Here is a 121,896-nt window from a genome sequence, read left to right as displayed (position 1 = left end):
ACAAAGTTTACTTTCATACAATATGACATAGTTTATTCTCATTGGACCACAGTTTGTTGCACTGTTCTGCACACTGTTTGTTCAGGGACAGTAAAGCCACAAAGGGGGGGACCAGACGAGGTCACGGCGGCCCACGGGACTGTCCTGGTTCCTGAGAGAGCGGGCCCGGAGAAGGGCTCAGTCTGTGCCATTTCAGGGTGATGTAAGGATTCTGGTCCCTGTGAGGGCGATGTGAAGGCCTCACTGCCATTTCATGATGCCCTCATCTGACCTTTTCATTGAGTCAAACCAAAGGAAATCCATGTCCATGACCTTTGTGGTGCATCTCTCTTCACTCTGGCACAGAAAAAAAAAAAAGAGCGGCTGATTGGGAATGAAAAGGGCAGACTCGTGTGCACACAGGACACACGACCCTTGAACTCTAACCTTTAAGAAGTGTCATGAGGGAGAGGGCAGCGCGGGATTTGATTGGAAGTCAAATATGGGGATCTTCAACGTTGCGTTACTGGCCACAGTGGGGATGAAACCAGTTGCAGACATGCATGTATGAGGTGAATTTGCACACTTTGTTCCTCTATAATTTCATTAAATCACAATCATCCAACCTTTTTTTTCCTTTGGATTTATTATAACACTTGTTTCTGCACTGGCATATTGCTGTTTTGCCTTGTGCGTACACACTTCAGCCGCTAGGAGGCTCACTTGTCCCACACTACCCGTCAGAGCCTGCCCTGCTGTATCTGAGTGAAGGAGGCAAACGCAGACCATGGACCTAATTGATTAGGTCAAGATTTGGATGTCAGGAGTGAGACGACGTTTTAATCCTGCTCTCACAGTGAGCTGAATGCGAGAATATGAAGGCCTTTACTCATTGATGTCGAGCTCCCACTTCCCCCTCTTACAGTTTGAAGTTGAAGGGGGAAATAGGTTTGACTAAACTCCAGAGATAGCGGGGAGGAAGATGAGGGGGTGCTCTGCTAAGTAAGCCGCAGAATAAAGACAAAGAAGTTAATTTGAAGTCATTGTTGCTCAGCTTTAGAGGCGTGATGTGCTTTTTTAGTGCAAGCATGCCCCCAAAAAAGTTCTGAGGTAGACATAGAGGAGCAGGGAGACATATATCATCTTATGATGAGTCGAGGCACGTATCTCCGCTCAACCGTGTCTTTCTGGGCTTCGAGCTCGCAGCTGCGGCGGCGGGTATTGAATTCAGATGCGGCCTGTCTCTGCGCTCCGGCCGCTACAGGTGGAAATGCTCTTATCAGTACGGACTGTCCGAGTCTGACTGCCGGCCGATCAGTCTCATTGATGATTTCAGGTGCCCCTGCCCTCCCTCTCCTCCCCGAGGAACCCATTGATTAATGTCTGGGTCACAGTGGTATTTCCATATTGATACCTCGATTGATGACGGCACTCCAGCAACAAGCCGTATTGACCAGCTGGAGAGTGATACGTTTCAAACTGTTTGGTTGATGTATTTATGCATTATGGGCATAATGGGGGGTTAGAAACATGTGGTTGGAGGCACAGGAGATCAAAAATTCAGCAATGAAAATGATTACATCAATGTTCCTACTATAACAACAACCAATCTGTTATATTAGTAAAACCACCCCTGCTAATTGGATAATATTAATAGCATATTGACAGGGCAACATACAGTGTGACTGCACTGTATGAGATGTTAGTGATATTACTATTCTTCATGGCATTTTTAACCTTTCCTACATTATTGCCAAGGTAGAATAAACCTTAATTGATCCTCAAGACAAAGCCACAAAAATGGAGGTGAGGAAGCTGGAAACAGGGTACAGAGAAGTATTATTTACATAAAAATAATAAATCAAAGTTATACAGTACATTAGTCACCATTAGGGCTGCAACTAACAATTATTTTCATTATTGATTCATCTGTCGATAATTTTCTTGATTAATCGATTAGTTGTTTGGTCCATAAAATGTCAGAAAATAGTGAAAAAATGCAGATCACTGTTGTGATGTCCTCAAATATCTTGTTTGACTCAAAGATACTAAGTTTACTATCATGGAGGACTGAAGAAACCAGAAAATATTCACATTTGAGAGGCTGGAATTAGGGAATGTGGACATTTCTTTCTTAAAAACTGACTCAAAGTGATTAATCTATTATCAAAATAGTTGGCGATTAATATAATAGTTGGCATCTAATAGATTATTTGACTAAACATTGCAGCTCTACACACCTTTGTGTATAAATGTAATTTATTGTATGTGCAATGTACAATATAGATAATACCTCATGGAAATGCATCACATTAATTCTTTTGGTCCCTCGCTAAGTGTAAATCTGAGGGGTGTGAAATTATCCAAAAACAGTAAAGAAGTAGATGCAACACACAAAATGATGCTTATTTTTTCATAAATCTTTGATTTTTGTATTCATACTAGAGAGTTTTACATTCTCAGGATGCCAAAAACTTTTAAAAGGAATCACTCACTTTTTGGTTGAACATCTCACAGCTGATAGACATCTGCAACCTGGGATGAGAGGTTGCTAGTGGGCATTGCTTGGCTTTAAAGGGTCACAAGCCAAAAATGTTGGGAACCAGTGCTAATTGGCTAATACATAATCATAGTTTAATATTATTGTGCATCATGGCATCTTTAACATTTCATATATTATTGCTACAAGATAGAATAAAGCTTCCTCAAGACAGAGCCACAAAAAAGATCAGTGAGGAGGATAGAAACAAGATACAGATAAGTATTATTTGTATAAAATATATACAAATAATAATATTCTAGATCAGTGTTCATAAATGTGATGTACTGTATGTGCAATGGACAAAACTACAAAATAGAAATGCCTCATGTAAAAAGACACCATGTTCTTTAGGTTAGAGTTTTCTCAAATTGTTCCTTTTTAAAAATGTATACTGGAGAGTTGTTTAACATCTTCACGACTCCAAAAGCTATTAAAAGGCATCAAAGCGGCAAAGGAAACCTCACCACCTTTGGTTGAACTTCTCATAGCTGATAGCCATCTGCAACCTGTGATAAGAGTTTGCTTGGAAGGTTGGGAACCAGTGCTTTAAGTTGCAAAATTGGGGTCACAACAATGTTTCCTAAATGCACAAAAGAACTAACCACTTTTAATAGATAATATCACTGCAAAATGACTACAAGGAAGGCAGAATCACATACAAACACCTCATGAAAAAGCACTTTGAAGTCACTAAATCATCATTAAAAACTCAAAACTACAAATATTAGGTCATATTAGGCTGCGTGCAAATTAGCAGCATTTGTCAGCTGCACCAGAGGCCTGGCAATCAGTACTGATAAATGAGTTTTTAAAGCAACGTGAGACAGCTAACAGAGCTTCAAATAAGCCAAATCATCAGTGCCCAAACTGCAGATGCAATGTTAAAGAAAGCAGCTGTCACAAGAGTACGGTATTATGGACATACAGTAGTGTACATGGGTTTGACAAGTGCTGCTAATTGGCATGTAACCTAATGTGACCTTTGCTGCTGTCTTTGCAGTGGTGATTTAGTTATTTCAGTTTTTTTCATGAGGTATTTATGTGATTTTGTCAGCCCCTTTACTGCAATGTGATCATATTGCTGTGATGTATCTGCGGTATCTTTCTAAAAGTGGCTAGTTTTTCTTTATTGGGTCAAGTGCACACAATGCATAATGCAGAACAACTCCACAGAGAGCCCAGAGTTGTGAACCCAATTTTGCAGACATCCTAATTTAAAGGACAGGGAGACAACAACATGATTCTGTGGGACTTGTTCTGCTTGTTGTGGAGATTACTTTGGAGGCAGAGGGCATTGTGTGATAGTCAGTGAGAGAAAAAATAAAGCGTTGAGCAGAACTGATCCCACTTTACGCTTTTAGGGTCAGTGGTCGAAATGGGTGCCCGGCCTCCAGGTCCCTGTGACACGGATCAGGGGCCCCGACGTATATATCTGCTGATTACATCTCCTGAAGTGGAAAAAATGCAAATAATAAATGTATGAGCAACGTGCTTGTTTTTTTGCTTGATTAATTATGCCGTTTAATTCCAGATCCACCACGCCGCTCCACCGTATAATTTCCCAGTGGTCTTGGCTGTTTCTTCTCTCACATGCGCTCTCTCCTTTTTTTTCCTCATTGCAAAATGAATCATGGATCCAACCGTCTACACCCGGGGGAGAGCAGCGAGCTGGCGAATGGGCTGACCAATCATGAGCATCAGAGGCAGACACACAGACGGAGGGAGCCTTTTGTTGTGCGCCGCACTCATCAAGTTAGAAGACAACTACCGATTTGGCCCGGAGAAAATGAAAAGATGGAGTGTAAGGAGACAAAATAACCAACTTCATTTGCTTTTGTCGGTCTGTTTTTACAATAAATGTCCTCTTCCCTTCTCCTTGCTCTGCAGCTTATCCAATCAGACTTGTTGGTGTGTGTTTATCTGAGTGGGTGGCAGAGTTTCAGTGCCATTCATGATGTCAACAGGGACCCTGACTGCTCTTCTATTCCCAGCCTGGCCTACCCTCTCTCAGCCTCCTGACAGTTCCAGGTTAGCCCTCACTCCTCTCTCTCCCCTGGCCGTCCTCTTCTCTCCCCCTCAGCTTTCCTCTCCAGCTCTCCCAGGGGCCCCACTGAGAATACTGCTCAGATCCAGGCCTCTGAGCCCCAAAGCCGGCCCTAATCCTCCGCATCGATCGCCCTGAGAATTTCCTCCCCAGCACAGCAGGCCCCGCTCCCCGGCACTCACACTCCTCGACCCTGAACAGCCAGCACTTCTCAGTCCAGGCACATTACCTGTGTCTTCTCAGCAATGTGTGTTATTAGGTGGTCGGTAGCAGGCTGCACGTTGCTCCTGAGAGTGCCAGTGTTGTTGTTTCTTCACTTCAGTTAGACTTGGCTGTGATTGGCTCGATGAACATCTCTCAGTTTTTCAAACTGAGCTATTTATAAAGTTTTTTTTAACACAAGTTGCAGTCGGAACATGCCATCAAATTTCTAATGAACGTGGCGTGCTAGGTGTGTTGTAAATATACAGTTCATTGTTAGAAACTGAGAATTTTAAAGCACGGATCTCTTGGCATAAGGATAGGCTATATTTCCATCCATCATGCCGATGAAGATGGATTAATAGATGGTGGTATACGTTACACAACTCTGCTGGAAAGATGAGAAAGCATCATTACTAGAGTCCTCATGGGAAGACTCCCAACCAACAGTCTATCCCGTGTAACATACTTGTTCATAATTTATTTACAAGGCAAGCTTCCCCTGGACTCTGCTGTGTGTGTTTTACTGCAAGTGTGGAGGTATTCGAGAGGTATTTTCCTCTATATCTTTGTCTGCTTGTGAACCAGAGCAGCAAGGTTGTGCATTCAGTACAACAGTGTATGATTAAACCTCATACTTTATTAACACATTCGCTGTGTGGTGGGCATGCTAAGTCACTTACAGAGTTAATCCCCGATCATGAATGAGAGGGGAAAATCTGGAACATTTGGCCCTGTCAAAATGTTGCTCTGTGGACCAGTTAGAGCATCTCTGTCTATACTGGCATTTAAGAGCCAGTACAGATGGTAATGTATCAATACTCTGTTTAAACAGGGCTGGGAGCCACATTTCTAAATCAGCCCCAGAGATATTTTTGGCGAAATCTGTTTCCAGTCATTCTTGGGTAAATTTACCAATTTCGTTTTGGCTTTGCGGTTCGGTGCGTCAACCCAATATACTGCAGATGCATCTTCTATCTGCATTATAAATTCATTCCTGTATCCTTAACTCCCTCTGTCTGTCATCCTCGACCTCTTTGTACTTCTCATTTATTAGCTTTTTTCTACCTGAGCTGACCACACACCCTCAGCCTTTCCACACACACACACACTCTATTTTAGCAGCTTCTCCCTCCATTTCCTCTCTTCCAGCTCTCTGTACTTCAGTGCGTCACTCTTTCCTCTCACACTTCGCCTTCCCTGCCCTTTCCTCACGCCTGCTTCCTCTCCCCCCGCTTCCTTCCTTCCCTCACTCTCTTCCCATTTTACCCTTGCTCTCCCTGCTCTCCTCTTGTCCGCTCCCTCCCCTCCTTCCCCTCCATCTCTCCTCTCTCCCGCTTTCTCTTTATTAATTTATTGGGTTGTTATTCTCCTTGCCTGGCTCTGCTAATGAAGGCAGGATGCAGATGAGGGCGAAGGTCGTCTCCGTAGCGATCGACCCCACCGCCCCGCAGCATGGCACTCTGACTGGCACAGGTCAGTGGCAGCTGTCAATCAAAACACACGCACTCACACACATGTGCACGTGCACGCATGCACACACACCCCCACTAAAATAATTTCATTCACAAAGATAACAGACACGTTTTGTGACAATTACCAATTTATAATTAGCCATACAAATTCAGATGCTTTGGAGCACATAATGTGACAGTCTTTTGCTGCAGTGCTTCCCACCTTTTTGGTTTATGACCCTTTAAAAAAAGCAATGTCCAAGTCAGTGAGCAGCGAGCTGATCAACTATAGTTGATAGTTTCTTTTTAATTATTTTTAGAGGCCTGAGGATGTAAAACTATCCAGCATTTCACAAGAAAAAAGCAAAGTTTGAAAAATAAACAGAATTTTGAGTAGCAGAAATACACTCAGTTGCCACTTCATTAAGTACACCTCGCTACCCTCTGTTAGTTTTACATTAAAAACACACAACACAAATCAACATCACCACAAACCACAACCTTGTTAAATCAACATGTCTCTAAAATTTCTATTTTTTAGCCTGCACTTGTTTTAAATAATAAAGTGGCAACTAAATTTATGTATAAACCAGCAGCGTGGTACCTGTATGGCAATGTTGATCTGTCGCTCAGCTGGTCCACCACTTTGGTTCAGACTGAAATATCTCATAAACTATTGGATGGATGCCATGAGATTTTGTACAAACATTCGTATTCCTCAGAAGATGAATCCAACTGACTTTGGTGGTCCCCTGAAATTTCCTCTAGCACCACCATCAGGTTGACATATGTGATTTTTATTGAAACTGCTGGATGGACTGCCATGAAATTTGGTACAGATATCCCCAGTGCCCAGAGGATTAACCCTAATGTCTTTGGTGACTTTTAATGCAGTGCTACTAGCAGGTCAAAATTTTCACTCACCAAGGCTGCAACTAATGATTATTTTCATTATCGTTCAATTTGTTGATTATTTTCTCAATCAATTAGTTGTTTGGTCTATGAAATGTCAAAAAAATCCTGAAGCCCAAGGTGACATCCTCAAATGTCTTCTTTTGTCCTGACCAACAGTCCACAGCCCAAAGGTATTCATTTACCATCAAAGAAGACTAAAGAAACCAGAAAATCATCATATTTGGGAAGCTAGAACCAGAGAATTGAAAATAATGAAATGATTGGCAATTAATTTTCTGTCAGTCAACTAATCGTTAATCAACTACTCTTATCCAGTGATATATCTCTGCGTCTACCAGATGGATTACCAGGTAGTTTGTGAAAACATTCATGGTTCCCAGATGATGTATCCTACCTGATGATCCTCTGACTTTTACTCGAGTGTCACTAGCAGGTTGAAATTTGCGGTTTTGAGTGAAATGTCTCTACTACTATTGGTTCACACATTCATGTCACCCTCAAGATGAATTTTAATAACTTTGGTGATCCACTCACTTTTCATCTACCAGCAGGTCAAAATTTTAATTTGTCTGTGTACTTTGGGTTTAGTGCTAATTAGCAAATGTCAGCATTCTAACATGCTAAGCTAAAATGGTGAACATGGTATACATTATACCTGCTGAACATCATTGTCATTGTGAGCATGCTAGCATTCTGACACTAGCATTTAGCTCAAAGCTCTGTTGTTCCCAAGTACAGCCTCACAGAGCCGCTAGTGTGCCTGAAGACTTGTTTCTTCTTTTTTATCTTCTTAATCATCTTACGACCCCTTTGAGGGTCCTGACCCCCAGGCCGGGAACTGCTGCCTTATAGTACATCACATGTATCCAAAGGGCAACATATATGCATACAAATATACTCACAGGAAAATTCTTAATTTAGCATATTAGCACATACATGATATGTGTGCATGTCTGAGTATTATGGCAAAGTGTTTCACCTCTGCCCTGCCATTCATTGGCCTCTACTGTACACGGTGAAAACCTCTGAGATATGCTCCTCCCTGCGTCCTCTATCTCTGCACTTGTAGCATTTACAACCTCTGCTCTTCATCACAGCACATCAACATATTGTGTGTGTGTGTGTGTGTGTGTGTGTGTGTGTGTGTGTGTGTATGTGTGTGTGTGTGTGTGTGTTTGTAGATACACTGCGCTCAGACATCTTGTATGCATGTTGATTTTTGTTCATGGTTATTGTTGTGGGTTTATTTGTGTGCTCAGCCATGTTCATGAGTCTGTTCACCTGCATCTGGGTGTCTGTGAATGTGCATGAGCGCGCAGCAACCATACACACACACACACACACACACACACACACACACACACACACACACACACATATCTCTATTAGCAGTATAGTAGTGTTAACAGTGTTATGCCATGCGTGAACCTCCCCACCTTTCCCTCATATCTATGCAAAGCTGAGGTCCTGTCAATCAGTCACCTTGGTGACATAGAGCCCCACCTCCCCAATTAGAGCTGACAGGGCAGGATTAGGAGGGGGGCGGGCCCCCGCCGACCTGCCTACGTGTCAATCACGCGCCGGGCATCCACACGCCTGTTTACTGTCAGATCCCATCTCCGTCTGTCAGATTGCGCGGCAACCATCGCCCAGGGAGGAGAGGAGGAGGGTTGGGGGAGGCGGAGAGGGGGGAGGAGGAGATCTGATCGGAATTAACTATGCTTCTCCCCACAGACCGGCCGTGCTTTTAATTCATGAAAGGGATGAGAGGAAAGTGGGAAGAGAGAGGGAGTGATAGAGGGAGGAGAGCATTTAAAACCCAGAGCAGGGCCTTCTTTAGAAGTTTTCAGAGTGATGTTTCTTCTTTCCCTGACAATCACTTTTCTTCTCTCGCTAACTCTCCCTCCTGTCTTTCTCTCTCACTTAGACTTCTTTCGAAGGTGTGCTTCCTGCTGCTTTAGAGCTGCTAAGATTTATCAGCAGCCTTCCTCTGAAGTTGTTATTTGACCCTGGTTTTTAAAGTTGCACAGATATGTATTAGTATTTTTTTGAGACACAGAGTTAAGGTCAATTTGTTTAGTTCTGCACATGCTCATGCAAATTTGTCTCTGTTTCAGTGCATGTCTGGGGATGAGGGTCCTACCTACACACCTACAGTATGTGAATACATAATGTTGTTATGCTCCTCAGACTGTGTGCTTTAAAGCAGTGTCATGTGTGCAGAGTTCACACAATGCTAATGTGTGTGTGCATTGCTGGCTCTGTGGTCCCCAGTGTGTGTGTGCATTTCTTCTTTTTTAGGGTCTCTGGTGGTGGCCTCACTTTGACCCCAGTGCCCCCGCTCTAATCCTTTAGCAAATGAGGGCTGTGTGGGGCTGAAGGGGGTGTTTGGGGGTATGGACCAACTCGCAGTTTTAGGATTAGAGGACCAGAGTGAAGGTCTCGGGGTTATAAGGGATGAAGAGGAGGGAAACAATAGATTGTACTGGAGGAAAAGGGAGGGATATTGTCAGCATTGTGTTGGCCACCAGTGGTCATATGGGATGTCTCATTGCGTCTGCCAAGAAGGTCGTATTTTTTGGTCCCCTTATGTTTGTTTGTTTTTTAGTTAGGAGGATCAAAACAGATTTCAGTGTAGTAGAAAGTTAGAATGTAGTCATAAAAAGGTTTTATAATTTTTTGCTATAGATAGTAAAAATATTCCCACATTCCCATGAATATATATTCCCACTTTAACTTTTCACTCATAACTATAGAACTATGTGGCGAACATGCCTATAGATTCCCGAGTTCAAGACAAACGTTTTAGTTTAGACCTTTCTGCCTGAATAGAAGACACATTTCATCCAATCTTCATCAAGTTTAGTATTTTTGGATGACGCCCAAAACATTTATTGAATTGCTAAATTGTTGCCAAATTGTTGTAGACATGGCTTACTTGCACATTACCTAAACTGCCATAACATTGTGCAATATCTACCACATTTAGATAACACATGAACATGATAATTCCAAACAATCCTGCAAAATTTGATGGCATATCACCTATAGGTAGTGCTACAGAAAATGCCATATTTACATGGCCATAACCCACTGGTCCTGAGTCAGACATGGCACAATTCATTCTTGTGCAATTAAACCCTCATATTCCCCTACATAATTTAGGTAATGTCCACAAATCAACATGATTTAAAGAAAAAATATATATCAGCATTTTTTTTCCCAGTTTAGATCCACATAGAGACTAAAACATCTTAACATTTTGTATTAATAAAATGAAATATTTAGGGCATTGTGTCAGCCTTGGTGGAGATATCTCTATTTCTTGCTCCCACTCTGCTTCTTAAATACATATTTTGCATTTTGTCTGTATGATTGTCAAGGTGAATTAATAAACAGTTTATTTTGAATAAACTGTTTGTCAGCTATACTGCTGACAGGCATACATGTGCCATGTCATTTCTGCTGATAGATGTACTGTATGTTCCCAGTATTTGTTGGTACCAGGCATATGTGGGTTGAACATGTTTGTGTGTGTGTGTGTGTTTGCATTAGAGATGCGTTCCGGGGTTGTGTCTGAGACGCAGCTCAGGTGTCTGTTGGTGTCTGTTGAACGACCTCGCTGCAGGGAACAGGCTATCAGGCTGAGAGGGAGGCTATCATGTTAATTACTTTACACACACCCCGCCAGCCAAGCGTGCAACACAACTGCTGAGCTCACACACACACACACACACACACACTCACGCATGCACCTAAGCACATACACACAAAATCACCCGTCTTTCTCTCATTTTGTCGTTTTTCTGTCTTCCCACTCTCACTGTTGGAAGGCCTTGGACGTCAATTCCCTTTTGCTTTCAAGAAAGATTGTTTTATATTCTAATCAATTCAACTCCGTTCTGTGAAATTAATTGACATTCATTCAATGATTTTAAATTCCTCCGAGGCTGTTCTTTTGTTTCAGCCTGTCAGTGAGCTGCAAGTAAGATCGGGCTAAATGTTTTGTCATCTCACACTCCAGGGTAAGCCCACTCCAAAGCATGAGCCTGAGGTCAGCTTAACCTCCTCGCAATTCCGTCTTTACCGCTCGTGAAAAGACGGGGGGGGGGGGGGCAAACAATACAGATTCTTGATCAGAAACTTGGATGAAGTTCATTCTTCTCTGGCAGCCTTCATATGTCTCCTCAGGAGGATTTCTTTTTTTTTTTTCAGAATCATGTCAGGGGTTCGAAAGGCGGAGTCCGGCGCTCTCAGGCCGGGGAAAGAGAATAGTGGTATTGGCTAGGGCAGGTTGATGCCTTTAGTTAAATGATGCTGGCACGCAGAGGGATTGCTTTGGGAAGTTGTCATCCATCATGATTTTAGAATGACTCAAAGCAGCACTCTGCTTTTGGGGTTATGGTCTGGGATCTATGATTGATGTGAAGTGGATGTGTGTGTGTGTTGGAGGGAGGGGTGAGAAAGACACTGCGTATGTATTTTGAGTGTATGTGTGTGCCAAAGATAAGTAAAGATAAAGATAAGATAGAGATAGTTAAACTGTTCCTCTGGGGAAGTTTGTTTAATTTCCCTCTGCTCTTTTTTGCGTTGTTAATGGGAGCTCCATTAATTAAAGTTACTCTAAATCAGATAATAAAGATCAATTTAACATTTTGTGAATTCTACTATGTGGCAAAATATCTATACCGACTTCTCTTGATCTCCTCCAAATTTTGTGCGTGATCACCCGTGCATGGGAATGTTGAGCAATGTGCCTGGATGCACCCTTGTGTGTACGTTATCGTATCTCTTTAAGCTGAAGCATTTTGTCTGTCTTTGCCTTTCTCTCGTTTTCTTTCTCCAGGTCCGAGTCACACCTAAGTTAATTCTTCAATTAGTGTGATCCCGATATTCAAGAGAGATCATGGAGAGGGTCCTGCCAATCGATGTCCAATTAGCGAGGCTCCCTGGCCCAGAGGAAAGGGGGACGACCGCTGTGGTCATTTTAACGAACAGGAGGTTGGGGTGGGGTCCAGAGTTGAAGGTAGAGGGAATAAAAGAAGGAAGGGAGTTAGGAGAGGAAGCATGAAAGAGAGATGAAAAGAGGGTGAGAAGAAAACATCCGAGGTCTGCAAGTGGGTGGAGGTGAGGAGGGAGCATCGGAGTCTAAGGAGGTGGGGTGTAGATGTTAGATGCTCAATCAAGCCGTGTGAGGACAGTGTAATTAATCCATTGAAGATGTCTGATTGCAGATGACTTTGGGAATACCAGAGTGGTGGCTGGGCCTGAGGGAAGGGGTTGGAGGGGGGGTGGGGCAGGAACAAGATGGATGCAGGGATGCAGAGAGAGGAAAAGCAGAAGGGCAAACAGAGGGAGAGAGTGAGATTAATTGAGACAAGGGAGATACAGTACCTTTTAAATGAGAAGGATGAGTTTCAGTGACAATGTAGAAAGAAAAAAGAAACAGAAAAAAAAAGAAAGAATTGATCATGTCAGGGTCAGGTCGAACCATCACTCACAGCAGTGCAGGGATAAAGACCTCCGCCAGATGTCACGTGTATGTAAAGAAAGTAAGAAAGAAACACTAGGCTGCTAACTCATCCCTGAGTTTCTGGCTGCTAAAATGCTTTCTTATGAGACAAATGAGTGTCTATCCTGTTCTAATGCTAATATGCTTTTAAGGCACTATTAGCTGGCAGAGTTTTGCTTTTATTTAATGGACTATTAATTTGTTTGAATGCATTTTGTCTCGGTGCCTACAGTACAGAAAAGGCTCAGCTTTAGCTCAGCTCCTGAGCAGCATGTGATTTACTTACCCACAGCTATTTCCAAGCTAAGCCCTCATAATCTAATTAAATTTGATAAAGCAGAGTAATCATGAGAGTATTATGGCGAGTACTCATCATACCGATATGGTGATTTGTTTCTGTTGTGATTGAATGTTTTCATTAAGGTCTTTTTTTTTTTTGCATTCCTGTTTGAACATGTTTTTCTTTGTGGCAGGTTGCAGTTGATGGTAAACCGAATGTGCATTGTTGTCAGGTAGAAAAAGACAGTAAACTGTGCTGGATTTCACAAGGCATCAAATCTTGCGCACACAGGCAGAAAATGCTGACAAAAGTTGGATTCTCTAAATGTTTTATTTCTTTCATGGCAGAGAAGACAGACAAGTGGATTTTGACAAGTTGAAAAGCACTCATGGCTCATGGCATTTTTTCCTTTTTTAAAAAAAAATTCAAGTCAAACGGGTGAACACACCTCTACAAACAGTTCAGTCTGGAAGCAGTGGGACTTTGCTGTTTATTTTCTTCATTAGCATCTGAAATCTGTGTCTGTTGCTTCTGTCTGTTATTGTCTGTTATTGCAAATCACCTTGTGCCGTCTGTTTTAGGAAGGTGCTGTATTAAACTTACTCACTTAAAATCTAGCAAATTGGATTTGAAATGAAACAATTGCTATCAATTACTAACCGATCTGCTTTCAACTTTAATCTAAGTGTTTACATTTATATTAGTGAACAGTGTAACAACATACTGTTGTTGCTGAATAGGGGATGTAAGTAATTGCAGAAGTTAAAATAAATGAAAATCAAATCATCATATTCATTATAGAATCATCATATAATAGCTGGTGTGTAATCCTAAGTGGTCAATAACTGTCTGAAGTCAACAACCCACAAACATCATTTGCTGTCTTCTCTGATGATGCTCTGCCTAGCCTATAGGCTACTGCAGCCATCTTCAATTCTTGCTTGTTTCAAGGGCTTTCTGCTTTCAATCTGGTCTTCAGCAGGGGAAATAAGTGCACATACTGGGGACAAAGTCAGGTGACTGACTTGACAAATAAAAAATATTCCAACCCACCACAAAAAAAGATCCATCTCCTCTATTTTCCAATGTATAAAATTATGAATATTCTGAGTTAGCTAAAAGCTAAAAGCTGAAGGTCATGCACTCATTTCATGTCCAATGTGCTTCTACTTATAGACTTCACAGTAGGCCTACATTTATCCCCTTGCTGTCATCTTTTAGTAATGATAAGCATATGAATGAGCAGCATATTTTTCCTCAGACCATCTTATGATCCAAGAGAAGGAGATGGAATTTAATATTTTGGTTTGGCTGTGCTCATCTGTTTTCCTTCTTATTTACAGCAGGAATTACATTGAATAATTCATGCAAAAATAACCTCTAATACATTCAACAAATAATTGAAAATGAACGTGATACTCAATGGATTGCCTTTTTATGTATCTGCATGTATGGAATGGTCAAGGCTGGTGTTTATTAAAATCACCATGGCAACAAACAGGGAATTTGCCATCCTGTGATTCTGACTCAACAGCATTGGCATTGAATTCAAATTTAAATTCACCTAAATCCTCAGATTTCGTCTATAATAAATTTGCCATTTTAATCAAATTATCAATAACAAAACAAAATGGCTAAGCAGAGTCAGTGCAAGCATATTTCACCATTGTGTAGTTTGTGTATGAGTGAAAAGAGGCAGTTGTAAAGAAACTGCACAAAATGCTTGTTTATATTTGGAAGTATCTATTTAATTCCTGCATGTTACTTAAGAAGAACTTCTAAGCTTCAAGCACACACACCTGCCAACATCATGATACACTACGCAGCTTCACGACTCACTGCTGGCCCTCCTGGCTCGAGCAGTTGTGTTTTCTCAGTAGTGAAAAGAATAATTTCTAAGGGGGAGCGAGGGGCACACGAGGTCCTGAATGAGAAAAAAGAGGTGAAGAGAGAAGGGGCAAAATAGAAATTAGTGGAAAGAAAGATGACAGTGTGAGACAGAGTGATAGGGAGATACGAGAAGACTGCAGAGGAAAACTGTCCAGAGTGGAGAAAAACAGTGACAGGCAGTGGCAGAGTAGAGGGAGAAATGTAACAGACAGACTCCGGGAGAGCGAGGGAGAGAGAGACAGGCAGAGACAGACAGAGCGAGAGATAGACAGTGACAGAAGGAGAGATAGACGAGCTGTGTGAGGATGCAGAGAGTGTCCCCCACTCTCGGCTGCTGCCAGAGGCAAACAGACAGCCTCTCTGCTGGTGGAATGCTAATGCAACAAGCTGCTCCTCTCTTGTCTTCCCTCCCTTCTTTACCTTTCTTCTTCTTTAACTCTCCTCTGTGCAGAAAGTTTAGAGACCAGACACAAGAATAGACTTTGATAATGGATAGACCCCGGCGCTTTCATATTATTATGTTGGTTCTGAAAATCATTTTCAACACATGGCAGAGCGTCTTCTCATCAGAAAATAATTATTGTAATGGGAGGTTAGTTGTGTGTGAATATGTGCACGTGTTGAGTTTTTATTTGACCTTTCTGCTGCACCTCGCCCCCCATAAGTCCTATACTGACATCATGTTTGTCTGCAGCTCAGTAGCCATGGATACCGAAGATGGGGGGTGGGGGTGTGAGGGGGGGGTTGCCATGTCAGGGGCCAATCGCAGGTCAGCTAGTAGACCTTTCTCTGTCTGTGTCACAGTCGACTGACCTCTGACCCCCAGCTCTGAGCCTCAACGTGACAGAGAGACACAAAGCAGTTGTTCAGGGATGATAAATGTCTCCCGGCTTTATCGTCCAGTCAGGTTGTTAACTTCCATCATTTAAGACATTCACATCACATCACACAGAGAAATGCCCGCAAGTAAAGACGATGGTTATTTTCCCCCTGAACTCTGGCACATTTTCCTGCTGTGGCGACAGTCATCAGTTCTCAACTTCAGGCAGGACATAACCTTGAGTGGAGCAAGCCGGTTGAGCCTGTCTCCCCCTACACCCACCCCACCCCACCCCGCCTGCCTGTCTGCCTGTCTATCTGTGTGTCTGTCTGCACGGAGATGGCAGCTTCTGAGAAATGGTGGCACACTCTGAAGTGTGATCCATTTAGATAGCGGCGAGGTTCTCTCCCTGTGCACATGCTCACATGCATGCACACTTAACACTAAACACATACCACACAACAAACACAGGCGAGGGCATGTGTGCGCCGGCGAACACACAAACCTGTGTGCACACGGACACAAAGAAACAGAAACAGATCTCTCTTCTCTCCACATACACATACAAACACACACACACACACACACACATACACACACACACACACGACAGTCTCTTGACATGCACTTGCTTGGTTGACAAGTCATCTCAGATAAGCTTGAGTGACAGGTAGGGAGTGTTGACTAGTGTGTGTAGAATTCTCTGTGAGATATCGCCACCTTATGATTATTGTGTAGTATTTATTTAATCAGTTTTGTATTATTTACTCCTAAAATAACAATCTATTTCTAACAGATAATGTATGGGGCAGATTCATTTTTGCTCTTTCTGTAGAGTTCATCTTGTATCAGCACTGTTTTTTTTTTTTAAGATGTTGCTTCTCTCTGTTTCATTTTGGTTGTTAATTTCCCTGCCACCTTTTTCTATCTCCGTTCAAACATATTGCACTGCCTCTGTCATCTAGAGAGAATCTTGTCAGTTTTTTGGCAGCAGATGTATGTTCAGGCTATATTTTGAGGATTCAGGCCTTGTATACCCGCTCGCTTACACTACTCCCCCTCCACTCCCTCTTTCCCCAGGCCTCTCCGTGCTCCATTCCTCTATTTTCTTATCTACTTTCTTCTCCTACTTGCTCCTCTATGTCATTGCCAAATCTCTCCTGTCTGCTCTCTCCTCCTCTCTTTCTGTCTTCTCCTCTCCCTCCCACCTCTCTGTTTCTTTTACACACCCTCTTCTCTCTCTATCAGTCTCTCTATTCTCTGACTGCTGTGGCTGGTCCCCTTGTGGCACACCGTGTCGTGTCCCTAATTTATTTATAATTAGTGCTCTTTGTCGGGATGCGCAGGGAATGTTAAAGTACACGCTACCTCGCTCTGGGTACAAATGGGGCTGGTGTTCCTCCATCCTTTCCGCCCACCCCAACTGCCCAGCCGACACGGCCACTGGGATGGACAGAGCTTACATCCCAAACCCAGACACAGACTCTTAAAATTATAACGACTCCGCAGAGAAACTGGCTACACACTGCAAAAAAAAAAAAAAAATCTCCATCTTATCAAGTTTTTTCTGTCTACAGCTGAGTCCTAAAATCACTGTTTTGTCAGAGCAAGTGAGAATATTTGTTGTCTGTTACAATTACAATTTGTTTTAATAATTTTCTAGAAGTGAGAGTTTGCATCTTGAAACAAAAAAGAAGAAGTCAGGTTGTTGCACTAGAATCAAATAAAAAAGCAACTTTATTGTAGAAAATTTTTGAAACAAGTTGAAATAATCTTACTGCGCTAGCAGATTTATACATTTCTTTTAAGAAAATAAGACTTAAAGATAAAAATGACTTAATAAGAAGGAGAGTTTGCACTCTGAATGACACCTGCTGAGATACAGATACACATATTGGCAGTGCACTCACCTGTGCAACGGCTGAATGCAAAACAGAATAACAAGATGGGACAACATGTAATCTGAAAGTGTAATTTATTAAACATCCTGTTGAATTTTAATGGCCATCAATTTTAAAGTTGAGTTGTTTTGGGCGTTCAGGTTGCAGGAAAAAAAAAAAAGATATATTTTTTTTATCGTGCCACATTAATGTCAACGCTCCTGTCACACATAACGTACATGACCAGGAATGACGGCGCTGACAGGGCCTCGCTGTGTGTATGTGTGTGTGTGTGTGATCAGCCAGGAAGAGCTTTTGTCCTTGGGCTGAGAGGGCACCTGGCTCCTCTTCCCGTCCTTGTGATCTCTCTGTTCCCTCTCTCTCGTGCCGCTCTATCCCTACTCTATCTGTCTCTTCCTCTCTTCTCTCAGCTTGGATCCCTTCATCCCCCCATCTCACGTTCTCCCTCTTCTCTGCCCAAGGCGATGCCGTCCTGCAGGCTTTGATCAGGGGGCCAGGGAGGAGAGAGGAAGTGGGTCAGAAAGTTGTGCTGGAGACTGCAGGCGAACAAGGCTGGAATATCGAGTAGGTGAGGCCGGGAGAGGGAGAGGGGAGCGAGAGATGGGGTAATCTAGTGAGAAAGTGATAGAGTGAGAAAGGGTGAGATAGTGGGGAATAAGAGGAGGGAGGGAGTGGGTAAAGAGGAAGGAGGAGGGGGGTGAAATGGGGCAACCGTGAGAGGTAGAGGGAGCGGGAAAGAGTGAGGGGGGGCTGCCTGAGCTAAACAAGTAGAAGAAGATAAAAAGAAAATGAAGACAGCAACAGGAGGAGATAGAGGAGAAGGACGTGGGAAAGGAGAGGTGTCTTCATTTACTGAGAGGAAAAAAAAGACAACACATTTGTCTTGAACGTGATGCTCAGCATTTAAACAGCAGGTTGGAGGATAAGGCCCTGTTTTAACTAATCTACGCCATGCAGGACAGATAGTTCAGCTCAGTGTGTGTGTGCAGGTTTGCATAGGCCTTTGTGTGTGTGTGTATGTGTGTGTGTGTGTGTATCCCGGCAGTATAGCGTTTGACTGTGGCTCTTTGTTTTTTTTTTAAAGATCATTAAGATGCATGGTTTATTAATATTCAGATCAAACCATTAATATTCGCCGAGTGTTTCTGCTCTCCTTGTGTCGTCAGCTCACCTGGGACTGGGGAGGGCAGAGGGGGGCGAAAGTGGGAAGAATGGAGGAGTGAGGAAGGGGGGGAGATATGAGAGGAAAAGGGGGGAGCAAAAGGAGGAGTTTAAGGGGTAAATGAAGGAGGAGAAAGACAAGATGATGGTAGAAGGGGGACAAAGTGGGAACAATGGTGATGATTTAGTGAGACTGCTGGAGATGAGAGAAGCAGGAGGTACAGTGGAGGTGGTGGAGGTCCTGTGAGGGGTCGGGTGTATTGTGATGGACAATCTGGCCATGCAAGGCGGGGCGGGGGGTGGAAGATTGGGGTGTTTGGAGGGTCCACCACTGGGACTGTGAGGTGAGAGGGGTGAGGGATTTTCGGGGTAAGCAGGGAAGCAGAGGGGGTTTGGTTCTGGAGTAATTGGGCCAATGGGAGGAAAACCATAAACACACACACACACGTATTAAAAATACAAAAAACACACATGTGCACACATTAAGTACACACATATTCACATTTCTATGCACATAGTTGCCCAAATATTTGTGAAACGTACAAAAAAGGATTTATATTAGAAACATTCACACATCTTTTTATACACACATGCAAATAAATGCATTTTTAGTAAGTGAATATAAGTATAAGTGAATAACACGCCTATTTATACACACAAACATTAATGTACACAAACAGTAGTTACATAGTGCAAAACCTTCATATACTCACATTTAGGGTTGCAACCAATGATTTCATTTTCATTTTTCATTTTTGGTTCAATGAATTTTCCCAATTAATCTTTTATTATAATCTTTTATCTTTCAAACCAACAGTCCAAAATCCAAACATATTCAATTCATAGTAATATAAAACACATAAAAGCAGGAAATCCTCACATTTGAGTATCTGCAATCAGTTATTTTTTGTTATTAAACGACTTTAATGATTAATCAACTATGAAAATTGTTATAAGTTCATGTCTATCAACTAATCAATTATTGGCTCATTGTTTCAGTTCTACTTACATTTATATGAATGCATACACTTCATTGCCTCCTGTATGCATAGTACATGTGATGTACCCACACACACACACACACACACACACACACACACACAGCAAGCACTCCAGTCAGTTACAGATACACTCAGGCATGCACAAAAGCGGACAGCAAATTAAAGTGGTAATTACTTTTAAGCTCAGAAAGGTGAAGGATTGTATGGCAGGGAGCAATGGGTCACTGTTGAATAGAGAATAGCGGAGCAGACAGACAGTGTGAAAGGCAGATATGCATCTCAATGACATATGGAGGAGCATACTCAACAAAAGGCGAAATGGCTCCTTAATGGCCACATGCCCTCAAAGAATTATTGTCTGATTGATTTGGAATATTATCTACTCTATGGCAGTTATCTTTAAACACCCTTTCATACTTATCATCCATGTGAGCTGCTGCAGGGGAAGGTGAAGAAAATGTTGTGTTCTGCTATGCTGAATTTGTATAGTCTTAAATACTACGTTGACAGCTACTGAATCTGCTAATGTATTTTATTTCCAGACAGAAAGAGATGTCTGAGGGAAAAAAAAACAACTTTGCTGCAAGATTGCTGCATCATATCATCATGTATGCACCATCATCGACGATGATCTTAGACAGATTTGTATCAAGGTTTCCCTTTATTGTGATTAAAAGGGTATTCCAGTGATTTAGTATTGCACTTCCATAAAGCTTGGGGCCTACAGAGAGATTAATAAAAAAAGGTTGCAAGCAGAGGCTGACACATCCTAACTGAATTTCCCTAGTACAGGTCAAGCTAAAACAATGCTGGATCCTACACTTCCCACAATGCAACTCGATAGCTTCCTTTCCATCGAGTACTTTCCAAGACATTTAGACTTAAACGTTTAAATCTTGATGTGTAAAATTTGTGGATTTTCTTGACTCTTAAGAACAAAAATCCCCAAATCTTCTAATTATTCAAGATTATTCAAAATTTAAAACTTTAGTTTAAGTGATTGACAGTTACTGTTATCTTGTTAAAGAAACATTATTATAAAAAAGAAGCGTAGACTCTATGGTTATTATTATTTATGTTGTCTGTGGTTTTCCATTGCGTAGTCTGTACACGTATGTTAAACAAACAATTCAATATGTGTATTTCTGATGTACCCAGGTTTACAGTATTTTGCAGAGCAACTTCATTCTCCTTCACTGCACTCACACACACACACACACACACACACACACACACACACACACACACACACACACACACACACACACAGAGTTTTTATAGCCGTAAAAACATCTTCACCGTGTTTACTTCCCAAGAAAATCTAAAGGCGTCTGCAGTCTAACAAAAGACCCATTACTGTATAAATCTGCTAAATCTTTAACCTAAACCTGCCAGCGGTTGTCCCTCTATCATTTAGGATGACGGGCCTCAGTTTAAAAAGAATTGTGAAGTTCTCCGTTTTTTTACTTTAAAGAAGTGAACGCTCAATTCAACTCAAAATCCACTCTCTGGAATTTGAATGAAGATTTTTTACATCAAAGTACAGTTTCCAAGGTTAACAATAAACTTTCACTCAATTTCCATTCATGCCTTAAAGCTCAATTTCATTCTTTGTTGACTTTAGAGGTGGAGCTTAAGTAAGTGCATATTTAAATACTAGTCAGTATTTCTTTAAATATAAAATGATGATAATAATAATATAAAACTCTGAAAAGGGAAATTCTGCATAATGAGTACTTTAACTTTTGATACTTATTCAAAACTTAGATATATACCTAGTTACATTTTGCTGAAAATACCTCTTCACCTATACTTGACTTCAGTCAATTTTGACTGCAGGATTGTTACATGAGTATTTTTACACATGTTACTGTATCGCTACTACTAAGGTGGTTTTCTGTCACTACATCAAACTGACCGCAGCTGATAGCATGTGTAGACAGGCTGAGAAACATGATCAGCATGGGTGTGACTGTCTCACTGAGTGCAACATTCATCATACGCTATTCCACATGCATGTACACACACACACACACACACACACACACACACACACACACACAAGAACACACACACTGACTAAGGATTTCTACTCTTATTTACCCACTCAATTCAATTACATTTCCCATTCATCAGGCTGAGTTAATTCTCCAGCCTGAGGTTGTGGTTTTTGTTACTTTCAGGAGCACCCTGATTTGTGAAGGGAACACCTGTAATTCTGCTCCGCGAGGCAAGCCTCCGGTACTAAACTAAGCCTGTGAGGGCTCAAACACACACAGACACACACACACTCACACACACAGTCAGATATTCCCTGCAAGTCTCCTTCAAGGACGCCTGGGGAAGACTTGGAGGACAAAATTACACACTCCCTCTCCCAGTGTCTCAGACACGCTGCACTTCTAATGCAGACAGAAAGCCTCCTCCAAAGAGACTAAGCACACACTCTCTCCCACGCAGACACACACTTATGCTTACACACACTTAAACACACAAATAGGCCCTTCCACCTCCCCATCCATGAGAGAAAAGCAAAACATTTTCTGTCTGTGTTGTTTCTCCTATTGTAGCTCTACTCTGCTCTCAGCTGTTTCAAGCTGTTGAGTGTGTGTGTGTGCATGTGTGTGTGTGTGTGTGTGTATGTGCGTGTGTGAAGTGGAGGGGGCTCACTGGGACTCTTTGACGACCTCATTCACTCCCTTCTTCTCCCCCCTCGGCCGCGCCATAGCCGACATGCCCAACAATGAGGCGGGAGGGTGGGAGTCGGACAGAAACACTGAATGCGTCTTCATTTGCCTGAACTTTTCACACGTCTTTTCCCTTTTGTTGCCGGCCGCCCGTTCACTACAGTGCTGTGAGCCGCTCGGCCAGTTTCCGCTGGCAAGACAGCCAACCAAAGCAGCACTTTTCCTGCCCCCCTCCTCCTCTGTCCCCCTCCTCCCCTCCTTCGCACAATGTTAAGCCCATTTTTGGCTTGACATAATCTGAAATGGTACTTAAGTGAATTTATGTCTACCTCAGTGCATTAACTTCTGCTATTTCCTCCTTTATGTTGCTGTTTTTTGTAGCGGGTGCAGCGACGGAGGGAGTGTGAGGGAGGGAGAGATTTGAAACTCAGACCACGGAGTAGACAGCCTATCAGTATTCAGCAGAGAAAGTGAGTGATGGAGGGAGAGAGAGAGAGAGACGGAGAGAGAGAGAGAGAGAGAAAAAGGAGGAGGGGGTGATGTATCAATATTCTGAGTAGTGTTTGAGGGCAAGGGGAACGAACAGAGGAGAGAGAGGAGGAGGGAGGGAGATTGGTGGGAGAGAGAGTACTTGAGTGAGTCTCTGAGTGTGATTATTTGTTCACGTATACACATTCGCGTGTGTGTGCGCATCTTCAATCGCATGTGTTGTTTGTCTACGTGTATGTAGTTTTGTGTCAGTACATGGTTGTTCATACAGTAAATACAAAGCAAATTTACTTAAGTTTTGAGGTACTTGTAATTTACTTGAGTATTTCCATTTTATGCTACTTTATATGCTATGGGAAGGCTCCAGGCTCTGATGGTCTCACTAGTAAATTCTATAAAGCATTAAAATATTTATTAACAGAACCCACAACACACCCACAACACATCTCACTACAAGACCAACATTTAGGGAAGTGCCTTTTTATCTCTGTGAGATGGGTCTGTAGAAATGTTATCCAAAGTTCTGGCAACTCACCTGGAAAACATTCTGGCTTGTGTAATTGAAGAAGACCAAACAGGCTTTGTTAAAGGCCGCAATATATTACTATCAGAAGATTACTAAATGTTTCAGATATGTCAGCGATAGGTCTGGCGGTCTCTGTAGACACCATAGATCATGTCAAATGGCCTTATCCATTTTACATCTTGGAGGAATTTGGTTTAAACAATAATCTTATGGAATGGCTGAAGGTTATATATTGGTAGATTAATGTCCAGAAACATTTAGATTTTTAGGGGCATCAGGCAAGGATGCCCACTGTCTCCACTGCTGTTCTTACTGGCAATGGAGCTCTTAGCTCAGGTCTGGCATGATGCTACTTTATAAGGGAAATGTTGTAGTTTTTACTCCACTGAACGTATTTTTTTAAGTTATAATTACTTTGCAGATTAAGATTTTAGATACAAAGCATATCAGCTTTTAAATGTGATGTATTGTTATAGAAATGCTGCTTACATGGTAATGCATTAGTAATAATAATCCAGTAATATAATGTAAAATAATACACACTCACAGAGGCTGCATGAGTACTTCTAATATTTTAAGTGTATTTTGCTGATTAAACCTATGTACTTTTAAATATGATTTTGAATGTAGAACTATTATTTGTAATGGAGTATTTTTACACAGTTTTATTGCTACTTTTACTTCCTCCACCGACCACTGCTACAGTGTTGTTGTGTGAACGGCTACAAGGTAGAGTGTGTCTGTCTGCCAGTGTGTGTTCAGGTTCCCCTCCTGTCCTGGCTGCTTGTCTTGCAGCTGCTCACTTGTACAGTATGTGTGATATGGGGTTGTTTGTATATCTGCACTTGTATTACTCATATTTACACAGTCACATTTATAGGGACTCACCTCCCATTTAGGGAAGAAAGTGGGCAGTCCTCATAAGAAGAATGACTGCAGTCTTCCTTTGTTAAAATGCATAAAATGACCTATGTTCAAATTTACCTGACAAGGACCTCTTGTGGCCATGGGAAGGATGTCTTAAATGTATCAGAAGCAAAAGCAGAAGAAGTGTGGCAATATTATAGATTATAGACGACCTGGTGAACAAGTTGTGTGACTGACATGACAGAACATTGGTCTCTTTTAACTTTGACCACAATCTTTTTCTAACCTTTACCAAGTAGATGCTGTGCCTAAATATAACCAAACCTTACCAATAGTGGTGTCGGATCATAAAAATATTTCACTAATTTTTTCAGTCATTTTTGTAAAGGTTTTGGGCAGGCATTGACAAACAATATCTGACTACTGGTAGAGGTGCATCAGAAAACGCCCAGATGGGATGTTTTGGAAGACACTGACAAATGTCATGCTTTGTCATTAAGTTTAGAGGACTTGTTGGACAAAAATTCTCAAGGTATGCTATAACATTTTAGGGGTAGTTTTTTGGTTGTGGTTAGGTTTGGATAAGTCTCCAGGAATTAATATAAGTCAAAGCAATGTCCTCATAAGTGACAAAAACAAGTTTGTGTGTGTAGCAATGTGTGTTTGTACGGGACGGGAGTCACAGTTTACAATACATTTGGATGTGATGGAATCTCCCACTTGTTTCAGCCGTTCTCCCTCTCTCTCTCTCTCGCTCTCTCTCTCTCTCTCTCTCTCTCTCTCTCTCTTTTACTCCGGCTGCTAATCAGCATTTGAAAGGCAGCTTTGACAGTGAGAAAGAAAGTGGGGGGGGGGCACATAGAGGTGGGGGTAAACGAAAGCATGAGACACAGCGAGTTAGGGAGGGAGAGCCAGAGAGAGACTGAGGCGAGGGGCTGTACAAGCATGCCTTTTATATTTACTAGTGACTGAGAGAGAGAGAGAGAGAGCGAGAGAGAGAAAGAGAGGGAGCAGCTGAAGGCAGAGACAACTGGTGTGCATGGCTTTCCCAAGAGGAAATGAAAAGAAAGAAGCTCAGCGAGGAGAGTGAATGAGTGAGCGGGAGAGAGGAAGGGTGGGAGGGAGCATGCCGGCTGGAGAGAGAGCTAGAGAGAGAGAGAGAGAGAGAGAGGGAGCGAGAAAGAGATTCTCACACTGGCTGTGTCCTAATCTGAGTCCATCTCCAAGAAGCAGCGGAGCAGAGTGTTAGTGAAGTGAGTCTGAGAGCCAAGGAGAGCTACATCAGCTAGCTCCACTGACACACACACAAACACACACTCTCTCTCTCTTTCTCGCTCTCTCTCTTTCACACACACACACACACACACACATAGACACACACACACATACACACACTTGCAACGGGAGTCCACGATGTGTCCGGCTGCACGGCCACGGCTTTTGTGAAAGTGAGGGGATTGACGCTGCCCCTGTCCCAGCCCCCTTGGCTCACACACACAGTGTTTGTTTGCTGTGTTTAAGATCGAGGTGGTGGTGGTGGTGGTGGTGGTGGTGGTGGTGGGGTGGGGGGGGGGCACCGCCAGGGCAGAGCAGGGGCACCGGAGAGGAGAAGAAGAGGAGGAGGAAGAGGAGGAGAGAGACAAAGTGGATCAGATCAACAGCAGCAGACTGAACGCTGGAAATGCCCTTCAGGTGAGTAGATAATGGATCTAACAACTTATGCTCAACACACACACACAAACACAGCACGCATGCACACACATGCATGCTTGCATGTACACACACTTTCTCACTTTCTTAGTCTGAATCTTTTCATCGGACACACACGCTCATAAAGTTGTTGCCTTTTATCCGATTTGGGCTGTTGGATAAATTTAAGTCTGTTAATCTGTTGCCATGTCTTTGAAAAAAAATCTTGATACAGATTAAATCTTGTGTTTTATTGTAGTTTCTTAAATCTAAACCTGACATTGTTTTTTTCTTTCTCTGAGATAAAAAACAGCATGTATGAAGCTGTGATAACTTTTTGCTATGTCTCATTTAGGACAGAAGAGAAATGTTAGAGTTATTACTTTTATCTGACTAAATTGGTACAACAGCAATTAGTGGAAAGTTATTTATTTTTCTTAAAGTAAATAAACAATTAAGTGAGAATAAAATAATGTGAGTTTTATTTTAAAATTGAACTCTCCTCTACTTACTGTGCTCTCTTTTTACTGTGTGACAAAGTGTTACATGTTTGATTAAAGAAAATACATTATTTTGCACAAAAGCACAGATTTATGAATGTTTCATGTGATCCGATAATTAGTCCGATAATGTTAGCTCGCCCTTGAAAACACAATTCATCCACATGTGGCTTATTGCTTTTTTACACAAACTTTTGAGTGAATCTCATCCATTAAATTTTTGATTAACAATTTCAGTGCAAATATCCCAATCTTTGCTCTCCAGATAAGCCAAATAATTATGTGTATTTATGCTCTGTGCTAAATGACCTCAATCACAGCGGCCCACCACTTTCAGATAAATTGTATGTGCATGTGTGTGTGTGTGTGTGTGTGCAGGAGTTTGAGATATTGAAGCAGAGAGTGAGCGGCTGCGTGTCCGTCTCCACCTGCAGAGGCAGAATTGGTCACAGTTTACTGGCTCAGTAACATTCGGTGCCTTCAGGGTGTTTGCAGCAGGTGGTCCAAATTGGCAGAATGACTGTGACAAACGCAGAGTGTTCACTGCTGCTGTAAAGTAAATAACATCAAACCATCACATAGTAATTTTAGGTTTTCAGGGTTTTTTTTCATAATTTGTTGTTAGTGTATTTGGAGGCTTGTCACTTGAAGTAAAAATCAGTCAGAATAGTTTTTCACAAAGGGGAAAAGTGTGTGAGAATGCGCAAGTGAGCGTGTTCACATATACATCTTTCTATATATAGATGTATGTGTTAAGTGTTTGTGCGTGTTTCACATGCTCTTCCTGAATGTTGCTACAAACCTGTGTTGTTTGTTTGCTTTAAATTGTGCTGCGTTTTGTACGTCGCCAACAGGATCATTTGCACACACACCTGCTGAGATGGCAGGTGCTTCAGATAAATTCACACCAAATAACTACCTGCAGTATGGAATAACTCTTTCAGGCGTGTCAGGATGAGGTGTCAAAATGTTACTGTTAGTAAAAAGGAGTTTTTTGCAGTTTTTTTTTAGTTCCAAAATTTTAAAAATTTGACTTTAGTGTAGGCAGTGAGAGCTTCAGTAAAGATTGAATAGCGATACTGACATGAAACAGACCCGTGTCATCGCATTTGTGCATGGTACAGTTTGTGCCCCGGCCCACTGAGCCACTAAGCCTCTCCATCCGTTTCAGTTCTCGCATGTGCAGGACGCTTTGGTCGTGACCTACCTTTAGGCCTTTTTTATTAGACCCAGACGAAGGCTTCTTCTTTGGCTGGGATTTAAGGAGCTGCGGTTCATGCCAGCAGGCAACTGTGTGACAGACCATGACTTGCATTGCTTTATGAAAGTGAAAATGTTGGCAACGAAGTGTCCCGTTCAACGACTGCAGACTGAACGAAACTGAAGGAAATTTAATGAACGGTAGTTGGATCTGTTCTACAATCTATGTACTGTTGATGAGCATCACAGTATATTTTTCTGCCCATCAAAAATCAGCGCTTGGGTGTATTTCTGATGATGTTGTGAGGTCTAGTTTTTTTGCCACTACTTTTTGCAAAATTAACTAATAGAAGTCATGAATTCAGGGATACAACAGGGAGCAACCATGACAAAAAAGGAAAAGTACAATGACTTCATCATATTGCTTAATTTAGTAAATTTTCTTGCTTGGTAGACAGAAGCAGAAACATTTTTTTTTCATGACTCATTGACAAGTTTGCAAGTAGACAGATACCTAAGCTCACTCTCTCTCTTTCTCTCTTGATATTTTTGTCTCTCTCTGTTGCTCTCTTACACACACACACACACACATACACACACTAAGGTGGTCAGTGTCTGGTGTGTTGACAGACAGCCGCTCACACACTTCTTGCTCTCGCTGTGCGTGTGTGTATGTGTGTGTGTGAGGAGCGTTGACAGACAGTGTGTGAGTCTGTGACAGAGGGTGTCAGCGCTGTGTCAGGGAGATGTGTTTAGTGTCACACTCTGCTGACCTGATCTCCGGTCGGACTGTCCACTTCGGCCCCGCTGTGGCTCCTTACATAACCCCCGCTGTCATTCACACACCGGCCTGAAGGGATCCACCAGCCTGTGCATACACACTCATACACACACATGCATCTACTTAGTGACGTGCACACAAAGTATGTACGATGTATAGGCATCCTTTCACCTTCTAAACTTGATCTCAGCTCAGGTGATGCTCTTCCCCACTGTCACTCTTTGTTCTTCTTCATATTTCCTCTCTCAGTATCTAAATTATTCCATGACGCAGAAGTTACATAAATGAACGCTACAGTATATCTGGAAATATTCAAACACAGCGTTGTGCTTCAAGCAGTGAGTGGGAATATAGTATGAGACCAGTGGGTATCCTGGTTTCCCCAGAGTGCTACAAGACACCTACACAACTTGTGCAATTCTTATCAAGAGTTTGACACTGTTCTGAACTTTGACATGTCCATCATGCTAATTGATGTGACTGTATTAGCATGTAGACTTCTCTGTGCTTGTGTTCAGAATGAGAGAGTGCTTTTATGTCCTGTATGTGTGTGTGTGTGTGTGTGTGTCGGAGAGAGTGAGTGACCCTGTGTGCTGTGCTTTGGCCTGTGGTTATTTGGAGGTCAGTGCTGATGTGGTCCCTGCCTGCGGGAGTGGATTTACCATCTTCAGCCTTATAGAGAGCTGCATCCACTTAGCTGACTCTTCCACATTCAGAGGGAGAAGTTCCGTCTCCCTTCTACCTTTACTGTTTGTTCACTGATAACTTTTTACAATTTTGGGGAATATTTGAAAATCAAAAATACTCTATATGAATATTATATAATATTATTAGTGATTGCCTGATTCTGTTGTTGTCTTTTTTGATTCTCTTGTAAGTCCCTCGATACTGGGGTTGAGGTATTTGACTCCAGAATAGATTGCACCTCTTTCCAGCACAGATATTGAAAGTGTCAGGGACTTTTTTGACTTTTTTTTTTTACCCAATTATTTTTGAATTTATTAATTTAATTTCACTGGTGAACCGTTTTAATGTTTAGCTCATCATTTTGAAGTTGAAATTTACCCAGTATCATGCTGTAACTTCTCCCGTTTATCCTGTGTGTCCTCATGCCGAGTGTAGTTTTAGTAGCAGGAGAAACTAACCACAGAGAGTTTTGTATTACTTCTGATATTGGCTTGACAGATTTTATAAAAGCATATAAATTTTATTTTTAGTGAATGCACTTGTCTACTCTGTTTGGACGAGTTTGTATATCCGGCTTCTCCGGCAGCGATAAATAAGATGTTACCATGTTAGTCCGTAAAGCTCTGAAGTAGGCACGTTGTTGCAGCTTATGGAATAAAGTCTGCATCCTTCTTCAAGTTATTAAACTTGTGGTGCAGCTTAAATGTTTTTCATCACTTTCAATACTGAGCGCAGATTGACATCCAGTTTATTTGAGAAAAGTCACTTGAGAGAATAGTTAATTTTTCAGGTAAATACAGCATGTATATTATAGGTCCTGTGCGCTGATCATTTCAACTTGATATTTAATACCGTGCAGGTGAAGTGGAGCATTTCTTTTGTGTATATATATACAGGCTGAGGTAGACGGTAATTATGACAGGCATGGATTGGATTCTCTGTAGCTCCATGCCCGTGAGGAGTGGACATCAAAGCACGGCTCACCAAAGCCCTCTGTAATAAAAGAGGAGGAGGAGGAGAAAGATATTGATTACCAAGGGTGAACATTAGCAAATCTCTTTCTCTCTCCTTTTTTTCATCTATGTCTTCATCCGTCCATCATTTCTCTCCCCCCCCGTCTCTCTTTCTTACTGCCTGATTTGCCTCTATCTCCCTCTACTTATGCTCCCTCCATCCCCCATCTCCTCTCCAGCCCCCCCTCACACTCCCCCTCTCTAATCATTTATTTATCGCTGATCTCTTTATTCTGTATTCTTCCAGTTTAGGGACGGTCCACACTGTGACTGTACGGTTGTATGGCTGTTATCATCATTCCTTTACACCTTTCTTGAACCCTCCTCTTCCTCCTGATCACCGCAGAGATACCTGGGGGCGGGCGGGGTCACACTGGTCCAATCTAACGCCATATTGATTCCATTAGATAATTAATGACCCAGGCAGGGGCCAGGGAGGAGCAAAGAGGGGGTTAGAGGAGAGGGGGGGGGGGTGAGGAAGATGGGAGAGGCGAAGGGGATGGAGGAGGGAGAGAGGAGGAGGGGGACGCCAGGGCCCTTGAGAGTTGGAGAGAACCTTGGGTTGGGAATGATCCAGAGTCGTCAAGGTCAACCGCACCCGGCGCTCCGATACGGAAGCAGAATGCCGAGCAAGTCGGAATATGGAATACTGAGAGAGAGAGGGGGAGAGATCTTCATGTCCAGCAGCTGTCGATTGATCAGAGGCTGAAAAATTGTACATTAAAAAGTCTTTTGACTTCCAAATCCTGAGGTCCAACCAGGGCCGTAATGCATGATAAGTAGTTTTCAGCCCTCCAACCAGAATACCAAACTTCATCTCCCCAGACGCTCCAGACACTCATTTACAACTACTCAACAACATGAAAGGCAAGATAGAAAACTAGCTACATCAAATATTCTGTTCATGTTATTTCCAACCATGTTTTCTACATCTTCCATGATATTGAATGTTCTCTATTTGATAAAATATTATTCACAAGAATATCTTACATCGCTGTTGTATGTGCGCACCAGTTTTACCTTAAGTTGAATTAAAGTTAAGTGGGGGTTGGAGAAAGAGAGAAGAGCTGTCTAAAAAACTGTTCTCAGTAAACATTTATTTGAGCAAGCACTGCATAATGACCAGAGTGAGTGCTACACATATTTTTGTGTTCAGGGGAAAACCTTTTATTTGCAAAATGTCAACTTACTCTTAGGATTTTCTGCCTTTATTCGACAGTGGTCAATTGAGAGGTGACAGAAAACAAGGGGAGAGAGAACATAACAAAGGTCCCCGACCAGAAATGAATGGGGGACATTTGGATCAGAGTATTTGGTACATGTCTTAACCACTAGACCACCAAATGTCAGCTTTTAAGCAAGACAACGGCCTCATTCACTGTATTTTTTTAGTGAAAAGGAAAGCTCAAGCTCATAGATCCTTCTAATTCTTCAGAGGATGTCAAAAATAATAAAAATCCTCAGATCTGGTGCTATTCTATTATTCTTTTTGTTATAAACCTATACAAGTCTTGGTCCAGCTCTTTACCTTTGCATGATAGCAGCATCCATATCGTGTCCAGTGGGCTATGAGAGCTCCTCTGCCGCCACATTGACAGTCTTGGCCAGGCTCTGTATTGGGCCCCAGGGGTTGGGGAGATGAGGCATAAAACAACCATGTCTCTACCTAGGGGAGCTGGTGGCATGGCAGTGGGGCTATTGTCTGTCTGCGTGCTGTTTGACTTAAATGTGTTCATTTGCCTGATGCCTCTGACTCCCTACGGGGAGGGGCGGCTCGGGGAGAGGAGGGGCACGCTAACGAACCTCTGACAGCTGGAGGCCCTAATTAAACGTCCCCACTGAAAATAAACAGAGCAGGAGCCAAGTGAGCAGCCAGAGAAAACGCACGGCAAACAGCGGCTGTGAGCGCTCGCCGCAGTGCCCTCCTCTCTGTTGCTGTTGAGACCGTGCCAAGAGAGCATGGCTCTATAGGGTAGGGGTCTCAAACACACACTTACACATATACACACACATACACCACACTTATGAATATTTAGCACTGCAGCAACACATTGTGAACACCTGCGGTCACACTTGATACAGGTTGATCTCTACAGCTGTGGGCTCAGTATATTTTTACTCTGAGTGCTCTCTGAAGTCACACTTTCCTTTTCCATATATTTCCTACTGTGCCATTACGGAATAAGCCGACTCACTTCTATTGAGCGGATTGTTCCACGCTGAGTGTCTGAGATGACACGTCTGACATTCAGTCTGTTGTGCTGCTAGCTAGCTGGAGCATTAGCAGTCAAAGTGGCAGGGTCCATTTGGGTGAGTGCATTAATGGGCCGCCCAACCTGCGACAAGGTTATGAGGCTGATTGAATAATTACTGTGGAGGCCCTTGTCCATTACGCCCCTGTGTCTGCCCAGATAGAGGGAGTAGAGAGAGATGGAGAGATTGTTCGAGACAGAAAGATGGAGGGAAAGATTAGATAAGCACAGATAGGGTCAATGAAGAGATAAACATATAGGTAAGGGATGGATAAAGAGTGTGTATGTGTGTGTGTGTTTGTGAGGCAGTGAAAATTTGAGAGTAAATTGTTTCCTGTCTGTGTCTCCTTTTGATCTCCCCGTCCTACTGTACGCAGCCTACAGTAATTTGGCATGTAGGGCATTTATCCAGGTGAGATAGAGAAGGTGACAAAGGTGAAGTTGTTAGACAGAGGTGCACTGCCCTCTGCTCGACCCTGTCTTCCCTTCACCAGACTCTCTGAAACGAGGACTGTCAATGTTGCAGACTGGAAGCTTGAAGGAAGAAGATATAGGCTTCCTATAGTCAAATGATTACAGTATATTCTGCCAATTTAAATGTCCTGAGAAGAAGTTAAGTCTACATCTGGAATATTAACTAGATTTAATAAATTACCAACTCTATGAGTCTCCTACCGACTTAAATACACAGATATGGCAGTCAACTTTAGAGTAACATTTCTGAATCCCATATAACTTCATGGTAAAGAGCTGCAGGTTACATTTTCATGTAGTGCAGCCACTTTTTAACCATGCTAGCAGCGTGGTTTAGGAATGACAATGACTGGTGGTCAGTCAGTCCACCACTTTGCTCAAGACGGAAATATCTCAACTTATTTGATGGAGTTCCATGAAACTTTGTACAGACATTCATGGTCCCCAAAGGATGAAGTCTGCTAACTTTGGTGATCCCGACTTTTCATCTAGCTCCATCATCAGTTTGTGTGAGGTTTGTTTATGCCCGGATACTTGTAAAAACTGATGATATTCCCAGCTCATTAGCAAATGTTAACATCCTAACATGCTAAACAAAGATGATGAACATGGTAAACATTATACCTGCTAAACATCAGCTTGTTAGCATTGTCATTGTGAGCCTGTTAGCATTCTGACATTAGCATTTAGCTCAAAGCAATATTGTGTCTAAGCCTCACAGGGCTGCTAGCATCTTTTTTAGTGGCCATTATGGTTGAAGGAGATATCGGGAGGTAGCCTACATTTTCATAATATACCCACTTCTTAAGTTTCCACTGAGGCCAATCTTTCAATTGCTGACCTAGGAGCATGCTAGTGATAAAAAGCATACATTTTTGCTTTACTATCGCTGCCTAAATACAGAATAAAACTACTAAAGGTGCGCGAATAACCCAATCTCTCCAATACAATAAATCCTCTCAGTGTCAAATCCTGCATTGACTCTGCTGCCTTTGAAATTGGTCTAGGAGTTTTTCATGCATACATTTTATGTTGGGCTGTTTTAACTCAGATTTGTGAAATGATATCTGCCAAACCTGCCCAGCTTCTGCTGACCCCTCTTAGCCAAGGTCAGCATAGCCATGCTCAAACTTGAGACATAATCCATTTTGTACTGCCCCGGCAAAGCTCTTCTGACTTGATTGTGCTGACCCAGCCAGGCCAAAGAAAGAGAGAGTTAGAGAGCGAGAAGTGGAAAGACAGTGAGAGAGAGAGGGCATCTCAGGCCCAAGGGCATGACACCACGGTGCTTGGGGCCACACTAGCCCTTTAAATGTCAACACAGCACAGAGGGGAGGGAGATGGGTGAGGAGCGGAGATCTGTTTGAGGATGAGGAAGAATATTGGCAACTTCCACCACAGGAGGTACAGTGTTGGTAGACTGGCAGAGGGCAGCAATAGATGTGGGAGAATAGGCAGCGGACTGCGTGTCTCTTCTTTGGAGATGTTTGCTTCAAACTCCAGTCACAGCCAAGTCTGATTATTCTCTCAGGGAAGAGGGCAGACATTTGGAGATCTGTGATTTTCAGTTTAATTGTGACTTCAAAGGAGGCTCAGTGTTTTGTCTCATGTCTATTACCTTGGGAACAGCCTCTGACCTTTATGTGGGGAGGTACATACAGTACCTAATTGCTCTCTCTTAAGCTTATGTCTTTCCTCCTTCTCTCTTTCTCTCTTTCTTTCTTTCTTTCTTTCATTCTTTCTTTCTTTCTTTCTTTTTCTTTCTCCCCCACACTCTCTCGCCACAGAATTAGGTCCTCCAACTTCGACAAGCTTTTTCAGAAATGCAATTTTTCAGATAGATGAAGTAAAAAATCATAAGATGAGTTTTCATCCAAGCATTTTAATGCAAATACTCTATCAAATTAAAAAGGCTGAATGGAAACTGCAAATGGAGATAAAATGTCATAATGTATCTTTTATTGGAAAAAAAACCTCTTCACGGTCACTCCCGGCTTAGGGTAAAAAGTATACTTTGTTGAAAAATAAATGTGATGGAAACACGTTTATTCATTAAAAAAATGAAAGGCTCCCTAAAACGTTCACGACTTTTTATAGCTATTACATGTATTGGTGAATGAGAATATTTTATGTGCATTACAAGGACACCTTTCTTAATTCACTGGCTCTCTTTTCCTCTTTCTCTCTCTTGTACCCTCTCTTATGGATCTCCAGGTCTGAGTCTGTCACGTCCTCAGCCAATCAGAGCCTTCGTTAACAGAGGCGTCGGCACGTGATTGGGAGAAGGATGGCAACCATGCCGTTTGTCAGTGAGGGGAAGTGTGTGAGCGTGGAGTGGGATTTCTTGCAAGGACTGCTGGCCAAGCCTCCCACCCTGCCCTGGTGAGACACGAAGCACACACACACACACACACACACACACACACAAAGTGGCTGATACTGTATAAGCCTGCGTGCATGCCAATGAATTAATCTGAGCAAGGTGAAATCCATACATTAACACCCTTGTACACACTGACAGCCTGAAGAAGAATTTCCTATCAATGAAACACAATCCAGAAGACATAAGCCTGTTCTCCTTGGTGCCACGCATAACCTGTATTGTTGCTCACCTGCCAATCCTGTCAGACCCGTGAACCCCCCTCCCCTTAGTGGGAGATTAAGTAAATTTGGCTGGAATTATTAATGGGCAGTCATTTACAGGCGGATATAAAAACTAAGCAGAATCAATGTGTGTGTATTGATTGTTCTTGGTGGCTGGGGTCGAGGCAGTATAATAATGAGATGTTACAGAGGCTGGCAGCATGAGTCCACAGCACACACACACTCACACACACACAGAAAAACACACTGTTTACACTTATTAGAGAATAGCAAGGAGAAATACAACAGCTGTGTCAGCTGATTAAGATGTAAACATATGTACACACCCTATGTGCATGCTTTTTCTTTGTTCTTTTCTCTCTCTCTCTCTCGCTTTCTCACACAAACACACACACACACACAATACTGGTGGTCTATCTTAGGATGAGAATCAACAACACAGACACGAGGGTGAAATGCTGCTTCAATCCCACACACACACACACACACACACAGATTCACACACACACACACACACACACACACACACACACTTTATTCTTCCGCAGCACCGACACAAATTGTGAAGTGGCTGTGACAACATAATTCCACCACTCAGGCCCCATTGAGGAGAGTCAATACCCAATCAGAAAGACAGGCTACCTGAGCCCCGGCCCCCCTCTGTCACTCTGCCCCTCCCTCTCCTATTGATCCCTCAATCACGGCTCCAGCTCACCAGCCCGGGACCAGATGAGAGAGAGAGAGAGAGGGAGAGGGAGAGAGACGGAGGGAGGGAAAGTGAGAGATAGGCAGAGAGATTGTGTGTGTGTATGTCTGTGTGTTCACGTATGGATTTTGGAGCAAATGGCATTATTAGGACTCTGCTCAGCCAGATAGAAGAGGGGAGTTTGTCTGTAATTACCAGGCCAATCTGCAAGTGATGGGTCAGAATGGAGATTGTTTCACTTGAATTGCAGGAGCCATTACCATTATATGTATTTATGAAATGAGTTTTTCAAGATTGATGCTTGGATCATTTATACAGAGCATGGATCAATCAACAGGTGGTCACTTAAATGGCTACTATGTGATACCCTCACCAGTTTCATCTTACACAGTGCTGATTCATACTGTTTCTCTGCCCTTTCTTTCCTCTCCTCTTTGCTCCCCCTTTGTCTTTTTGTAATACACCCTCCCTGTTCACCTCTCAGTCTTCAGAACCTGCGTAAAGAGAAGTCTCGCAATGCGGCTCGTTCGCGGCGGGGGAAGGAGAATTTCGAGTTCTTTGAGCTGGCCAAGATGCTGCCTCTGCCCGGGGCCATCACCAGCCAGCTGGATAAAGCCTCTGTCATCCGGCTGACCATCAGCTACCTGCACATGCGCATCTTTGCCAGCCAGGGGGACCCGCCCTGGAGCCCTCTGCTGGAGGGAGACAGCAACTGCAGCAAAGGTGAGCGAAAGAGACACACCCAAAAGGAAAGATTAAAAATGGTTCACCTAAATTCACTGTAGATGAAAAAGAAATAATTTTTTTTTTACATACAATAAGAGAATACATTCTGTCTCATGACCACAGTAATTTTAAAAATCCTGGCCACTGTGCAAGTATGCAGAGTTAAATGAAACATGGTTGCGATGGATCATTTCTCTGCTGATGATTCATGCAATTCAGCCTATAAGAAAATTATACAGCAGAGATGAATATGTTGATTTGTGTTGCCAATGAACACAAACCGCTGAAAATCTCATGTTTAAACTCGCATCTCTCCTTCAATCAGAAGCAATCCTCAGCTGTCTGATCTGCCCACTGATACTCCGCCCACAGAGACACCCAACACCACAAAAATTCATTTTGGCCTAGGACAATTACCCAGTCCTCTATTAGTGACCGTAATTACTTGTGTATGTGAGCACGTGCTCAACCACCAGCCTGTAAACATACATTCATGGGCGCCTGGTTATGGGGTTCTGGGGGTCCTCTGCCAGAAAAAAAATTGTAATTTAAAACAAATTTCCTGCATTTCTACACCACCTAACCTCTTGGATTAAGTCAAGAAACAGCCACCTGCACTAGTCTAGATTAGTTAGATTGGGGGTGCTATGAAAACCAAGAACAGTATATAATTGGGTGGATCAGGACAGGGGATGATTATTAGAAGAATGGCTATTTCCTATTTACGGTATGAGAGGAGAGGGAGAGACGCTGTGCTGCTGCTGGAAGAGCTGCTGACTGAGATTAGTCTGAGCAGCATGCATGGGACTAAATTACAATATAATAGATTTGTGTATATTTCTCGCTTTCCCCCTGATGGTCTGAATAACTCAATGCTGCACGGTGCTGCTGTTGCACTATGCTGCTCTGTTTTGTCTGTCCATGCGCTGTCAGTGTCCCCTTTGCGCGCCACGATGTTATCAGTTATGAATTTGTTTTTCACTGCGTGAGAAAATGGACATGTGGTGTGAGAGTGTGTAAAAAGAGTCAATTGCATGAGTCTCACAGTCAATGCATGAGAGTTGACAGCCCTTTTAATAGCCACATTACATTTAAAAGAGCCGACTGATTTGGCTCCTTCGTGAACGTCCCATCTCCACAGTTGAATCATGTCCAATCAGTGAGCTAACGTTAGGTGGGCAGGCTGGCAAAGTTAGCTAACGTTGACTTGCAATTTGGTTTGACATTTTGGCAAGAGTACAATTTTTTAGTTAATTTAAAGTTTGCCTGGAGTCATTGGGCCATGCAGGTTCATTCAACGTATGCTGGCCTATATTTTCCTATGTTCTATTTTCAGTCAGTGATCACAGTTAAGCTGAATGGCATGTTTCTCACCTTGGTAAACAGTCAGATTCCTGTGTGGATTGACAGACTGTGACTGACAGCCAAAGCATGCTGTGGCAAAGGATCAGCAACAGGTTCGACTGAACTAACTTAAAGGGTGGTCCAAAAATGTGTGATTTTTTTATTACTTGTTTTAGTCAGTTGCTGAAAATGTCCATCATTTAGTTGTGTCAAATTGGAGTACCTTACCAGCACTCAGATTATTGTCTGTTATGACCTGTTATATACAGCTACAAGTAAAGTAGAAATTGTTTCAGTTATTATCTATTATTTCAGTTGATTGAGTCTTTCTTTTTTTGGGGAAACATTACATAAGTGAAACATAAATGTCCATCACTCAGTTGTTCATCATCAAAAAGTTGTGTCAAATTGGTTTACTCACTTCACTGTCAACCTGTTAAACAAATAAATTAATTTTACAACGTTTTGTGTTATTCTGACATAGATTTAATATTTTTTTAACTTTACCTAAAGAAAACAATGACCACTTATAGTGACTTATAACCAGCTTGTAATGTATTATATCTACCTATGCCTCAGGAATTCCATTACTTCACTTAAAGCACCCAATCACCACTTAGAGTAAATTATAATCACATTATAATGCATTATAACAGTGATTATAATGTATTACAACTATGAGAATTATAATACATTATGATCCTTGCAAAATTATGAAGCAATTATGAAGTATTATGATATTTGACCTGATTATAAAATACTTTATAATGTGTTATGATTATTATTATAAATTATTATGAATATTTATGAGTGCTTATAACTATAATTATACAGCGTTTATAAAGCATTATAGACATAGGCGTCATAGAAAGTTTTTCTCTGGCAGAAAAGTGCTGGGGTGAAGCACTTGTGTGGTGAGACCAAAAAATACTGTGTGTGGGTTTTGTTTCTATGACAACAATATCTCAACAATTTCTATGACAACATATCACCACTCTAACCACCATTGTATCACCCCTTTACTTTTTATTGTTTTCTCACCATGAGCACCGACCGAAGGATGCTTGCCCTCATACTTTGTATGGATGAGCTTAATAATGGTGATGCCCCCACTGTCACTGCTCAATTTGACAGCTGTAGAGCAAGCAGGGTGTGGGTGCATGACATGATCCTACTGGTTGCCTGAAAAGGAGCGGCAGTGACGACACCAGCGGCTTTCTGAAAAGCTCAGAGATTTTCAACTAGAAATCAGAAATCATGATTTTGTTGATGCTTAAGTTTTTTCAGTGATAATTTTCACCGTAATAGCACCGACTATGATCCATTTTCTGCTCCGTATGAATAGTATTTATTTGTGTGTTGTGTGTGTAGTGTGTGTGTGCATGTGTGTGTGTGTGTGAGCCAGAGAAAGCGAGAGAAATAGATGATACACAAAGAGGGAGGAAACTATTGGTGCAATTTGTAATTACAGAAATTAACTATATAATGAGGACAGTGTAATTATACAGCCTGTCTAATTGCTACTATTACTGAGGGGAAACGATGCAGCTACAGTACAATTAGAGGTGTGTGTTTGCGTGTCTCTGCGAGTGTGTGCCTGTTCTTGTCTAATTGGAGGAAATGTGAGCAAAAAACAGTTGTGTTAATGGCATGTTTGTGTGTGACTGTGTGTGGCTCTGCCTACCACAATGTGTACTGCACAGTCCAGCTAAGGCATAATGGTTTAAATAGTATAATAAGTTGGGCTGAGTGTAGACAGTGGTGCCAATATACCCACATTTTGGCACTTTTCTCAAAATCCATAAAGGGCCACTCAACTGATTTTACACATAAAGGTTAGTAAATAATGTTTTCTGTTTGGTTTGGAGATCACAAATCTATAAGAAGAAGCCTGAGTTACAAACTGGGAGTGTGGAGTTTGGAAGATGTGGTATTTATAGGTATAGACAGGTATTCTCTGATGAAAAGACACTATTGATTGCATTATGGGAAATGTAGGATCCAGAGTTTATAGAGCTTAACTCATATTAGAGGAAAAAAGTCATGAGATCTCTGCTGCTGCATAGATTTTGACCATTCTTTTCAAAATCAGTTTCTTATGAGTCCCCCAAATTAATGGAAGAGCAAAATTAAATAACTGGAATACCCCTTTAATATGAGGAACATACAGTTTTGAGTATGTAGCGTGTTCACATTGGAAAAGTGACAAAATTACAAAATTACACTTGATCACAGTGGATAAGCTACAAAAACAAAGTTACAGATTGTGGCCAGACAGAAATAGCTAGGAACAAAAAAACATTGTTTTCTTTGCCCAAGAAAGAAAAAAAAAAAATTAAAATCAAGCTAGCTTTTTCTGAAGTTTTCAACAGCATCTCACTGTCCTCATCAGTGGATAAAGTTTTCTTAGTTGTTGTAGAGATGGCTCCGTTATCACATTAAAGATGGTCTCTGATATTGGATGTGCATGACCTCCTCTGATCTCTTGGCTGATGACTTTGACACCTTCCCAGATGATGCTGTGACCAGTTTTGGTCTGGTTTTCACAGACAGCTGATGTTGTCTGTTGCTGGTGTTCAGACCAGACACTTCTCATCCACTGATGATGAACATTAGATGTGATAGAATTTCTGGGAAGTTGGTGGATCTTGAGTCACATTTTTGTATACTAACTGCAAAAACACATACTTCATGGCATAAGAATTTCGCAAAGCATTAGATACTTACTTTTGTTACTTATAAGTTTTTGATGTTACGGACGCATTTTCTGTATTTAAAAATACTGAGTTTTGAATATAGTGTTAGTAGTAGAATACAGTGAACAATAGCTCACTGTAAAACAAAAGTGTCCCACTGAGTGTGCTCATATTGTATAAAACGTACATTGTGAGCCATAATGTAAAGCCATAGTGTCAGAATATATATATTCCTAAGGATGAATCCATTGGGATCCTTTGATATCGTATCAACCATCCGCTGTACAATCTGAATCTCTGAGTGATATCCATACAGTAGCATACTTATACACAGCCATGGCCTTGACTGTGCTATACACATAGTGAATTGTTTTGCCTCTGTGTTCCAAGCTTTTCTTGGCCTTGAAAGAAAATACCCGCTGTTTTGAAGAGTAGGTGTGCAGGTACAGTAGTTGTGTTGTCCTGTGCATTAACTGGAAGTGCAGTGGAAAGACAGATGCGGTATGGTGCTTACACCACAATGAGAAGCGTGTCTTGTACAAATGTGAACCGTAGCTGTAAATATATAGAAGCCTGCAGCAGCTACGTGAAGGTCATGTGAAATTGTGAGGCACTTGACAAACACAGTGAATTGCAACATGTACCAGGTGCAAACTGCAGAGGGTACTACGGTCTGAGTTATCTTGACCATTTCTTCCATCAGATTAGGCTCTAATATCTGGAGTATTTTATTAAATGTTTGGAGATTTTTACAAGCAGGTCACACAGTCTTGGCGAGGCCAAGGCTGAAAATGCAAGGCTAATTTGGACATCAGTTTGGACAAGTCTAGTACCCACAATGCATTGGCAGGGTTTTAAGTGTGATGCATGACTTTAATTCCGTTAGTGGAATGTGGTCAGAGATCCAGCTGAAAGGGGACAGGATGGAGAGGAGGGGAGACCAGGGGAAAGGGACAAATGTTGAAGGAATAAAAAGAAAAAAAGGGGAGGAAGGAGGAAGGAGAAGAGTCTGAGGAAAGAGAGAGGAGGGGGGTTGCATTCCTCCACACTCCCTCTTGTCCGAGGGTTTTTGGACAGGGCGAGGGGCAGCAGAGAGGGAAGGAAGGTGGAGGGTGGAGGAGAGGAGAGGGATGGAGCCAAGGGGAGGGGCCAATGTGGCTTTTGTCTGCTTCCCACGTTTCAAAGCCAGTCTTGAAAAATGAATAGACAGAGGAAAATCAATTGCATGACCTTCACAGAGAGAAAGAGAGAGAGAGATTGAGAGAGCGGAGGGTGGGGGGGTGGGGGGGAGGGAGAGAGAGACAGATTATGGAAGGAAGGAGCAAACGAAAAGGAAAGGCTGAAGGGGGGAAAGTAAAATGACCCATGATGTTCATTCCCATTTGGTGTGTGTCTGTGTTTGTGTGTGCACCTATTTGCTCAGTGCATGCAAGGACTAAACCCTTTTTATTTGAAATCATTTATATTTCAAAACCTCTCTGTATTGAGTAAATTTTTCTTTGGGGGACAGTTTTGTTTTTTCTATATTTCTCTACGTTTTTAAATGTCCCGTTAAAGGATAGTTCCAGTTTATGTCCACTGCAGCCTTATTTTTGTTGCTTTATTGTGGCAATCATTTCTATTACTTACGATAACACTGTACTCACCACTAACACTGGGAACACAGCGACCATGCTAAAAAGCAACCTGACAGGATAAGAAACACAAGTGGTTAGATGATCAGACAAGTTTTGAACAGGCTAACAGTTTTACTTAACTAAATCACTGTATTTGGGGGTAAAACTGAAAGTGAGGGCAACTACAATGTCAGAAATCACCCATCCCTGCACATGAAAACTGTGTGCACACAGTTTCGGTAAGTACAGTTTCTTAAACATCAATAAAGCCCCTTTCACACATAGTTCCCAGTAAATTACTGGCATAACCTTTCAGGCACCACTTCACTATTCACACATGTAGCTACATTCAGGAACATTTCCAGCAGTCCAGCAGATGGTGGTTGCATACCAACTGCCATAAAACTCAACAGAAGAAGAAAATGGGGCAGGGCCTGATATATGTGTAAGTGGCGGAAGACGTCTCTTATTATTTTCAGGAACAGTGCCAATGTTCTTGTAATGCATTTTATATTCAACAAGTTTGCAAGACAAATCACCGGCAAAAGCATCGACAAGGCAACTGTAAACAAGTTGCGGATTCACATACGTCATCACCGGAGTCTTGTGATTGGTTCGCTCACTCCATGTGAAAACGTCTTTTGTCAGATGGATGTAACCTTTTACGTGTTTGTCCCTGCAATGTTACTGCTTTCATTCACCACACAGCCATACCGGCATTTTCCCTGAAATGTCACTAGGTCTTGAAGTGGGAAATTAGCGGTACAAATTGTGATGGATGTTAACGACTTCTAGTTCGCTGCTCTCCCTGGTTTAAAGTTTCAAGTCTTTTGCACATCTGACCATGATGGTGTGGTTGTGTGTAGTCAGATGTGTACTCTCTTGCACCTGTAGCCACGCCCAGCAGTGATGTCACTGTGTACTGAAACATCCTGGAGTACACGTGTACATCACTGCAGCAAAATGAAAACAGTGGAGGTCAGCAAAAACAGGATTTTCAGCTAATTTTAGGTTGCTCATTAAAACCTGTGATCATCTGACTTTTTGTAGAGCCTGGCTGCTACTGGTTTTTTTCAGGCCAATTCTAATATTGATATTTGAGAGTAAAAAAATCCAATAATGACATATTGGTTGATCTTAAGTTTTCAATAAAAAACATAAAATAAACAAATATTTTTGATAAGGATCTTTTTAAATGTAATTATTAAAGATTGGGAGCAAGATATATACTAAATTTTACAGTTGAAAAATAAACTTGACATGTTCTCTGTAATGTAATGGAGACACTAAGTTCTAAGTTACCTCAGACATACCTTTGTCATTTCTACTGCAATTTCTCATCCAGCATATACGTGATACAAGATATCTGCGATAAGCTGAATCACATAAAAATCTGCTAATAATATTAGCCATGTCAATATAATATATGTGCTAGAGCTGATACCCAATCCTATAAAAAAAAGATCTAAGTTGTAATAAACTAGAATTACCCTTAAAAGCTTCCATAGTTTGTGAATTTGAAATTAAGCAGTCCAGCTGATTCATTTAAGGTAATTTTTTGAAAGCATAAATTCTCTCTTTCTGCAAATCTGGAGCAACTGAACTTTTAACAGGTGCAGTATGGCAGCTGGAGAACCCCACAGTCTTTTACAAGGTACAGTACAATGACAACTCACCGCCAGCAACAGGGCCAGCTGAAGTGTTTTACTGTCTCTGTTAGTGAGGTCAAACACACCTCTCTCCTCCCCAGTGCTGGTGACATTGACTTTCATTCCGCCTCCACTCACTCCCTCTCTCCCTTCTCTTTTCTTTCATTGCCACCGTCGTCCTCACCTCCCTTCAGTCTCCCCCCACCTCTTCACGTGTCTCCCTGCGTCTGCCTCCCCTCTAATTCACAGTGTTTAAAGCAGCCGGGGCTTTTAAGGGAAGTTAATTGCACTCAAATTATGTTCGACCGCAAAAGGAGCGCAGGAGGAGAGACAGTGAGATAGAGGAGAGATAGAGGGAAGGAGGGAGGGATGGATGTCAGAGTGAGAAGATAATTGCGCCAGAGAAGGATGCTGCGATTAGGGTCACTCTTTCACTCTCAGCCAAAACGTCACATTTGGATGATTGTAAACAACTTGGCAGGTGATCAGGTTCCTGGTTTGAAAGGGTGAAACTATGGCGGCAGAGCCAAACTTAAGAGACAAAGACGGATAAGAAGACAAAGAGAGAAGGGGGCTTTAGAAAAAGAGAGAGGGGGCCTCTGTGTCTGTTATCTGTTTGGTTCCCATGGTAACATCCTAACCTGGTTAAAAAGGTTGACAATGTGGGGGAGGAAAGGAAGACGGTGTGTGTATGTGTGTCTACGTGCATGTTGGTAGGGGTATGTTTGGGTGTGTGCTCGTGTGTGTGGCCGTTACTCATGGACTTAACTGGGACTAAATTATGTATTAGACAGAGGTATAATGAATATCATTCAAATGAAATTTCTATCTTTTCTTCTCGTGGAGCGCTGGGGAGACCCCGAGAATTGACCTGCAAGTCAGACTATAATTAACGTGTCTGATCGCGCCCCGTCCCATTCTGTCTCCTATTCCCACAATGAAATTAAACCTTGCAGCAGAGTCCTGGGAAGCCAATGAAATGGGAGTGTGACAGAAAGGAATGATCAAAGATTTCAGGTGCACACACATACACATGCACATATTGCAATGCGTGTACACACTGCAAGCACAAGGGCAAAATATGTCCGAGTGTCACATGAACCATTTTAAAGGATTATTACAATTTGGGTCTTATTTTCTTGGTTTCGCAAGATAACATTGCACTCTGTACTCACCAAAGTAATTGCTGAGATTTGGGAACATGGTAACAAAGTTACAGCAAAGTCAGACAAGGCAAGAAATGAGTCATCAGATGATGAGAAAGGTTGTAAACAAGCCAACAGTTTAGCCACATCATCTAAACCACTTTATTTGGAGGTAAAAAAGAAAGTGAGCTCATGTTGACTCACAAAATATTGCTAACAATCCCTTCAGTTAGGCCAGCATTCACAGGTCTAGATGGCAAACTAGATTTATATCAAGCTGAAAACTGTAACTTATTTCTTAATACTGCCACTTTTTAATTACCTTGCCAGGCAGCTGGACTCATGAGATCACAAGATGATGTGAGAATCCATCTTCAGCTTCAAGTTATGCGCTTGTGGCCGAACCACCAGTGGTTTGGACCAATAAGTGTCCTAGAATTACTGGCAGCTACGGGCATGGTCGTGTGACGATGGCGAGATGCGATAGCCCATAATAAACAGTGATAGACAGTCTGCCAAGTATTTTTTGAAAGTGCCTGCCCTTTTCCAAACAGTTGCCAAGGATGTCTTCTCACATGGTTCTGTGTAACAAACCATCTGGTGCGTCAGGTTAACTTTTTAATGAATGAAGGGACTCATGGTGCATTTACTATAAGTGTTGGTCAAAATACGGCTGTTTTCTGCTTGAAAAAGCTGTGTGTGTGTGTTCAGTATGAAAGCTGCTGGAAGATAGTTTAGATTTCTACTAGCGCCTCCAAAATATTCAGTATATAAATGGTGTGTTACGTATATATAACCCACATCGTAATTTTTACCCTCAAATTAAAGGTACCCTGTAGAGCTTTTTAATCAATAGTAGCACTACAGAGCAATGTTTTTATGAGTGGGTTGCTGCTTCCTTTTGTATCATGCACACACTCATGGACGCATGGTAGCACACGCTGATGCGATACACATTCCTGCCGCCAGTTTCATAGTTTTTATTCATAAAATCTGCTCTGCAAATGTTTTATGAGGCAGGAAATGCATTCAGCACTCAAGGATACACACAATACATTTGGTGAGATTCATGGCACAATTTTTATTACAATTCAGGCACTACTTATTCCAGATAAAAATTGTGTGCACGAGCAACTACGGCAAGTGTGATAGATCAAATTTAAACCAGGAGGTCAGTCTATAAACTGTGATGGATATTTACAAAGGACAGTTTGGGTGATAATATTCTCTCTTACAAATAAGTGTGGCTCACCTGGATTTGTTTAAAACCTGTATGATCATCAAACTTCTTGTGTTTCTTGCCCCATCTCACTTCTTTTCAGTGATATTGCTGCATCCCCATTTTATTATTCCTGATAGGAACTACAAAATAAAACAGCATACAGTTCGCCTCTCCAATGAGGAATCATTACCAACCTTTTGGGTTTCATCACATTTACTTTAGGTAATCTGGCTTAAAGGTTGTTTAGAAACTTTTACTTGCCCTGTCTGACATTGGTTGTAGTGACATTGATGAGTTCCCAGATCTCTTAAGTAGAATGAGGGCCAAACCTACAAAAATGAGAGAGAAGTAAAAATCAGATTGTAATGAACTGGAATTATTTTTTAAATTCTTAATTTTAAGCCACTAAATCTAGTTTATAATTTGGCAAGATTTTGTAAAAGTCATAATATGTAAAGATACAAATGGAGCCATGCAAGGTACTCGCTCACACACACACTCATACACAGACACACACACACACACATACATAGAAGTAGGGGTTCACAGCCCCACTACAGAGGGATCTTTGTTCTAGGGGTGAGATACCAACACCGCTGTGAGACTCTCTCTCTCTTCACATGTGCACATGATTGTGCATGCATCCACACACACACACACACACACACACACACACGCACACACAAACACACACACCAGGTCCAGTGTTTTGGTTTCCTGGCCGCCCTATTGTACCCTGGCAGTCTTTTAATAAATGGTCCTCTGTGTATTTGTGTGAGTGTGTGTTTAGACTCATCCGTCAGCCCCCCTGGCCTCATGTCACATCCAGCATTTCCTTCGCCCCGCTGACACCACTCAGCACTACTGATCACCCACCATCACCTCCACTCCTCCAGGGATCTGTGGCATGAAACTCCGGACACACACACACACACACACACATACACATAGTCCATGTACATATTTCTTTAAATTCTTGCGATATGCACATACTAACATCCCAGTGTATGTGTGTCCTTTTTGAATCTTTCTCATATGGTCATGATGGGGGTCGCTTCCTCCAGACTCCCCAGCGCCTGCAGCTTCATCGTAGCCCCACAAGGGAGCCTGACAGGCAGGCAGAGAGCGAGATGGGCTCCCCATCCCCCTCCAGGCAGTGACTGGCTAGGCTGAAGGGTCCCAGCACCAGACCCCCTTTCATAGCCTTGAATGGACTTGCCTTATTTATATTCACACTCTGTCACACAGGGGGACCCCAATCTCACAATGCCACTGTGGCTTTGTCCGGCAACTCTGTATTTATGTGTGTGTGTGAGTGTGTATGTGTGTGCGCGGGTATTTGTGTTGTTTAATCGGAGGGCATGTTACCGCTGTGTAGTCGGTGCATGAGAATTCATTGCTGTGTGTATTCCTGAAGTGTGTGTATGTGTGTGTGTCTATAGCTCTAATGGAATGCCTCCCTCTTCTATTCACCGAACCCACATCACAAGCAGGCAGCTGGGCGATATATATATATGTGTGTGATTGTGTAAGTGTGTGTGTGCGTGTGTGTGTGTGTGTGTGTGTGTGTGTGTGTGTGTGTGTGTGTGTTCCAACCCTCCCTCTGTGTTCAGTTGTAACCCAGAGCAGCGCTTTCATTTCATCATAACGTGTATTGATTTCCCTCAGCCTTGCAGCGACACACACACACACACAGATATCCGATGATCCCTAAAGTCTAGCACATAGACTCACACACATGTACACATTCATATGCTCTTTCAGACACACACACACAAACACACACATAGTTTGTCTTTGCTGGATAGGGAACATGGTGTTCAAAAGCAGCCCTGTTGGAGTGAGATTAGTTCTCACATATGGTCCCCACTTTTGCAATCACATGCTCGCAGGTGCGCACACACACCGTCACATACTCTTTCTGACATAAAACAGTAAATACGGCTGATTGCTAAATTAATCTTCCACGTCACTGCAGCCCCTTGTGCCCGCGTTTGCTTGGGAGAAAGTGATCACTCTCGCCTTCCTTAGTGTTTTCTCATTTTCCCTGCCGTACCCTTTCTGCTTTTCTCATACCTATCTTCACCCCCCTCCTCCCCTACCTAACCACCTCCAACTCTATTTGTATTGTAATTGCCTTGGTAAACAGCACCACTTTGGCACTGAAGCAGCTCTGATAGCTTGTGTTTGGGATGCATTAAGAGTGGCGATGCAGACACCATGAGTGTGTGTGTGTGTTTGTTTGCGTATCTGGGGGAGATTGAGTGGTGTGCGTCACGTAGAACCTCCTTAAGCTCTGGGGGGGTTTTTTTTGGTTTTTTTAGATGAAACCATTTTGGTCGATTTTTCTGTTTATCGGCCATGATTGGTTCATTTTCTATTTCAGAGCAGATTTAAATATGTCACAGAGATGCAACATTATATCAAAACCCCACTGCTGAACAAGTTGTACTTACAAATCACTGTGTATAATTATTAATATCTCACAGCTGTATTAATCAAGTCCAAAAGTGGAGTCATTGTAAATGTCCACAGAGTAAATATACACAGCTTTTCTTGGAGTTTTTCCACCTCTCATATTCATTTCCTTGTCCAAAAAAGTGAGCTTAAGTGTGTAAGAAAACAAGACCCATCATTTCATGCTGGGATTTTTCTTACACTTCAACAAAGCAGATCTTTGGAAAGTGTTTTTATATCATTTTATTAAACAACAAAGCTACTATATTTTCCTTAGATATTTAGATATTATTTGATTTAACTCCAAGAAAATTTGTTGTCTCTGCGGTATGTTCTAGTTTGACAAATTTGTTCTTAACATGGCAAAACAAATTTTGTATTTGAGTGGCAACAGTGACCAGGAATCTTGTAACAGTCCCTTCATAACAGCGATGTCATTAAAGTCAAAGCTTTTGTACATGGAGGTTTGTCTGCATTGTTAATTATTGAAATCAGCTTTATAGTCACAATATGATGATGTTTGTTATTTCTCTTCGCAGTAAGACGATCAACTCATTCTCTGGCCACTGACATTTTTGAACAGCACCTAGGGGCGCACCTCCTGCAGGTAACAACCAAAACTCACACACCCCTTTTCTGCCTATTTCATGATTATACTGATAATAAGTAACTTCTCATAATAGACGTAAAGATGCTCTCTTTTTTAATGTTTATTATTTTTATGGCAAGTGGAGCAACTATTTATTGAGCTTATCGGTGACTGAAACATGCTACAGTTAGAGAATCACAGTTTGCACCAGCTTTACTCTTCCTCCCTCAGTCTCTCAAACTTACATTTCCAAGCAGACTCCTAATACATGCACACATGTGGACACACACACACATCTCATGAACCTCAGATGCTCGGACGATATCGTTGGCTGCCAAAGCATGCCTCCCTTTTGCACTGACAGACGAACAGAGCCTGAGGGGGGATTCAGGGGCAGGAGGGCTGTGGGGATGACAAAATGCAGGATGTAGAGACAAAGGCTCAGAGGAAGTGTGAGGAACGTAAAACTGCAGATAGTACTTGTGGGCTACAGTAGGAGGAGGCTGAAGGGGGACAAGCTGGTTGGGACAGTAACCAGAGCAGAGGGGGATAAGGAGAAACTGTGAACATTAAAGAGAAAACAAGTATAAGTGGGAACAGGTGGGGAGAGAGAAAAAAGAGGGAATAAAGGTGGAGAATTTAGAAGTGAGAAGGTTGTGGTAAAACAAAGAAACGTTACATATGTCTGCTCTCCTCCAGCCTTTTAAAGAGGAAGGGAGGCTTAGGGAAACAGCGCTGATAGAAATCAAATTAACGCTCCAGAAAAACTGTATGATTCTTTCCTCCCAGCCGTCCTCCCGCCGTAATAGCCTGATAATTGCACTTTAGTTCTCCGACATTCAGGCGGCTGGTTTCTCCTCGCCGCGACACACGACGCCCCACACCCTGGCCACACATTTGCATACTGGATGTGTCAGTTGCATAAATTACCACTGCCACTTTAAGCACTGGGCCGCCAAAATAGCAATCATTCTTCTAGAGCAAAGTGGCCCTGGTCTCTGTGTACGTGTGTGTGTGTGTGTGTGTGTGTGAGGCTGACGCTGTGTCGGCTCACTCCTGGATGCTTGTTATGACGATTAATATTATTCTCTGAAGCAGCCCTCTCTAATGGGCTGGCTGTATACCTTTCACTTCTCATTAGAATCACTGCAGGCTGTAATGACTCTGGTTCTATCTGTGTCCGTACTGGTGTCTTGGTGTGTGTTGGTGTGTGTTGGTGTGTGTTTGTGTGGTCACAGATACAGGACGAAGCTTTGGTTCTGAGTTCATTACAGCTGATTGAAACAGCTCTGGTCTATAAGCTCAGTTTCTCATTTCTCTTTGTTTATGTATGTTTGTGTGTGTACATCTAAATACCTAACTGTGTGTTTGTGTGTACATGTGGCATTTTTATGTCTGGGTTGCTCTCTGTGTGTTTAGTAATGCAGGTCTTGTTGACAGGTGTTGTGTGTAGCTGTAGCCTGCATCTATGGGAGTTGTTTCATGTCTGTTCGCATTTATGCATGTATGTGTGTGTGTGTGTGTGTGTGTGTGTGTGTGAGTGTGTGTGTGTGTGAGTGAGTGCACTTGTGAATTGAGAGAAGGCCGAGGGGTGACGGGTTGTTTGTTCTCTTGCTCATTGTAATTTGTTCGATACACGCTAATTGCTCTAATTTGTCTGTCTTGTTTCTGTTTGCCTTTATGTGTGCATGTGTGTGTGTGTGTGTGTGTGTGTATGTTTGTGTGTGTGTGTATGTGTGTGTGTGTGTGTTTTTATATGTGCACAGTCTCTGGATGGCTTTGTGTTCGTGGTCAGTCAGGAGGGACGGTTTCTCTACATCTCAGAGACAGTTTCTATCTACTTGGGACTCTCACAGGTAAGACAAACTCATCACACACATACACACACATACACACACTAGAATAATCCTTTGTATACAAGTGCATTTGCACACGTGTACCTATCGTCTGCTTTCATGTGTCTGCATGTGTGTGTGTGTATGTGTGTGTGTGTGTGTGTGTGAGTGTGAATATCTTTAACTGCACTCTTCACGCTCATCTCTGGAGTGCAACTCTCACGGGCGCAACGCTACTCTCTCTCTACCTCTCTCCACCGCCCTCTCTCCCTCTCCAGGTGCTCACCTCTGTTGATTGCCTGTGGCCTCTTGTACTGTGAATGTTAAGTCCTGCCATTTTGCCCAGATGCATAAATAATAACAGTAATTACTGGCCCAGCAATCAAAGTGTCGCCCCAGCGCGCTGGGCCTGTCTAGGGGAACAAATCGATAGGCATCTTAAAAGCCACATTGATTGTAGGGAGGGGGAAAAACACCAAGGGGGATGGGAAGATAGATAGAGACAGCCGGAGAGAGAAAGAGAGGGGGAGGGAAGGAGGAGAGGTGTGATAAGAGAGGGATGTTTTGAAGTAAGAAGAATCAGTACAGCATAAGAGGGAGAGAGAGATGTAATTGAGTGTTTTTTTGAATGTGGAAATTTGCAACATTAAAGGATGAGTTCAGATTTTTTCTAGTTTATCTTAGTACAATACTCACATGCCATTTGTAGGCTAAAAGAGTAATCAGTCACTGTAATCATTCCCCTTGACTATACAGGCTTCAACGCGGCAATTTCCTAATGCGACTACAATATAAGTGTTTGTTCGGTGTAAAAGTGTGTTTTAAAGTTTAGACAAAGCTAATATGAGGCTTAAGCAGTCTGAATTAAACAAATCAAGTGGGTATTTTACTACAGTTTTCTTAAGAAGTTCATTCTTTGTGTTTTCACGGACAGTGTTTGCTTGCTGAGCCATGGCAGAAGAAAACTTCCTGGTAGCTGCATGTGGATTTGTTTCCAGACACAGACAACAGATTTACTTGACTACAAGAACTAAAAGTGAATACCCACTTGATTTGTCTAACTTACATTGTCTCATATGAAGCCTCATATTATGTTCAGCTGAATGCTTGTACAGTTGATTTTGTTTCCTATTTCTTGGGGATGTAAGGGCTGTCCTGCTGTAGACAGTTGCGCTGGAGGTTGTGATTTATAGTTCAGCGTCACGCATTTCACCTGATGATGGCACACCCGCAACACCACATGGATGTATTCTACATTATCTGGCCGCATCTTTCTTTAAATTATATTCCCCACAGTAACTGTGGGTTGTGTGTTTGCATTCTTTCATCAGATTTATGATACAAAACAACAATTAGAATGTTAACATTGCTGAATAAGAGACTCCTTCAAGTGCTACAGTACAAAGTGCAATAACCATTTTTGCGACCTCTAATGTACTGTAAGAGTAGAGATGTTTTTGTTAGATTTGTTTTACTGAAAAGCAGCAGATTATTGAACATTTTTTCAACTTGCTGCATGTTGTCTTCATTCTCAATGATCTCCACCAGCATTGGAAATTTGTAGAAGAAAACACAAGCAGTCTAAGCTGACCAATCACAGTTCTTGCAGTTTTCTAGTGTAGACTTTGTGGAGATGCACATCAGCTGGCGGCTATGTGGCACCACCGCCTAAACCCCTTAACATGCAACTATGAATGCAGCTTAAAACTGAAGTCATGTAGGAAGGGATCTCCTCACAGCCAGTGTGAAGAGGAGGAATGAGTACAGCAGAGTGTGGTATAACATAAGAAAGATGTAGAAATACAAATCTATCCTGTAAGCAGACCTAATGTTGCGTGCTGAGGATTCAATATGTGTTTGTGAATGTAAGAGCTGTTTGGGGTTTCCTTCAGTCTTTACCCACACACATGCACACTCACATCTACAGACTAAAAATACAAGAGCAAAAAAAGTTAAGACAGCCAACCAAAACAGTAAGATAGAGTGGTGAAAGCTGGAAGACAGCAAAAGGGGAGCAACAGAGGGAAACAGAGAGAACCAGACAGACAATTATGAGAGAGAAAGGGAAAATAGAGAGAGAGACAGTGGTACAGAAGAGAAAGAGAGAGAGAGAGAGAGAGTCTTGAGTGTGTAAATAGAGTTTAAATGTGCAGTAGGAATGAAATTCTCTTTGGGATTGCCTAGGTAAACAAGACAGCCGAGGCTTTGGTGGAGATGCTAATAAAACAGAGCTGTTCTTATCAGCTGAGCAGATGGCCTAACCCATCACATCTACTCAAACAGGGCCTAAGCCATCAGCATTCTAATAAAATTATTTATGATCGAAGATTACGCTCAAAACCTTGAACATACAACGCCACGTTTACCTTCCTGAAAAGATGAGAGCGGGCGGGGACGGAGGGGGTTTATGATGAGAAAGAGAGACAGCCGGAAAGGGCAGATAGAGTGAGTTAGGGGATATATGAGAGGGGAGAGTATATAGTGTGTTTATGGACACAAATGATGAGAAAGAAAAACATACAAAAAGAGAGAAAGGGAAGAGGACAAAAACACTTCGATGTACTTTGTTGGCGAGTGGAGGCAGACACTGGGGAGAGAGGAAGGACAGACAAACAAACGATGTTCTGAGTGGAAAAGTGTAACTGGTGGTTTGTTTTAGAGGGCATGTTGCCCCTGTGGACCACCCCTGCCGTCTCCTGTCCCCCCTTGTCTGACCCCTCTGCCCTAGCTTACACCCTGGGCCTCTCCCCTGACAGGGGGGTTGCTTAGCCGGCTTAGCCCAGGTCAGGCACCTTGACCAAGGGCATAGCCTGCCGCCCACTCCCCTGGCACCTGCAGGTATCATTTTTCTTCTCACCGGGGGTCTCCTGGCTGGAAGCACGGGAGTTAAACCTGGGAATGCCGCACAGCAGATGAGTGGGGAAGTAGAGGAGGCAAGAGAAGGGTGGATAGTGGATGAAAGTGGCAGAACATGAAGAATCGGAGGGAGGAGAGACAGAAAGGATGGAGAAGTAAGAGTATCACAGAAGGGGCTGGGAGGAGAAAGAAAAGGGATAAATGGGGTAAAGAGAAGGGAGGAAGGATGGTAGATTGAGGGAGGAGAGAATTGATCTGGGAATGGTTAGTATGCAGCCCCCGCTCCCCCCTCCCACCTCTCCCCCTCTCCTCTCTCCCCCCCTCCCTCCCTCTCTCCTCTCCCATCAGTCAGTGAGGGCTGAGGGCTGAGAGTGTGTTGTGGACCACTGCCCGGATGCCTCATACATATTAAAGCCCCCTGCTATTATTTATATCATGTCTCTCCTTCCCTTGCTCGGTGCCCCCCCCCCTTCCCCCTTCCCCCTCATCCCCCACCACACTGCCATACATACATGCACGTGCATGTCTGCACACACACACACATTCACGCAGATGCACTGACAGACAACTACTCACACAAACAATGACACACAATGACACAAAAACAGACAGTCTAGTCACATACACAGAGAAACACAGAGGCGCGTCGTGCTCTTGCATATACGCACAAACACACACACAAACACACACACACACACACATAGATTTGAATGATCTTGGTCTCTCCTCACGTCTCCCTTCGCGTCACATTCTATACCTGTTTTTACATCTGAGCCTGACTCATCCTCTCAATCGCACCGTCTCTTTCTCATCTTTTCATTTCTGTCTGATCTTTTTTCAATCCCTCCCTCCTGCCTGTGATGGAGTGATACTATTCGGATAGGTCTTAAGCCCGGTAAAGCCCATAAGGACCTGTTTGTCTCTCTACCTTGTTTTCCAATACCATAGGGCCAGGGGATTGTGTCTCTTTCAGATGGCTCGTCCACTGTTCTGAGCAGAGGTAAATTTAGTCCTTGTTTAAAATGACAAGAAGTCCCTTTGCAGAAGAATTGCTATTCATAAAATACAGGCTCCTTGACCCCAGATAGATAGATGAAAAGACAGACAGATCTATCTTGATATACAGTAATCAGTAATAAAATATGCCCAAAGCAAGGTTCAGAAACCAAACCCAGTCCATTTTCTTGTCAAATATCCTGCGTCTTAATGCATAGATACAAACTCTTAATTTTTAAAGTTTAATGAAAAAGTCAGTTTTGATGTCAGAATCAAAAGGAATGCGGCAGAAAAATCCAGCACCTAATAATTACACTGCTGACGTTGTATCTGCATGGTTGTAAGAAGTGCATGGGATCAAAAAAACATTTATTCTGTAGATTCAGGGTGTTGTGAAGCTTTTCATGTAATCCCTTCAATACTCAATATATTTTTGGGGCCTTAAGCATAATGGATCATTGAATTTAAAGGGTATTATATGAAATTAATTTTTAAAAATTGCAGATATACTTTTTCCTTTGAGTTACAGTACCATTCTGCCCCTCTCTCTGGTATTGCAAACAATAACTTACATTGATGGCGCTTTCGTTAATCTATGCTGTGGTTAATAACTGCTAAAACACATTAAAGTCACAATGAAATGAAGTTAGAGTATCTTTATATTCTGTAATGTAGCTCATAGTGAAACTGAATATGTGTGCAGGGTATAATTGCAAGTGGAATTTAAATCAGATCCCTCAGATTTGATTGGATCACTCAAACATGGGCGTGGCTTTGTGAAGATGGTGAGATATGGAGCTGTAGAGTTGGCCTCCACCTGGCCACACCTCCCTCACCTGAGTTCTTAGATCAGGCAGGGGAGAATGAGGAAGTAATGAAAAAAATAGAGCACAATTGTGCAAAGTTTTTGCCAGCTGAGACCCACACATATGTCCAACTATGATGTTACTCTGGTAGCTGCTACAACCTATGCACTAACGACGTGATGTTCTATGTGATAGGTGGGGTTAAATGTTTGCCCCAAATCTCAATTGACTGGATACATTTGTGTATATATGCCCCTGAGATCAAGATGAGTCATATTTCATTCATATTTCAAAGCTTTACAATGAAGAGAAAAGAGGAGCTTCAATATAAAAATATTCAAAAGTGACTTGTTCAAATATATATTTATCATATAACAAGAGATAACTGAACAATTAACTCAGGGATTAAGAGATTACATGTATTTACTGGTTTTTGCATTTAAACATTTTCACACATTTCATATGGCCTCTGTATTCAGTGTTTGAAATGATGACACCTTTATAACTTTTTTGTCTGTTTCACCACTGTTGGTATAAATAAAAGCAAAAAAAACAAAATAAATGAGTAAATATATGAAAATCAGTCAGTAGGCATTTTTACATATTTTCAAAGTCTGGTAGTAGCACATTTTTTCAGGATGTAAGAAAATTGCTCCATATAATGCACACAAATCTAGGATTTTTATAAAGTTTATTACAGGTGGCAAATTTCCAGGGCAACAGGGCAACCCCTAAGAAAATTAAACCCTGTATGTCTGAGACTAAGAACCTCTATCCCTTCACTTATCCTCCTTCACTCAGTGGGGGTTTCCTCCATCTTTACCCCTCATTGTCCATCGCTCTCATTCCTCCACTCCCGCCTTCCCCGTTTCCTTCGCTCACTCCCTGGCTGTGATGTCCTTGAGGGCCTGCTGAAGCTCCCATAAAGCCTGCAGTAAATGGCTCTAATCCGGTAATAAATGGCTGTGTCCTACAGACAAGGGTGTGAGGCTGCTGCAGCCACGGCTTTATCAGATGGAATAGTATTGGCATACGCATGCACAGACACACACACACTTTCACAGATGTAATAGAAGCTTGCATACATGTGTGTAGGCATGCATGCTCTCCAAACCCCCCCTTCTATTTCTCTCACACACACACACACACACACACACAGTGGCATACACACGCTCATTTATACAGCTTCAGATGGAATCACACCTGCTCCAATTGTGCTCCTTTTATGGATGCCATGCAAGAGCAGAGCCATTATTACCTTTAAATGATTAGAGATGCGACTATGATGCATTATGATGATAGGATCATATAGAGCTGTATGAGCTGATGCACTGCTCTTTATGCCTGCTGGGATAGACTGCTGGCTGTAACTGAATGAAGTAGCAGGGAGGGACACGGGAAATAAGAAGAATAGTAATGTGACCTTTGGAGATACTTGGAGTTCACCTGTTTTTAATCAGCAAATACAATTGATTTTTATCTTCCCTGGTTTTATTTGTGTAATACTGTAGTCACTTGGTCCTCTGAGACTGGACTTGAATGTATGTACTTGTGTGTGTGTGTGTGTGTGTGTGTGTGTGTGTATGGGAATGTCTTGCAACCTCCACTCTCCTTGTTGAGTTGTAACCCAGAGCAACATTTTCATTTTCCTGTCATAACGTATATTGATTTTTATTATGTGTGGGTGCACGTGTGTGTTCTTGCTCATGTGTAGGTAGTTGTGCTCCCAGCTTCTGTTTTTGATCAATGCATGCACCACTCTTCAGGTGGAGCTGACCGGCAGCAGTGTGTTTGATTACATCCACCCAGCGGACCACGTTGAGATGGCAGAGCGGCTGGGGATCAGGCCACATCTGAGGGCCGAGGCTGGCTGCCACACGGCCCCCGAGAGCGCTTCCAGCTCTGCGTCCACCTCCTCCCTAGCTGGCACCCCTGAACCCGGTACTGATCTTGCAGTCAGTTTATAGAAAGAAAATGAAAGAAAGAAAAAAGTATACTTCAGTTACTAGTTTGAATTTGCATTGTCAAAATTTAAAAAGAAAAAAAAAACAATTCGATTTCTGACTAATTATTTGCCTCTGAGATGAATATGGTTGCTCTGTCATCCTCAGCTCCATCTAGTCCTCATTCTCCTGCTGATGATCCTCCAGACCGCGGTTTCTTCATCCGCATGAAGTCCACTCTCACCAAAAGAGGCCTGCACGTCAAGTCTTCTGGATACAAGGTACAAATGCCTGAGGAAAAAATAATTAGAAATTCAAACCATTTCTTTTATAAATTCACATTTCCTTGTTTACCTGCTTGTTCTTGGCACGGTGAAATAACAAGCAGACCCTTGTCACTTTGTTTTGCACCAACAGTGTTTCATAGCACTGTCACGTTGGTCGTTTTATGTGTTTTATGGCTGTGACCTTATTTCACACTGGACTGCTGCACACAACAGTTTACTGCACTCAGTGCTGTAAAGCCAGTGCTGCTGCATTCTTTGAATCTAAATTTGTATTGTCTTTATGTTAATATGTATGGATGAATGTTTCTATTGAGTTCCTCTTAATGCTGCTGCACTGTGTTACTGTTGTAATTCATCAGGAAATGCAAAAATAACCTTGTGTGTCAGCTTACATATACATACTGTTGCATTCTTCTTTTTCTCAGGTGATCCATGTGACGGGACGAATCCGCTGCCGCCCTGCACTTGTTCCAGGCTCCACACGTTCAGTGCGTCGACCTTTGGGTTTGGTTGCGTTGGCACACACACTTCCGCCTTCCACTCTTAATGAAGTCCGCATGGAGAGCCAGATGTTTGTCTTCCGAGTGAACATGGACCTACAGGTTACATATTGTGAGAACAGGTAAAGGGTTTTTATTTTGTGTGTGGTTAATGATTTTGGAGCGCTTCTACTTTAATGTTTTTTCATGAAGAGTTGGCAGAGGACTGGTGGGCCTGTTGTTGGTTTGAGAAGACACATCTGCTCCTGATGAGTGCACAAATGTTTTTTTTTTTTGTTGCATTTCTTTACAGGATCTCAGAGTATATGGATCTGACCCCAGCAGAGGTGGTGGGACATACCTGTTACCACTTCATCCATGTAGAAGATCTGGAGAACCTCCGGCAGAGCCATGAAGACTGTGAGTCACATCCACTACTGCCATTGTACACATTGTCTGAACTTGAGGGCTTAATGAATGTAGGAGCGCCTGCTGAAATCATATTCTGTCCTGTTGTGATAGGCGCCCTCTGCTGCCATCATCATGAACTGCCAAACTCACTCTGGACTTCTTTTCTTCCTTCCTCTCCTCTTTCTTTTCCTCATATACATCCTTTTCTTTCCACTTTCCTCTCCAGTGCTGAGGAAAGGCCAAGTGGTGACCGGTTACTACCGTTGGCTCCAGAGGAGAGGAGGCTACCTGTGGATTCAATCCACAGCCACCGTCTCAATCAACCACAAAGCCCCCCATGAACGCAACGTCATCTGGGTCAACTACGTTCTCAGGTCAGCTCAGCCACAGCAGGACTGCCAATATGAAACAAATGTAAACATAGACGCATACTGTACCTTTACTGTGCACAGAGATTCTTTGAAGGGATAGTTGATGAAATGGAGTGGGATTATTGGAAGAGTTTCACTCAATGCAACATACAAGAAAACTGATGAGGACATTTACAAAATTGTGACATCAAAGGAAAGCACATTACCAGTGCCTATTAAAGTTAATACTTATTATATTTTATATAAATATTAAATATAATTATAATGGTGATGAAAATTTTAAGATGACTGAAATGACAGCCAACACACAGCATGTTATTATTTTTATTCAAAGTAAGTCAATTGTGGAACATAACTCAGCTTTACAGGCTTTCACAGTGGATAATGTTATGATGGGCAGACCATTTTTAATTTTTTTTAAAAATGAATCTCTTTACTTATTGGCTTTTTAAAAAAATGAATTGTACTTAGTTTATTTATTATTTATCAAACTTGCATTTTTGGGTTTTAGAGCTGCTGTAAATTTAAGCTCTGTTGGTTTGTGTTTAAGTTGAAAAATTACTCTTTAAATACCTTATGACTTTTGTCTAAGGATTTGTTTATTTACTACACAGATACAACAACTGCAATAACCTCGGCAAAATATGCTTTTCCCTTATTTCTCTCTTGTATACACATATTCACCCAGACACTAATGCAAATATACTCAGAAGAAGCCCCATGCGCATACACACACACGCATCCACAAACACAGTACATAACAAAAATGCGCGCACAGTGACAGAGCAGTCAGACAAAAACAAGAGGAGTAGGCTGAATTTCAATGCTAATTGGACAGAAGCTATATAATTACAACAAATGGATGTCAGAATTTTGGGGGCTGAATGGTGTTTTAGTTAATTAGTGCTGTAATTACAAGAGCTCATTAACTTCTCCAACAGCCTCCTCCTTGTCTGAGCTTAACTGTGTATAGGTGGGCTGCTGAGTGGGGCATAGTGTGTGTGCATGTGTGTGTGTGTGTGTGTGTGTGTGTGTGTGTGTTTGTGTGTCTTGAGGGCGGGGTCTGACTATCTCTGTTTGCATGTGTCAGTGCTTGTGTATGTGTGATAAGCGCTGTTGTTTGGAGATTTGGGTGTGTGTTAGGTGGAGGTTACAAAGGTGTGAGGCAGTTTGGCTATTGGAGGTTGTTATTAGGCTGATTATATGTTATTTCCATCTCTAAGTATTCACTCAAATCAGCACAGCAATAGTTTTTTTTTTAAAGCTGTAAGTGGCTTTAAGTGGTAGATGTTCATTTGTGTATATGTCCACCTTTTCTCCCTCCCTTTCTCCTTTTTTTCATTTTCCTCTCCATTAATCCATCCATCCAGTCGAACAGAGTTGCCCGACACACCCCTGGATGTACTGCAGCTACCAGAGAGCATAAGAGCAGAGCGACTTCGAGTCAGCTCCTCTCCCACTGACAGCTCCCCACAGACCCGAGGTAGGAAACTACACACACATTACTACCTTCCCATGATGCCCACTGACACACAGAAACACCTGCCAACACGTCTTCTTATCATATAAATCTTCCTTCCTCCTCAGGCTCGCAGTCAGTGAAGAACTCAGTGGGGAAGACTGACCCTGACACTAAAGGCAGAGAGAAATTCACCGCTGCTGCCATCCAATCAGAGGACAGGAGGAAGCGCCTGCTGAGGTCCGACCCCGAGGGCGCTCCACCTGAAACCCGTCGCAGGCTGGAAGAGCTCCGTCACACCGAAGAGAGCGTATCAGCCTCCTCGGACCTGGCGAGTGAAAGTGAGGGGGAGGAGGAGGAAGAGACAGAGTGGGACCAGGGGGGAGACAGTGACAGATTGAAACAAGAAGACGGCGGGGGAGGAGGCAAACACAGTAGGGGAGGAGACACCCCAACTAGAGGGGAAAGGGGGGGCAGGGTGCACAACGGCCGGGCTGTGATCCAGCAGCTGAAGAGTGTAGTGACCCCGTCTCCCCTGCCTGGCAGCCCCAGCATCAAGACTGAACACGAAGCCCTGACCACTGGGGGGCGCTGGGGGTCTCACACGCAGACCACCACCTCACACACACACACCACCCAGCCCCAACCCTCACATGCACACACACCCTCCAGCAGCCTCAACGGTGACAGCCCCACCACCCCAATACCCGACTCCTCATCTAGCAGTGAAGCCCCCCCAAAAGGCTTGTTCACTCCCCCGTCTCCAGCTCTGTCCCCCGCCATGTCCGTGTCCTCCCCGTTGCCCCGTGAAGAGAGGGTTGTGTCGGGGGTGGTCAGTCGATGCAGTGGGGGTAGCAGCGGTGCAGGTCCTGACTTTGAGCTGCTACAGAGACTGGCTGCAGGCGGTGCAGCAGGACGGGTCCTCTTCCACCCCCTTGCCCTCGGCCCGCAGGGCCCTCAGAGCCTCTACGCCCCCAGCACTATCCGCTACGCTCCACCTGAGCTGCCCCCCTCCCACCACCACAGCACAGGACACAGCGATGGCCTGCAGCTACGCTCGGACCACCACAAGGGACCCCCATCGGCCTTCTTCCCCCACCTACAGCGGCTAGCCGGCTTGCCACCCTTCAGTGGTTTCTCCCCGTCTGACAGCCCTTTCTCCTCTGGCCTGCCCTTCTGTATGAATGGACTGAGGGGGGCTGCAGGCTCCGAGGAGGACTGAGACTGAGAGGGGAGGAGGTGACAGGAGAAGAAAATAAAAATGAAGGACAGAGCGGATTGACAGAGCAGAGAGAGACATTGAAAAGGGCAGAGGGACTGAAGTGGCAGGACATTAAGCCTCTAAGGACGTTACTGATTGGACAATGAGTTGAATAACTAAGATTTAAAGTATGTGACAAGCCACTGCCGTAGGGAATTATTGTGTCTGCGTATTGTGGACAAGTGACAGTGACTCTCAGAGAAAACAGAACATGGAAACTTTTGATTGGTTCTCCCTCAAGACTTTCCGTCTCTACAACAATAATGAACTCTGTGTCTTTCTCTAGATAACTGTGTTGATTTCTGTGTCTCTTCCACTCAGAGAAGCCATATTGTATATAGAGACAAAACCATAAAGACCCTCAGCTCACATCCTCCTCACCATCACCCCAATTAACCCAATTAACCGTAAAGCCAGTAGAAAGAGATGGACACTTGTCTGTAGGAACGAAAATGACTTTGGAATATAAATTTTTATTATTGCAGTATTATATAATTCATCTCTTATACTGGGATTGAGGTGAGAATTTGATTATAGGGTTTCCCTTAAAAGAGATGGAGGCAGCCCTCGCCAGATGTTTTTGTACTGAGATTCAAAAATATTAAATAATTAAAAAAAAAAAAGTATTCATCAGTCCGCCATACTTAAAGCACACTGTTGGGGACAAAAATATGAATAAAGTAGTCCCAGACATTCCATAATCTATAAGGGAAGAAAATGCAATGCAGACAGGAGATGTTATTTCTGTTGTTTGATTATAGGAAGGTCATTTGTTTAACTGAGTGAGAATTAATTATAGTATATTCTGATGCTGCGGTTGTGTTTGTGTATGAAAGCCATATTCTTGTTGTTTTTTTTTAAAGGTTTTTTTTAATTATTTTTGATTTCGGATAAAACAGATGGCAGGACGGTATGAAAAACATGTCGAGTTAAGCAAAATAACATTGTTTTATTGAATGCACAATATCATTCAAATACCTTTTTTGTTATTCTTTAAAAAAAAGAGATATTTCTGAAAATGTTTTTAGGCAGGAAAAGTGTTTATTATCATTTAAAACCTCTGTGTTTTTCTGAGCACTTATTGAAATGTGTTCCAGTGTGAACTCAAAGCACTTCATCACTTAACACTCTCTGTGTGATCCTGTTAAAACAGAAAACAATGCAAGAGTGGTCACTAATATCATAGCCTGACCACGGTGGAGTAGAGGGAATAAATGGTCATTTAAAAAGGCAGGTGTGTGATAAATTAAAAGACCTGGTGTGGTCGTAAAAAGAAGACCATTAGAGGTCAATAAAAATGAACTCTGATCAGAATTATGCTCATATTGGTTTCAGTTCAATTCAGTCAACTGTGGAATAAAGCTCTGAATTAAAAAGTGGAAATGTAAATCACTAGTTGGAATTCCTCTCAGGATTGAAAAAACAAACACAAAACACTTTTTATATGAGAAAACTTTTTTTTTTCAAATTACTGCTCAGAATATTTAATCTCCTATTTGAACTGGTTAGTTCACAAAAAAATTAGTTTTTGTCTAAAAGACACTCAAAAAAACTCTGAAATTTCACTCCAAAATGTGACATGACATTTAACATTTTAAAAATATTTGCTATCAATACAGCAAACTAATCATAATTAAACATCTGTGAGGTGATTTGCAATTTTTAACCTTTGGCTGCAAAATGGCAACATTATCAACAATAATAATCCATGATATAAATACTCAGAAACATCACTTAATTCTTTAGCACTTTGGAATGAAACCCTTAAAATGGAGCTGCCAAGATACGCCTAAATTCATATTATCTGTTAAAAAACAAGTTATCCAAATGAGTCATGCCATACACTTTATGTAACTTTTTTTTCTTCCAAATTGAGATTATGATCGACCATCTGATCCGAGGGCTCAGTTTTTGTGGGAATGTCTGATGTTCTAATGTCTGACAGAAAAAAGAAAAGAAAAAAAAAACATTTCTAATTGTTCGGATCCAATGTGCACTACACACCCATACTGTAGCTGTCACATACAAATATGTGTGAGCGCACATATTCTCGGGTGTTTAATGGTATAATGTGTGTTTGCGTGCCTGCGTGTGTGTATGTTGTGCGTGTATTTTTTTTTTTTTGTTGTTGTTGAATTAAATAGCTAACCCTTTGCCCATCACTGTGAATCTAACGTTATCCTCCCATCTTTGTGAATACTCCACCCGCTCATCAAATAAAATGAACAAATGTAAAAAGAAAAACAGTGATACAGATGATGATAACAATAAAAATATTCCAGTAGAGGAGCACAGCTTAGGGTTTCCTTGTTTCTTTTCTTGCTTCTGTGCATGATTTCAACACACACCCGACGATGAAAAACTCATTTAAGATGCAGGATTCTATTAATTTTTTTCTTAGTTCCACGTGTGATTCAAACAGATCAGTTAAGTTTGTTCTGAACTTACATTTGCATAGCATATATTAGATTTATTACGTCTTGATATTAGACTAGCATTTCTACACAGCCTTTTCACCATATGTATGAGACTAATATAACTTAAAACAACACACAGCCGAGAGTAAAAAACACATGGGACGAATCAGTGGTAGAATAAATATAAAAGATGTCTGTGACACAGAAAATAGTTATGTGTTATAAACAAATCAGGAGGGCGAACGCTGCAGTTGTCATCTTTCATATCCCTGGAGTAGACAAGACACAATAAAACACACAATAAAACATAACACTATTGATCCTTAATAAAAAAAAGTGAAGTGTGGAGCAGGTGAGATCGACCCTGACATGAAGTGATGCACCAGGACATTATTTGAATGTGTTGGATCCAACAAAGGCCATAAAGGTGTTTTAAAAATGAAGACAAAAGCACAGCCTATGTGTGTGTCTGTGTGTGTATATATGAGTACATTATGAGCGTCTCACTTATGAGAGACTATATGCAGGCGTGCATTACCGTGTGTGTGTGTGTGTGTGTGTGTGTACATTGGATGGTTTGCTTGTGTGTGTGTGTGTGTGTGTGTGTGTGTGCGTGTGTGTGTGTGTGTGTGTGTGTGTGTGTGTGTGTGCGTGTGTGTGCGTGCATCTCCATGAATTCGTGAGTGTGTGTGTGTGTTGTCTGAAGCAGCCCCAGGGAGGGGCTCTGACATTGAAGACGGGTTAAATCCTGTTTTACATTCAAGTGGCAGGCCCTAGTTCATTAGAGTGAGGATCATTCCTCCTCAAGACCAAAGGAAGCGCATACTAAACAAGAGCAGTTGTTGGGGAGAAAATGCCATTGTACGTGCAAAAGTGTATGTAGGCTACTGTATAAGTGTGTGTGTCTGCACGCACGCTGATGTGCTGCGAACAAAACTGCGAAATAACCTCTGGTTTCTTCTTTATCGCTATCTTTTTCTGTGGAGTACAGTCTTTACATAGCAAAGTAAAGGTGCGGCTTGTACAGTGGAAATCTGTGTGCACTATTTGTGCGTGTGTATGTGTGTGTGTGTGTGTGTGCACAAGTCATGGCAGCTCTCCTGACTGGCTGTCTTCTACTCAGCCTGTCATTGAGTCACCCATACGCCCTCTCTGTCAGTGACTTTGATGGCTTATCTTACCCCCTGAATTGGAGTCGCGCTCCCGGGGGAAATACCTTAGCACATGTAAATGCATTTGAAAGAGTAAAAATATGGGTAGGAATAATAGAGTGAGGGATATAGGGAGACACCCAGACAGCTTCCACCTTACATGGGCTTACTACACCTCCACAGCTCTCTCTTCCCTCCATTCCTCCACTACTATTTTCATCTTTGTCATTGTTTCCCAACAATCTTCTTTCTCCCCTCAGCCAGGAGAAGGCCAATCCATACTTAATGCAGTTCTCAAGGCAGATCCTTTGATCCATACGCATGGCATTTAACACCTGAGAGCAGATGAGCAATCTGCTCTAAAAATGAGCAGAGGTTATGGCTCTTACTTTCAGAGCTGAGAGTGCAGATGTGAAGCTACAGGTTTGGAGATGCATGAGGCCAGACATGGACTTGGAGATGGGTCTGTGGCTGATGTTTTGGTTTCTGTAGCTGCTCGGGGTCTGGGGTAGATGGTGTTTGTCAGTGAGGGCGCGTCTCCTGCCTCTGGGCGCCCTGCCCTTTAGACGCGCCAGGCCTCAGGAGCCTCCTGCATGCCAAACAGACCTGTGCAGTCAGATGCAGCCGCGGAGGAGAAGAGAGGAGAGGGAGGAGGTGCGAACGTGAGGAGGAGTCCAGAAAGAAAGGACTCGAGGGCGAAAGGGTAGAAGAGGATCTGAGGGAGAGAGAGCAGAGGAGGGAGGAGAGGGGCTCGCAGGGGAGGAGGTGGGGTGCTGGTCACACTGCAGCAGCCATCCAGACACACCCTGCATGTGAAACACAACTGCACTGAAACGCCATGGGAATCAGAGAGGGAGAGGTGGGTGGAGAGGAGAATGAGAGCGAAGGACAGAGGAGGAGAGGAAGAGAGGGTGACTCTGAGGTGAGTCTCAACAGTAACACTGTGTGTCGATGGCTGGGAGATATCACAGACCTTTGCCCTAACCCAGTCAGAGATAGTTATCACAGACAAAGCCCCCCCATCACCAACACTCCCACACATACACACACACTCCCACACATACACACACACACACACACACACACACACACACACACACACACACAGCCACATGCTGCTAAGTCCAGTTCATATATTCATACATGCTCACAGATGAGCACCTCATTATAAAAATGATGTATGTACTGCATGTATGTGTGCACAGCTTATATATCTTTTGACTCCTATTGTAGGGTGATGAACTACTGGCTCTGACAGTATTTACCCATTACATTTGGCCTCATTTGAATAATTCCGAAATATGACAACATCTTAAAAGGGTACTGACTTCTTTGTGTTGATAATTTGCCACAACTTAATTTTTTTGGTCATTTGTTTTTGGCTCTAGGGCAGAAATGTTTGCAGGTTTTGCCTACATTTCTATAAGAATGTTTGTGGAGTGTTAATTCTTAATAATTGGGCCATAGCTACAGTGCCACTGATAAATGGCACTGTAGCCACTGATAAAAATGTACATGTGGTGGGTGTTTTATAGGCTGATTCCCAGATTTTTTAGACTCAATATGGACGAGCTTTAGGCTGAAAACAAAGAGAAAGAAATGATTCTGTGTCAACTATTTTCATTCCTTCATGCAAAGAAGGCTTTGAGACAGCATTTACACCTTCATGCTGGAATATAAATGTAATATAAAAATATAATTGAACGGTTAACTTGATAAACAAAGTATGAGAATCAATGATTGAACAATTTTAAGAAGTTGTCCTGGTATCTGCACAAAATTCTCAGAAAGGGGTAAAGAAGTGTGTTGGTGGGAATCATGACCTCAGTATTTCTATAATCTTATCTATGGCCCAGGCTGGTACCCACCAAACGAGATGGGTATAATGAAATTTAAAAAAATGTCAAAAAAGAAATTTCTGGTCAGATTTGAATCATTTTTTGAAGGACTCAAGGTAAAACTATCCAGTATTGCATTAAAAAAAGCAATGATTAGTGTGGAGACTTTTTTTTAGTTATCTCATGACCCCTTAGATTTATCTTGTGACCGTTTGGAGGAGGCCAGAATCTTGATCCCCTGGCTGAGAATCACTGTTCTTTTTTAAATGTGAAAGCAAAGAAAGCACACTCTTGCTTTTTGACTGTTGCTGTCGCTTTATTACTGTATGTACAGTAAGGTGCATTGGAAGTGGTGCAAATGCAAAGAAAAGTAAACAATAGTGAACCCCACTCCCACATACAAACTAAATATTACCAACTTTTCTTTAGCTATTCTTTACCACCATTAAAACAGTAATTATATTGATGACCAGACAGTGTGAAATTCAATCAAAAGGTAAAATAGCTCATGGTTACATTTAGGTACTGTACATATGTTTCAACAATACAACACAAAAAATATAACCACAGAATAAGCTGTGAAAAATACTCTTTGTTTCCAAAAGTCTAGATCTACTATAACCAAAAAAAAAAACTGACAAAAGTGCTATTGCCCTTATCAAAATAAAAATAAAAAGTTTACTTTACAGGGTAAATTAAAACCTCTGTAAAAAATAAATTCTTAGCCCTCATTGAGTTGCAATTTAAAATAAAGAACAGACACAGAACCTGAACCATGCACAAAGTATGTCCATTCTGTCAAGATGTCACAGCATATAACCACCAGCTTGTTTTATTTCAAGACTTTTACGAAAACTTCAAGTAGTCAATCACATTATTATTTATGTTGAACAAGATGATAAGACAACAACAGTTGGCTGAGAAAAAGCCTAATAAATGGCCTAAAAATGATTGCATACAGTGCCATGAAAAGTAAACTTACAAATATGTGACGTTCTCAATGAGGCTTTGCAGTGTGTCCGTGAATGTAAAAAATAATACAATAAAAACACACATTTCAGACAGATTGATAATGTAAGTGAAGCAGTGTTGAATATATCTGATTATAAGAAATCTTACAAAAAAGCTGATTTATTCACCTCGAGTGAATGCAGTCAAACTACTAAATTACTAACAATGTTTCTGCTTTTTCTCTGACCGGTTTTCCAAAAGGTCTAAAAGTCTTTCTTCATCTTCACATCATGAATAACAGGTTTGTATCTATAGCCTCACATACTGCCTACACATAAACATGCAGGCTTGCTTGCGCGCGCACACACACACACACACACACACACACACATATGAACAAGGGGAAACCCTACTTCAAAGCAGCACACACTCCTTTACACTCTACTTGTTTGACCCCTTGCTGTCACTGTCCTCAGTGTCATGTTGTCTGCTGTCATGGGAGCCGCGGTACCCTCTGTGTTCACGCCTCTCGCGGCACTCCCGGCACTCTTCCTCATCCTCCTCCTCGTCCTCATGGATGATCTCCACCTCCAGCCGGCCGATGTAGAGAGATACAGCGCACAGCCAGAAGAGGGCGACACTGCCCACCACAGCGCTTTGGAGCAGAAACGCTGGCACAGACAGCAGCATCATCCTCCGCAAGGCAAAAAGGCTGCCGATGTACGAGGCACCGCCAAACGACACACACACTCCTCCCAGGATAAAAAAGGCTGAGGAAAAACAGGTTGACATGAGATCCCATTAATTTTCTCACAGTAATTAAATAATATTAACCTCATAACTGAAGTCAACCATGTAAGTTTTGTTTTCAAGGTTTTCACACTCACATTTGGATCACATTTAATGATTAATTGATGATTTAATGAAGGTCTTGCTCAATAAAACTTTAACACTCGAAATGCCAGTTTCGGCTGTTAAAATTATATTAAACAAGACAAGATGCCACTGGCTTCAACTACACATCGGTTACAGCTAGACATGAAGGATTTTGGCTCCTTTTTTTTTTTTTTTTTTTTTAACACATCACCATTTTAGTCAATTGCAAAAATCCTTGTGAAATTATTTATTTCAAAACTGCTGCTGAATCAAAGCATATATCCAATACAAGGTTCTCTTAGAAATTGATTGATTTTAGGACAAAGAGCGGTCCAAGGAGCTGAAGCATATTGATGTATTTAGGTGCTATAATAAAAAAAAGATTCCATCCGTAATTTATTCCTTTTAAATCCACTAGTTCTGCAGCAAACTTTTGTAAATAAACTGTATCACGTGTTATTATATTAGAAGCTGGGTTGCAGCTCTACTGTACATAAATTGTGAGCTTGTACCATATGCTGCTTCTCGTCCCACTTCACTCTGGACAAATGCGATGACTCCGATCCCTGTTGCCAGCAGGCCGTTCCTGAACCATGAGAGGAATCCTGCAAAACAGTCGTAGACCAGAATCAACAGCAGCCACATTACAACTTGACTCCAAGTCTGCACAGGGAGCCAGAATCAATGACACAGTTTACATGCATTCAACAATCTAATTACTGTCCTTACTCAAAACATTTAAACAGTTGGATGTGTTTATTGTGTTCTTTTATTGTTCATTGTCATGGAATCTTAATCCTGACATTCAAATTTGACCCATTTGTACATTTGAGAGCAGTAAAAACACCCTAAACATCATTCTTTGAGTCTGAAATTATATGACTTCTCCTAAAGTGCACCAGAATAAATACAAAAACAATTTTTTGTGCAGCTGATACAAATTTTATTTGACCCATATTTATTCAAAAAACATTAAAAAATGTTGCATTCTTCAAATTCAATAAGATTTATTGAACTCATGATGACCATTATGTTTTAGGTAACATAGGACCATAATATAGTGTGATTGTGAATGTTTTATTCTCATAAACAACTAAAGAATGCACTCTCTCTGCTCTCTGAACCCTCAATTAAGGATTAATCACCCATTTATTAATGACTGATGAGGTGTTTACTAATGAAATATAGACTTGTGGTTCAGAAATTTGGTATAGAGACTAATTATGAGGGGAACCTGTGAAGGGTTAGAATATGAACAATATGTAAGGGTTAAATGGTCTGATATTAGCTGCCTTTGTTTGATTTCTTGTTATTATATATGTAGGCAAACATCGGGTCATTCCCTCTCTCCTTTTTGGACTGCAAATCTGATATCAAGTAAACTGATTTGACTGAATAGGCCCTAATTAAAGGCCCTGCACTTATTCTGGCTGATTAGACCTCTGGTCAGATTGAAGATGGCCAGAGTTACACAAGAACTTACATGATGTCACCAATCTCTATGTACTAATAAGTAGAGCTGCAATGATTAGTCAATTAATGGACTAGTGGATCAACAGAAAATTAATCCTCAACTACTTTGATAATCAATGAATCATTTTGAGTAAGTTTTTCAGAAAAAATGCCAAATTCTCTGGTTCCAGCTGCTCAAATGTGAATATTTTCTGATTTCTTGAGTCTTCTATGACAGAAAACTGAGGATCTTTCAGTTGTGGACTGTTGGTCGGGACAAAACGAGATATTTTAGGTTGCATCCTGATCTCTGGGAAACAGTGATCGACATTTTTTTTGACATTTTAGACCAAATGACTAATCGATTAATCAAGAGAATAATCAACTCAGATCAGATTAATCAATAATGAAAATAATAATTAGTAGCAGCCCTACTAACAAAAATAAAACTGATTAGATAAGGGTAATAAGATAATGGTGTAAGTTGTATCACCGTACATATTCAACAAAAATAGCAGGAAAGACACACTGCCTTAACAATACTGAACTTTCATATATATTTTTAATCCCAGTATTATAAAAGTCAGACTGAAATGACAGCACAGTCATGTATGTGAGCCTGTGTGCTACCTGCTCATCACTCCATACTCCTCTCCCTGCTGCAGTGCTGGAAATAATGTTCTCACCCAAGTGACAGACTCGTGTCAAGAAATACCTCAGTCGTGCTTTCTCCACTAAATGACATATTCTCAATACTCAGTTGAATTCCTTCTCACTCTCTCCTGTACTATTTTTCTTCTCCGGGGATTACTTCTTCGTTCTGTGGTCACTCATGGTTTGGCTCCCTGACCTTTGTGTGCCTTCCTGGGGCTGGGTGATAATTCAATATTATTGCTAATCAACATCAGTGGAATAGTATGATTATAGAGTTATAATTTTGCTAATATCTGTTTTCTTTATAAGCAAGAGGGGATTCACTGAAAACCTGTGAGATTATCTGAAAATGCCTTGTCAAAAAGCTTAAATTCTGGGCTTTGCAATGCATCGACAACAAATCAGTGAAATGCAGGTCATTGCAGTAAACATTAATTCTATGTGTTATATATTAAATATTACATACTTACATTTACCATATTGTGATATATACACATTGCACAGCCTTATTCTTTACTATTAGTTTCTTCTTACTATGAGCTGAATACTTCAAAGTCTAACTTAACACTGAACTACATCAGGTATAAAACGGTGGCATTTTCAGTGTGAGCAGTAAAACGCACAATAGCTGCTGCACGGATGTGAAACCTTCAAGTCATACTCAATCTCTGGTTGCAGTCAAATGATGTCAAAAGCTGTCTTTTCCCATTAGCTGTCAGAGGCAAAACACCTGCTGTACTGTCATAAATTGGGCTGTTACCCAAAAGACATTTTCTGCTCTCTCACTCTTGCAAGTGTGCAACACCTACAAGGCCAGTGCTAGAAAAATACCACATCAATGAGGACTCTGGTGTGTGAAGTTAAAGGCTTAATTCACACAAAAGTTAAATTCCCAGATGAAATTTAGTTAAATTACCTGTTTCGTGAGACTTCCTCAGCATCTGCAAGATTAAAGAAGAAAGCAATCAAGACCAACCTCTAATTAAACGAGTATTTTGAATTTTCTGACGAATATTTGTCATGATTAAAGACCAAATATTGATGCAAAATGAACAGCAGTGAATGCACAATATAATATAAATGAAAGTAAAACAAGCTGGGACATTTAACAGCTGCTTTTCAGGAGGATCCCTTCATGACCTGATTATATTTTCCTCCGAGGCTGAACCTACCATCGCGTCCGCCTTGTCGAGGTCTGTCAGCTGCAGCTGCTGCTGCTCCGGCCCCCGGCTCTTCCCCCACGGTCCCTTGTCCGAACTCCGCAGCCGGGCCGAGCCGTGAAGCCTCCGCAGAGGGGCTCCGGCACTGGGAGGCCGGACCAGCTTCACGACCCGGGCGAAGTGGGACACTACCGGCGGCAACTGCCGTCTCATGAACAAACTGAGGAAAGCCATAACATCACTGGTCACGGCTGGCTAAAAGCATAAAAGCTGAAAGCAAAAGCACAACACGACCTCTGCATGCCCTGTGAACTCTCACACGGCAAACGACAACCCGGAAGAGCCACCAGTGGAGCTATTTTTGTTTATTTTCCTAGGACGGCAAAGTCACGACCCGCCCTACTCTGCCTCTGATTGGCTAGTACTCGTTGCCTTCGTTAGGCATAAGGAGTAGGATTGGTTAAGATTGTGGTATGAATATCTGGGTAAGCCAATTAAAGGCAGACTAAGGTGGGTCGTGACTTCGGCATCCTAGGAAAAAAAAACTTACCTCCGTTGAAACACGATGACGGAAAAAAGTGAGCAGAATCAATACAGCGCCATCGTGCGACCAAATTAAAGGCAGTGGAGTCAGTCAAATGTAATTTTCTTTATAAATGACAGTTGAGGGTTTTTTTTTGAGTTTTTTTGAGTTTTTGGTAGCCTATTACATATACAGTATAGTGGTTAGTAGTCATAGCAGTTCCCCACATTCCCCAAATCAAATAAAACTACCTGCAATTCCGCATTATAGCCACACGGGAGCGCCACAGCACCAGACTATAAGTTTTAACATGTTGACATTTATTTATTTATATACTATTCAAATCAAGGCGAGAAACATCAAAAGAGCCAAATAAATAAAATATAAAATTCAACCTACAAATATACAGAGGTAAATTAATTAATAATAGCATAATCATGAAAAGGAGCACATGAATAAAAACCTCTAATTTTTATCTTTTAAATGGTCTAGTCATAATGGACACAAAAACACTTAACCTAACTTGACTCAAAGACTTAGGTGCTATAATAAAAAAAAAAGATTCCATTTATTTCATGGACATTTGTTGATTTTCAAAAGCACGCACAACCTTATTTTATTCATTTTAAATCCACTAGTTAAATAAAAAAGTACAGTCTGCAGCAAACCTTTGTAAATAAATTGTATGACTTATTGCAAATTATATATCACAAATTATACATTATATTTACATATTACATTTTACAAAAGACAGATTGGGAGATTATCTACCCATAACCAAAATTAGGTCGATTGAATGTGCTTTGTTTGTTTCTACCAGACTCAGATAATACAAACTATTATTCTAAGTGATTTTTGGACAGCTACCAAGCTTCAAAGAGATCTAACTGGATGTAAAACCAGTTTTTTTTTCTCTCAACATGAAAAGAAGTTGAGTGGTTTCAACACATTCCTGCATAAAATCATTCACAAATATATACAGTTTATATCTGTCAGGATTTTTGTGTCTTCTTCACTTTTGAAGCTACTGAGCAACTAGATAGAAAGAACAAGCTTTAGCCCACATCACCATCAATATAAGCTGGAGAGCATAAACAAGAATCAACATTTAAATGCTGTTTTAATGATAAGTAAAAACTATTATTGCATTCATTCATCTGTAAGCCCTATTGCCTTTATTGTTAGGGAAGGAAACTATAGAGGTATTTGGAGTTTGGGAAAGCTACGCTGTGAAAAAGTTATGTGATATTTAAACATTTACTCTCCTCCTCCCTTTGCAAATTATGTAAAATACACAGACACACAGGATGAGACTGTATAACCTTGTGTTTATACCCAGTGAAGCTGTGTGGATATGTGAGCGTGCACGCGTGTGTGTGTGTGAGAGAGAGATCTGTGCTCCCACGTGTCCTCAGTGAGGATGAGTGGACGGCCTCTTCCTGAGGGTCTTTTGTCTTCTTTGGTCCACCGGGACCCAGAAAGACCACACCTGTCATACCTGATTGTTTAGTGTGAGGAGCATGGAACGCTGCACAAGGGTCTCAGATGGGAGTTTGTAATTGTGTGTGTTCACGTGCAAGTGTTTGCGTGTGTGTGTGTGTGTGTGTGTGTGTGTGTGTGTGTTAACAGTGGGGTCTTTTACAAGCGGCCAAATCTTTGATGTGATGCGCAGCTGACCCTCTGGTCGCTCTCACGCTACTGTCCCCAACACAATGGGAGACTGATGTTTGTATACACTGACATACACACACGAACACATGCACGCGCTTACACACAAGAGATTTTCAGTTTATAATGTTTTTTTTTCAATAACCTTTGAATATATTTTCCTAAAAAGGATATTTAAAATTCATATATTGACATTCATTTAAAACTATATGTTTGTCAATAATAAACATTTTTATACAAATTACTGCTATTTTTCATATATTGTAAAATGTATTATCAAATGTTTTCCATATAATTATCATACAAATGTCAATATAACACCAGTAGGTGATCATTATATTGTGTATGATCTTCTGGAGGAATAATGAAAACATACAGTAGAGTACTAGCATGTTTTTGCAAAATACTTGCAAAAGACCCTCCATATATTCAAACATGCTGTAATTTTTTAATATGTAGTATTGTCAATATGCAGTATGTTCCATGTATCATAATATTAGATTTTCTTTTCCTCCAAATTCTGTCAAATGTGAGGTTAAACAAAATATTCATTAGATGTGCTTTATAATTACTGTTATAGTGTTTCTTATCATTATCTACAATGATGATCAACCATTATCAAAGTTATGATTATAGCTCTAACCTTCTGCAACTTTGTGCATCAGTAACTGACTCAACCACACACACACACACACGCACACACACACTCACACATAGGTTCATTGGGTGTGGTCCACGGTTCTGTATCTGTGAAGGAAGGGGGACAATGATAACAGGAGTCATGTGGCAGTGTAGGTTCAGTCTGGGTCCTGAACACACAAGCATGTTATTCTGCGTATTCATGCACACATGGGAGAGTGTCAGATATTAATAAAGCAGGAAAAGATATAAACACTTCAAATACATAGAAACTGTGTAATTTTCTTCAGTTTGTTCCACACGTTAAAATATCTGTATGTCAGCATCACTACAAACTTATATGGCCTTTCTAAAAATATATATTCTGAACACAAAGTGTGCAATGGCTGGTGTGTCATCTGTGTGGCAGATTATCAGTCTTGAATTCAAGACTCAGTGATGTTAATAAATTCTAAGTTTCAAAAATCTCAAAATCTCCATTTCAAACCTCGATGACTAGACAGATGTTTCCATAACTGTAGAATAAAATTATCAGCAGCAAAACAAGATGAAAAGTTTTGTCCCTTGTGCTTTGGGCTTGAATATGTGTTTATAAAATGGGTGCAGCAACATAGTAATTATATGAATCAGTGCTGAACTGTCAGTTTCAGATAGATAATAGATGAGAGAATAGATAATAGATAGATAAATTGACTCCCTTACTGGTCTTCCTCTTGCACAGTCACTCAGTGTTTGAGTTGCTAGGAGTGTTGTTTTGTCTTTATGGTGTAGGTTTTGCCATAATACTGGGTGGAGTTATACTGCAGATACAGATGATTTTGCACTACAGTCAATTGAAATCAATTGACTACCCACAATTGATTTCCATTAACTGATTATGTGACTTCAAAACCACTTAGTTGCACCAGTGATGATTTAGGTGTGCCCTATTAACGTGAGTAAACACTCATGTAAACATCATTTTGTATTTCACATTTGTAATTAATTTAGATCACATTGTAGAGATCTGTTTCCACTTTGACAATATAGGGTCTTTTTCTATTCTGAATTCTAAAAATGCCATATCAGATCTACTTTGATTCAATGTTCAAATTACAAAACATGAAAACCAAGGACTACCTTTTTATAGGTCCTTTAAATGAATAGATAATTAAAATTGTGCAAAAATGTTTTTTTTTGTTCACTATTGTACCAGTTTTGAAAAAGATGTAATACTATATATGAAATGTGTACACAAAGGTGCTCCAAAAAACACTTTTAAATTATTGTGCATGATCCTGGGGTGAGACAGTGAAGTAATGTCAGATGGAGCATATTTCACTTTGTACAAACAGCAGATTTTAAGATGAAATTACAAACATGAGATTTAAACCATCACATTCTGAATACTGAATAGTTTTGAGAGAGTGAGAGTTTTGTAGCAGATCCTGCTAATGTGTGGGATAAGTGGTATTTTTCTGTTGTTTCAGGGACAGTGCCGCACGGGCAGAACAGTTTAGACATTTTGTCTGAAGACAGAAAATTCCTCCATATCTCTGTATGAGCTATTTTAAGGAAGGCCAGCGGCACAGTTGATCCTCAAATTCCCCTCCCTGACCACTTCACTAACCCGTATCGCTCTCTGTCCTTGCTGCTATCATTCACTGTCTTTTCCTTTTGCTCTCATTACCTCACTTTTACACAACAAATCTTCCTCTTCCTCCCTGTCTTTCTTTATTGTTGTGCATTGTGCAGATCAGGATGATCAGGTTTTGTCTCATGATGCTTTTAATGTCTGATTTCATCATTTCATCATTTCCTTCATTGATTTTTTTTTTCTCATAAAAGAGGGTATGATGATGTAGTCCGGATTGAAACTGTTTTGCAGATCTTTTATAATTCATTCCTGATGCTTATCCTACCCTCTTTTCTTTTCTCTTTGTTTTCACACACTTTCCAAACACACTGGACCCTCCCCATCCCTGTGTCTCGGCATTTTTCAGGATCTGTCTTCCAGATTCTTTTGCCTCATCCCTGTTCTCCATACTCCATACCAAAAATCAAGAAACAAACTGTCCATGACACCACAGAGCTGCTGCCTATTTTTAACATGGTCATCTGACTGGCATGACCTTTGTCATTTGCGTTGTCATGCATCCAGCAGCAGTAGCAGCAGGTCTTTCATTCTCAAATCTGCCAGCACAAGTAAAATGTTCAAAACTGTACAATTGTAATACTCTTAACAGACGCTCAAAGCGTAGGCTTGACAGGCACATTGAATAACACCATAAAACAATATAAGCACATACAATTTAAGGAAGAAAATGTTTTGTGTACAATAATAGTTTCCTGAGGCGACTTTTAAAAAGTGGAAGACACAGAGTAAGCAAAAATAAGACAACCTACTTATAGGCCTCAGCCCTCTGTTAACTCTTTGTTGTCCTCTCAGCTTGATTCCTGTGGTGTCAACAGAAAAGAGGGAAAAAAGAGAGACAGATAGGGAGAGGGACAGAGAGGAGGAGGAGATGTATACGTGCAGAGCTGCACTAGTCTGTGTTACTCGGTCTGGGGGATTCCAGCCAGCTGCGTTGGGAGCACTGACCTTGGCAATGAGCACACTGTTTTTCAGTCCTTGGAACAAACAAGTGTTAGATACAAGTGTCAACTGGTCAGCAGACAAATGATTTATTGACATTAATAAAATGAGAGAAGTTACTGAGAAGTAACAAGAACATATACAAAACAAGAACATAAATATTAAACAAACAACAACTTTTTTATGAATATATACGTGTGCTGTTTTATCGAAATTATATAATTCTGTCATATTTCATTATGTAAACTGGGCATTGTAAGTTATTTTGGGGGGAAAATACCATAATGTGCAGGATACAGGATGGGAAGCTGTCGGGGTTATTTAATGTTGCAGGTGTGTGAATGTGTGTGTTTCCAAGCTTGTTTTTTCCTTTAATTATGGTACTGCTTTCCTTTTGATCTCCTGGTACATGGGAGCCCAGATTTATTTTGTTTTCTCTGACCATAACTCTCATGTCAGTGACATTGTTGGAGCCACCGTCATGGGTTAATGGTTTACACGTGTGTGCTTATGTGCCTGTGTGTGTTATATCACCTCCTATGTCTGCTGTAATCAAGTCAACTTTAAGCTCTATTCCAGATATTTAATATTTTGTGGGATGTTTAAATACTACCTTGGGCAATTTGGATTACGTGGTGCATATTCTCCCCTATAATCAATGCCAAACAATGAATCATCATTCATCTTGCACTGCTGTGAAAACAATGGTGTCATTCTTACAGTAATATCTGACTGCTCTGGTCGCTTGGCAAAGTCAAAACTTGGAAGGATTGTGTTATGTTTTGTCAACTTTACTCACTGTTTAGACTGTATGATGTGAAAATGAACTCAAAATTGGAGGTAAAAGTTTCCCTTTTGATTGTTAGTGGCTTGGGGGGCGGGGGGACCCTTAATTAGGGTGAACGTACGCAGACGCAGATGATAAACTTCCTGGTCACATCTTGTTTTCAAAATCAACACCAATAAAACGTGTCACATCTCCATATCAGCAACAATAAAACACATGCTACATGCTGTGCATCCTTGAAACAAATGGCCTTTGACCTGTACACAGGCAGTCTTCTATAAGGTTACCTGTTGTAGTCATGGGGTAGCTGTGTGGAGATGATTAACAGAAACATGATTCACAAACGACCGAAGAAACATTTCACAAACGAGTTCTCTTTTCCTTGAAACATTGTGTTGTTCTTCATGCTGGTCTGAAAATATGTGTTCCTTTTGCTGCACGCACCCACGGACCACAAACCCAATTAAATACATAAGCGACTGATGAGTCATGAGTCTGTGATTTCTTGAGAAATTTAGAGTTTTGCAACATATAAAATACAAATAACCATGAAATTACAAGTCTTCACTACATGCTGATTTCACATAATTATGTGGGAGCTTTATTTTTGATCTCGGACTGCAAATTCTTCTTTGCTTAGTTGAGTTCAATGACTCGACAAGCATGCGGTCAGAGACAATCGATCCCAGGCCTGATGGGTCTGTGAACCTCAACGTATCGAACACCATCCTCTCTTCAGCTCCGCTACTGCTCCATATTTTTATACCCCTCTCCATCAGCACTGAATAGTACTAAAGTTTGTCTGGTTTAGTTTTTGTATTATTTATTATTAGATTCGTTGCCTTTAACCATAGAGTTCAAGTTTATTGCCATTCGAACCATACATTCATAATATATAGCAGAATGAAAAGATATTTCTCTGGGGCCAAAGTACTAGATAATAAATAATAGTGCAAGATAGAGAGTAGAGAGAATAGAGAATTAATAACAAGACAAAACCCCTGAGAGCTTAAAAACTATATTTAAAACAGTTTATTAAGTCACTACTATTGAGTGGCCTACACAAATATATAGTCTGTGTGTGCATAGTATGTCCAGGTTTGCTTACTTTCTCTTATTATACAAAGAAAGATATTCAATAGTACCTTAACATAACATAAACTGATGACAGGCGAAAATAAAACATGAATACACTCATATCAGACAAAAATGCACACTTAAACTTATAATCTTATCTTCACTTTACAATCATACACACATGAACTTATAACCTTTACCTCCACTCTGTACATGCCTACATACATGTTGTATACCTTTGCTGTACAGTGTTAAGCATCTATATGTATTTGTTGCATTACTATAACAACACAAAATACCTGCAAATGCCTGTGAAAGCATTGTCTGGTGGGTCAACAATGACCTAGCTGTTTATTTATGGTGAGTTTATGTGCTATCACTATCTTCCAGTGATGTGTGTCTATATGTTTGTGGCAAAGGCAGGAAGGGTGGCTGTTTATCTTCACTTTTATGTGTGAGGCGTCCATGCAACCTGGTACATGACCTCTCATTCATTTTTTTGATTTGCGTGTCATGTATGTATTTATATGTGCATTTACTTACATAATATTCTTGTATGGATACCTGCTGAGGAGTGAGAGGCCCCCAGCTGATAACAGTCACTACACATGGCTGCTCTCCAGGTCCATAGGCTAAGAGAGGGCAGCACCGAGAAGCGACTGATGCATGTGGCGTGCCACTGTTGTGTCAATACTCTGTCCCTAATCCCTGAGGGTGAGGCGCTAATCTAGCATCCTAACCCCAGTCCTGGCTTTATAACAGCACATTACATCACTTCCTCCTCCTACACAAATATATAGGTCGACAATATGCGTCAAATGTAAGCAGAGTTAAACAAGCCCAGGATTAAGGACAGACATAATGGGCTCTGAAAACAGACAGACAGACAGATTGAATCTCATTCACTCCTGATTCTCATTTAAATGTCTACAAACTATACATTAAATGACTCCTTCAAATGCACAATGAAACTGTACATTTTGAAAGGACACTAGGGCTGAACAATATGAGAATATATACATTGTGTGACAAAGGAGATTTGTCAACTAATATAGATTTTTTTGTACTGTTTCTAAAGTGGCTCTCCTTTCAATATCTCTGGTTGTATTAGGCCATGGACAGTCTTGAAAATCAATAAACTGGATTGATTTATGGCAATATTGGATCAACAGGATTTTTGCTTTGATGGATAAGACATATTGAGGATAAAACAGACTGTGTGCATGTGTATATACAGTAGGCCTATGTGTGTGTGTGTGTGTGTGTGAATGTAAGTGTATGTAAGCAGCCTACATGACTAGTAGATCCATTCAAAACCTATTCATATTTAACTTGACTGTTGCTGTTTAAGCCAATGTTTCACTTTAACTCATCTGATAGAAGATTTTGTCTCCATCACATAGTATAAATACTGTGCTGCTCTGCTCTCTCTCTAAATGAACCACTCAATCTAGTTGACACTATAAAATAAACTCATGTACAATGTAAAGCTTTCAAAAAACAAGAAACGGTGAAAATAAAACCTCTCTGGCACCATTTATCTTAACAATAAATGCACATTTTAAGTTTTAAAACAACAATATTTATTTTAGCGGACTGTATTGAATTGCAAGGTTGCTTTATATTTTATTAGTGCAAACTGGCAGAAACATATTTTGGAAACGTTTAATAACTGTTCAACATGTAAGAAATTAATTCATCTATAATAATACTGAAAGTCATATCACTGCAGATACGTTGGTTATCACCAAAGACTGCCTCGTGCCATAGATTATATAGGGTAAAGGTTTGTTTAAATTAATGTCATGGCGGTTTCTGTCGGTGCAGCTGAAGTCGTAGTAGCAAGTGGTCACATGGCTTGTGCATGTAAATGACACGAGGGAGTCGAGAGAGAGAGAAAGAGAGAGAGAGAGAGAGAGAGCCGAGAAAGCGGGCTGTGGGAGGGAGGAGAGGGAGGAGGGGAGGCAGACAGAAACTGGGGGCACTCGCCGGCACAACGGAGAGCACTTTTTTTGGTGATTGAGGGGACCTTGTGTGGCTCGGAGCATCTCCCTCCGTCCCCCTGTTTGGTTTAATGTGTCAGGTCGGCGCTGGTTGCCGTCATCCCTCGGATATTATTTATAACCGACAAGAAAATTGGATGGGACGCACACACGGGCAAGACAATCCCGGAAATAACATGCGTACTCTCAGCCTGTCACGTACGCTCACTGTGGATTTGCATTGCTGTGGGCTGCCGTAGGTAAGCGGAGGAGCTGTGATCTCCTCAAGAGGGAATTTTCACTTGCTTTTAAACGTTATTAGCTGCACTGATTTATTTCACAACCGTGAAACGTGTGTTTCAACTGAATGAATAGATTTTGCTAATAGGCGATTAATTGCCATGACCTGATTACAAGTTGGTAATCAATAGCCGATGAAGACCAAATAAAGTCTTCTTATGTTTCATTACGGTATTATATGAATTGTAATTTACTTAAAACACAAAGATTACACTTGAAGGTGGTGTCTAATTTAAATAGGTATAAAAACTGTCAGTAAAAGTGAGTTTTTATTGGCTTTCGTCTTTCATCCTTCCCTCCTTTTAAGCATTGAACTCGGCTACAAAATAGCCTAATAAAAAAAACTTAGTGAAAACTTAATTAATGACAGTCTAATCTAATGATGATTCAACTGTATACCCACTATATAAATACTGTGGATTTATTTACTTCAGCTCACTGTCAAGTGGCCTGCACTGTGCTATTAATAGGTCTAAAGTGTATCATTTTACTCTCCACAGATCCTCTCCACAGCCTCAAAATGTTTATAAATCGGATGCAAACAGATTGAGATTATTAAATAAGATAAAGGGGTGAAATAAAAGCAAGAAGAACAAGACTTGGACATGAAACTTCTTGCGGCTGTGACAGAGCTCCTCTCCGTCAAGGAAAACAGCAGCTCAGCTAGAAAATGAAGCGAGGACGTGAGCTACGTGCGCATCCAGCAGATGACGAGGTGAAATGGAGAGCTTGGGACACACGGACCTTTTAAACCCAAGCTCTTCCCGCGGATGCGTCGCTGTTTCAGCCTCGCAGGAGAGAAGGACGAGCGGACAACAGCTTGTGTGCGGACCGGCGGAGATTCATCACACGTACCGAGCGGACATGGGGCTTAACGGCTTCTGCGCGGCGCCCGTCGGGAGCCCAACAGCCGCGGAGTTACTCGCGGGTCTGGCCTCTCAGACCGACTCCCCTGGAATCACAACCCTGACGAAGCAGTCCAAAACCGGCGTGCCGATCTACAACGGTGGGGTGGTGTCTCCATCTGCCACCGTGGAAGGCAGCCACACAGGCGCTTTGGCTCACACACCAAACGGTTACCCTGCACAAATGAAGGGGATGGTGGGGGGCCCTATGTACCCTGTCACTAGTAGAGCCTGTCTGGTGGAGAACGGGGACCACACAGCTCATGAGAAGTGCCCTTTAGTGATGAGGAGGCTCAATGGTGACCTGAAAGCCAGACAGGTGCAACAACAGAAACGGAGGGGTGGGGAGAACCGGGACTTGGGGTCAGAGACTCTGAATGGTCTCACAAGTGGGTCACCGGGTTTGGGAAGTTCTGTGGACTCGGTTTTTGCTTCAGGAGACTCAGACTTAAAGCGGAGAAGGTTGGCAGATGTAAGTGTTGCTCACAAATCTTCAGAGGCCCCCAGGGTGGCCCGATCAGTCGCCCCGCTCACAGTCAACTGCAGCAACAGTTCCCATAGCAACCAAATGACTATCAATAATGTGCACTGTGTCACTCCCCAATCTCCCTTCACCCCTCCTGTCCCCCACACTAACCAGCACAACGGACATAATGTGGCATCGGCTGGTCCACCAGCTGCACCCAGTCAGACCTCCCCCGCGGAGGCTAATGGCATCCCCACCCCTCCACCTTCTGCAGGCGCTGGCTGGTCAGCAGAGTGCATAGCCCAGCAGTACATCATCCCCTGCATGAAGTACTACGGCATCTGTGTGAAGGACAACTTCCTTGGCCCTCAACTGGGCGACAGGGTCCTGGAGGAGGTGGAGATCCTAAACCGCAGTGGGAAATTTCGGGGTGGGCAGCTGGTGAGCCAGAAGAGCATTCCCTCTCGGAGCATCCGGGGCGACCAGATCGCCTGGGTGGAGGGACGTGAGCCCGGGTGCGAGAGCATCGGGGTGCTGATGGCTCACATTGATGAGGCCGTCATGTACAGCGCTGCCAATGGACAGCTGGGGGACTGTGTCATCAATGGACGCACTAAGGTGAGAGGTGGCACATAATGGAAAATGGTGGGGTTAGGGATGAGAGAAGGGTATGTTTTCAAGCTATGTGCCAAAGGGAGAAAATAGAGGCTACAAAAAAAGACGACATGGGTGTATCAGTCTGATGACATCATTATATTTTGAGCAAGAGGTTGGTTGTGTCATGTCTGCTCTAATGCTGAAGTGTAGGCAGGCAAACACACACACTAACACCACAGTGGGATAGCAAACAGAACGTCAGGTAGGATGTTAGGATGAGCCCTGTTGTGTTTTTTGGCACATATGAGCATGATAAGGGGGGGCTGCGGGCTGAGCTTTCCTCCCAACCTGGCACTGTGCCTGAGTTTAGGCCTGGCCTTGTCCCTGCCCTCATTCCACTGGTACCCAGGAGAAGAAAAAATGCATCTGGAGCTGTATCTCGTTGGCCATCACTATATCTCTGGCTTTGAAGATGACTTTTTCTATCCCTACTTTCACCCATGCAAACATTGCACTGGCATGGTAGGAGAGTGTTTTGTTCCATTTACTCATATTTCATGCCATGTGAACCACAAGTTTTCTCTTTATTTTTACCGTAACTAAACAACACGTTTCAGTTTATCTTTTCTGTTGATATTTTTCAAATGCCATGCACAATTACCGCAGCACAACACCTAACAGAGCGCAATACACACTAAGACTAAACAGCAGATGACTGTAATTCCCCCTCGTCATAGTCCACAGATGGCAGGCTTTTTGTCCTGCACCCAGCTGTGGACATTGTGTGCAGGACAGTGAGCCCCCACCCTCCTCCCTGTAATGACGCAGTCCTGGGTTATCAGAGCCAGGTAATGTCAGTGACCCTTTCTGACTGAAGTCTCCATCCTGAATCTATCTGTACTCCCCTCTCCTATTTTCGCTACTGTTTTCCTCTGTGAAATGGAAAAACTGTGCAGCGAAGTGAAAACATTAAGATTACGTACATGTTCCACCTGTCCCTCTTTGCATTAATAGCCCTCAGTAACAGTTACTCAGTAAATATGAATGTGTTTTTCAGGATGTGGTGTCATGGTCTGTTTCCCTATCAGCTGTGAGTTAACCATTACATGCCAGTCTAGACTGTTACCCAACATGTTCTTAGTTTTTCCCCTATGTGCAATCAAGATTTGCAAATAGCAGATCCAGACAATACAGGTTGGTGTGGTTTAAAACATTCATTTGTTTAAACTGCTAATTTCGAAATGAAGAATCAAAAAAAAAAAAAGATAGATGGTGAAAGAGTGTGACTGAAATAAATACTAATATTGTAATTCTATAAGAGGTCAGTTTGATAGGTGTACACAGATTTGATACAAGTGCGTCATGTGGGGTAAATATATTCCAGGAAGCATTTTGATGAACACAGCGTCTGATCTGATCTGAAAAACAGTCAACCTGGCAGCCCAATATAAAAGAAAATGTTTCGAAATATACGTAGAGCATTTTGGCAGCCAAGTGGAAATTCTTCACATTAACCATCTCCTGTCTTGTGTTGGTTGTGTCTTTTTGTCTAACCTTCACCATGTTCGATGTGATCATCTATCATCACTATTTTTCCCTCTCTTCCCAAAGTATTGGCGCCACAACCTCGTTCACCCCATCTGTGTAACACCAGACATAGCAACTTGCCCTTCATGTCTAGTCATTTACATAAGATTGTGGCAGTGTTTAAACAGGGGCTGGTTGGGTTACATCAGCAGCCTTTGCTCCTATAGACCCCTGGCTGATTGTGCTGCTATCAAGTCAAAGTCATACTTGGTCTTTGTTGTGACAAAATGACAGCAAAATGGGACTAAAAGTGAGTGGTTTGAGGCAAACATGTTCACATTTTCTAGATCTTTTTAGTTCTGCTGCAGTGCTGGAGTGCAAAATACCACTTCTGCTCACTGTTGAGAGTTGCATTCTACTGCACACTAACACCATCTCACTCATGAAAAGATATAAAAATGCCCTTTTATCCTTTGACACTTTGAGCTGCAGCTTCCTTACATGAATGAAGTGGTTTTAATCGGTAAAATCAATAACGCATCAAAGCTGTTGCCTCAATTCACAAGCCTGTTTTGTAGAGGAGGTCGATTCATAGAAAAAAAAAACATAAGCATCGTAAGTTTATTTGATTGCGGGTATAAATTTCAGGGCAGACCTTAATGAAGTGTATTTAAAGTTTTTTTTATTGTTTCGCTTGGAAAGATGCTTGTATGAGGACTGAAAACAGTCAGGAGATGTGCATAGAAATAGTTTCCTACGGAGGAACATGGTTTTAGAATAAGGAGTTTATTCTAGGGTTACGTTTTATAGTTATGGATGCCAGTTGTTTAGATTTTCTATGTCACTCAGTACCTGCCAGAGGCTCATTTGGATGTAATGTGTTTACTGATTGGTCACTAAGTAATTCATTTTCTCTTACTTGGCATGGTGTGATTACCAGGTACATTTGCTACAGGTACACCAGCTGTTCCCCTGCCAGATTTCTCCATTTGCCCTTGGTGTGTTGAAAAAGTTCGGTGCTGTACAGTACAAAATGTTTCTGTGGAAGAGTGCAAGAGACTGCGTAGCAATAGATACAATGATGGAGTGTGCATGAGAGAGAGAGAGACAGAGAGAGAGAGAGAGAGAGAGAGAGAGAGAGAAGCAGTGATAGGAAATGGAAAGAGGAGGATCGAGGAGAAGTATAACCAGTCACTCCATCCCTCAAACCTTATTTAAATTTTTCACTTTCTTTGTTCTGACCTCCTTTTTCCTTTCCGCTGTCCTGTACTTCACTCCCTTTCTCCTTCATCTTATCAACCCCTTGTTTGCTCCTTGGACAAAATATTTCCCAGCCGTTACCTTGGTAACAGGCCCATACAGAGTAGAGCTCCGCATTGTGTCTGAAAGAGATGAGAGAGAAACGGAGAGGGACTGGCAATGCCCAAAATAATACCCTGTATGTACCAAAATGCCCGAAAATGCACCCTGACTTCTGTTAGTCAGCAGGATCCAGGTTTTGCTGTCTGTGAGATGCGCGGAAGGCTGGATTATAGTGTTGACAAAGGACATAGTAATTCAGTTAATACAGTGCAAGGAAAAGTGTTGTGTTATGGGAAAGTGAGAAACAACTCGACAAAGGCAATGAGATACATGAGGGGGAGGGGATAGACTGGAAGTGAGACTGTAAGGCAGAGAGGGAGTTAGGGAGCAAGGAGTGGGAGGATGGTGGTGTTGAGTGAGTGAGAAGGGGCGATGCAGCAGAAGCTCTAGTATAATGAGAATGTCTACTGCAGCAGTGTGTCCTTATATGCCCCTCCTAGAGCTCAGCAGTGCCACCATGCAGACAGGAGTCGTATTCTAACACACACAATGCAGTTACAGTACAGACCACCTAGCTAGCTTGATGAAATGGATGATGGATGGACAAATTTGGTATTAATTTAGTCTCCATTTAGACAGTTCAGAGGGTAAACACAAGCAGTGATAAAAATGAACATAATAATAATCATTACTAGCTAATATTTGCCTCCAAAATGGTATTCTGGATGATATTGTGCGTTTATTTGGATATCCCCCCTGATGCAACCTACCTATTTTAAATGCAATGTAGCAGCATTCATGTACTTTTTAGCTGTTGTTGGAAATGTTACAACACTGTGTGATATTTTAACCCTCGGAGGCCTGAGGGTATTTTCTCCATTTTTCTTAAATTTTCTCCATTTTTCTTTAATTTTTGTTGTGCATGGCATTTTGTGACATTCATGTCCATCAACATCACAATCAAAAATTGGGTGAATTAAGTAATCCAGTTGATGTTTTTTAAGTATACTGCATTTTGTGTTTTTCCAGTCTAAATGTATGCATTTTATACTCAAACAGGGATTAGGATTAGTATAAGGTATGGAACTGGGACACAGCTACTGTTGAGTCCTTCTTACTTCATATTACTATTAGTTTCAAATTTATTCTCATTTTTTGTGTTGTCGTATCCCAAAACACATTTACAGTGTGTGACTATGTATCATATAATAGCATATATGTATATTAGCAGTAAGGGACATCCCAAAGCCTACCCATTTTGAATTGACTTTTTTTTTAAATTTCATAAACTTGTGAATGATGACACAAAAATAAGTATATTGCGTACATGCATACACTAACACCTAAAGAAACACACACATTGCTGTGGTCAATGGTGACTTGTGCATAATTAGCAGGATTAGCTCATCGTGTCTGATTGTAGTTTCTCACATTTTTAAAGTTTGTATACACACTTATTTATGTTACACATATAAAATAACCGCCACAACATAAGTATATACATAAACATTGCAAGTACTTTACCCCTTTTTATCACGTAATGCTGCAAACCCTCTGCTACCAACCTATGGATGTTATAGAAAGTCCCAAATATCAACACAAGCAGTCTGAGGCTGACACCTTGTAACCTTAGTGATGAAATCCTCCAATTGTAAAAAGTACAACTACCTTCAAAGGTTTAAACCAGTACAGCACTGTTTTTGTTGTTGTTTATGTTGCAGTACATCCATAAATCTATTAAGAGACACACACACACACACACACACACACACACACACACACACACACTGTTTAGATTGCAATCTTATACCTAGAAAACCAATATCTAGCCCATAGAGGCAGTGGCCTAGAGGTGAATCTAGCTGAATAATAGGCCATGATATGAACCTGCAGGAAAGGCAGCAGAGATAGATGCTAGTGATAAAAGACTTAATCATCATTCAGTTTAATTCACACAGACTTTTATCTTCTTCACGTCTCTCATATTCAATCTAGTAGAAATTATTAATAATGACTGAATTTTATATCACATCTTGTGTCATCCAGGCTGCTTGTAAGTAATCCGCAGTGGGAATTTAGTAAGATGGCAGTGCCGCCTGACAGATGGTTTCAACCCCAGAGATGGGGTCCTACCATGCCAGTGCTAATCCCACCGTCCACTCTCGAAGACTCACTGATTTTGATCCATGTTTTTCCGATTACAACGAGGGCTCAGGGCTGTCCCACTGTGAAATTGGGAAGATCTTTAGATTTCTCTTGCTGACTTTTTGAGCCTTTTTCTGCACACTTTTCATCCTTCTGCAACAGGAAATCACCACTGGGTCTAGATTTTTACTATGGCATCATCATGTTAATTTGTTTTGATCAAACAATTATCAATTGTTATTATATTCACAAAAGAGAAAACACAATTTTATAAGACTTTTTAAGCTTCACACTTAATTAAAATCAGTCAGGTTTCTGAGACCTTAAGTTGAACACTGGGACTGGGTCAGTGAGTCTCTACCAGCTGTGGAACTGACCCTGTACTCATGCCTGCAGTATTGAAATAGTATACCTATAAGTATCATGAGTAACCATATGGTCTGATCTGCAGAGTCTTCCCTCCTCCCTCCTCTGTCTATATATATCTGCATTTCATGAATTGCTGATGAGTCTCTTGTCTGTTTACAGCACGTGTAAGAGAAGCACACACTTCTTTCAAAATTCTAAACATTGTCTTCGTCTGACCCTCTATCCAGTGTATCAGCTACGCAAATAAAACCGTCTAGGTCATTTACAGAAAGAGTGCATCTTGAGTATTTTACCACATGTACTGTATGCTCTTTTCAAAGCTGAGCTCTATAGTATATACTACACTGTTGTAGAGGGGAACTTGGCCCAGTAAAAGCCCATCTGTTTTTGTTTTCAACCAGCTTTACATCTTATATGTCTGTCATATGATATAAAGATTCAAATACGAGACATCTTTAAATCACAACATCCACAGTTAGTAAAACTAGCCACAATTGCTTACAAAACCCTCATTGAAAAAAATAAATAAATTAACCATCATCACAGTGTACCAACAACGTCCTCCTCGCTGTTTTAACCCCCACCACCCCCTCACACACACGTTCTCTTTCGTTCTTTCTCCTTGGCAAGCAGTAATGCCTCTATTTGTCGAGCCTTATCTAGCCCCCTCTCCCCTCCTCACCCTTCTCTCTACCATCATGCCTCTTATCAGAATATGCGTGCAGCATTGGAGTTTATTTTTGTTCTTGTCCAGAACAGCCTGTTCTGCCTACCCGGGCATCAGCTTGGCAGCCCGGGTATCTACTGTACCAAGCTCTGCCATTAGGCATTAATGCTGGTGCCTGGCATGCAGGTGGTTGGTGCCAATTAGACTTGAACTGACTGTGGGCACAGATCTCAGCAGAGATGAAGGAGCGAGGAGGGCAGAAATGACAGATAGGATCGCGACGTGCCGTGTCACGCTGTGTGACTAAATGTTTTGTGCATGTGTGTGTCTATAAGCTACTGTCAGAAACAGTGTGGCTGTGTATGAAACTGGTTTGAATGGTAGTGATGTCTGAAGGATTCAAATCTAGTTTTTTAATGCCTCGGGTTGGTTTAGCGAAAACATCAGCGCCCTCCTCCTAAATTATATGCCTGTCTTGTGTAAGCTTTGATATAGATATTGTGTATGTTTATGTGTGTGAGTATGTGTGTGTGTGTGATGTGTTTATGCTGCAGGCGAGGGCTGAGCTGTCTGGTGTGGCATAGTACATGTTAATTGTGGTTCATTACAGTTGTTAAGACTGTTACCAACTTGAAAAAAAAAAGCTGCTGGAAATTTCCTTGAATATGTACACAACAAAAACAAAAAAACATCACCCTGATTATTAAATCCATCCTTAAGCACATTAAATTCTATATTAATTTATGGAGTTTTTCATTCTGAATATTGTGTCAGATCAAGAGATTGTATCATATTTTATCAAAATAAAGGAAAATATCCACTCTTTGAGTGTTTCCTATCATGAAAATAAAACTTACTTAAATATTATGAAGGTTATTTTTTTAACCCATGGTATTGACATTTTGTAATGTGTATATCCATATATAAGAACTTATTTCCATGACAGCAGTCATTGTAACAGAGTAAATATTTCTAAATATTTCTTTCATTGGGTATTTTGAATCCAATCTAAGAACCATCTCATAATGGGACTCTTGAATATTGACAACTACATATGTTTTTCTGAGACAGAAATTGTCTAAACTAGTTTCTGTCTGCACAAAAGGGCATTTATCCCTACAAAACAGAGCAGCAGCTGTTTTCAGTTTGATACAAGATCAGCAACAGCGGGACATATCTGAAATTGGCGCTGACAGCAGGTAGGGTATGCTAAAAGCAGACTCTTCTCTGCAGGATTTTTTCCTGCCACCACTTGTGATGATGTTGCAGGGTTGGCCAGAAGGGGCACCTTGGGATATCGCAACAGTTGAAACCAAGAAACCTCTTAACTGTAGCTGTAAAATGAAATGCAAACCATAATCATGCCTAAAAACATACCAAATGTCACAATCTTCCGCATACAGTTTTAGTAACCCCAAACTTGACAAAGCTGGTTTTAGTTCTTTGAAACTGTCACAATATAATCAGCTCTTGTGACTCTAAATCACATTTGGATTACAGTAATGTTTCTAATGATCACTATGTGAACGCACATGGTTTTCTGTTTTTTCCTTTGTGTACATTTGATAAGTTTGTTTTGACGCAACCAGTCTGGTTGTCATTTGGAGCCCGGAGCAAAAGGTCCGGGGGTTAATGAGCTCTGACTGCGAGAGTTAGTCAGTAATGAGAGCTGACAATGGCTGAGCGGAGTCACACACAACACAACCAAACTTGGCTGTGAATGTGGATGGAAACACCAGAGGACACAAAACATACTGTCATTTTTATTTGAGTTTCACAAACATGAGGAAAGGTGCATTTGTCTTAGAAATCTATGTGAACGTTGTTTGATCTCCTCAGGGTTAAGACTCTGATGCTATAGTACTACAGCTTCGGTGATAGTCAAGTAAGTTAAATCGATATTGCAGCAGTGTGGAACTTGTTAGTCATGAATGATAGTGTCCTAGAGGTGGGCTGAAGTGATGTAGTGACTCCAATATTGTAACTTTTTTCTTCCCATGCAGAACAAGATAAGTCAGAGTTACAGTATTCCTTTGTATTCAGCCTGGATGGTAGAGAAGTTATCACTCTATGCCAACTATCCTCACCTAGAATCTCTGTCTGCCTGCGTAGGCTGATGTCAGCCAGTAATTGAATCAGCTGTGGACTCTGCTGAGACATAGCAGGTCTGACTGGAAGTCTGATGGAGATGCTTTGGAAACTATTTACTCTGGCTTGAAACATGAGTATGTTTCTGTGCCTCAGTATATGTCATACTGACGTGGGCTCAATTCATTTTGACCCTGGTACAGTTTTGTCAGTTACAGTCGTATGGTCTTGTAGTGGCCCTGGTCTGGAATGTGCATCGACCGGAGAGCTCTCACGCAGGTCTCGGTTCCCTCTGACTTCCCAAAGAAAGCAGCACTCTCCTGCTTCACAGCCTTGAACGCAGAGACGTCAAGCAGGGGAAATACCAACGCAAGACCATTGTTTTGAACATGGATACTCTATCTGCAGATCGTAGCTGGGAACAACAGCTGAACTCTGACATATTTCTCTGCTCTTTTTCCTTCTTGTGAGTGTGTATGTGTGTGTGTGTGTCTCACAAATTACAGTCTTTCCAGCTGGGAAAGAGTTTATTTTGGAGTGGTGTGAAAGCTGAATGGGTGGCACTGAAGGTTTCTGTTGCAGCTTCTGTACTCTGGCTGAAACCTCTAGCAATGCTTACTAGTCACCTATAATTGATAATAATTAATTGATCACCTGTAGTTCCTCAAAGTGTCACCACTCTAAACAGGTGAACTCATCCCTCACATGGTCCTGTAGGGCTGCAACTAACAATTATTGTCATTATCGATTAATCTGTCTGTTATTTTCTTGATTAAAATGATCTTGACTGAAAAAAATTATTCGATTATCAAAATAGCTGGCGATTAATTTTCTGTTGATCAACTAATTGATTAATCATTGCAGCTCTACAGTCCTGTTTTTCTTTTTTCAAATAATCCATAACACAATTCACTTTTAAAGGCATCAAAGCACATGAAAAAATCTCATCAACCTATGAAGTCCATTGAAGAGATTACTTGGGTTTTTTTTGTAAACTCAGTTTTTTTTAAAATTGTTTTTGTTATACTAATACACAAACAAATACTGTCAGAGGAATGCAAATAATAATACTAATAATGATAATAAATTAAAGGGGGGGAACCCCTAAAAAAATATTTTTTCAAATAAAGTGACACACAAAGAGGATTGAATATTCATATGGTGTATTCTGGAGATGTTTAAATATCCTGTCCAAGAGTTTTACCACTAAAGGGCCGGCCCAAAATAGATGGTATAAAGGGGCAGGTTCAATCTTACATCTAATACAGGTGGGATCAAAATTAGTTGCAATATGACTGGATTTGACCCTCTGTTTAAAAATGGAGTCTATTATGGTGGACGAGGATTTGTGTTATTTTGAATAAATTTCTGTCTTGGAGGTATCATAAGTAATGTTTAACTGGAAGGTGATATTTGCTTTGTAGCTGTGAAAATGAAGCAAAATGGTTGTTAACACACAGTTGTGATAGTGAGCTGAGGCCCAAAGTGTGCCAGGCAGCAGAATTACTTGTTATACTGTTGTTTTCAAGTGCTTATTGTCTAAGGCGGAGACAAATGCACAACTAATGATCCATTTCTTTTGTTTTTAGGCCATGGTTGCCTGTTACCCAGGTAACGGGGCAGGATATGTCCGCCATGTTGACAACCCCAACGGTGACGGACGCTGCATCACATGTATCTACTATCTTAACAAGAACTGGGATGTCAAGGTACATTTATAAGATGAATATTAATTTATTTAAAATGTTTTATTACACTTGAAAATATGTATTAATCTCTATTTGAATGAGGAGCAACACCAAAAGGATTTATTATCAGTTCGGTGTCTTACAAAGACTTGAACTCTCTGGTCTTTCAGTTTACATGATTCTTCAAGTCTTTTTAAAGATTTGTTAGTCTTTGGTCATGTTTTTTCAAATTGTTCAATTTTACATAAGTAACTTAACCCAACACTTAGAACTCTTAGTGCCCAACAGAGAAAACATTCAGACACCCTCAGGAAACAACAATCCTTGCAAAATTCCACATTTCCAGAAATTGCTGGCATTTATGTTGCAAGTAAGAGGCTGTATTGTGTGTGTTTTGTTTGTGTATGTGTGTTTATAGAAACAAGGAGGGTTGCTGCAGATCTACCCTGAAGGCAAAAATGTGGTGGCCAACATCGAACCTATGTTTGACCGGCTGCTCATCTTCTGGTCTGACCGCAGGAACCCACATGAAGTCAAGCCAGCCTACGCCACTCGGTTAGTAACTCTTAAACTTGCTCGGGTATTGTGTATGCAGTACACACACAAACTAATGTAACATTGTACCATGATTTTAAATTGTATAAAAAAAGACAGGGCATAGTGCCAATTCTGCCAGTTATGTATATCTAGTCTATTTTAGTTTGCTCCCTACTGTATAATTAAGACCTTGCACATGCACAATTGAAAAAAAAATCTTTGTTTTTAACATTACAATCATTTACTATAAATTGTCAAAGACAATTGACAAAGAGATGATGCTTGATTTCTCATCACTTTAAACCGTGCAGTTAAAAAGCAAGGGAATTAAAATTTTATGGACTCCAGACAACTGTAAAGAGAAACCAGGATACATATTTACAAGTCCTTAAGTTTTCTTGATGCTCAAACGCAACAGACTCATCCTCTCCTCTCCTCTCCATCTGACTGCTGGGGGGCGAGGCGGGGCCCAAGGCAGGAAGTATGTGTTTCCTGAGGGGGTAGGCGGGAGGGAGAGGGGAGGAAGGTTCGATTGCAGGACTCGTGCTGGAGAGGCACAGACATGAGAGACAGGAATAAACAACACAGCCCCACAGGAGGGACAAGAAACTGTAGAGATTAACCCTCTGATGCCCAGGACATCAGCTTGCCTGACAGTCTGCTGTTCATTTCATAGGATGTGTTGTCTCTAGCTGGGTCAGAAATGATCTTTCAAGAGAGCAATTTTTGACCTCATAATCAGATTTTTTGTGAGCATTTACGTCTTTATCACAGACAGTTTAAAAAAAACAACAACAAAAAACCCCTATTAAATCCAGCAGTTGCATTTTGGCACATAAACCCAAAACACACAACGTTATGCAACATAATACAATCATTACCTTAATAGAATAACATTAAAAGATACTTTGTTTATATGCTAATAAACAGCCATTAAATTGACTTTTATCAGCAATTTTGCCTCAAACAAGCACCTAGTTAATTTCTTATGCTAGAAAATAGCTAATTTTTCCACCAGGATTATATTCTGTACCCACAAAAGAGAAATAATTATTTTCTTATTAGTATATCTTTATCCTTCTTGTGTCTTACAGCTATGCCATCACAGTCTGGTACTTTGATGCCAAAGAGAGAGCGGAGGCTAAAGAGAAATACAGATTGGGTGAGTTTCTTTACAGTCTGTATTTTGTGATTACTTTTCCTTCCTGGCTTGTTTGTGCAGTATATCACCTCTGGATATATTTGGTGCCACTTCATATTGTATGTGACTAATATGCTCTTTCTCTTTTACCTGTGTCCATAGCAACAGGACAGAAAGGTGTTCAAGTGCCTGTCACTCAAAACAGCAGGACATAAATCTCATCTAATCACTGGAGAGCACTCTAAAAGTATTATGTGCCTTTCTGAACTGCTAATGGATGCCACGATCATAAAAGGGAGACACCGTTAAACTGTCAGTCATGTCCGCAGCTCCGTGCCACTGTTTCAGTGTCAACTGTCAGATTCACATCATGGGTTGTGATGTAATATTTTCCTGCCGTGTGATTAGCCTGCTGATCAAAGATGTGGCAGATAACGAGCACAACAGACTGGATTGTGTGACGGGTGAGGTCGGGTCAGAATAGTCTGCATGGCAAAAGAAGAAGACAACCAAGAGAAAGTATTTCTCTTCTTTAGACATCTCACTGAATCATCTATGAAGACAACTAACTGAAAAAAAAACTTTACTTTCTTTTGTTGCCATTTTGCCTGTTCAGTTATCAGTGATGTTGTGACGTATTAAGAAATCATTGTTTTACTCTGATCTGGTGTAATTTTCAATTCAAACACAATGAGCATATAATGTATGATGAATCTGTTGTGAAGTGGTCCCCTTGTCTCATGATGTGGGCGAGCATGTATGTGGGGTCAGTGTAAAGACAGAGGCACAGAAAGGATAAAGCTTGATAATACATCAAATGACTGTTGGTCATGACACAGTGGAAAGATGCCATATGGTACCCTAAGCGCTAACCCTAAACATTACTGGATGCACACTAAATAGAGTTCATAAAATATTCCTGGATGGTATTGCAATATCTGGCTATCTTTTGCAACAGCCTCAAAATGTTAGCGCAATAAAAAACACTGAGTAATCCAGCATGGACGTTTCATTTATTTCATTAGTTGCAATGTATGTATGCAACAGATTTTCAAGCACACAAAACTTTTCTACGTACTTGATGTGTTCTGCTCTCTGTTTGACTGAATGCATGGCCCACACTTGAGACAAGAGGTGAGCTGTCCAGTGAAAAGGGTCAAAACAGGGTTTGATGAAATTGAGTGTGTTTTCTGTGTTGGCGTGTTTTCTGTATTGGCGTGTATGTATGTGTGTGTGCGTGTGTGCGTGTGCGTGTATGCTCATATACCTGTATGCAGATTCAGCTTGACTTGTACCTGTTCTAAACAAGATGAAAACAGATGAACCCTCTGGCCAAACAAACACAAACACACATATACACATAGACGGATGAATAACAACAGCTAATTTAAAAAAAAGAATAAAAAGGACAAAGTTATACTAAAAAGTACTTATCAGATAACCTCAAACAACCTGTACACTTAAGACCATTTACAGTATAAAGCACAGAGTAAAGCATACACTGTATGTGAACTGCAGGGTCAAACTACCGCCTGCTCATGTGTGGTGGTGGACTGAATATGTTTGTGTGTAAATGTGTATTTGCACATGTATGTGACAAATTCCGCTGTCTTAGAGAGGGTCACAGGTATTGTCTCAGTGTATGTGGGGTTGATTAAAGAGAAGGTTATTTTAAGAAAAAAAAAGCACTTTATTGTTTGAAATGCCATGTGTGAATGATAGAAAAAAAATATATAACTAAAAATGTAGTTTAATGCCTTTATGATGTGGATAATATGGTCATTCAAATGCAATAGAAACTAAAACATTGAGAACAAATGGAAATTGTTTGCCTAATTCTTTTTTTTAATTTTTGAATATTTAATTAAAACCTGTTTGTTTTTGTACACAAATCATTTGTAATTGATTTACTAAGAAACATTTGCACTGCATTTGAGTTTTATTCAGCTGTTCTTTCAAAGTCCAAGAGCAGCACAAAGACAAATGGGGCAAACACATTCTCAGTTATACATGAAGTGTAGACAACAGTGTGTGTGACTATAGTCTGGCTGTGCACAAGTGGCCTAATTTCCTGGTTAGAGAAAATGCAGCAACTTCTCTCATTCAAATAAAGCATTTATTTCCAAACATGCATTTATTTCCAAGCATGAGGTGGTTGGGAATCGTAGCGGGTACAATGTTATGGTAGGTATATAAAATGTGTGGTTTGTGATATTTGCAACACAGAATAATAATAATTAGTTAACATTGGCATCAAATTGGGAATTTAACATGGAATATCGGTTACATGAATGAAACATCATACTACCAAATAGTTACAAGGGGTTTTTTAGTTAAACACAAGTATGGTGCTGGCTTCAACAAGTAGAAGGTCACATGACCAGGCTAGACTGTCGGTACGCTACTGAGGTCAATGATTTCTTGCACTATCCTCAACAAGACAGGTATAAGGTACCTCAACTTAGAAAACAAACTTAATCAAATATACACTGGGTTAGACATCTGCTCATTGACTAAGTTGAGCACCTTGTGGGTTAAGCCAATAGCCTGCTAATTACCACATAAACTTCTAAACACTGCGGTGTTAACAATTAGTATTATAGTGCCATGAAGACATAACATCAGGTAATATTTATGATAACTTACATTGTCAACGATGCACACTGTAGTAACAAAAGATATTGATGACAAAGACTGAAGAACAGACCAGCCGAGTAACCACAAGGTAGACTCTATAACTGAATGAGTTGCGTGCACGTACTCAAAGTCTCTGAGGCAAAGTGGAAGCAATGTGTTGTGACATTGATTTTGCTCCAGCAGGAGATTTTATACAGCGCTCCCACATTCATATTTATGAATGTGTAGAAATACAACGTCCCTGCTGTTATAGGTGGTGTTGTTGTCTTCATCCTCATCTGGCACCTTAGGGAGCAGTACCAGCTTGGTGACTGGAGGGGTGCAGATTGTCCCTAAGATGACCGAATCCTTCCATTGTCATTGGGATGAATGCAGGAGACCTTTTCAATGGGCCAGACAGCCCTGGGAAGCTGTGGGTCAACTACCATGATTACTTGGCCTACAGTAAGGTCAGCAATGGAGGGCCACCATTTCTAGTGATGTTGGCGGTTGGGAAGGTACCAGAGGGTGAATTGGTCTATGCCTCCGACAGTGGCAGCCAAGATCACTGGAACCATATGCTGCCTGGGGAAGAGCTGCATCCTGCCTCCCCATCAGCAGCAGGTTAGGTGTTATAAGGTCAGGGTCAGTAAGGTCAGAAGATGTATATCCTAGCGGTTTAGAATTCAGAGTTCATCACTGAAGCATTGTTGTTAGCATCAGCTGGTACACAGCACTGAGGCAGAGTGATGTCCTGTAACTGAGGAAGCTCACCTTCCCATGTCTGCCATGCTGGAAGGAACTTGTCTGCAATAGGTTCATGCGATCATCTTTCTTTAATCCTCAAGGCCTGGACCAGGAACTTGGCAGATGTAGTGAAGGGAATTATGTACCCGAGTGGATCGTATTGGTTCGATCGTATTCCGCATGGTTGGTTGATTGGGTGACACAGGCCGATATTTATATCTCAATGTGTCTGATGGGCAGTGTCAACGCAAACCAACGGTGGACTCTCCAGGATCAGCCCTTTTGGCTGTTAGCCACAGCTCACATGTTGTTGATCGTGCCTCAGTTGGGAGATGAGAAATTACAGCTGTCATATTGGAAGCCCACTGCCTAATCTCAAATCTGCCTTTTGCAAAGAGAACTCTCAGTCACTCAAGGAGATCCTTTGCCTGCTGTGGTGAGCGTCAGGATTTAAGGAAGTTCTCCACATGGAATGAAGTGAGCACAGTCTCTGGAAGATCCTCATGGCTGCCTTGATAGCCTCTGACGTGAAATTTGGACAGCGTAGATGGCACAGCAGGGACTGCAAGCTGTGTCAAAGGATAGTACATGTCACTCATAAATATCAGGTGATCTATTTATTTACATATCATGCTAGATGAAGTGGAGAAGTGGTCAGTCTTCTGGAAGGAGTCTGATTTGGTGAAACATACCATGTATGTCTCCGCTGATTGCAACAACATGCTCTCAAGATCTGAGCAGGACTCCCAGTAGTGATGGAACAAGATAGGGCCCTGGTAGCAGGTTATCATTCAGGGCAGTCTGCTGGGGGCGAAAGGAACAATTGAACACCACCCTTGCCTTTGCATTGTGATGCACAATGTGATGAGTTATATACCAGGATTCAGCAGAACTGCTTGCCCCCTCCCTGGTGATTTTCTCTGCATATCCTGATTCCTCCAGCTTGTGTATTTCCTGATTATAAACATTGGCAAGGATATTGATAACAAAGATTGAAGAACAGACCAGCCGAGTGAGGGGGATTAACTATCCACACGGTAATGTCTATAACTGAATGAGTTGCGTGCATGCGCACAAAGCATCTGAGACAGAGTGGGAGGGGCATGCTTTGATGTCAATTATCTTCTAGCAGGAAATTTTATACATGAGGGATCAAAATACAAGGTAAAGCAGTTGCAGAGCATAATGTGGATAGCCAAGTTTATGTTTGGATATCACCTATGGTTAAAATCATTAATCCGTGAGAAGAGTTTTCACCTTCCTAAAATTGGTTAAAGATCCCCTCCACATATATATATATATATATATATATATATATATATACATATATATGAAGACATACAAAATTACTCTGCTTGGAACAATAATGTGAGTCTGATATATATTTTTTTTCCAGAAAAATAGTATAATTACCACATTAAAATCCTTAAAAAGGGCTCTACTCCTCCTTCTCCCTCATTAGAAATTCAAGAATCTATGAATATATAAATATATTTCATTAGTTTAACTGCTGGACACAAAATGTTGCCTACTGCACTGTTAAGTCCATTCTCAGTGGATGTGCACTGGAGGCTTCAAGTTTCCACATCACACATTTTAAGTTGAATATTGGATCAGGATTGGCTTCAAAACTAGTTGTGATGTCACAAATCATGCTCATAGGCCCACCCCTAAGTTAGTTTTTGATGCCAATTTTTAAGTAGATGCTGAATTGATATATGTTACTGTGCAGGAAGGTCAGGACAGTCAATTTGAGCATATGCAGTGCTGTAAATATGGTTATTAATAAACCTCTGCGTGCTCTGTGACACATGTCCTCGCCTCAGAGATACTTGGCAGGTGGCATGTTAAATATCATATCATAAATAATCAAATACGGGCACACGATAATTTTTTTATGGCTTAAAAGTATTAACATGAATTGATCCCCAAATATTTTGAAATGTAAATACATCTTTACAGTACATATCCAGTAATCTCCTTGTAAAATTATACTGTGGCTTTATTTTCAAGAGTTTAAACAACTTTTATGAACATTCAGAAGCAGCCTGCATTGTCTCAAGATACTGATAAAGCAGCTTAATAGTGCATGAAGGCAAAATCAGCAAACAGATATGTTAAATTTGCCATTTAATTTTGCCTTGACTCATAATGTATATGGTAACTAGAGTGGACCTCACTCAAGAAGGGTTTATAAAAAGTTTACAAAACATATGCTGTTGTAGTTTTGTCTTTTACTAATCAGTGTTTGTTTCAATGTCATATGAACCACTGTATTAGAAGACTTGGGAAGGATCTATGAACATTAAGCACAATGCTTTCAAATTTCCACTGCAGGGTTTAATTTTTGCTTTCATTCTCTGCTTATGATTCCTCTAGTCTGATTGGTAAGTTGATACAATGACATTCAACTACAAGAATGCTTTGGGTTTCTCACCAACCACAGATTCCAGTACGTGAGCCAGTGCAGAATAATGGACCAAAAACCTAAAATTATTAAGGGTTGAACAGCAGAGCATTTTCCAAATCCATGGATTCAAGGTCAGTTTGAAATGATAAATTGAAGAACCAGGACTGTTGATGTGGCCCAGCAGGATTTTGGGCAATTGAAACATTTGCGGTACATGTTTTGAATATTCTGCTATGTAGGATGATCATTCAGAAGCTCTTCAACACAGGATTGCAAAGAAAAAGAGAAAACCCAAGAACTAGATCATTCAAATGCAGTGGACAATAACTGGGTTCCAAATTATTAGCAAGTATGCAAAAGAGGAAGAAAGAAAGAATGGAAACCACTGTGAGGATGTATAGTAGGTAGGTACACACAAAACCTAAAACTGAACTGAGGAGAGCAGCAGACTGAACAGCAATAAATTTGCATACCGTAAAGGCAAAACAACGAAGAATTTTGATATAAAAATACTCAATAATGATTACTTTGGACACATATTCAGCATGTAACAAGAGATACATGAATAATTAATACATGGACACAAGACCAGAGCTGTTTTCTTTTCACCATTTCTAAGATTCTGGAACACTTGAGAGACACAAATTAGGTGACATTTTTCTGTGAGTTTGACTGTATATAACAGCTGTTTATGGTTTGTTACCACAAGTATGCTATGTCTCTCTCATTAGTCATTAGTGCTGAAACAATTATTCAATAAACTGGTTCATCAGTCAACATGAAATGAATCAACATTTTTGATCATTGATAATTGATTTGAGTTTATGAGGATTTGCGACTTCTCTGTTATATCATTTTAAATTTAATATCTTTGTGTTTAAACTTAATATCCTCTATGAAGAGTGTTTGAGACTAAGACCACACATATTGAAAGCAAAGTTGAATTCCTCTCCACAAGGGTCGACACAAACGTGACACACACATTAACACATACAATGGAAAGATCTGACATTTGATTTTGCATGTCACCCTGACCCTCATGACAGTGCAGTGGTGGCCAAAAGGTTAGAGAAGTGAGCTTGTGACAGGAAGGTCATCAGTTCAATCCCTGGACCGGCAGGATAAATCTGGGTGGGGAAAGTGAAAAAGCAGTGCTTGGCCCTCCCTCATTACCACCACTGAGGTGCTGCTCAGTGTACAGCACATGAGACTGTGTACTGAGCAACTTCCAGGTGTGAATGTGTGTAACTGTGTGAATGTGATCAGGGTGTTCCTGCAAAAGAGGGGCTTCCTCTCAGTGAACCTTCCCTGAATAAGTAAAGGTTTAAAAAAAGATACAGCAGTATGCCAAAATAAATTGTTCCTTCAAAACACACTGATACTGGTACAGAAACACAGATGGTGTTCATTAATGTATTTACACACATGCTACACGCATAATCAAACTATCTTAATGAAGTAAATTCCCTCTGTGGACTATAACACTGTAGCACAGTCCCATTCTTAACACAAACTTGCATGTGCATACGCATGAGTCAAACAAGTGAAAATTAGAAATAGAAACATCCGGATCAGACAAACACACACTAAAACAATGCTCCTTGTAACCCTGGCTGCTGGTTTGGAGCACTCCTTTAATTTCCTCCTCTACTTTGCACACTCCTGGATCCCAGCCGGACCTATGAACCATATAACAATTTGTCACAGTCCGAGGGGAATTCAAATGTCACCAAGGAGACCAATATGCTGCTATTCGGTTTTAGTTTCTGTACAATGTTTGGCCTTTTGGTGTTTGTTCAAATAAAGTATATTCAGTATTAAAATATATATATAATCTTTCTTTGAAATTAAAATGTGCCAGATGAACACTGGAGAAAACTCTTGGACACCTTGGCATTACACCTTGAAAAGTGTGTTGAACAGCCTAATGGTTATGCCCATGCCATCTTAGAGTATGAACACCTCTCTGCTTTGTATTTCAGTGTTGTCAGCATTAGTATGAAACCCTGGCTTCTGTTCTGCTGCTGCCAAGACTCTCTAGTAATAACAAGGGAGATGTCAGATGAGAAGCCTTTGCTCATAAATCTGCTACTGAGGCTGACACAGAGAGTTGTGTCTTTCCTGCGATGGTGTATCTGTTGTGTAGGCTGAATATTTAAATGACTCCAGACTACTTTAGTTCCTCCTCTGGAGCATTAACAATATAACACCCTTCATCAATGAGGTGTTGTTTTTTTCTCAAAGACACACAGAACTGGGGCTGCAACTAACGATTATTTTTATTATTGATTAATCCGTGTATGTCCTCAATTAATCAATTTGTTGTTTTGTCTATAAAATGTCAGAAAATGGTGAAAAATGTTGATCACTGTTTCCCAAAGCCCAAGATGACATCCTCAAAAGTCTTGTTTTATCCCAAACAACAGTCCATAACACAAAGATATTCAGTTTACTGTCATAGAAGACTAGAGAAACCAGAAAATGTTCACATTTGAGAAGCTGGAATGAGAGAATTTGGACATTTTTTTCTTAAAAAATGACTCAAAACAAGGAATTGATTATCAAAATAGTTGGTCACTGATCGATTAATCGACTAATCGTTGCAGCTATACACAGAACACAGTGATTAGATTCACTTTTCTCCTTGTGGCAGCAAAGGTGAAGACTTGACTACAGTATATGATGTTGCTGTCATCTCACCCCACCTTGTGGCGTATTGCCTTCATAGCAGTTTACGACTATTTCTTCCTGTAACGTCATGTCTGACCACCAGAGGTCAGAACATAACATGTATTACTGCTGTATCTGAATGGTAATGGTATGTAGGTGGAGTTTGACTTCATGTAAGCAGCAGTTCCTCCCTCTCCTTTTTTTGCGTGCCAGTGTGGCTTGTGAAGGGGGACACGCACGAGCACAGTACTGAAAACATACCAGGCACGTGAGATATTAACAGGTGCTGTCAAAAGCATGTAGACTTACATAATGGAAACACAGTCTGCACCTGCTTGGTTCCCAAAACTGTATAATATGAAATGTTAAACATCCTCCTCTCTTTGTAAACAGGCATGAGATCACGGAGGTAATAATTTTTCTTTATTGGGGTCATCGCTGAGGTCTTACATGCTATTTCTTACTCTTATCATAATGATCTAATCCTTCCAAATTCTATAAATAGTTATACTATTCTGCGGCTGGGTATGCAAATAATGACTGCTAGTTCAGTATGTGTACCTGTTGCTCTCACTTTGTTCTCAGGTAAACGTTTTGCATTCTGCATGCATTCCCAGGTATCATTTTTTCCACAGGCCTATTTTTTTCCTTTCTCTGTAGTGAGTTTCAAAATGTCTTCTTTTGGCTCATAAGCATTTTCTTGTGATATGGTTATTTCAAACAGTTGCTTAAAACTCTCAACAATCCCATAAATAATTTGTCCTTCCTTTTTGTTAAGTTTAAATATGTCAAGTTTTGGCAGGTTTTGCATGTTTTCTAGTCATTTGGCCATTTCCTAAACTGTTTAATCTAAGATAGAAGTAGCTTTTGGTTCCAGTGTCAAAATAAATAATGTTGAAATGGCTAAAAAGGAAACCAACTGTTGGTGCTGAGATGCCTAATGTAAAAAAAAAAAAAAGATATAGTTTGGTTTAGGAAATTGCAGTAAGGTATATATTTTAAGTTGAATACAACAATCCCTTGAGCACCACAATCAGTCCAATGTCAACTCATATTTTGGTCTGAACCACTTCAAGCATCAACAAATATTTTTTGTACCAGGGTTGCTTATCAACTGAATTTTAATACTTTTTTTTGGCCATGTCATGACAACAACACAACAGGAATTCCCAATCATGATCAACATTGCATAGTAGATACTCAAATATGCAAGGCAAGCAAATATCCAAGAAGGTCTTTTGTTCCACCACCAACAGGATTAAGTCGAGTTGATTTTTGAGAAGTTTTGAACTTAATTTTTGCCACTGACCAATATTTGGGTTTTGTGAGGAAGAAAAGAAGTTTAATCTATAAAGCCGGTCCAATATTCACTATATAAAAACCTTTCAAGGTTTCGAACTCCAACCTACTAAACTATGACTTTAGGTAGATGATACTGATCATTCATTCATGTATGCTGCTACTGTAGAATAATTGACACGGCTTTTGAGTTATAATGCAAGTCAGTTTAATAGAAAAGTTTCTCTCAGTAGTGAGTAAACAGTTAAAACTGAAGGTTGTGACAAAGCTATCAGTGAGGACACAAACAGGAAGTTTGCAATTTCCCTGCCATCCTTAGTGAGTACACAATTAAGTCTTCATTTTACCTGCCCTGCATGTGTACAATGTTGTATTTGTTTGATCTATGTACCTTTGCTTGGCCCGTAGAAGTGCTGTTTGGATCCTCACATCTGGTGTGATACCTAGATGCTGCACTGCCTTTGCAACAAGCCACTCTGGATTGCAGTGATGGGTTAGAGACTGATTATGTGCATGTGCGTTATGTTTCTTTTATGTCTCAGTAGTAAATTATATCCCGCAGCTAATTTGGGGGGAATTTTAAGAAGTAATTATAACACAAGATGGGAAAAGACTGAATCACTGGACTCATCTAAGATGGCGACGAGTCTGCATATCAGCAGGAGGTTAACAGCTGGTGCAGTCAGAACAACTTGGAGCTGAACACACTCAAGACTGTGGAGATGTCAGTGAACTTTAGGAGACACCCCTCAGCACTACTCCCCCTCACAATATCCAAAAGCCCTGTGTTTCTGGGAACTACCATTTCTCAAAACCTGAAGTGGGAAACCAATATCAACTCCATCTTCAAAAAGGCTTAGCAGAGGATGTACTTTCTACAGCAAATGAGGAGTATGGTCTGCCACAGGAGCTGTTGCACCAGTTCTACACCACATTCATTGAATCCGTCCTGTGTAGATCCATTACGGTCTGGTTCGGACCAGCCACTAAACAGGACAGGAACAGACTACAGTGAACAGTAAGGACAGCTGAAAAGAATCATTGATAATCCCCTGCCCATCCTCCAGGACTTGCACTCTTCAAGAACCAGGAAACAGCAGGGAAAATCATTAGAGATTTCTCACACCCTGAATGCAACATTTTTCAATTCCTCCCCTCCAGCAAACCCTGTATACCAAAACTACCAGACACAAGAGAAGTTTCTTTCCTCATTCCTTTACTCTCATAAATAGCTGACCAGTATCATCTGCTGTGCCATAGCTACTCTTGTTTCTTCAGATAGTTATTACACCCAGCTTCACGTCTACAGATATTGTATTGTACAAAAAATCATACATCACAATTTCATTCCCATACATGATGCACATTATTTGTTGTTTGCAATACCACACACACTTGCACTTTATGTATATTGTTTGTCTTTTACATAATCTGTATAGTGCTTTGTATTGTGTATTGTCTGTAAATAATACACACATTGTCTGTATATTGTCTGTATTGCGTGTGAGACACCAACAGCTGGAACCAAATCCCTTGTGTGTGTTAACATACTTGGCCAATAAATCTGATTCTGATTCTGAGTTGAAATTGTAAAGATTTTGTTGTACTGTATGTTAGGTTGTCCCTGTCTTCTTGTCTTAAACCAGATTTTTTAGGTTTGTGTGTGTGTTTGTGTGTGTTTGTGTGTGTGATTGATTCTAAACAATGAGTGGGCATTCTTGTCTTTATTGAGGAAGTAGCTTCTGTATTAAAGCATCAAAGCAAAAACCGTAGGAATGGTATTCGACAGCACTGAAGACGCCTTCTGTGTGTGCAGGTGTGGATGTCAAGCTGTGGCTCAGACATTGATTTATGTCTTATGCAGTAAATGAATAATTTTGTCCTCTTGCAGTCTCCTTTCTTTTCCCCTCCCTCCTCTGACCTTAGAATTTAGCACAGGTGGATAAACATGAAAAACAACAAAATTTAAAATTTGATGGGATATACAGAAATTTAGGATTGTTTTTGATTTGGAAAAAGTCAAAAGTGAAAATCCACCTTAAAACACACAGTTCCTATGATATTGTGTTCCAAAGTCTCGGGTTGTAAACGCCACTAATAGCAGTAATTAAACCAGTTTTTGACAGTTTTTGGTGGCCTAATTTTCAAAGCAATCCGTAATCAAAGTCTACAGTAACATGAATTGAAAGGATCGTTAATAGTTTAAAGAAATGGCTTGTTCATAGTGGTTTGCTAATTCCATATTAGCTTAAATTAGAGGTCAGCACCTTTTCATTTTTATATCATATACCTCCAAACCAAGGAAATTTGACGATGGGAGTTGTATCCAATGTTTACATGTTTTACCATTAACTACCAAACCAATGAGAGAGAAGAAGCTGCACACCTGTTTAAAGAGGTTTTTAATGAGAGGGCCCGGCAAAAATGGTTATTGTTGGTTATGACGTACTGTACCACCACACACCCTGCCGCAATGGGGATGTTGGCAGTCACATTTTCTGTTCAGCTCCTTTATGTCAGTTTTAACTGTGGGTTACCAAAAGTTTCATAAGATGACACTGTTTACACACCCGCCCACCCATTTTGAAAGCAGCCATTTATTCAGTTAACTGGATGTCTGGCTTCAACTTAACTTTCATGATTCTTGTTTATGTGGGTTACCAAAGGCCACCAGAAGTTCTCATAAGTTGACATTGCTCACACACCCCCACACACACACACACAAATGTCATCTTGAAAGCAGCCATAGCATGCCTCGGCTGGTGTGCCTCAGTCCATCTTTACCTGAGGATAAGCTGTAATTTATCTGATCACATTATCACATCTTCAGTTGAAACAAATTGCTATGTGGGTTTGCCTACTCTTGACCTTTCTTTCTCCTCATTCTAATTTGTTTCTATGTGTCTTGATGTAGCTGTTAAAGACATCAGTGATGTCTTAAAGTGAAACTTTAACACAAAAGTGATGTCTTAAAGTGAAACTTAATGTCACACCGGTGGCAGTTGAAGCCAAACCCCAGAGGCCTGACATTTGTGCCAAGGAACACTGGGTTCTCTTTGTAACAGAATAACAATATGACATTTTTCCTGTAAAAGATGGAGCCTGGGTGCTTCAAAGTAGTTTGAAAAAAGTCACATGTCATGTTTATTCAGGAGCAGGACCTCTCAAATATGTGTAAAAAACACATAATAGATTGAAAAAGAGATTGTCCTTGCTGAAATGTTGAATACAATATAGTACAAAAACATATTTTTTTATCACATTCATAATAATAGGACACTACCACAAACTCAAAAAACTGATTCTCTGACATCTTCATTGTCTTTACAAAATTTGTAAGAGCTTTTGAGCTTCACAAATGTAGCATTTATTGTACAACTAGTTTCCATCACATGATTGTACATATTGTACTTATATTGAGTCCACCTCATGTATGCAATCAACCTATTTTCAAGCTTATGAAGTATAATATTCTACTCTACTGCCTTTAATTTGCTCTCTCCTTTCCGGTCTTTTAAGCAGTTGCCAGAATAGCACTGTAAGCGTTGTGTTCCAGTTAGTTCATGCATTTCTTTGTAATTGATTATCAGGCTTAAAGATCACACCAAGGTTTCTTACAGATGTTTTTATTTAGTTGCAAACTTGTTCAGAGGGGCAACAGAACTATTGCTGTTGCTTCACAGCTCAGGGTTATCAGAGTGTAATAGAATGAGATTATTAGACATCTACCATTTTAAATGATTCCTGTGCAGAAGAGCAACTTTGTTGAAATCATAAAGTTGAACAGAGAGGTGAATCTGTGCTGTACGGTTGTAGCATTGCAATGAAAGGAAAGACTGTGTCTGTATATAAAGTGTTCAATAGGGGAGCATATGAAATTGAAAATCATGACAGGGCAAAGCATTCACAGCAGGGGATGCCACAGGTAACTGAGGGTGAGGAAAAGATGTAGTTAGTAACAGACAAAAATGCTTTTTGACAGGTGAGATTAGATTCACTCCAACCCAAGCTACAAATCTACAATTGTGTAATGGAGTATTCACCATTGTTTTGCCACTTTAAGGATGGTCATTTTTTACTGTGATGCAGCATAAATTTAACCTCCATGTATTTTCTGTGGTAGTTAAAAGATACATAATGACAGGCTGGGCAACTGCTCATCATTTGTATTTCTGGAAAATATTACCATCTCCGTGAAGTGTGGAACCATTATCAGTCGAATCAATGTCTCCTTGTCAGGCGATCACTCAGTGCATATTGCATATACTGTGATTGTACATGTTCACAACATGTGAGGACCTGACAAGACTTTCGCTTTTTGTCAAAGGGTGTTTCCATGTGTAATAATATGAGACATTCTGTTATTTCAGTTATTTTCCCTTCAATGAATTCCTTTTATATTCAGTATTCATGGTTTCATTTTGAGACATCAGTGTCAATTGACAGCAGAACCATGGGTTTTTTTAGTCAAAGGATGTATCCATAACAGAAATGATAGACAATAATATGAGGTTTTCTGTTATTTCAGCTGTTTTCCCTTCAACTGAATCCTTTTTTCGGTATTCATAGTTTCATTTTCATCATCAGTGTCATTTGACATTAAAATTGTGCTGTTTTTTTGTTTTGTTTTGTTTTGTTTCTGTGTTCCAAAGGAACACTGTGTCCTTTTGGCCACAGAACATGTAAATATAGGTGTCTCTTGTTTCTCTTCCCAACCAAACAATATTGTAATCATACTTTCCTGTAGAGGAAATAGAGAGATTAACAAATCAACAGTAAATTAAAGGACAAAAAATGTTGATATAAAGTGTTTATTTCTTCCCTGCTAATGCAGATATAGCAAGATCATTTTTTGTGTGTTCAGAATATACAGTAGTGCCTTAAATATGTCCTCTACTCTAAGGTCACATCTGTAGTTTCCATGGTGATGAATCTCATGCTCAGCATACCTAAGATTAAGTGAAGAAGAGTACTGTATTTCTGATGGTCGGCTCCACCCTCTTGGGGTGTGTATCTGCTATAGTCAAATCAATATACTGTCTTCTCACATATCCCCATGTGTGGAGCGCACACACACTATGTCTGCTTGTATTGATTGTATTTGCATGTGCATGTGCATATGTTGTTATGAATATGTATAGATGTTTTTTTAACCTTTATTCACAGTATTGCGCTCTTTGTATATAATTTCCATGTTTGTGTGTGCTTATGTGCATGTAGGAGGACATCTTCACCTATTACACTTGTGAAAGCATATCTGTGCAGATATCTGTCTGTATGTGTCTGTGTGCATGCATGTATGTGTAGAATAACTGCTATTGTTAAGGATGTTTGGCTAGGCAGACTTTATACATCAGTGTGCATCTCTGTGTCCCAGGGGAGCTGTGCAGTGTGCCTGTTCTCACGGGATGGGGTGTGTCTGAACACCTATCCCAGGGGCATCTCCAACACAGGGGGAGGCTTAGACGGACTGACCCCTCTGTCTGACCTCTGCACGGTCCTCCACTGGGCCCCACAAGCTCTGCTTCTGCTGGCGTCTGTCTGTGTGAGCCCCCTCGGCAAAGATTCTTTCAGGTCTGGTTTACAAAAAAGCAACGGGAGATAGTAATGTCACATGTGCGCCGACTTCTGAAAGAGTGCAATATCAGCCGAGCAGTACAGTAAAGCCACCAGGATACTCTGAAATAAATCAAAATGGGTGTGTTCCCAGACAGTTGTTGAATGTGGCGTAGCAGCCAAATACCTGTAAACTCATTACAACTCCACGTGTATCAGATTAGTGTTGTCTACATCAGATAGAGGAAGTCACCACAGAAGCAGATTCTGATCGCAATTACATCAAAAAAAAGAAGAAAGTTTGGTTGCCCATCTTGTTTACACTGCAAAAATCTATGCCAAATTCAGCCTTTCCAAATTCATTTTCATCTGGAGTAGGTCTAAGTGTGATCAATGGTTACAATTTTCTTAAATTGCTGACAACACTTTTGCATCTATAAAATTGTTAATAGAAGAGTTGTTATATTGTAAATTGTGCTTCCTGGTGAGTAGAAAGGTTATTATCTAAATATTATTGTGGAATGGGCAGACTACTGCACAAAAAACCCACCCAAATTCATGACATGTACCTGCCTAAGTGTTGGTTCCTTCGGTTTATGGTTCCTCCTAAGCCAAGCTGGTGTTTAATTAGGTGGCAGCAGTTTGCTGTGTGAGCCAGGCCTAGACCAAAGAGGAGGATTAGAGAAGTGAGAAACTAGGGCAGAGGAAGAGGATAACGCAGACACAATAGCTACCTGCACAGTGGCTATTAAACCCAAAGGCTGGGGAGCAGCATTTACATATCACCTTTTCCGATCAAGCAGGGACACGTTTGTCGGTTGACAGCAGGAAACTGTGTCAGTAGGAGCAGGAGTAGTTTATCTAACCAACATGACAAGACTGCACTTCATCCAATCTGCTTTTGCAGCTAACAGCCAGGGCCAACAGGCATTATCGGCTACAGTAAGGGGATTAGGCTGCCATGTGCACTGTGAGAGCAAGGGAGGGAAGAAAGGAAGGGAAATGTAGTTGTGGATCTGGAGATTGAGGGAGTGGAGATTAAGAGATTTTTTTTTCATTTTAAATGCTGGCTCTACTCTCCAGAACACCAAAGTCCCAGTGAAAACAAGCACGAGCCAATGTCAGCTTTCATGTTAGCATAAAGATCCCTGACTGTGTTTTCATTATAGAGCAGAATCCTTTAATAGCACTGACTACTGAAATTATATTAAACTGACTCAGCAGTTGCCAACATGATATGATTTTACAGCCTTCCATGCTCGATACCGTGGGACTAAAATGGTGGCGGTATGTATGGGAAAAGTATCTGTGGATGTACTGGAGGATTAAGAGTGGAATGAGCAAATATGTGAAAAATATTCCAATTGTTAGAGAGTCAAGGAGAGAAGGAGAAGAGGTAAGACAATGTTGTCAACAGACCGACAGAATCTGTGGTTGTTATAGCAACATGGAGCCTCTACCCTGCAGCCAGCAGGGTTCCCACAAGGTGGTGATGACATCATTGCCATGGAAGCACTGACATTTTTACCTCGGTCCATCTCTTTTACGAGGGAAAAGTAGGTTATAGTTTTACTTTGCATGAGGGGTTCTTTGCCTCTGAATAACTTCCTTGTTAGTCAACATTTATTAAACCAGTTTTTTCCTTTTGACAAATTTAATTTGGCTTATTTTGGGCAGTCCTCCATTCTGGCTCTAATACTACAGGCTGACCTGGCTGGTACCCTTTCAGTGTTTCCATTTGTAGAGTGTCGGGACAATACTTTTGTCAAGGCCATGTGAAGGACATCAGCCCAGCCAAACACAGCAGCATGTGAGAAGAACAGTAAACAAGGTGACCACACCTCAAAACTCTCTTTCATACCTTGTGTAAACTTCCACATACACCTGAGTGACCTCTACTCTGGAGTGGACCAGTCTCAGCCAGCCACTTGTAATGTACACAGGACTATGAAAACACACATTACATACTCACATGCATGTTTCTCCACGGACATGTAAAGATATACACATAAATAAGTAGGCACACACATAAACAATACATGTACACATGGTTTGCTTTGTGATGTGAGGAGATGTTTTTCATAGCAATTGATGTCTAGCATAACCCATCCATAAAACCATGACCAATTTGTTACCAATTTATTATATTTCTAAAATGTATATAACTACATTTTTCTGATTAGATGAGTTAATAAATAGTATAGAAAGACTTCAGACTTGCCTTTTAGTAAACTGCACTCAATGAACCTAACCTGTCATTCATACTACAGTGCAGATGGTTTCACCTCACTCCTCCTGGGATGTTTTTTCTAGCATCTGTATCACATCAGGAAATGACAGTTGGCAAGCTACTAGGTACTAGGGGTGTGCCCGAATACAAATACGTTATTTTGCAAAGCACAAATAGTGTTTTTTTTTTAAATATTTGTTTCATACAAACATTTTAAAAATTGTTTGTTTTCGGGAAGAAAAAAAACTCTGTGTCAAATACCAGCGCGCAGGTCAGTTACTTCGCTATCTCAGTCTCTCTCCTCTGCTCCGCTGTTACGTCTGTCAGCAGGTCTCAACTAAGGGAGTCACATCCACCTGCTACATGATGCACATTTCCTTATTTGAACATCACTCCCGGAGTTGGGGGTGTTCACCAGATATAAAGCTGAGCTCCTGACACAAGTGAAGCACTCCTAAGGGACTCTCCACAACCTGTTGTTCCCCTTCTCCTTTCCACAAAGTTAGGTTGAATGAAAAGTGCAACACAAAAATTGCCTTTGAAGTTCTTCCCCACACATCACATGCTGTGCTGTCTCTGTGTTATGGGTGTATACATAGGTAGAGGTCTGCCTGCAATGAGGTGATGAGTAGAGTTTTAGCTCAGTAGTCAGCGCAGTCGTCTATGATCTGAGAGACTCCAGTTCGAGACCCGGAGTGAGGGCCTCCTTTGTAAGGTAGTTTATTCATGAACACTTATTGTAACATTTTAATTTTCTAAAATTAAAAGCATAATAAAAATAAAAACAGGATTTATAAGCCTCTTTCCACTTTTATTCGAATACAGATACAAATACAAATTATTTTGCAAATACTGGGATCTCTGCACATCTGTACAAGCTACAGGAGAGCTGAATAACTGAAAATGGTGAATATGCATTGTTCCCATAGGTCAACTTATTTTATTGTAAATTTTGTGCACTAAATGCATTTTTTGATATCAGCAATGCTTAATTGTTGTCATGGCTACTGTATGTTTTTATAGTTCAATTTAGGTCAATACAAAGATTAAGGCAACTACAACAGTAACATCCTCAAACCAGCCAGCAATGGAAGTACTCTCAGTGGTTTTGTCTGGAATGGATAAACCATTGAGACTGTGATATTATGATTTGATCAGGGGGAGGCAAAGTCTTATCCCACCAGGCCAAAATATTTTAGTTGTCCTCTAGTAGCCCCCACATTTATGGTTAAACCGAAGCAGGGACTGCAGGGACCGCAGGGAACAGAATTCTGTGTGTTCCATTTATGCTATTCATGACATGTCGGAGCATGTGCATGCTGCACGTGTAGAGAGCAATGAAATACTGGTTGTTACTGGAATTTTTTAGATATTTCAATATTTTAACGTCCGTGGCAACATTAGCAAAGGTTGTAATTGTTGACTGTTTCATCACAAATGACAAATACATGCACAGAGTTTGAACTGTCTTAGAACAGACTGCCTTGACACGTTAGACTTAAAAAGAAGCAAAAAAAGTTGCATGAGAAACAGAGCAATCACGTCTTTTCCCTTCTTTTTCATTCTTTGAGCCCAATCACAAAGAAAGCCAGTGAACAAGAACGGTGTAGGAGGTAGAAAATGAGAGACTGACAGAGTGAGAGTGGGCTGGTGAAAAGAAGAGATTCTGAGCTCCTCCATGCTATACAGTATCGTGTGACTCCAGAGCTGAAGTGTGGGTAAAGGAGCCTGGTAAAGGGGGGAGGGGGAGGAGTGGTGAGAAGGGCGTGTTGATCTCAGCAAATCAGAGCACTGGCTCAGTCTGGTTTGTACAGCCCAGGCCTGAATGTTCCCTTCAGATGTCCCGTGGAAGATTGTGTTCTGCTCGTGTTTTTAGTATACAGGTCGCCTGCCTTCCCTACCCTGACATCTCAAACACATTCATCTGTCTGCTCTCTGACATTACCTCAGCTCCCTGTGAACTTCTGGCCAATGGTTAGTTGTACTCTGGCAGCTAAATGTGTTATTGCAGAGGTAAGCTATCTACACTTTAGTGCTTAAATACACAGCAGAACTATCTAAACCCTAAGACATAAACAAAAACATGGTTAAAATTATTTTGAGTTGTCACAATACCGGACTGTAACTGGCTGCCAAGAACAGCTTTACTAAATCAAATGAATGTGCAAAGCCTGTGGTGTTGCAGGGTGTGACAGTACTAATGCAAACTTGCCTGACTGGATGGAGAAATATGTAAGTGAATTTTTTCTTGACAGTAACAATGTATGGACTCCCCGTGCTTCACTGGCACTGATGACGATACCCGAGCTGGGATTGATGCAATGTCTGCATCCTTCAGTCATCCTTGTGCATCCTTGTGAGGAATGTTAGAAATCGATTTTGCTTCTTATCCTTGTGTCTGACCTTTAGGGTGACCAAAGGGATACTCACTGGGAGGGAGAAGAGCAGGAGTAAATCATTAGATTATCCATTTGAATACATTTAAATTATCATCCCTGAGTTGGCTGAATTAAAGCAAGAATGACAATTAAAAGCAGTAAAATATTTTTATAAGACTTAACTCTGTCCATGCAGTAAAGCAAAGACCCTACACTGAACAGGAAAACAAGACCAAACAGATTGCTCTCCTCTCTGTGTTATTGATTGACCTCAGCCTAATGCAGCTCATTTATTCAACTACACAAATACACACACAGTGACACAAACACGTTCGTGTACACGTTTACACAATGCGTGCACATGGACCCGCTTGTATTGTTTATTGTCCTCTTCTTCTGACCGTGGCACAGAGGGAATGCTGATAGGCTTCTGTGTCCAGAGGCAGTGACAGGGTGTGTTTTGACCAGCCTGGCCTAAACAGACAGCTACAGTATGACCTCCACTAGGTAGCTCAGTCTACCTATTACAGATGGAGAGTGTATGCAGGGAGATCGAATGACTAACTGTGAAGAGAGGCAGCAGATAGGAAGAATAATTTCCCTTTGCGCTCAGTGCTCCTTTATCTTTATTAAATGAAGAAAGGAGCCAAGAAAAGAGGCATGATAATTAATATAAAGATGAATGAAGATGAAAGAATGTAAAATCACAGTCTTCTAAATCACATTACTTTTATGTGTGTGGGCATACTGTATATATAGAGTGTTGGCAGGCACAATCAACTAAATTTAACAGACAACTGATATTAACCAGAATTGGCAGACACACTTAAAATACATCACTTACAAGTCCAAAACATAGTCAGCATTTCACAGTATACAGTTCCTTGAACTTAACTTTGGAGCAAAAGCAACCCAAATAGTTAAATATTCAAAGCTAAAACAAGTGGGACACACACAAAAAACATCTTTTCAACACATGGTGCAGTTTAAACAAGTTTCTCTTCAAATATGTATTATTATTATGATATATAATTATTCTATAAATATATATCAAGTGAAAACGCAGGTTGGTATGTGTGTGAATGGGGGAGGGTCGTGTGAGAGAGAATATGTTAAGGGGTGTGGAGAGGATAAAAAAAGATGTGCAGCTATATGAGGCTTTGCAAGTAACTTGTTCTATAAGGGGTGAACAGATGCTGTTAAAATGTGACAGCAAAACATACAGATTACATACTTAAGCAGTTGTGCTCCTAATATAGACATAATTGTAAAATTGCTTGCAGACAGTGAGCAGTTTCCGTAATTATTTGTCCCATAAAGAGACTTGAAATCACAGCTGTAGACAGGATGCTCCTGTTCAACAGGGTGAACTGGCTAATGGGCATTGGTTGTAAATTTAAAAGCTTTTTTTAATGGTCTAATGTCTGAAACATAGTTCAAATAAGGTGAGTGATTAGACAGTATGTGGGAGGTCTTACTCGTTAAGGTTATGTTATTCTTTCCCCACACATAAGTCACAATGACATTGCAGAAATGTGTCTTGCATCACATACTTCAACAATAATCTGACAATCTATCATTATACATCGTAAAAACATTTGATATTACCCAACAGTATACCACCATAATTATCTAAAATTACTCAAACTATATATATAAACCAATAAACCAATACAGTTCTTAATAATCTATAAAGTCTCATTATAGACATATCTCTGTGTCTATAATGATAATCTTGAATACATAAATTAGCTACACTTTCTGATCTACTGTATATTACAATAGTAACACATGCGAATTAATACTTGGAGAAAAGATTGTAAGTAATTGAGATAATAAAGAAGTAGCTATGCCCAAATGACTAGCTCATCTGAACAGTCAATCAAAGACAGTAAACACAGGAGCATGTTTGTAGGCAAGGCATGTGAGTCTGATTACACAGTGTAAATGCGTAAATAATTTCGGGAGGCCCCTCCTGCTCACATAAGGCTCTGCGAGATCAGACAGGATTTAGGGGGCATCCTGTCACTTCTGTGCTACAGGGATAACTATGGCTCTCAATCCCAACCTGCTGTAGGCAATACAAGAATAAAAAAAAGTAACAAATAAAAGAGCAAGCATTTGGATGTGTATTTAAAATCAATACTTTAATTACATTAACATATAACAGAAAAAGTTATTTCTTACCAATTTAAGTTTAACTTGCTGCATTAAACATGTTAGTTGAAAACATTATGGTGAAGAATGATCTGCATCTGCTTTAGAGTGAATTTTGTACACCTATGGCACAGTGACACAGTTGTTCTTAAACTTAGAAAAAAATCTCTTCGAATATGTGATTTATGGAATTTTCCACTGATGATCTCAGCAAAAAAATAAGTAAATGAATAACAGTATTAATAGTTTCCAAATATTCCTCTCCTCTTCTCTACAGTCCTCCCAGACAAACATTCAGTCATGTCTTTTCATCATGACTCAGCACTTTCCCTCATCCGCAGCACACAGTTTTTTGGACAAACATTCTTATGATCTTTATCTTCTGTGGAAGCGTATTTTCTTGTAGCATTCTTGTGAAACTCATTGCCCCTCATGAGTGAAAATGCAACATGCAGTCAGTGAAAGCCTTTTTTGTACATTGATCCTGCTGCGTAGCCAGAGTAAAAACAAAATCAAAGGGCAGGGAGTTGCTGAACTGGCACATTAAGATGGGGTATTAAGTTCCCTTTCTGTCACCACCTTTCTAATTTCTTTATTTTCAGTCTCCCCGTCTCTCATCTGTTGTTCTCACGATACCTGAGACAGCTGCGTTTTTGTTGTCCGACAACGCTTTTGCACGTCCCAATTTCGGAGGTCACATGATGGAAGTATCTCCTTCCCTGCTTGAGCTACGTGCCTTTGTTCAGGTGGATCCTCAAGCAGTAACCTCACCTGTTAAAATGCTTCACTGTTCAACTATAGAAAGCTGTAGTTTTAGAAAAGGGGAACAACTTTGGAGAAACGTATGCTTTTTAATTTTAACCCTGGTTTCTATTTCGGTGCATAAACTAAACCTGAATTCAGCTGACATTAATTATATCAGAAACATTGATAGAAATCTGAGAAAAAATAAAATCAACACAACTCTGACACAATCTCAACAGACAATAGGCATTTTGAACTTCACAAAGGGAATATTTATCACAAGGGTATAGTATTAAATTGCATTACACAGGTGTTTTTCTTATTGTATCCTTATTTTGTGCTCAATATGACTGAGGCACAATGTTCATGGTAGATATTTAGGCTGTTACCATGGCAACTGGTGCTATTGTATATAGCATGCTTCACGTTGTCATTGTCATCAATTGAAGATATCTCTATGTACTGTTTTCCTCTTGTTGTATGAGGTCTGTATTAAAAAACCTGACAAAATTTAGAGTGTTAAATAACATCAAAAACTAATCTTCACAGTATCTGTAGTGTGTGTGTGTGTGTGTGTGTGTGCAGCATGTGCGCAGTGTTTGTGTGTGTGTTTTCATAGATGGGGCCTACTCTAGAAAAACTCTCGGCTCTCATATGCCTGCGGGTTTAGCCATTGAAGTTGTCCTTTCTCACAGAGTAATGCACTACTTCACAGAATCACAGCGATTCCTCCAATCATTCACACAGTGAGAGGGAACAATGAACAAGCCTGAGATAACAAGCTGAGCACTGAGCGGACAGCTTCCTACCAGCCTGAGATTTGGTCCTGTGGGCATTCTTTGGTGTTAAAGGTGCTTTTCCCATAAATTTCTACCAGTGGGGACCCTGTTTAAGAAGAGCCTGGACTGTTGTTTGAGTGTAAGCTAACCCCAGCCTTTCTTGGACCCCTGTGCACAAATTTTAAGCTATTAGACTGTAGGCCTCAGTATCCATGACAATGAGAGTCTGTCTCTCGTTACAGATTGACACACACCTTGCCAAAGGCCACAGGGTGACGGCCAAGAAACCGACATTCATAGAAAATTAGACTTCACTTTTTGACTTTTCCCATCTCAAACTTTCACTCTTACTCATTACTTTCATTCTCTTTTTTTGCCACCACTCCCCCTTGAACAAATATAATGAAACAAGAAGGATGCTTGTCATTTTTCCCTGTCATTCTTTCACATCATCGAAATGATTGAGTAAGACATATGCAAAGGAAAGCCCTCAATGATCATTCTTTGTCATTTTAACAAGCCAGATGATAGATTAATGTTATTGCTAGGCTTGTGGTTCCATGTGCATTACCCTTTGATGTTAAAACTACAACAATAATGGTATTGTTTGTTGAACTGGTACTTCGGAGGAGAATAAATAAACACACAGAGGAGGGAGGTCATATCAAAGTCCAGTGGCAGTCTCCGCAGCTGTCCCGGCAAAGCCTTTACCTCTGCTCCTAAGCTAATGTTCTGTGAAGAGTTATGTGTCAGCAGATATTCCTGCAGAACTGCGCAATTTTGAATATGCCAAACCCCAGCGTTGCATTTAAATTAGTGGATTTGCTCAATAATATTGTTCAAATTTAACTTGCAAGTGAAATATGAAATTAAATGCAGAGACATGAAACTGCATTTGTTTTGATTTTTTTGAAGTTTTTACAAGATCATTTCCCTCAATTAAAAAAAAAAAAAAAAAATCTAAATTCAGCTTCCTGATTTTCATACCTTTGCTCAAGGGAATTTTGATGTACTTCTGACTGCATGGTGCAATAGTTTCAGTTTCAGGTTGGTGATCATCGAGCAAAAAATGAACTCGACACGTGGCGTGGTGACTAATACACTCAATGCAGAGTTGACTGTGTAGAACTGACAGAAAAGGAGGCCATGTGGTTTCCAGCAGCGTTGATAGATGGTTCTAATGGTTATAATGATATACCAAAAAGTCGATTTAAAAATGTTGTTGCATCTTTCACTTTCAATAAATTCATAGAATTAATTGTGGCTTTTATGTTCTTTGGTTCTAGATAACATGAGATCATAATATTGTGTGATTTTGAAGGTATTTTCTATATAAATAAATAGTGTCAAATTTGCAAGTGAAATATGTAATTAAATGCAGAGCTGTTTGTGAAGGTTCTCAGTCATCCAAGTCATGATTATCCAAGGAGGGTTAAATTGAGAGCAAGTGGACTCAGTTGAAGATACTTGAAGGCGTTTCACCTCTCATCCAAGGGGCTTCAAGGGAGGCGAAATGTATCTTCAAGTATCTTCAACTGAGTCCAACCCGATTCAACCCACCTTGGATAAACATAGCAGCCATTCATTGGATAAATGCAGAGCCATGACACCGAATTTGTTAATTTTAAGATTTTGCTATATATTGTATATATACTGTATACAGTTGTATATACAGTACCAGTCAAAAGTTTGGACACACTTTCTCATTCAAGGGAATGGGAAGGTGGGTCCAAACGTTTGACTGGTACTGTGCTTACTCTAAAGATAAAGATGTTACTAACACCCATAGGCTTGCTGAGAGCCAAAACTCTGATTTTGTCTGCAAGACCTCAAACTACTGTATATTATTCTATCTTATTTTATCAGTAATTTCACCCAGAACATCTGCTGTCCTAGTACTCTACAACCCTTGCACCATATAGTGAGAAAAATGCATGATCATTGGCTGAGGAGATGAATGAGGCAGTGCAACATGCCTTTGCAGTGACGGATAAAAGTATAAAGTATGAATGTGAATTTATAAAACTGTATTTGATTTGAAGAAAGAAAACAAAAACTGAAATCATGGCCAAAAGTTAAAATCAGTGATAATCATTACCACAACCATTAAGTTTCAGAAAAGTTTTGCAGTAGTGGTTGTTTCTGTGTCATGCCCACGTGTACTTTCAGAAACCAAAAATAGTTGCGGTGGTGCAACAACATTTGTTAGAAGACAACCTGTTCCCACATGATGCAACATCACAAACAAAGAACTCGGCCTCCCTCTTCTCCCAAGCCTTACAAATAACATCTGCCACAAAAACGTTTCCTTCTCTAACTCCTTTCCGGTTTTCATAATGATCCAGCCAAAGTTAGAGCACTTGCGCACAGAGATCTTTGAATAATTTAAGTCTGTACCAAACATCAAAAGACATGTTTAACTGAATACAATAAACATAACATTCTCAAATAAATGCAACCTAAGATACAATATAAATACACGTAGTTACAAGGAACGAGCCTTAT

At 40.9% G+C, this 121,896-nt stretch overlaps 3 protein-coding genes across 4 annotated transcripts; 2 read left to right on the top strand and 1 right to left on the bottom strand.

Annotated features, from left to right (window-relative positions):
* The first annotated feature begins 746 nt into the window (after window positions 1-746).
* npas1 (neuronal PAS domain protein 1) lies at window positions 747-64,617 on the top strand. Of its 2 annotated transcripts, XM_067594782.1 has the most exons (14): window positions 747-835; window positions 4,186-4,322; window positions 4,409-4,549; window positions 35,080-35,247; window positions 36,660-36,898; window positions 49,570-49,637; window positions 51,386-51,475; window positions 57,879-58,053; window positions 58,224-58,336; window positions 58,768-58,964; window positions 59,135-59,241; window positions 59,459-59,606; window positions 60,974-61,086; window positions 61,191-64,617. In XM_067594782.1, exons 4-14 carry the CDS (start codon window positions 35,153-35,155, stop codon window positions 62,282-62,284), a joined length of 2,439 nt encoding a protein of 812 aa, XP_067450883.1. In that variant the 5' UTR covers window positions 747-835; window positions 4,186-4,322; window positions 4,409-4,549; window positions 35,080-35,152; the 3' UTR covers window positions 62,285-64,617. The 2 variants fall into 2 exon arrangements, with proteins under 2 accessions (XP_067450883.1, XP_067450884.1); XM_067594783.1 differs by lacking the exons at window positions 747-835; window positions 4,186-4,322; window positions 4,409-4,549 and adding an exon at window positions 25,860-25,961.
* Window positions 64,618-68,020: 3,403 nt separating this feature from the next.
* tmem160 (transmembrane protein 160) lies at window positions 68,021-73,166 on the bottom strand. The gene is made up of 4 exons (XM_067594781.1): window positions 72,835-73,166; window positions 72,579-72,603; window positions 70,069-70,161; window positions 68,021-69,450 (listed from the first exon to the last, which is right to left on the bottom strand). Exons 1-4 carry the CDS (start codon window positions 73,054-73,056, stop codon window positions 69,122-69,124), a joined length of 669 nt encoding a protein of 222 aa, XP_067450882.1. The 5' UTR covers window positions 73,057-73,166; the 3' UTR covers window positions 68,021-69,121.
* Window positions 73,167-82,045: 8,879 nt separating this feature from the next.
* On the top strand, window positions 82,046-96,803 carry egln2 (egl-9 family hypoxia-inducible factor 2). Its single transcript, XM_067594780.1, has 6 exons — window positions 82,046-82,333; window positions 82,874-84,362; window positions 94,029-94,148; window positions 94,546-94,682; window positions 95,759-95,826; window positions 95,968-96,803. Exons 2-6 carry the CDS (start codon window positions 83,094-83,096, stop codon window positions 96,018-96,020), a joined length of 1,647 nt encoding a protein of 548 aa, XP_067450881.1. The 5' UTR covers window positions 82,046-82,333; window positions 82,874-83,093; the 3' UTR covers window positions 96,021-96,803.
* Window positions 96,804-121,896: the final 25,093 nt, after the last annotated feature.

Source organism: Thunnus thynnus, chromosome 7 (genome assembly GCF_963924715.1).
Source record: "Thunnus thynnus chromosome 7, fThuThy2.1, whole genome shotgun sequence".
In the NCBI taxonomy this organism is placed as follows: Eukaryota; Metazoa; Chordata; class Actinopteri; order Scombriformes; family Scombridae; genus Thunnus; species Thunnus thynnus.
The sequence above is the reverse complement of the archived record's forward strand: the minus strand, read 5'-3'. Positions and strand labels throughout refer to the sequence as shown.

Bases quoted from the DNA above. Each gene is read 5' to 3' on its own strand.
- npas1 (XM_067594782.1), top strand. From the start codon at position 35,153: ATGGCAACCATGCCGTTTGTCAGTGAGGGGAAGTGTGTGAGCGTGGAG. The intron at 36,899-49,569 runs GTGAGCGAAAGA...TTCTCTTCGCAG, and splicing joins AGACAGCAACTGCAGCAAAG to TAAGACGATCAACTCATTCT. The intron at 51,476-57,878 runs GTAAGACAAACT...ACCACTCTTCAG, and splicing joins TCTACTTGGGACTCTCACAG to GTGGAGCTGACCGGCAGCAG.
- tmem160 (XM_067594781.1), bottom strand. From the start codon at position 73,056: ATGGCTTTCCTCAGTTTGTTCATGAGACGGCAGTTGCCGCCGGTAGTG. The intron at 70,162-72,578 runs GTAATTTAACTA...ACTGTTTTGCAG, and splicing joins GAGGAAGTCTCACGAAACAG to GATTCCTCTCATGGTTCAGG. The intron at 69,451-70,068 runs GTACAAGCTCAC...GTTTTTCCTCAG, and splicing joins GGGACGAGAAGCAGCATATG to CCTTTTTTATCCTGGGAGGA.
- egln2 (XM_067594780.1), top strand. From the start codon at position 83,094: ATGGAGAGCTTGGGACACACGGACCTTTTAAACCCAAGCTCTTCCCGC. The intron at 84,363-94,028 runs GTGAGAGGTGGC...TTTTGTTTTTAG, and splicing joins TCATCAATGGACGCACTAAG to GCCATGGTTGCCTGTTACCC. The intron at 95,827-95,967 runs GTGAGTTTCTTT...CTGTGTCCATAG, and splicing joins TAAAGAGAAATACAGATTGG to CAACAGGACAGAAAGGTGTT.